General features: G+C 40.4%; 3 protein-coding genes across 7 annotated transcripts in view; 1 reads left to right on the forward strand and 2 right to left on the reverse strand.

The window, feature by feature from the left end:
* Positions 1-27902: 27902 nt before the first annotated feature.
* CMYA5 (cardiomyopathy associated 5) lies at positions 27903-74924 on the reverse strand. 3 transcript variants are annotated; one of them, XM_042028857.1, is made up of 13 exons: positions 74134-74524; positions 55937-66425; positions 53039-53134; positions 52144-52377; positions 50317-50339; positions 47818-47939; positions 43686-43835; positions 42557-42703; positions 39051-39195; positions 31350-31483; positions 30462-30561; positions 29329-29505; positions 27903-28488 (listed from the first exon to the last, which is right to left on the reverse strand). In XM_042028857.1, exons 1-13 carry the CDS (start codon positions 74304-74306, stop codon positions 28236-28238), a joined length of 12243 nt encoding a protein of 4080 aa, XP_041884791.1. In that variant the 5' UTR covers positions 74307-74524; the 3' UTR covers positions 27903-28235. The 3 variants fall into 3 exon arrangements, 2 of the variants coding, with proteins under 2 accessions (XP_041884791.1, XP_041884792.1); XR_006016192.1 differs by lacking the exons at positions 27903-28488; positions 29329-29505; positions 30462-30561; ... (1 more) ...; positions 39051-39195; positions 50317-50339 and having other exon boundaries at positions 42617-42703; positions 74134-74924; XM_042028858.1 differs by lacking the exons at positions 27903-28488; positions 29329-29505; positions 30462-30561; ... (4 more) ...; positions 47818-47939; positions 50317-50339 and adding an exon at positions 51764-52043 and having other exon boundaries at positions 74134-74924.
* A 3052-nt stretch (positions 74925-77976) lies between these two features.
* Positions 77977-118869, reverse strand: TENT2 (terminal nucleotidyltransferase 2). 2 transcript variants are annotated; one of them, XM_042028860.1, is made up of 15 exons: positions 118782-118869; positions 116979-117170; positions 116232-116360; positions 114744-114999; positions 113568-113682; positions 113364-113455; positions 112600-112666; positions 107036-107105; positions 103407-103483; positions 100059-100187; positions 97841-97884; positions 91794-91930; positions 85254-85345; positions 80589-80668; positions 77977-79117 (listed from the first exon to the last, which is right to left on the reverse strand). In XM_042028860.1, the coding sequence occupies exons 2-15, from the start codon at positions 117131-117133 to the stop codon at positions 79043-79045; spliced, it is 1518 nt and encodes a 505-aa protein (XP_041884794.1). In that variant the 5' UTR covers positions 117134-117170; positions 118782-118869; the 3' UTR covers positions 77977-79042. The 2 variants fall into 2 exon arrangements, with proteins under 2 accessions (XP_041884794.1, XP_041884793.1); XM_042028859.1 differs by having other exon boundaries at positions 116232-116369.
* Positions 118870-133250: 14381 nt separating this feature from the next.
* HOMER1 (homer scaffold protein 1) overlaps positions 133251-144179 on the forward strand; it is a 97838-nt gene continuing 86909 nt past the window's right edge. The window contains exon 1 of one of the 2 annotated variants that reach the window (XM_042028865.1): positions 133251-133397. In XM_042028865.1, the coding sequence (XP_041884799.1) occupies positions 133393-133397 (5 nt within the window). In that variant the 5' untranslated portion in view covers positions 133251-133392. The remainder of the gene's footprint in view (positions 133398-144179) is intronic. The other variant, XM_042028864.1, reaches the window with a different exon arrangement.

The raw sequence follows: 144179 nt of genomic DNA on the forward strand, positions 1-144179 counted from the left end.
TTCCCTGCGGAGTCTTCTCTGATGACCACACTGAGAGGAACCTTTGTTCCTCCATCCTTGCTCAGCTATTCACTGCTTGGTAGGTGATACAGAAACATTGATATGTGCACACTGGTTTTCAAAAGCAAGAGGTAGCCACACACTGTGCTGCCATGCACATGCAAACAATTATCGAGTCATGTCGTTTAGTTAGATCATCCAGTATAGTTTAACCATCTTCTTTAGTGTTGAGCTTTTGATGGGATACCCTTCCTTTTTGGAGGAGGGTGAAAGAGCAGAGGAGGCTGCTCTCCTGCTAAAGTTCTTTATTTCATAGTCTCATAGTCTTCTGAAGGTAGAGTTCGAAGGGGTTACATGATAAGGCCAAGCAGTAACAGCAGCAGCAGCAGGCAAACAGCAAGTAGAAAACAGCTTCTTCTTCTCTAAACTTGCAGAAGTGTGGATTATATTTGTTCATTGACCAATAAAATTAACACACGATTCTAGTTTTCCTTTTCTTAACCTACCCCAGTCTAATTCTGACAGTCGTAAGTCTTACACAAGTGTTACATAGGTATTACACAGATTTGCATATACCATTTTGTAGTGGGTTTGGTTTGTAACCGGGCAGAAACACCAATTTAGTGTAGTGGTTTGGTCCAAAATACTCATTACTGTTTACCTTCTGTGAGATAAGAATTAGGAGAAATGTGAAGCAGGCACCAAACTTGAAAGAATATAAGAAGTTTATTAACAGACCTAAAAGAGGGAAAAAAATCATACCACACCTTCAGAACTCTTCTCCTCCCCCCACCTTTCTCCCTTCTCCAAGTGGCAATATAAAAAGACAACCCTTCAGATGTTCAGTCTGTTTACCACTTCCATAATAACCTTGTTCAGTCCATTTAGGAAGAGGAGTCTCTCTTGCCCATGCTATGAGCACATTATCACAACAAGACAGCCGCCCACTTCCAAATAACTTCGTTCAGTCCATTTAGGAAGAGGAGTCTCTGCTCACATGTGAGTCCCTTCCCCCAACTTGCAGCTTTTCCCACAACTGCTTTTGAGGGTCCACTCTTGAAGTTTTTTGGGGTACAATTTTAAGGTTGAGCCATTCAGAAACAAAAGCTCCCTTCACCCATCTCTGGGAGCATTTCATCTCTAAGAACAGAGGCCCTTCTCCTTCCCTGGGAGCAAAGGGTCTTCCTCATCTTCATCTTTAGGACCATCTCTGGGAGCATCTCTAGGAACTGAGGTTTTCTCCTTTCCCATTTGAAGCAAAAGTCCTCATTGCTTTCATCTCTCCCTGTTCAAACTTCTCATGAAATTACAGCTGTGTCAGCATCCGCCTATCTCAGTGCAGGTGCTTTTACTCACAAGCACAAGTTGAACGCTCCACCCCCCATATCTTTATGATATTACAACAAGTACTCTGATATATCATAGCTTTACAACAGAATTTCAGCTTTAAGCATCTCCTCTTTCTCTTCCCTCAGGTTTTCAGCTCTTCACAGCACTAAAAGGGTTAATCTCACCTAGGCCTTGCAGCTGGAATGTGGCTTATTGCAGTGGAGGGGGGGAGGGGAGCCGAGCTGCTCCGGCTGCCCACAGCAGTACTGGGGGGGGGGGGAGGGGGTGGGTTTCCGCGGGTGGAACAGGGCCCATCAGCTCCAGGATGGCCGTGGCCCAGCCCGGCCTGGCCCGCAGCCACCTGTCCCAGCACCGGAAATGAGAGAGAGCCTCTGCCTCGGGGTTTGTCTATTCTTAAGTGTGCATCACAGAGGCGGTCACAACTTTAAGTGGCTCAAAGAATTGTCCATATTCAAACTGGCCACAGAGGAAGCTGTAAGCACCCCTTTGCAAGAACATCACTTCCGGGACTATGCTTTGCTAACCCATGACAAGTTTCTATCAGTTCTTACTGTTTATGTGAACACTAAAAAATGTGAACAGTATAATTATATCTATATTTTGTCTAAAATAAAGAATTCTGTGAAAAGGCAACACTGCTGCAGTAAGAACTGTGTTTAAGGTCTCTGCTACAGCTTTTTAATGTTTAAGGCACTTAGCATATATTTCTACTAAAAGTTAAAAATCCATATTTTTATTTCACTTTGGTATGACTTCATGTATCTCAGCTTATCCAAAGGTTTTAATTCAACCCCTGTGCTTTGGCTTTCCTCTGGGCCTGGGTCCAGAGGAACTCTCACTCCAACACTTTAGATTTCAAAGACTGCTGTACTGGGAAGGGGATATTCCATGTCACCCAAACTAGTTATTCAAATGTTTTCATATTGCTGCTTTTCATATGAATGCTACAAACCCAGCTGTTTGATAATGAGGCAGATGTTTGAGGCTGATACATCCCCATGCTGCTACAAAGGGTCCACCTTCACTTCCCAGCATGAATTCCTAGCTCACAGTGGCCTGTACTATGTATTATGAAGGTCCCTTAGCAATATGTAGGAAGAAAAAACACTTTGTAGTTTTCTGCAAGCCCTGGATTATGATCAGACTTTGAACATCAGATTTCTCCATTAATATACAGACCTCTAGACTGATGGGTCATAGGAGCCTCAGCTGTTCATGTGGCAATTACTGGCTTCCAAGAAAAAAATTAAGAGTTCTTTTCTGCAATGTCTCAGTAATGAAGAGCACAAGAAAATACATGGTAAACACATTATTCATGTGGAGAACCAGCTCCTTTGCAGTTCTGGGAAAAGAAATTCTTCTAATTTTGATGTTGGAGTCTGCAGACAATCACTCCAACATAGTCCTTTTATCATCATAATAATATGTTTTTCTTTCCTAGTGCTTATTTTCCTCCCTGGTAGGTATGACACATTATACTCTTGGGTTTCTTTAGGAGCTCTTTTGCCTGTCTCTCAGTGGTGGTTTCTAAAACCATTTTTATCTAGTCCTCACTTCACTGCTTAAGCATTTGTAATGTTCTAGCATTCCAATTATTTTAATTGAAAGCTTAGCCAATTCAATAAAGTCTGTTTGTTCCCCGTTTAAACTGATGATGTGGCAGGATTAGACTCTGATCCAGGCTGCTATGGGGTAGCTGGCTTATCTTGGTAGGAGAGCTGGAACTCAGTGTTAAATCTCTGCAAGAAGAAACTGTTTTAAACCCATGCAGATTCCACTTTCTGCTCCAAACATCCCCCTTCCCACTGGAAAGGAAAACAGCACAGAAAGATGGTATAAACTCATAAACTGTGTGACTAGAGCAGGATCTCAGAGGAGCAGCTTCTGGCTCCACAGATTGGCATAAGGATGAAACTGTGAGTGTGCCCTGGCTGATACAGGATGAGGACTTTCCCCCTTGATCATATGTAACAGGTATAAAATATCCAGCTTTTAGTGCCTCTGCACTCATAGTCAGTGCTCAATGGACAAGAGAGGAGCTTTTCTGCCTGTCTCAGTCTAGAGGAAAGCTGGGGAGCTGGCATCTAAGGGAACAGAGTCTCCAGGAACCTGGAGCACCATCAGTAATGTGAGGTAAACCAATGCCATAAGCTGCTGGTGTTCCCATTAAGCACTGTTCCATTAAGCAATATCCTTTGTTAGAAATAGCATCAATTTCAAGCATCTGCTTTTGGGAAGTATCTCAGCTAGAAATTTCAGTTTTTCCAATTTAGTGAGGAAAACAGGCTGTTAAAAAGTGCCCAGTCTGTGCAACACTGAAGTAAAAAACAAAGTGATGTTGGTGTGATTTAATATGGAGAAAAACAAGTAAAGAAATAGTACATCAGAGAGTTAACTATTTTTTTTCAAGAAAAAAAACAGCTTCCCCCCCAAAAAAATAACCGAAACCCACAAACAACTCCAAACAAAAACTCAACCAACCAACAAAAGAAGCCTACAAACTATTTCTCCCTTACAGGAATGTTGTGAAAGAGACTTATTAGTAAAGGGCCTGCTGTATATTGCACCAGTTCAAAGGGAGGAGCACTTTTGTTCTTCAGTGTGCTACCATTTCAGTCAGTGTCCTCTTAGAATTGCCAGTAATTGATATGATGTGATTCATTAAGTACAACAGTTTGGAGAAAACTCAGCATTTGGAAAGTAAGGTTATTCAAAAGATAATGCATTCCAGCTCCAGATGCAATCCCTGTCTGAGGTTGTTGTCAGAAGGTATCCAGGATAAAAGCTGTACTGAGATTTTCCAAATGCCATGATGCTCAAGCCTGGCTCTGATCCCCAGAGCACCCACTGTTATCACTTGAAGACTTAGCTCAGTTCTCTGATCTTGTTTATTCTGCTCTTCGCAACTGTCTGATATCCTAAGACTTGAACTGAGCGAATAAAGTGAAGGAAAATATTTTTCCTTCAAGTATTCTCATGAAACTCTAGCTGACTTCTTAATTCCAGTATGGTATTGGGTAGCTAAAGTACCTATTCCCCAGCCTAAGCTGTCCAGCATACTGATGTAGTCTGTAGTAGGAGTATCTGAGTTTGAGAAGTGTTTGACAACATTCTCAGGCACAAGGTGTGATTCTTGGAGTGTCCTGCATAGGGCCAGGGTAGGACTTGATGATCCTGATGAGTCCTTTCCAACCCAGCATAATGCTATCATTCTATGATCTCTCTTTTCTCCAGCTGAGTTCCCAGATGACCAAACATCTGGCACATAGTGGTGCTTCAAATTCCTCAAAGCCAATCCTCTGTTTTCCAGAGGATATGAAACATTACCTCAGGTTGTAAGAGACACTCCCCACATAAGGTACTTAATCCCACAGAACAGTTAAAACATATTCCAAGCCAGATATTTGGGGACAAAAGGTTTGGACTCGGTCTCTTCCAGATGGAGGCTGCTAATAGACAAGAGATTATCTCAATACATTACTTCGTTAACTTGATTGTGCCTTAGTTTACTATGTAATTTTTTACTTTTTTTTTGCCTTGAAGAGTGGTTTTTTCCAGTCAGTCTTTCTGAGGTCTCCACATGCTTTTATGTTAAAGTGCTTCTTAGCTGTACTGTTGCAACTCTGGAGATGTTCCATTTTGAATAAAAAATTAATGCTTTCAGCAAACTTTTTTTTTTTTTTTTTTTTTTTTTGCTTTCTGGGCAGAATATATTAAAAAAAAATCTAAATGTCATTATTCCAGCTTTTCTTTTTTTCAAAAGAAAACCCCATAAGATTCCGTATCCACATCTGCCAAACATATACACACAGAACCATGCCACTGAACAGTGAGCTGTTGATAAAACTTGCTATAAAAATTTTCTTTTGATATGTTGAGTTATTAGCTGATATAAAAAGCTTTTCACCTAACTTGGACACTATTGACTACAACATCAGTAAAAACAAACATCATTTTTCCAGTCAAACATAATGAGTTGAGGCAAATCCATTCATTTCTGCTTAATAAGGATCCCAAATTGTTTTGCAAGTATACTGTTTTTTTCTTAAATCCTATCAGTGCAAATAGGCAGAAACCAATTAGGAGTTTATTAGTGTGTTAAGGTGTTATTAATTCTTATTATATTCTTATTCTTATATAATGAATCAATGTTTCTGCATTAGCCTTTGGTCACTGATTAAGCAACACACTTAAATACAGACTTAACTTTAATTATGGGAACAGTACTCTGAAGTTAGTCATGTGTTCAAGCGTGTAAATTATAAAATGCATGTCATGTTTACAGTGCAACAGCTATAATACCAAAGACTCTCTGAAGCAAGGAACAATTCAAGCTGACATCTATCCTACTGTTGGAGCTTTTCAGAAGATGAAGATACTTCCATTTCCTTTCCTGTATCCCCACCTGTGTTGTTAGGTAATAGATCAATCCAGAACAACCGTGTGGGAAGAGCAGCAAAGAAAACTGTGGCAGGCCCTAGAGCAGGGTGTTAGGAAGCAATGAAAAGTACACCATGCAATGGTGGGAGGGGAGAAGTGCCCAGGACTCAAATCTGCTTGGAGCTCCTTGCACCACTGTGTGACTCTGAGCCATCCATGTGTCAGAGGGAATTGAGCAAGGAATGCCATCAGCCTGTAACATGGTAATGCATGAAGAGGTACCTGACAGAGAGCTCTGTCGGAATTGGAGATAAGCAGATGTTTTTCTCTAAGGCTTCAGGCCTCCAGCCCACATGGCTGAGCAGTGCCTGTGGAGTGATCCTGACTCAGGTCAATGCCAGGCTGAGCCAGGTGCTCTCCAGCTGACCCAGCAGAGCTCACTGCTACCGCTAGCAGAGTCTGTAGCCTGGTTAGTCCTGACACAGGCAGCATGACTGCTCACAGGATTTCTGTTCTGTCACACTAACACAGCCTGGTGTAGCCACCACATGGTAATTTTTCCCAGTCAGCAGCCAGAATACTCTCTTTGGAGGCCTATCAATGGCTCAGAGATATAATAAATAACCACCTCCGTTTCATAAGATAAGACTTTCTCTGGAGCTGGTCTGACACCATGGAAGTTGCTCTTCAGCCATGCCAGGAGCCAGGGAGCATCTCAAAACTCAGTGGTATTTGCTCAGTGTGAAGAGTGCTTTCTAGAGCTTTTCTTCTCTATGTGAATACACAACAAAACTAAAGCAAAACAGCTTTCTCTAAAATACTGCAAGAGCTTACCAAACCATAAACCGCAATCATACGAGTCTCTCTTTGGCAGAAGAGTGTGGCATTATGAACAATATACCAGAACTGTTTATTTTATTTTTCATCAGTTCTGGTAAGTGTTTGGTTGTCTGAGCAATACACAGATGCAATGCTAAGTCTATCTCAGCTCCCTAGAGGAATGAGATGGGACTAACTGTCATGGAAATATTCCCATCACAGTTACTTGGGGCTTGTTTCTGCATATAAATAACCAATATGTTCTTGGAGGAACTTGCACATCCTCACTTGAACACCTAATTAGTGTCTGAATTACGGGGGTAGACTTGGGCTTACCCCTTTAATCATCCGTCTGAATTGATAAGGCTGGCATTACAAGTGCTCTTTGACTCACTAAAGGAACTGTGGAGAACCTATAGAGGCTGAGTTGGCTAAATCATCTTCTCAGGTGCCACCTCTCTCCACTCACACCACACTTTTCACTGGGCAAACACACTTCTGACTTAGGCATCTCACTCAAGTGTGCCTTGCATCATCCCTGTAGTTCTGTACTGATTAGTGCTGATGTACCCAGGGACATGTCTTGCTTTAAGTGTTTGTCCTCAAGCTTTGGGATTAATACTACTAATTTGTGCCTAAATCTTAACCATTACTGTGCTCTAATCTGCTAGATACAAGGCAATATATTCTCTTGCTAACAATCTCTTTCTGTGTAGTTGTTGACAAGCGTTCCCTATGGCCTCCTTAAACTACCCCAGATTAAATATATACAAACTATTTTAAAATAAGAAGCTTTAAGAAAAAGGAAATCAGAGCCTATATTACTGTGGCATAATGTATATTCAGCAGTGCTGAATGCAAGCAGGGAGCTTATTGCTGTGGGAGGCACAGCACCATGGCAGCTGCTTGCCTTTCATGTGAACAAAGTGCAAGGAGAGAAGGCTCCTGCACAAGGCATGACACAAGACACTCTTCAGCGTGCCAAGTCTCTGTCCTGAGCCCAAGAAGGCTGTGGCACTGAACTTCAGATTTAAGAGAACTGCAGTATGAGGACTCAGGAGGCTTAGAGAATTTTTGAAGTGTTAGAGCAATCAAAGGCTGTGGAAATGTCTCACAGGTTGATTCAGAGCATCCAGATGAGCTTCACCCTCTTCACTTAATTGACAGCAGACTCCAAGGGAGAAGCCTGACTTTAATCTGGGTGGACGTGCTCCCCAATACATTCATATATCTCTGAAGTGTCCATCTCTCATATGAATCTTATTATTTTTCCATCTCATGCTCTTTGATCTATAAAGAATAGAAAGCCCTTGACTGTAGGGCCATTCTTCTTCTATTTCCTCCCCATGGATGTGTACGGTATGACACTTACAGATGCAAGCTTTTATGGGCATACTTACATGGATGGGAAATCAGTGCCTAGCCTGAGACATACCTGGAAGTGTGTTCCTGCTTCAAGTCCATTTTCTGCCTACACCCATCTTCATTTTTGTCTCTTTCTGATGATTTCGTTGCAATACTATTTTTGGTTTTTAATGACTTTTCACCTCTTCCATCCATTCCTTTCTTTTCATTTACCTGTTTCTTCTCTAAGCTCCCCGAACACCTTCATTTCCCAGACAGAGGTGGCAGCATGGGGGTTACTAATCTTTTTTTTTTTTCTTTTTTCTTTTTTTTCCCCCTGTCTCCACTACATATTTTTCTTCTTTTAGTTACCCCTTCTGAATCACTTTTCTGTTTTGGACTTCACAGAACCATTATCCTCTGAATTGTCTTTGCTCTTGACTATTCAACACCCTCTGGGCTGACTCAGCCCAGGCTGTGTGGGAATTGATTGGGAATGAATCAGCAGCTCAGTGCTCAGAAGGGAATTAACAATCTATTTACTCTCAGATGATTCCTGTCTCTCCACCTCCATCTCCAGTGACCATTTTCCAAATAAAACTATTTATAATCCTCAGATATATGAACAGGCAGAGTTCTAGAGAGGGGCTGTAAAAGTTATGTTAAGGCAGTAGGTGGCTGAAACCATTAAAAGTTTCAAGTGGCAATAGCTAAAATTAGTCCAAGTGGAGAGAAGATTATTAGCTAGGAGACTTATAGGTCCTACGCAGCAGGTGGTCTGTTTCCAGAAATCAAAATGTTCTAAAGCCCAGCAAATATCTTTCACATTCAAGTGTTATTTTTATTCAACTCCAATTACAAAAATGGTCTTTCCTCATGCAGAAGTACCAGAAAGCAGTAAGAGCAACAAGTAGATATACAGGGTAGGAACTTTTATAGCATACTTTTTGTGATAGTAAGTGCAGTTTTGAGTACTTCCTTTCAAGCACAAAGACCCTTTTCAGACACATACTTGGAGCAGCCAAAGGATGAAAACTGCAGAACATGCAGAAGCTGTTCTTCAGCAAAGTCAGTTTTCTCTGCCTCTGGGGAAACACTCTTGTTAGTAGGATGCTTCTTAATTTTTTTCCACTGATTAATTTTATTTTATGGCCCGCTGTTCCTACAACATTGGACGCATGAACATGAGGAACTATGTTCTCCACTGTTCACAAGGGGAATAAATCAGAAGTTAGTCTAGTAAAGTCAAAGTCTTACAATGGCATAAAGGTGATACAAGAGCATTGATTCTGCAGAGGAGAAGAAACATTTTCTCGATGTCTATGTCTGTAACAGCTGCAGTCTGAATTTGCCTGATGCCCCTCTAGTGAGGTCTTACCCTCTTTTGTGATGTGATTGGAATGAACTTGTTCTGTTTTTTTCCCCTTTAAAATTACTGATTGCAGTAATTTTAAAGGAGAACAGAATCAATTAGAAAAAGCAGAGCCTTGTCATCTCCCTGAGTATTTAGGCTTAAAGAACAGGATGTTCATCCTTGAAAAATGCTTCTTGAAAATTCAGCAAGACTCTTGTGCTTCACTCACTGTTCATTGCCTCGGATGAGCACTTGTCCATGTCTGGCCTCTAATTACAGTCCTGCCAAATTAAACAAATTTAAGGAAGGGTACAAAACATTATGAAAAAGCTGGAATAGAAAGCATTTGATTTGAGGAAACATCCTTTGATTTGCAAGGTGAAGGGTCCAAATGCTTGTTTACCTCAAATCTCCGATTGGCACCTGGCAAACAATAAGTTTTTAATTAGTTCAATTTGAAATGGGCCTTGTATGTTACTTTTAGAAGCAAACATCTTTGTAAACACAGCATCACAGGCCTGCCACAGAAGAATGGTGGGAGACCAAGCAAGCATAAATGGCTAATGACCCAATTGTTTTAAATAAAAAAGTACCACTTGCTTGGCTTCCACTTTCAAAATTATTTCCATATGAATAGAAAGCAGTTTAAGGGAGCAGTGAATTCAGAAGGAAAAGAAGACAAGATGGTCTGGATTTTTGACAGATTCTGTTGTGGCTACCAAGGCAAGTAATGCACTGACTTCAAGAAAAGTTTAGCTGGTCTTTCAGTTACCAGTTGTTCTCATTAAAAAGAGAAATACTAGATTTTTTGAAATAGAAAAATAATTTCTTACAGGCCAAACCTGTTTCAATGGGGTTTCCATTTTGGTGGCAGTGGTTTTAGTTAATAACAACTGAGCTTTTCAGAGCAATTTCTGGAGAAGAAAAGTTCAGCTTCTTAGACACACACTGACCTACTAAGCAAATGTCTTGAGGGCTGGAAATAGAGTGTATTTTAGGATCAAGAAAATAAGAGGTCTTACTATTTGCTTCTTTGTTTTCACAATGACAATCCCATTTCAAACATCATTATAGCGAGATTGTCTAGCTCTTGCACATATAGATTAGTCATGAAAATGCATCCTAAGAAGACCAGATAAGGCTTCCAACTGACAGAGTATCACATAATGTGATTCTCTTGTACACTAGGGAAAAAAAAACTATAAGGAGAAACTATGAATTAAAAGACCCCCACAAACAGCTGATTTCTCTGCAGACAGGATGGGCATCTCCATTGTACAGAACAATCAATTGCATTAGCCTTTCAGTTGGTCATGGTCCTGGTGCAGTGGGAGACTCGTTCTAGGCTCATTCTAGGCTCCTTTCTTCTGGTTTTTTTTCTGCTGTTGTTTTTTTTGTTTGTTTTTTGTTGTTTTTTTGTTTTTTGTTTTTTTGTAGAGGACCATCTGTTCTTCATATCAAATTCATAAGAGAAAAATGTTTTCAGTTTTAGAATTTTAAATCACTTTATCTCCCTCTTCTGTTTCCTTAGTATTCTTGTTAGTTCTAATTTTAGAGATATATTTGATATTAAGACAGGGAGTATGTTGAAGTAAGGAGTTATGTGGCCAGTTAGGGAGACTGGATACACTTAGAGTTCAAGGATACACCTTTGGACCCGAGTCCTTTGGTGCTCATTTGGCTTTGGTGCTCTCTGCAGCCACAGCAGGGGCAGTGTGATGGGAAGCTTTGCAATATCTCACATGGAGGTCTCCAGAGGCCCACCATCCCGCCTGGTGGGAGGCAGGAACATGTGTGTAGCCATAGGACGAGCCAAATAAGAAGAAGCAACTGCTTTGCATAACGTTTTACTGGAGCTAAAGTTCCAGACCAGGCTGTACAAATATGAATCCACCAAATATCTCTTCATAAGGGCTCAACTTCTGTCAGCACAGAGCCTGGCCTGGATTTTCTGAAGCATTTAATGAAAACTGACATAAGAGAAAAGCCAAATGGAGAAGTAAATCTGAGCTCCACCAGTGGTGGTTACCATGCCTGGGAAGGAACAGGGGCAGAAAACAAAAACAGGCTTTGGCTGTGCAGAGGAGAAAGGACACTTAGCACCATGGATGCCTAAATATCTTTTTCTGTACCTGAAGCATTGGGGCATAAAAGAGTTGTCTGTCACATGGTCCATCCCAAGCCTCAGGAAGTTTTGCTGTGCTTCACACCAAGTTCCCCAGTTCCAAGGAATGGCAGAGTAATTGGGAGGTCACGCCTCTCTCATGCTATTTTTCAGAAAAGAAGTGAATTTTTTTCCCAAAATGATGATCAAGACTGACTCAGACTGCCTGGCATTTCAATGATATTGGGAAGTTGGCCTCTGTAGAAGCTGAAAACTTTACTCATTAGCAGCATGAAGATATTTTTTGCCACTGTTCCTGGAACACATTCAAAAACATTACCATACACCAAAATACTTAAATAGTACAATTTACTCAGAATGTCTTTCAGATGACAGCAGCTGGAACCAACCAAAACCTATTTGAGACTCACTTAACAGATGCAAGTCCTAGCCCCCACTTCACAATCACTGTCCTCAGCTTAGTGGATCTGGTTACAGATTTACCCCTCAGCTCTTTCAGTCTATAACAGAAAAGACAATGAGGTTACCAGGGTCTCCTCTGTACATTTTTCCTTCTGGAACTATCACACAGTGTTTCTTCTTGCATATCTTATCCTACATGTTTTTCAGGACAGGTAATGATCACTGTTGTCATCTGTCAAAGAATGATGTAAACTACTTGTGCGAGTGCACATCACTGTGACACACAGAGGACCCCACTACCACTTTTGCTACACCAAAAATATTCAGCTATGACCAGCACAGGCAGACACCGTGGGTGCCACATACACAAGAGTGCTATTGGCAGTTCCACTCCAAGGCTGCGGCACAGGTAGAGGAAACAGGATATGTCTGGAACATCATTTTTTCAGCTAATCCCAGATGTTGGGCATCAGTGGCTTCTGCCCACAAGGCTTTTTTTATTTTATCTGAAGGATCAGGCTGGTCCAAGAATAGCAAAGTCATATATGAGCTGGAAAATTATCTTTCCTTCTCCCCCTTCTATATGGAGCACTGCTATGAAAGCAAAAACGTGTATGAACTGCCAGTGAATGGACCTAGATTTCCCCTTCAACACCACTGACAGGATATTCCTCTTGAAATCTCATTCATTTCTGACAAAAATATTTTTCCAAAATTGTATAGCTTCAGCTGAACAATGTATTTGTACTACTGTGCTGTTCTTCATACAGCATATCAAAAAGGAAAACAGAAGTTGCCATTTTCTCTTACATATAACTTTTTCTATCTCTGAAGATAAATACAGCACAACTGTCCCAGTTGAAGGCCATATGTGCGTAAAATAAAATTAGCTTCTCAAGAGCTGTGAGACATCAATAACGCTATAGGTTGAGATCCTTCAAATTCCTTGTCTGATGAAGAAAAGCAGAGACAATTGGGTGGCAAAAATGCACCTAGTCTTGGGTCCTAACAACAACTTTCTGGGCAGATCAATTCTTCTTGCCACATATTGTCCTGTTATAAAAAATAAGTGACCAGAAACTCAATTTAATCTTGAAAAAAAGATATTATTTATAAGTTTTTTAATTGAAAAATACATGTTTCTCATCTCCAAAATACCCAGAAGAAAGAAGGAATTTTGACTTCACTGTTGTTTCAGAACTTCAGAAGTTCATAACTTCAGTGATTTGTATGCTGTTACAGGAACGTACAACAGAGCCTGGGTACAGTCACAGTGGTGTAAGGCTGTTGGAAGACAGAAGCAGAGTCCAGAATAACCCTACCCTAGCTGAAGAAAAAGAGAAAAAACCCTTAGGTAAGAATATATAGGTACACTGGCATAGGGTGGGAACAGTAATGGATGGCAGCAGTAGTTCAGGAATGGGTCTGTAGGTTTCACTGTGTCATAAGTTGTACTATTACACAAAAGGCATATATTTCATGGGAGTACACAAACATAAGTAAGAATTCAGGGAAAATTATCTTCTTGACTCAGTGCTAGTTGGTCTCTATTTCTTGCATTAGTCAGTAGATGTCAGGAAAAAACCGAACTACAAAAAGAGTACAGCAGTTGGGGAGCATACAGAAAATGAAAAGTTGCTGTTCAGAGGTGTGGAAACATGACTTGTGAGAAAACAGATTACAAGTCGGATTTATGCAAAGACAATATTGTACAGAGACACAACGATGCGAAAAAGTATCTCCAAGATGGAAATAAATAGATCTTTCTGCATGTCACTTGCTTATAGCATAGCAAGGAACATTTACATTTGGCACAAGGAAAAAATCTGGAGCCACAAGGAACATCAAGTACCAGATTGCTTTTCGGAGAGCTTATAGAATTTAAAATTTTATTGGACAAGAGAACTTCCCTGAGAAAAACAATTGTGAATTCTGCACACCATCCTTAAAGACTGTGGCCCTAAAAATAGCTCCAAAATGTTGCTACAGATCATATAAGATGCTGGTTAAGACTGCCTTAATATTTATAGAAGGAATTCCACAGCAACCACTTAATATTTACAGAAATGACCCTAAGAAGAGGCAGAGCAATGTAAATCCACATCAGAATGGACCTATTAAAGGACAACGAAAATTACATAAAAACGAGAAGCATGAGATAAGTTAGTGAAGGTGCTATCCAAGACTGAGTCAGCTTTTAACATAGAAAACATTTAAAACACAGCATATTTTCCCCCTTTTGTCTCCTCCTTGTATGCAGTGTGTTGTTCCCATGGCTGGGAAAGCTACAATAACAAAGAGAGGGAAAGAGGATGTATTCTTTATCCTCCAGAAAAGGTTCAGAGTACCAATGGGAGTCCAGCTTCAGGCAGTATTAATAACCCAGGACGAGCATCTCTTTGCCAGTGGTCCCGCAGCTGCAGCATAATCTGAATGGACTGTGTCAGACAGGACTGTGACACATCTCTCTGGATGTGCCCATCACTTACTAGAAAATAAGTGTTGCTCCTGGTCTGGCTCAGGAATTTCTCCTTTCCTTCATCTGTCTCTTTGCAAAGCCACTTCTAGAGCTCTGAGAACTCAGCAGACACTGCACCTTATGCAACCAGTCTCCTGTGGCAATTTTATAGGTGAAGGGACAGATCCTCATGATGACAAGCAAGTACTGAGCATCAGCTGGCCCCAGCTCCTCACTAGGTTCATGGCCAGTGTTCCTTAAGGCTAGGCTAATGCTACCTGAGCTGAGGAAATTAATACATTTTGGACAGACTTTCAGAACAGTCTAGGTTCTGACAGCAGGACTCCTGTTGCAGACCTTTAAGAAAAAAATATCTGAAGGAAAGAAATGAGCATTCCTCATGTCCTCAGAGTACCAGGGAAGTCTGCAAGGCAGTGGTTGGTTCTGAACTGTGTTTGGTTCAGATAGCAACACAGATAATGGGGTGAGGTACAAAGCCATTGGTATCTTCTTGGAGATGAATGAGCTGTGAGCCACTCACTATACAGTGTCAGCTCTCCTCCTCCTTCCTGGATGGAAGTCACAGCAACCAGTTCCCAGGCTGCAAAGGATTTGCTTTCTCCTAAAGAAGCTCTTGGTTGCTAAGCAGTATCTATGTGGGCACCAGACCTCCACAAAATCTTGGGGATCTGCCTAACCAGAATGTCATGATGAAGCTCAAACATCCCACTGAGATGTGATTACATGCGAAGTTTCCATTATATAGTGCTAATTTTACTGCAGCAGCTTAAAATAATTTTTGAAGGGGTTACAAAGGGTACTTCTGTTACAAGCTTGAGCAGGTGGACTCATCATGGTGATCAATGGTATTAAGTCTAGCTGGAAGTCAGTGTACCCCAGGAGCTCAATACTGGGTCCAACATTGTTCAACATCTTTATTAATGAACAGGATGATGAGGCAGAGAGTACTTTCAGCAAGTTTGCCAATGACACACCACTGGGAGGAGTGGTTGATATGCTAGAAGTAAGGCTGCTGGCCAGAGGGACCTTGACAATCTGGAGAGCTGGGGTGAAAGAAACATCAAGTTCAATGAGGGGAATTGCAAAGTCCTGCCCTTGGGGAGGAACAACCACCAGTACACATAGGGAACTGACTGACTGGAAAGAAGCTACACAGAAAGGGACCTGTGGGTCCTGGTGGTCTATCAGGACTGTCTACCTCTACCTGGAATGCTGCCTCTGTGCCAAGCCTTGGCTGGTGACATGCTGCAGTCCCACGTGGCAGCTACACCAGGACTGTAGGTGCCACTGAAGATTTCCAGCCTGTTCCTCTGCCTTCCCTGGCTGCCTCCTTCACTACCCTTCCCTTGCTCAAGTCATGATGCTTTTGGGGGATGAACAGAGGAGGTGGGGGTTCTTGAACTGTAGGCAGCTTACCTGGGGGGAGCTGAGGAAGACAGGGAGGGGGGAGGGCAGTCCTTGGGGCTGCCTGTCCCACAGGGCTGCTTCTGCTGCCACTTTTCAGCCTTTGTGAGGCTTTTGACTTTCCTCTCCCACCTTTTTTCTGGGTTTTTCTTGCTTTTCCACTTGTAGTGCCAAGAAATCCCTGAACATCCTTTTGGCAGAACATGGTTTTGTGTGCTGAGGACAACCAGGAGCTGAGCACCTCTGCCGCCAACAGCCACCACCAGGCAGCTGCTGGTGGACAGGGCACTGGGAAGCAGGGTCATGTTACCCGAGCTCCAGCTGTCTGAGCGACGGCAGAAACGCAGCCCTTGTTGATGGATGCTTCCGCACCTTCTGCTTCCACTGCATCCCGCAGGGACATGTCAGGCCATGCCATTCTGCCATGACAGCTGTGCGACCACAGCCTTTCAGCTGCCTCCTGGACACTGTAAGGGCAGTCAGCAGCTACATGGAGGCCATGGTCAACCTGGCCTCCTGCCAGAAAAAAGCTGTGACCAGGGAGCAGGTGGGCAGCAGATCTTTGCAGCAGCACTATACCCTGTGCCAAAGGCCGTGGCCCCTGCAGTGAGCCCACCACTGGGAGAAGGGGCAGTCAGGGAGGTGCCAAGCGGCTCCAGGGCATCCCAATGTCTCTGTCCAGCAGACCACAGGGGAGAGCGCAGCAGATAAACCTGACAGCTGCTATGACCTGCAGTGGTGAGAGGAATTCAAATAAAGATGCAGAAGCTTTTGGATAGCATTTGTTTCAGAACCAAAGCACAAACTACTGCAGGGAATGCTTTCCAGTCTCCTCACCTCTCTCTCCCAACCACCAGGGCAGAGCTGTCTAAGCATCTTGAGCATCTGCTGGGCCACCTGTCCTGAAGACCTGTGAAGCAGGGTCCCTGGACAGAGTTCATGCTGACAGCCCTGTCCATGCTGGACCCTCTTGCTCATGCCTTTGCAACCAACTCCTGTCAGCCTCCAGTCACAGCCCTCCAAACATTTCCCAGACACTTCTCTAAAACAGCAGCCCAGCTATTGCATATCCAAACAGTACATGAGGGCTCCACAGGGCTGGGTGGCAGGGAACATCAGCAAAATTTTTGCTACTTTGAGGGTGACAGAATAATGGTACATGTTGCTCAGAGAGCTGGTGGAGTCACCATCCTTGGAGATCTTCAAAAGCCACCTGGACATTATCCTGGGCAGTCAGCAAGAAGGGCCCTGATTGTCTGGGAGGTTGGACAAGATGACATACAGAGGTCTCTTACAACCTCAATAACCATTCTGTGATTCTATGATTCAGGTGATGGACCTTTCAAACTGGTAGATCTTTGTGATTCAATAGGAAATGGCCCTCTATTCCAAAGCAGAATATATAATGAAAAATACAGACCCATCTTTTTTGAGTTACTGTGTAGCTCAGAATTATATGGCTTAGTAACATTACCCTGTCTTCTCTCGTTCTCCCTGAAAGTTCCACACAGCATTTTTTTTTTTTTAATTAAATGCTCTTCCCATTTCCTCAATCTCAGTCACAAGAACTAATGAGCTGGAATAAAATTGTCCAAATATTCATCAGTTGCACCAGGTCATTCCAGGAATGCAATCAGAAGAAAGTGTTTTAAGAATTTGTCAGTCCTTGTGAAGCCATACTTGCATGATATACTCCCGCACATGCATGCTTTGACTGTAGATTAAAACAGAAGAAAGTGAGAATGCTTCTCACATTGCTGCAGTCACTGAATTAGACACTTGCAGAAAGAGAAATCAGTGCTGTCACTACATGCTGAAGGAGAAATATGAGAGAAAATCTAAGATTTGCTATGGCTACTAGTTTCCTTACTTGGAGGTGTTGTACCTACTGGCTGTAGATAGAGTCATGGAATTATTAGAATAATTTAGGTTGGAAAGGATCTCTAAGATCATCAAGCCCAAACATCAATCCAGAACGACCATCATGTTCACCACTAAAACATTTCCCCAAGTGCCACATCCACACATCTTTTTAACACTTCCAGGGATGGTGGCTCTACCACTTCCGTAGGCAGCCTGTTCCAATGTTTTACCATGCTTTCCATGATTTTTTTTCTAATATTTTATCTAAATCTCTTCTGGCACAATTCAAGGCCATTTTCTGTTGTCCTATCCCTGGTTACCTGGGAGAAGAGACCAACCCCCACTTGTCTATAGCCTCCTTTTGCAGAGTTGTAGTTTCCCCTGAGCCTCCTTTTTTCCAGGCTAAACATCCCCAGCTCCCTCAACTGCTCCTCACAGGACATACACCATTGGCCTCATCCCATGCTCAGCCTGTCCAGATCCCTCTGCAGAGCCTTCCTGCCCTCCAGCAGATCAGCACTCCCACCCAACTTGGTATCACCTTCCAACTGCCTGAGGATGCACTTGATCCCCTTGCTCAGATCACTGATAAAGGTATAAAACAGGACTGGCCCCAGTACTGAGCCCTGGGGAACAGCAGCTGGATGTAACTCCACAAACCACCACTCTGGGCCCAGCCATCCAGACAGTTTTTAACCCCAAACAGTGCACCTCCCAAGCTATCAGCTGCCAGTTTCTCCAGGATAACGCTGTGGGAGACAGTGTCAAAGGCTTTAGTAAAGTCCATGCAGACTACATCCACAGGCTTTCCCAAATCTATGAAGCACACCCTGTCACAGAAGGAGATCAGGTTGATCAGTCAGGATCTGCCTTTCACAAACTCCTGCTGGCTGGGTCTGAGCCCCTGGCTGTCCTGCACACACCATGTCATGGCACTCAGGATGAGCATTCAGGATAAGAAACTCCTGCGAGTTTCCCCACTAGTGAGGTCTGGCTCTGGTCTGATGCTCCTTCCAACCCTCCTTGTAGATGGGTGTCACATTTGCCAACTTCCGGTCACCTGGGACCTCCCTGGCTAACTCAAATTCCTGGTAATTAATAGAAAGTAGTTTGGTAAAGCTCTTCCACTAATTCCCTCAGGACTCCTGGGAAGATCCCATCTCACACCATGGACTAGTGCAGATTTTAGTGGCATAACAGGTCACTGACAGTTCCCTCCTGGGTTATGGGGATTCATTCTGCTCCCTGTCTCTGTCTTCCAGATTCAGGAATCTGGGTACCTTGAGGACAACTGGTCTTGCTATTAAAGACTGAAGCAAAGAAGGCATTAAGTACGTCCTCCTTTTTCCTTACCCTTTTTCACTCTTTCCCCCACAAATGACCATGGATGGAGATTCTCCTTGGCTCTCCTTTTGTTGCTGATGCATTTCTCAGGTTGCCCAGAGAACTTGTGGATGCCCCATCCCTGGAAGTGTTCAAGGTCAGGTTTGATGGGGGACTGATCTAATGAATGGCATTCCCTGGCAGGGAGGTTGGAAAGAGATGATCTTTAAGGTCCATCTCTGATGTCCACTCCTTCTGCCTGGTGGTGAGAGGATAGAGGATCCATTGATTCTTGTGATTTGGATGGCAGATGTGTGTGTCCAAGGGGTGGTAGAGTACAGTTCTACCAGTCGATCTCCTCCTCAGAGCCCCCAACACTTCCCAGCCTTTCTCATTCCTCTTCCAGCTCTTCATGCTGAACAGATTGTCCACATGATCACAACCCACACAACTGGTTTCTCTGCTGCCCTCTAAGAGCAGTGTCAGGCTCTGACACTTCCTGCAGCCTGAGACCTGGACAGCTCCATGTTTCTGTGGGAGCTCTATCTGGGCCACCCCATCCTTTTCGGTGCACAAAGAAGATGCAACTTTTGGCCAAGTGGAAACCAAGCTTCTTCAGTGAGAGTAATGACCACCAGCTGAGCTAAGTGTTTGAGCTGGCAGTCCTCAGCATTCACCTTTTGCACCCTTCCTTGTGAGCTGCCACACCACGCTCTGGTTGCTTGCACTACCTGGGAATGACTTTTGTACGTGTGGGGGGCCACTTTCACTCTTAGTGCCACCCACACTGAGTCAAAGCTGCCTCTGAGTCAGGGCTCCACTGCTTCCCGCTCAGGGCAGAGGGGGCTGGTGTACCTCTCTCTGCTCTAGTTCTGAGGTCTTGCCAGCTTAAAAAAGCTCCTCTTGCTCCTTCAGCACAATCCTTGGCTCCAGAGCACATCTGTCCATGCAGTTTGCCTTTGAATCTTCCAAGATATTAGTATTGGTGGGAGCAAGGACATTGCAAGCAGAGTATAAACACTTAAAAGCAAAACACAGGTATATACAGGCTCATCCTATCATGAAAGGTAGGTGGGATTGAACAAGTTACTGGTTGATTTACCACACCAGTAAGCCAACCAAGCAGTCTTTGATAGTCACAAGCAGGCACATTTCAGTGGGGATGATGTACCATATACTCCGGTACCATGCCAGAGCTGGCCTGGATACATGGTACAAGCACCTTCCCCCCCCAGGGGAGAACAGGGAAGCTCATAGAAGGGATTACAGAATGCGAGTTGCACACAGCAAGTCAAGAATTTCCTTAAAAAATCCTTTTTTTCATTTAAAGAAAAATGCCTATTTATCACAGCTGGACTGTACAGATTTCAGTAAGACATGAAGAACAATAATTGCACTCTCACTGAATTACAGCAAGAGACATGTTGCTGTGAAATTGCTGTAAGTCAAGTACATATCACACGTAGTTACCATTTTCAGCTGTGGTTAGGAGCTGTTGCTTGGTGGAGACTATTTTTCCCACGTGCCAGCACATTCTGTAGTCTTTCTGCTACCTGATCTGGAACTTGCCGTTCTGTCATTCCAGGTTTTCTTTTGCCCTAAGTATACAATCCAAGGGCTGAGAGGGGTGATTTAACAGCTTACTCTGCTGCACCTCTGCAGGGCTAAGGAGGTACAACTACACTCCAGAATCACCGTCCTTCTCAGTGGTCACTTTGATGGCAGTCCCAAGGAAGCTGGTCCTGCTGGCAGCGTCTGTCTCTCTTCTTGGTGTTAGCCTCACTTCTGCAGTTTGCCCACAAACCAGACTGGAAATCTCAGCTGAAGCAGGCAGTGAATCAAGGATGGCTGTTCTACAGTTGTCAGCTGGAGTGGGGTATCCAAGGAACCACACTATATAAAGCCATAGCGTGGGAACTGTCACTCTGGATTAATTTCAGTGCCATGAGTCTGACAAAATGTTTGCTTTTTCAATGCACACATATATGATCTACTGGTATCTAATTAACAGATCTAATTATCTGTACATTAAAAAGAGGCGTTCACAGAATCACAGAATCATTTAGGTTGGGAAAAACCTCTAATATTATTGGGTCCTACCTTTGACTGATCATCACCGTGTCAACCACGGCACTGAGTGCCACATCCAGCCATTAATGTGCTGTTACATCTCTGTTACAAGTTGACAAAAATAAGACCTGGTCCTAACATCAAGTATATCTCTCTTTCCTATTCACTCCTTTTGTTGTGCAGTAAAAGTCAGCATTCACATCTTCCTTGGATAATATCAGTAATACTCAGTAGTTTCTCCAAGCTTTTGCTTCCCTATGGAATATTTAAATGTTTACACACGGGTGGTAGTGCCAGTCATGGATTTCTTTTTTTTTTCTTTCTTGCATCTTCTTGATTGTTACAGCCTTTAACCCATTGCTTCATAATCTTTAATGTCCTGCATAACCACTGCACTACAGATAATAAAGCTGCCTTGCAATTACTATATGAACACAGCATGCGTACCACTTTAAAACACAGAAACCAAACAGTAAAAGGCAGATAACTATTTTAAGCCTTGAAACCTAAAGCTAGCCTGCTTAACTCAAGATCAAAATTATACTAGTTAAGGGAAGAGTTTCGCTAATGTGAAGATCTTAAATTATTTCTGGTCTTGTTTGAAAAACAATAGTATAAAAATTAACCCAAAGACAGAGCTCTGTATAAATTCTTGGGATTTCTTGTAAGTCATTTTGCTGTTAGCAGAGATGCTGCTTTTCTACAGATGAGAAATACACTACAAAGTGGTTGGAAAGACAGCATTCAGTAGCAGAACATCAAATGCTTCCTTACAGTGGGCCACAACCCTGAAGTACTTGGCAGAGTAAGTGAGGAAGAGGACCTTTTTAGTGGTTTGGGTTTTTTCCCTGGTAAATTCAATGTGACTTACCTGCCTTTGTCCTTTTAACTGAACTGTTAACTTTGGGCCTGATTTAAAGTGCAAAGTAAACCTTTAGAGCCCGAATGTTTTCTGCAGCAGGAATATTGTTCAGATAGATACTAACTGCTATGCTCCTTCAATAGGGTTTTCCGGGGTCCAGCAACTGTGGACGAACAACTGGAAGGAAAGCTGGAAGAATTTTTACACCATGCAGTTGTCCTAGAAATCTCACACTTTCAGGAATTTTTTGATTTATTGCTTTTTACTTGCCCAAATGAGCCACATGTGATCAACATGCCCAGACTATTCAGGCTCTACTGAAGTTACTGAATGTGTGCAAAAATAACTACAGTACCAGGCAGCAAGGCTGAGTCTTCTGCATTGAAATCGCAGAATATAGTACCAATTTAAGCTAGAGAAGCATGTAATAGATGTATACGGCTTTGAGTTAAAAATGTAAATTTTTCACTTGGGGCTTAGTGACACTATTTACTTATTTATTTGGTTTTTTTGACACCCAAGAAATGCCCCCGTTTAACTTCCAAAACCTGCTTTTATAATCTAGACAGTAATTCTCTTTCTGTACCTGGGCAGGCTGTAAGTATGTGTTTCTGTGTAGCTCTGCTGTGGTCACAGCACAGAAGGCTCTTTGCTTTGAAAGGAAAGCTGTCACTTGATACAGGAAATAGTGACATAGATTACTTCCTAAGAACTAGCAGTCACTTATTAGTTATTTACACTGCTAGGTGCACATCTTGTTCAAAATATTTTTATTAATATTTTTTTCAGAAAAAAACCCCTTCATGGCAAAAGGTAGTGATACTGGTAGCCAGTGTGGGACACCAGCACTGGTGGATGCTGTTGCAAGAGATGGAAAGCTCCCTTCTTCTGTTATAAAGTATTCAGAGATAATTTCTTACAGCTTTTCCTTTTCTTTTTTTTGGTTGGTTTTTTTTTTTCCCAAAGGCTGCTATAAGTATAATTTTTCATTTTTATTTTTTAATTTTTTAATGACAGCAGGAACCAGACATATACATATCTAAAGCATCATACAGAGTTAGGTAAAATAATCTCTGTTAATTTTACTTCAAAATGTAGTTCTCCTCAGTGAAAATGAAAGTAAGAATCGTGGGACTACATATGCACTGTGCCTTCTGAGCAGGGCTCATGAAAGGACATGAGACAGACTTTTACAACCTCAGAAGGCTGGGCTGTGTGAAGTGATGCTCAGACAAAGACAGCTACTCCAGCTCCTTGCCTATTCATCAGAATCCAGTTCTCTCCTGAGCCTGTTGTGGCCAGGCCCAGCTCTCCATCCCTCACTCCTTAGCAGCGTGGTACCAGCCTGGTAGGAGGAAGTTCAGCTGACCACTGCATTGACAGCGCCATAAGTTACTCCTCTGCTTGCAGCACTGCTTCCTCGAGGTTGAGAAGAGCATGTATTAGAAATAGAGTGTATCTGTAAAATAAGTCCTGAAAAGGACAATACTGTTTCTGCAGAGCTGATTCCAGAGTGGAAATTCACTTGAAAATTTGGTGATGGTACGTTTGCTGCCAACATCAAGCTGTGAGGTGTGAGCCATTTCTGGGAGGGAGGGAGGGGATGCCATCCAGAGGGACATGGACATGCTTGACGGCTAGGCCGGTGTGAAACTCATGAAGTTCAACAAGGCCAAGTGAAAGGCCCTGCACCTGGGTCAGGGCAATCCCTAGCACAAGTACAGGCTGGGTGGAGGATGGACTGACAAGAGCCCTGACAAGAAGGACTGGGGGGACATTGATGGACAAGAAGCTCAGCGTGTGCACTTGCAGCGCAAAAAGCCAGATACATCCTGAGCTGCATCAAAAGCCAACAGTCCACCAGGGAGGTGATTCTGCTCTGCCACTCTCAGGAGACTGTGAGTACTCTAACTGGAGCGCTCTGCCCATCTCTGGGGCCCCTTCTAATGAAGAGCTGGAGTGAGTTCAGAGGAGGACCACAGAGATAATCAGAGGAACAGAGCACCTCTGCTGTGAGGACAGGACGAGAGTTGGGATGGTCCAGCCTGGAGAAGAGAAGACTCTGGGGAGACGTTACAGCACCTTCCAGTATGTAAAGGGGTCTAAAAGAGAGCTGGTAGAGGGACTTTTGACAAGGGCATGCAGTGACAGGACAAGGGGGAATGGCTTTAAACTGTAGAAAGGCAGGTTTAGATTAGATATTAGGAAGAAGTTCTTTATGTGAGGGTGAAGCACTGGAACAGGTTGCCCAGAGAAGTTGTGGATGTCCCATCCCTGAAAGTGTTCCAATTAGGTTGGATGGAACTCTGAACAACCTGGTCCAGTGAAAGTGTCCCTGCCTGTGGCAGGGGGGTTGAAACTAGATTATCTTCAAAGTCCAGGGTAGAAATCTGTTCCACTTCCTTCCAGACTGTGTCCTGCAGGAACTGTCCTGCAGAATAATCTCTGGTCAACAAATACTACTTTTCATTGTGCCGTAAAACTGGACAAACTCACCATGAAAAATGTAGATACTTTTCTAGTTCAGTATCTCTTCCACAGTACAAGGTGGGAAGTGGAAGAGTGGCTCTCTCTTCCTTGGTGGTTCTGTGACTGTCTGAGCACACTGGGATTCTCTATAGCTAGTAAATCCATCAGGAAAATGACAGTAATGCAGCTGTGATTACACCACAGAACGTAATTTTTCAAATCAAACTTCAACATGCTACAGGTCCTACTTGTTAGTCAGAAGCGAGAATGATTTGAAAGATCCTGATTCACATTGCTCTTAAATCAATCCTTACATACCTATTAAACCCCCTGCAATGCTAATAGAGATAATATTTCACATGTCTTTCACAGGCAATATCACAGGACTGTGGATTTAGCAACAACTTATTGAGTATCTGTCTTACAACAGATTTAGTGATAATATCCACGCAGTTTTCAACAATGGTGGTCTGGGGGGAGTTAATGTACCTGTTTCTAAAGTAAGACATTACTTGACCATTTTCCGTACAAATCATACTGAAAGAACACTAGTTCAAGAGCAGAGTTGTTCTTGCACACACACAGAGCATGTGTGCTGTGGTTTGCAGACGCATTGCCAGTGTCTGCCTGATGTCGCACAGAAGCATGAAACTCTCTCTGGGGCAGACTGACCTAAGCAAGGTTTGCGGATCAATACCACTGATACCAGCAACACTTCAGCCCTATTTTGACAGTAGAAATAAATCTTTCTCTCTTTACAGTCAAGCCTCTGTTCTCATCACAGTGCACAGGCATTTACAAGCCTAATCTAAAATCTGCTGAAGCAAGAGGAAATTGTTCCTTTTAATGCAATATGTTTCAAGTCAGTCCAATTATTTATTAACAATGCTTACATTATTAGGCATCAGCTTTTGTACTTCAGAATGAAAATAAACCCCAAATTACTGGTGAACTCTTTTACAGATGTTTGTGTAACTTTTAAAATGTACTAAGTACATTTTAATGTACTAAGCATGGAATGATGACTAGATTGTGTACAGATACCACACAACCCTTTCAATATTTTCATGAAGTCTTAGTGACTATCAGCCAAGCTTAGTGATATTCTTTGCTGGTTTTGAGGTATTTCTAAATGCTAAATTCATCAAGCACAACAAAAATACAGTGATTGGGAGTTTTTTGTCTTTTTCTTCTACTATACAAGCTACAATGGTCAGGAAAAAGTGAGTGCAACAAATGTCCCAGTTCATCTGAATGCAAAGTTATATGGACTGCACTGTACATTGAAGTGTCTAGGAACAGCCACCTTCTGGAAAGTTCTTGGACTTAATGCCCATCAGGCAAGTAAAATACCATAGCAGATGTACCTCTAAGCTTTCCAAGGGCAGGAGAGTTTGCACCATATACTGTAAGTCTTACCAGCTTAGCTGTGGCTTTCAGGGTCTGCTTTCTTCATTAACATGAGTTTTTCCTTATACTTAACTTGTATATAGTGTTCTGTTTAGCATGCACTTTGTTCCATCTTTCTGAACAGGACTTCTTCATCTGGCATATCTTAAAGCAGACCAGATTTAGACATTCAAATTAGTACTGTTTAAGCTCTTTGAGTGACACTTTCATTTTAAAATAACTTACCCAGCTTTCACATAAACAGTAAATACACTTTTTGAAACCGCTCAATCTAAAAGCTGGACCTTATATAAAATTCATCAAAAAACAGGCCATTTTTTGACATTAACCAAATATTTCTAAGAATGAGGTAGGTACCTCCAATAAAAACATTTTGCCAAGCTCAGGTGTTGTGGTAGTACCTGAGTGATAATGTCTGGCAATAGACAAAGCTTTCACTTTCCATTTTAAAACCACTAATTATTTAAAACCACTAATACATAGTTTCCTTTGACAAGGCAGTTGTTTCTTGCCTTCACTGAAGAAAACATCCAGAAAATTTCCTGTCATTTTGTTCTCCTTTTATCACTGTCTCCCCCCCTGTCAATATATCATACTGATGACCATGAAGCAATCCCACTTTTGGAATGGCAGAGATCAGGGTGAGTGGCATAGGTAATATCAGCCCAGTACTGGGATATTCCAGGCTTACTTCTAAGAACCACATTAAGCTCTGGGGGTAGTCAAACCTTTGGTGAGCTCACTGGCTGCAGGAGCCTGAGGAACACACCCTGCTGACACCACTGACCCGCCTCTTAGTTTATCACCATCTGCTTTGTGTGAGTTTCCAGCCTACCTTCTGCCACCTCCTCCTCTTCAGCCTTCAGAGTAATGCTACCTCCAATACCCTTTCTGTCTTTCTTTCCCAATTAATCCTGGACCTTTTCTCACCATCCTCCACACCTCTATAAAACACTCACTTGAGCCAACAGGGCACAGTCCTGCTATTTTATTCCCCTCTCTCCCTGACAGGGACTCAGAACTGGCACCCTTTTATTGAAATGCCAGAAAGAGCTCCAGCTTAAAATAAGTGGTCACAGGATCCTCTTTGTGTTGCCTTAACCAAGCTCAGGCTTGCCTGAGCCTGCTATGACAGTCTGGACTGTGGCTCTCCTGGGATGACAAACATACAGCAGACTGGAGCAGAAAACACATGCCTTGGTGGTGTTAAATCATAAATAAACCAACAGCAGCAGGCACCTTCTCTGAGCATAAAAAGCAGAAGCATCATTGTAACTCATTTAACTCCTCTTTTCAGCTGCAAACTCTCTCTGTTACACTCCTGAAACCTGTTTTAATTCGGAGAGTACAGCTCTTCAGCTGAGCTCAAAAATGAGTCTGGCAACAGACTCCCCTGAGGCAGAAATCTCCAGAGCAGGCACAGCACGAAAACATTGCCTGCCTGCTTTAAGATTAATTTCCCCCAGCACTCACTGGAGTTCAGCACTACTGGCATGTGGGCCTTTGGCCCTTGAGACAGGCAGGAAGACAGCCATACCATCAACGTATGAAGTGCTTGGAAAAATGGTTTGAAAAAGCCACAGGGAAAAATCAGCATCCTATTCCTGTGCTGACACATACCAATTTTAGCCCACCTGTTTTGGTGTCCCTGAAACACTGCAGCTTCCTGTGCTGGTACTAGATTGGATAACAGGAAAGAGCGAGACAGATGCAGGAAAATGGACACAAATCTGAAATTAGGAGCATCAAATCTGTAAGAGCACAGGTAAAAAGCAGTGACAGAAAAGTGGTGATCCACAAGGTCCTGCGTAGCAATCTGCCTTTCACTTTCAAAACCACTTACCCAACAAATTGAGGATGAAAACCACAAGGGAAGACTTCTACCACTACTACCAAGTTTCCTTATACCTATGTTTCATGACTAGCTATTCACAAGCACGGATATTTACTAACACAGTCGGGTAGCCATTAGTCTGCTGTGAGCAGCTTCAGTAGATGTGGCATACTCAGATTCTCTATGGCTGATATGAAGAACTAGCTTGGGACTCCCTCATTCCGCAAACATGAGGATCTCTGCGTGTCCAACTTTTCTTAATTTGTGCATTAAAGAATTAGCAAACAATGGCACAGGATATATCAATCTGCAGCATGTTTCAGTTGTTGAAATTTTTATACATTTTCCAAGCACATCATCTTGGACTCAGGCTCTGGCTGTCCTGGCAAATGATGAAACAGTAACTTTCATGTATTGCAGTGAGAAATGCATTTATTTCATACACGGGTTCATAATTAACTTTAAAAAGATAGCTAGCACTATCATATCTAACAAAACTTCTGTATCCCCTTAGAAGTACTGCTCTGTGTATTACTAGGTGCATGCTCCATCTGAGGAGTCGATTTTCTTCCAGGCTCAGGGTGATTATGTGTCTGAGCAGTAACTACAATTACTGACGATGTGAAGGAGAGCTGTGCACATAGCATTCATCAGTGAAGACTAGCTATCCCTTCCTGGCATACCTCTTCCTCTCTCTATCCCCTGATGCTGTATTTGTCTGTTTTCTGGAAACTGTGAAGCAGCAGATTAGCTGTGCTTCACAAACTCTGGCAGCTCCATTCCCGTGCACAGGGTAAGCACTCCAGCCTTCTCCAGGGCAAAGGCTGGGTGAGCCGCAGCAGTGAAGTTGTGCCTGATGGCAAACAGCAACAGTCCTCTCTCTGCATTGAAGAACAATAGCCTGCCACTACTGTAATCCAACAGGATGCCAATCCTGGCCAGGTGTTCCGTCACACGGACATCACTCATCACACCGGTGTGAAGAAATCTGTAAAGAAAGCTGTGGGAAAATGGAAACCAGAATACAATGAGCCTCCCCATAGCAATTTACCAGAAATAACCTTAATTCCAATCTATTAACAGGTGGCTGCATACAGCAGCCTATCACATGGCAACAGCATTTTGCTCAGTACATAGGCAAAGCAAATGTGGCATTGCTTCAAGCCCTCCCTGGCACCCTGATGAGCCTTTTCATTTGGCGTCTTTGGACTCTTAGAAAAAAAGCCTCTCGGATGTTTCATTTAGCTAGTTATGCTCGTACATCTATGTGATTTCACACTGAAAAAAGCACTCTTGTTTGGACCAAGAGCACCTTTACAAAGTATCAGGGTGGTGCCTTACAAACCTCCAGCAGCCTGTGGCGCTGGCCTGCTACCACAGACTACCCCAGCACCCTGCAGTCCTGCCACAGCAGCAGGCGAGCGCCTATTGCTGTGAAGGACAAAGCAAGAGAAAACATTCCCTGTCAGGGCTTGACATCTCCTGCAGATGGAAGTACGTTCTAAAAAGGCTGCATTTATGGAAATAAATACACATGCTGGGGTTTTAGTGAAGCAAATCAGGATATGAGCAGTAACAAACTAGTTCTTTAAGTTTTATTCACTGTCTGGGTGAAGCGTGTTAAAATCATCTGTTTGAGATAAATTTTAAGGTGCTTTATAAGACCTTTTAAACTAAGAGGAGGTCTAAAGATCTTACGTAGATGTCCTTTTCTTATTACTCGAATTTGCATAAAGAAAGCAGAAGAATCCTTTCTGCTCTCATGATTCTTGTGGCTGGCCAGCTTTATTTTCACGAAGGACAAGTAACTTCTCAAGCAGCCAGACTGACTCCTCTCTACCTGGTTTGTGTAGGACAGCATTGCATGCACCAGGAGGTATCACTCAACCCCAGGACACTGTTCTGTGTTGCTGTTTCATAGCAAATCCCAATCCTGTAGCTTCTGCAGGCAGAGACAGCAATTTCCCAGTAATGACATCCTTGAGCAGGCAGCAGTTCACCCAGGACTGAAGGAAACCTGTTTGTGAAAGAGGCATACAGTAAAGAGAGTGTGGTGGCAGACAAACCATATTGTGATATTTCTTTCAGTCACATCATGAAGCATCATGTAAAATTACCAATGAATTGCACTCTGTTGTTCTAACTGCAGAGTTTTATCAAAGATTTAACTGAGAGTCTTTTCTTCTTTGCACTGAGATGGACTTACCTAAAGGACCTCAAATTTTGAAGGCTTGTTCAAACTAGAAAGTCTGGTGGTTTATGTAAACATAGTCACAAACACCTTGTGTACATTCAGTGGTAACAGCAACAAGAAATGCTTAAACCAGTAAATCCTCATCACCTTTTAAAAAGCCATATCAGTATGGCACAAGTTATACAAGTGGACCTGTGCTTGTCCTGGACTGATAGCAGTATGTCAATCCCCCTGCAATGTTCTCAATGGATAGAGCTAGCCTGGTACAACCACGTTAACATATCCCAGGAGCACTTCCTAGTTCTCCAAAGCCACAAATACTTTGGAAAACATTACCAATAATGCCCTCAGGAGAGAAGCAAACTATGGAAGATGGATTACTTCTATCCACAATGTATTAAAAACTAAACCCACAACTCTGACCTTTTCAGGGCAGCAAAAAATTGCTTTGAGACTCTGAAGAATTAAGCAGTGACCATGGGCTGAAAAAATCGAGCAGTCCAAGTAGGTAGCACTGCTTTTGACTTCCTAGCCATTCCTTAGTGTGACACTGAATTCTGTCCAGCACCTACATCAATCCCACCACCGACTTTATTGAGATGTTGCAGTGTTTGAAAGGGGGGTTCAATTGCACAAAGTCCAGGGGCTGCATGACCAAAATGATTCAGTTCATCTACAAAATTAGTGTAATGTGAAAGATGCCTATTGGCAAAAACATTAAAGCGAGAGATACATCCTGAACCCCACAGAATGGTTGTGCCCATCATACTGCTACTCACCCAGTGAGTTTGGTTTTCTCAGGAAGGTGGATCACTGTTGCATTAGAGGAGATTTGCAATGCAGGATGGGCTGTGTCACTCAGCAGGCGAAATCGAGTTCCTGGTACAATTCAAAGAAACACCAGATCTGAGAGGCTGGGTACATTAACATGAGATGAATCATAAAATGCTAAGCAACAATTACGGCCATCTTAGCTGGACAGAGCTGTGACTGGTGGCAGGTAGGAGTGACAGAAAATTGGACGCAAATGAAAGGAGTCTTCCAAGCTGGGACAGCAGTCTAATATTCAGAAATGCAGCTAGGTGATAAAGAGGTCTTTAAGACTATGTAAGAAGGTTGAATAATTTTCAATCAACTGCTCTTTTCAAAACAGCAAATTCGAATTTTGAGGCTGATTTGGAAGAACCATACATAATTTAACACCATTTATCTGGAAATCTTGGAGTTTGAATCATCCATTATATTTTAAAACTGCTTTACATGCTTCCCCATCACTCAAACTCCATGAGGTTTTAATTGTGAGAGGTTTTCTTTAGGTCATGACAACTTTTATCTGATTGTGCTCTGTCAGATTCAAGCAAACTGAGATCCCTGAAGAATACTTAATCACTTAATCTCTCTGACAGAATTCAACATTTTTGCTTCTGAGGTCACACCAGTTTTACATAGGACATAAATACATAAATATACAAACTTCAAGTGAAGTAGTCCTGATTATGCTAATTTTAAGCAGAAAAAAATGGATATAAATTTGATTTAATGAAATAAAAACTTCAATAACTTTATTACAACCATATTGGGAACTTCAGGTATAATTTCCATAGAAAAATGTTTGGCTACTTTGCCCTTTCATCCCATTGTTTTGACATCAGGAAATTATGATCTACCTTTAGTTGAGATGAGAGCTGCTTCACTTTGTTCACTTGTCCCAAATGGGTTGACAGCCCTCAAGTAGAAGAAATAGTTCACATTGGGCTCCAGGGATACTTTCAGTTCAGGTTTCTTTATACAAGCGAAAGATCTGCAAATGTTGAAGATACATTAAAATGTATGCGGGTATCCAAATGAGGGAAGACTATTTTATGCCAACAGCTAAGTCCCCTAACAGTATTGTTTACTACTGAAACAACAGACAACATACAGAAACTCCAAATGAGAAAGGCAAACACTGTCTTCACTGACAACTGTGTTATGTAGGAGCTTCAGCATTTCACTTGAGGGATTGTCTTCACTTTGTCTGATGAAGTTTGAGGCCTTTGCTCATGCACCACCTTATCACCCAGTGCAGTCATTTGGTGTAATGATCACTTCAGTTTGCAGTATAATTCATCATATAAAATTTAAGCAGCTCAGAGTCAAATCCTCATCTGCCTCCTGTGAAAAGTCCGCATTTTTTACAAAATGAGTAAGTTTCTGAAGAAAACCCCCCACCTTTTAATTAATTCAGTTGCATGACAGTGAATACACTCGTGTTTTTACTACCTGGGCACATGCTACATACAAGTCCAAAAGAATCGATACCCTTATCTGAGGTGGCACAGAAATCATGCTCTTCATCATAAAATCATCATAGAATGGTGATTAACTTCTTATTAGGAACCCCTCACTCACAAATCCTTCAACAGCTAAGCCTGGGCTCTGTTTTTGTTGTGGTGCCATGCACTCTATCAGGGCAGTTTTGCAGGAGGCAGAGCAGAGGAGCTGCCCTCACACAGTGCCCTGCTTTGACTATGCTCCCCGGACTGTGCCTCAAAAACTCCAGCCCTCACATCCTGTACCCCTGGTGTCTTGACACACTGCTAGAAAGCAGGAGTCAGCACCTACATAATCTGCTTCACAGGTGCTTTTAAGTACCAGTGGAAGTATTTTAGATGGTTGGAAAGATGCCATTTTATTTTCTACATTGACAGCAGTATGAAAGATGGGCTTAACAAGTTCTCACGCAGTGGGTCTTGATTTTCCTCATTTTTTGCCTCATATGATAACAGCAAAGCCAGACAATACACATGCTCTGCATTGTATGCCTGCAGGTAAAGACTGTTTATCTGTATAAAGTAGATTATTTCCTTCCAGAAATGCTTTTAGGAATCTACAAGGCAAGTATTTAAATTCAAGAATGGGAGATCTGCCTTTGGAGAGTGAACAAGACACTTCCCCTCCCACCTCAGGTTTCAGAGTGGAGCCCATGATGGTCTGCCACCTGCAAGCAATGCCTCTGTGAGAAGCTAGACTAATGAGATTACCTTTTCCAGCACAAATTGCTGTGACCCCAGAGGAGGTAAGGCAAGCGAGTCAGCAGTCAGATCAGATCGTTGCTATTCATTAGGGGTGACTGTTTTTACGCATATATCCCACCAGAGAGCAGTACAAACTGCAGAATAATCAGTGCCCATCCATCGGGGTTTTTCACATGCCTGCGTCTGCTGCACTTATCACATCGAGGTAAAAATCTCACAGCTCTTAATGCAGCGATTCCTGCTTACACCACACAGATCTCTTTCTAGGAGGATGGCATCTTGGGGAAAGACTGGTGCTTCATCCTTATTAGTCTGTAACAGGTACTTTGCTCTGACAATTGTCATTAAAAGTGATTGAGAGCATCAAGAAAATGCACTGGGTGCTTCTGTGACCTATTCTTTCAATTTAAAAGAATTTCAGAGAGTCTGGGGCACCAGCATGATCAGCACAAGACTATGCTGCTTTTGGGGAACATGTTACATTAATGCTGGAACCGATGCAGTAAAGAGAAGTGGTTGCAAACATGGCAGAAATTGCATGGTTTGCTTCATGCTCATGACTCACCAAGGCCCCGACCACAAGACCACTTCAGCAGGGCACTGACAGCACAGCAGGCTAGTTGTTTCTCACTGAAAGGTTTGGGGAAGAGGTGTAACCTGATGAACTGACTGATGAGAACATGAGCTCTTTAGACTTGAGTACAGGGGACAAGAGAAAAAAAGACGGATTGAAGAAAACTACAAGATGGGAACTGAGAAAGGCGGCAAATATGAAAGAAGTGAGAGAAAGGAATAACAGGATAGAAGCAGAGGTAGGGGAAAAGAAGTAGGCACCTGAGCTTTGAAGAAATTTACCCATGCTTCCTAAGCAAGGCTGACCCAATCTGTTCCTTAAAAGCAGCACACTGACATCTTTGATGTGAATCTGAAGCACAGACCACCAGAGAGGAGTTTTGAGCAGAGTTACAAGTGAGATGAAAGAAGATATGCTAAACTATTCCTCGAAAGCTGTCTGTGGCAATATGTAGATCAGCAGGCCTTAAGCACAGCGATGCCCTGTGTACAGCTCCCTCTTCTGTCTTCTGGAAAAGGTCATGTAAGTCAGTATCCTTCCAAAGAAATTAGGAGATCTTCTTTTTCACTATGTACTATTTATGAGATGATTAAATAATAAAACACAAAATGATTTCTAAATTCAATTAGACAGTTACATTGTGGTGTAATAAGTAGACATGGGGTATTCATATTCTGGAGTCTGGATCCCAGAGATATCTCACAGGTATTTAGAGAACATTTCGGGTCCAGTCATTTGCAGAACAGAGTCAGCAATCAAAGTGCAGAGTTAGGTCTCTTACAAATAAGAAATTCTCCAAATTAGAATTTAGATGCATGTTTAAATCTGAGAGCAATAGCATGCTGCAGTTTTAATAGTGAGACAGAAGAATCTTGACTTTAAGCAGACCTGGGCTGTAAAACAGTGATCAGATTTTCAAAAAGCATTCTCAGGTTGGTAATCTATTTCAGCCAGCTTTAAGCTGCCTAAGAATAAGAGCCCATCAATTTTAGCTACGATTAAGGCTTAAAAACAGTCCTGCTGCTGCCAACTAATGAAACAGAATATGCTGACAAGAAGGAATTTCATTTGCTACATTCTGAGCCAGATCCAAGCGCAAAAGAAGCTGCATACAAAGAAGAAACTGGTCTTACTATCTATTGGCTCTCTGTTGAGAGGGCAAAGTGAAGGGGGAGAGTTAATACTGAGGGCTCCCCAGAAATCGCAGTAGTTTATCATGCTTTAGATTGACTCTGCAAAAGCAAGGATGAGGAGAAGGTATGATTAGTGCTTCTCTTACAGCATACAGGTTATGTGTAGGAGAAGGCGAGGGAAAATGCATCCTGACTGTGTTGGTGGAAGGCTGTTTCATTTCTGATTTCTTGTAACAAGCATTACAGATGGATCTTCCTCAAGCTCACCTTAAGCAGTGAACTGTAATTTTGAAAGAAAAAGAAGTCCACCTACAACATTTCTAATGTCAGATAGTTTCTACCTTATATACATCTGCCCACTTTAGAGATGATTTGAAATGTAATAATAATGTTAGCAAAGCATGAGGCATCCTGGTCTTTAGATTAAATATTATCTTATTTGCATTGTCCTCTCAATTTCTTGGTATCGTTGATACAAAAATTAGTGTGTAGAAAGTCAAGAAACACTGAAGTTAAATATTTTAAGTATCTCCTCTCAATCCTTTCATTGTAAGAGGAATCTGTGAGACTGAAAATCCAATCTCCAAATATCAGGTATATGCTATTTAAAGCAGAACAAAAAGGACTTGCATGTTTCTTCACCTTATATTATAGTAGCAGTTGTCTGCTAAATCTGTGATTTCTCTGGTTTTAGGGAAATCTGTGCTTTCATGTTCATTTCTCTCATCAGCATCCTCATTTATTTAAAGGAAGCAACATCTAGGGGATATTTTTTAATATCGCCTGAACCCAGCAAATGATATGCCGTGCAATGATTCACAACACCCTCTGTGCTATAATTGTCATTTCCACCCCCAGGATCCCACTGAAACAGTACCTCCAGAGCTGTGCTGCTATCACTGATACGGAGTTAGGGTGAAAGTATGCAAGCTTCTCAAGATGCATGTGGAAGCACACAGAAAGGGTGCACCATGAGTGGAAAAAAGCTCTTGAAGCTAAAAATAGAAAGCAAATAGCTCTGAGTTTGCTCCCAGCTGTGCCACATGCTTCCTCTCCTCTCCTCTCCTCTCCTCTCCTCTCCTCTCCTCTCCTCTCCTCTCCTCTCCTCTCCTCTCCTCTCCTCTCCTATTCCAGCTCAGGCTGATTTTGAGATTAGGTCACCAAAACACCCCCTGCTTGCTGCTATCCATGACGGCAGAGTTAGAGGGAAGGAAGGTTGTTCTGTGTTTCCAACACCTTGTTTCCTGAGCTACCAGGACAATCATGTGGGCAATGCAAGAGGAGGGAGACTTGCTCCTCTTGTCCCAGCATTAGACTTGCTCCATAAGGAGACTGAAAATTTCATTCCTGAGAAGTGTCGGTCTTGCACCGTCAGAGAGGATGACATTCAGTTACATCCACTTTCACAAGCTCACCACATGCTGCACTTATTTCTGCCTCCCTGAGTCTTATGGATTTCTCATGATGTGACACAGGCTTTCCATCTGAACAGCCTACATACCTAATCCCTGGACTACATTTCTCACAGCTTTCCATCTTCCACCCACAACTCGATTGACTTCTCAACACAAAGAGGCTGAGAAAATAGCAGAGCTCTTTAAACTGAAAGAAACATTTCAAAGCATCACTCAGAAAGATTCTGGAAAAAGATTCAACCTGAGAAGGAGCTTTAGAACCACTGCAGCAGGCCAGGGACTCATTTTTGCTGAAGATTTAAGATGATTTTATAGGAACTCATGTCCCTCAGGTGGCAAGCTGGCAAGAAGAGAGAATGGAGAAGGGAAAACGTAGATTTGGGTAGAGTTTTTTTGGTTGGTTGGTTGGTTATTTTATGTTTTCGTTGGTTGGGATTTTGTGGCTGGTTTGTTTTGGTTTTTGACAGGATTGGAAAGGAACCTTTAGTGAGGTTTCATTTCCAGATGTGCTTCATATTCTCCCCCTGGGGAGCTGGGACTGCTCCAAGGATGTTCTTGGAGTTATTCAAAAGTTACTCCTGGGCAACTGGCTCTAGGGGGCCCTGCTTGATCAGGAGTGTTAGGTGATCTCCACAGGTCCCCTCCAACATCAACCATCCTGTGATTCTGTGGCATGCTGAAGTTTACAGGCAGCTGGCTTAGACCACATGTCTCTAGCTGTTCAGTGAGGGCCTTTCTCCCTGTTTGCTCCCTTGGCAGTGTCCTTTACCTTGAGTGAGCTTCCAGAATGACATCTGCTAAAGCAGCCTTATGGGATGGGGCCACACTGCCTTCTCCAGTACTTTTCTCGAATGTTCTTCCCTGACCTCCGCTTTCACACTGTGCCCTCTGCAGCAACTGAATGAACCTTCTAGGGTTGCTGAGAAATGTGTTTGAACTCCCACCTAAGGACTGGGAAATTGCTTAGCTACAGGGCTGCTGCAAGCACAAAAGGCACAGGCTGTCTGTGAAAGGGCTCCACATTTAGCTGATCCCCAAGATGAATGCTGCTCAGGAAACCTGCAAAGGCCAAACTCCAAGCTTTCAAGGGAAAAAAACCAGAAGAATCTACAAGATTTGAGACCAAAATTCTGAGTGTGCATAGAGTCAGAGTTTTATTCCACCTGATATAGGTACTTGGCTTCTAGTCAAGTTGATTTCTAATTCTAAATTGCACCTTGGAGGCCTTGGATACAAGTTCTCCATCTACCAGGGGGTTCTTTTACCCACAGATTTATGTAGAAACTTAAACAGAAATATTTTAAAAAATTTATACAGCCTTGTAACAACTTGTGACACTACAGAAGATTTCCAGGTTATTCTGAGGGGGTTGATTTAGGAAAAAGAAAGAGGGAAATTGTTTTCAGGGAAAGTAAGTGGCAAAACATTGTCTTTGACGCACAAAAAGAGGTCAGAGCCCTTCTACAAATAGAGAATTTTAAACTATAGCAATTCTGAGAAAATTCATTATTTTGTCCTTTGGGAAGTTTTTACACTTGTCTCAGTAAAAGGCCAGCTTCTGCTGACAGGAAGGCCAAAAAGCCAAATGTGACTCAGTATAATTATAAACATGTTACATTTTACACAAGGTCACTTGAGAAAGCAAATGGGTCTGTTCTGGAAGCTTTTTTGCCACATTTATCACCACACAAGAAAACACTTGGTGTTACCGACACCTTGCTCATGGATTACAGAAATCAGCACAGTGTCTGGTTTAGTTTTGAGAAAAAAAGTCAATTTCAGATAACAGCACAGAAACTTGAGGGCAAACAACCAGCATATGTTTTGGGAGCAGCTCCATTATCTTTGACCAACAGCAACTTTGGCAGGTTGACAGGGACCTGGTGGCCTCAAGAAATATGTACAAAACAGAGCAGGTCTCTCTGAGAGGCAGGAGAACTGGGCAAGACCTCTCCTTGACTGCAGTAATGCAGCACACTGGTACTGCATGATAAAATGTCTCCCACCCACACAGAAATTTTTAATTTCAGTTTTCAGCCTACTTTTGTAAGGAGCAAGGCATGCAGAGTTTCACAGTTGTACTTCTCTCCTACAAAGCTATGAACGCTTTAGTCCACTTAACTAATTATGACTGCAGGGCATGGAGCCCTTCCCTCCTCTTCATGGAGCTCGTCCCTCTCTGCCCAGTCTCCCTGACGCCCATGTTAACTAGCCCATAGGTGAAGACCTTAATCAGGCTTCTCAGGAGGTGAAAAAGACAACCGCAGCTGGGCTGAGGCTATTTCACAGATTCCTGTATGGCAAGTCACCCCTCTCCACCTCCCAAAACTTCTCAGACCTTTGCAACTATATTTTGCTGGAATATTGTTGTCACCATTTTTAAACAGCAAACAAACAAAAACTCCCAAGCCCCAAGGACATATATACCACCATGTAATTCCCTGCCTACAGCCGAGGGCTGGAACTAGATGATCTTTAAGGTCTCTTCTAACCGAGGCTATTCTAAGATTCTATGATTCTGCAACAGTTTTCTCTGCATTTCCGCACAGTGCATAGTTCCACGGCTCAGTGGTGCCGACATCCCTCCCTATCCTCTCCTCTATGCAGCACAGGCTTAGCATAGGGGAAACCAGAACGGGTCTGGCATAAACAGCCACTACCCCTAGTTTCAAAGCTACTCTTGGAGCCCTGTGGCATGCCTGCACAGCCAGGCAGCACTGAGCTCAGCTGTGCGTTGGGAGGCATCCGCACACACGTCCAGACAGCACAGATGGGTCACCAGTATTACTGGGACACCCATGTCGCCCTTGCTGTGCCCAGAGCTGACTTCTGTCTTGCTCTCCAAAAAGCAAACTGGGCCATGCTCCTCCACCACTCGCCTTCCCATGGAGCTGCCCTGCTCTGCCTTGTCCCAGGGCCGCAATTGCTTCCCTGGCCAGCACAGCCTCACAACTTCTGGTTGACTGCAGACAGCACTACATCTCCAGGGTTTTGGCCCCAAATCAAAGGGATTGTCCGGTTAAGCAGAATAAAAAGGAAGTATTTTTATGTCTCACCCTAATCTCACAGATTAGTGCCTGCCCCTTAAATGCCTCAGCACACAAAAGCAGATTTCTTCCTTGCATGGCTGCAGGCAGAATAATCTCTTATGTAATGACCCGCGGTCGGGGGGATGGTCATTAGCGTCTGCCTAATCTGACCAAGGGGCTTTAGTGGCTGCGGCACTGACCTGAGTCCTTCTTCTTCCGGCGAGTGCTGCCGGCAGTATTCCAAGATGAAGGACTCGGCAGACACGGATGCGGCACGCCAGCGGACAGTGGCTGTGTCCCAACACACGGTGCAGTCCTCGGCCTTGATGGTGGGCACAGCGGGTGCTGGGGACACAAGGACACGTTAGCTGTACTGCGAGGAGGGTGCCCGGAGGGGGATCTTTGCAGGGGAAGGAACAGTCACCTCCTTGAAAACCCACGCCATAGTTTTTTTCCCCATCCAGCAGTGATCTTTTGCTTGTTTGTATTCAAATGGCAGAGGGGTACATTACAGGGAAAACAAAACAAAACAAAAAAAACATGCTGGGAAAGTCATTGTGAATAGCTGTGCATTTGTCAAATCCTTATAATGGTAGATTTTTATGCCTTTCCTCAAGCAATGTTTCCGCATTTCTGCCAATCTGCAAGGAGCAGAGCACGGAGGCACTGCCTACAGCTCTCCCTGCATCACCTCAGTCCTGTCCTCAGCAGTCCCTGCATGAGCTGCATCAGAAGCAAATGTGCTGCTGCAAAAATGACAGGGAGATGCTGACTTTCTGTTTAATTATGTCCTGGTTATTTTTGCAATGCTAAAATTTGGTCCTATAATTTCTCCTTTGTAGAGATTCTGTTTATGAGCTACAGGCCCAACTGCAAGACAGAAAACTGAATGTAAAATAATGCACTAGCTGCAATTAATCAAAAGCTATTGTGTGAAACTGCACATTCAACACTGTAGACCGAAAATGGATCAGTTGTATTCTCCTGCTTTTTCCCATTCTGGGAAATAGCTACAGAAAATACCTTATGACCTGTTGTGAAACTCACATACACAGTCCTAATACCAATTATAGAAGAAAGGTTATTAATTTAAAAAAAAAAAAAAAGGTCATAAAAATTAATTTTACTTTTGGAGTTCCAAATAGGAGACCTAAAACAAAAGTAGGGATTAGATGATTTTATGATAAGGTAATCTAATAGAACTGCAGAAAACATTCCAGATGCATTCTGGTTTTTAAGAAGAATTTTTTGCTGTTACTAGAAAAGGAAAGAAAAACACCCCCATGTATTTACCAGTTTCCTGGTTTAGTGAAAATCAGGAGGTTAGCAGTTCAGGTTAAGATTTAGTTTATGTTTTACTACAGGAGCAGCTAATATACGTATTCAGCAGAACAGTGAATTTGTGGATAGAGCATCATCTGGTAATACCTCCTTGTAGCTTCCTTAGCAATAGTTCCTTAATTCTTTTCTGAAAAATTTGATTATTGTTTCTAAATGCATCCTTCCTAAAGAATGAAAAATTAAGAGCCGAATCCCCTAATACTTGCATTCAGCAGCTCACACACATACCTACATCTATGTATGTCACAGGACATGAAGCTTTTTTTACTGTAATTTGAAAGTATCTGTCTAAAGAGTAGCTGGAGTGAGCATACCAGAAAACACTTCTGAGATTTTTAAAATTAATTGCAGCTAGAATACAAAATCTAATTTCATTGTAATATTCTGGAACTCATAGAAGTGATTGTGGAAGAGGCAAAGAGCCAACAGGGTGAGAATCATGCAGGTTTTGAGCAACAGCAGAAGGTGCATTTACTTCTGTATCTTTAGGATTCCAAGGAGAGATCACCAGGAGATCAGTTGCGGGGGAGGGGTCAGGGGGGTGCAGGGATACTTCCTGCCTTCAGCATCATTCCCTCACAGAAAATACTGTTTGGAAACAGAATGTTCCTCAGCAGAGGGAAGGACACGCTGTGAGTCTGGGAGGTGGAGGAGCACGCATCAGGGGGTTCTGGGGAGATGCCAAAGCAGCATCTACCTGCATTCCCCACAACTCTCCAGGCTACAGTGACACCTCCATGAGTGCAGTGCCACCAGAGAAATTTTATGGGGGTTCTCATCAACTGGAAGAGTCACAGCTTTGTTCAGCTATTAATGTGTATGTTCCTGTAATTGCATATAAGAGCAAATTATTTTCTTGGATGTGCCAATTCTTAACCTGAATTACTAAAAGTAAATTCTACGTTCTTGCTTCTGAGTTCATTCAGCTGCTTTAAGAGTTGAAATATTTTATCTTTATATCAAAGCAGCTGGACTCTCACTGAAGAACTGGTGCTCTTTTCCCTGCCTTTGCTGTTGAAGAAATGCAGCAATTTTGCATCAGTCAGTACTCAGCAGTGTCCCCAGAAATCCATCTGGGGCTCATGCACTCCAGAGGGAGTTCAACTGAGTTTTGAGGGAAGGTGTTTAATAAGCCCATATTTAACCTAGTTTATTTGTTTTCTTAAAGAATCAGGCTGAAGGAAGCCATTAAAGAGTCATGTAAATTAACTTTTCATTGAAGGCTTCAGTTTTTAGGAAAAAATATGGTGAGCGTGACACCAAAAGACAGAGATTTCTTAAAAAATAATGGTCTCAGAAAGGTGAAACCCTCTTTTTAAATGATGATATATTAGCTACTAATAACTTATCTTTATTTGTGCATTTGGCAGAAAGTGTGCACCATGTTCACAATTGCATTGCTGAGGCCAAAAATTTGAATTTCCACTTCAAGCTCTCTGGAAAATAACCTTTGTTAAAATATGAATCGCATATTAAGTATCAGGGAGAATTATCAACAGATTTGCAGTCTAGTAGATTAAGCAAAAGGCTTGAAGCTATGGCTGCTGCCAAGTGATTTCAACAAGAAACTCAAGTGTGGTACAGAATTTTTTACTATGAATTGTTAAATATCCTTGCCGGTATTTGTGACTGCAGGAGTGGAATAATTGTTTTTATCCTGTAGCACTGAAAAAATTGTCTGGCAGGAAGGCCTCAAACACAAGGATGCTTCTCCTTGCTTTTAATTCAAGAAGCAATAGTTTTGTCAATACAAATTATCAAAGCAATTAATGCTCAGAAAAATTTATCAGTCAAGGGAAGCTCGTAAGCAATACTCATCTAGTTACACATCTCAATTTATACTACTTAAACAACAGCAGAGCCTCTCAGCCACACCTGAGATTTGTGTCCCACTGAGCAAGACACAGCATGTAAACTCAGTAAAGCAGTCCTTCCCTTCAAAAATTAATAGCTTAAATCAATGCAACATAGATGTATCAGGTGGATGGAAGAGAAGCAAAACATGCAGCCATCTCCTCCACAGTGGGCAGGAGAGGGAGCAGCAGCAGGGAGCAGCCAGGTGGCTTTGCCAGAGCTTCCCTGGAGCACTGCAACACACTCAGAAGATAAATACACAATGTGCTGCCCTGATGCCGCAGTCATGTGGCCCAACACTGGAAATATATTCAAATCTGAATGCCTTCAAGTCTCCTCTCAGAAGCAATTATGGCACTATCTCTTGGCAAATAAAGAAATGACCATGAACTGCCTGCTATCTGCCAGATGGGGTAAATGAAGCAGTTCCTTCTGTGTCAGTAACACTGTGGACTAAACTGGTCTAAGGACCTGAAACTTGTAATAATCAAGTGACAAAGTATGTACTTACCTGTTTTAAAAATGGCTTTTTCACTGGGTAAACTGCAGCCTGTGCCATTGACAGCCATGACCCACACACTGTAGCAGCGATCTGGCTCCAGGTCCTCCAGAATGCAGTGGCTCTCTTTCACTGTCACTCTGTACTCTTCCACTAAGACTAGGAGAACACACAGGTGCACAGGACATCACACTCAGGGTTGCACTGGTAGGGTTTAGAACTGAGCCTCTCAAATAACGTATTAAAACCGGTCAATTTAAAAAATCCAGAAATTATCACTAGCTGAGATCTCCATATTTCGTTCTGACTCGTTTTTGACAGAAAGGTTTTGATGTGCCCTTGAGTTGAGTGTACGCAAATGCCATTCATGGCAAGGGGAGATTACTGCCCTCAGTCCTACTGGACTGCAGGTTTGGGAGATGCAACTAGCAGTTACCAACCCTGGTGTCACCGCTATGTATCAATAATTTCTCATAATGAACTATATAGCACTTATCTATCAATGACATATTACAAAAAGCCCTTAATATCCTTTAGCCTGCACATATACGCACACACGGATTTGTGCAGAGCCTGGTCACTAAAAGTGACTTTATGTTCTATTTTGAGCTTTTTAATGAATAAGCACTTCAATTCCCTTTACTAAATTTCAATTTTTAACATTTGAAATATTTTGAAAAAAATCTTTATCTACATGTGGAAATACTGACTACTTTTTCCCAATGCTTTTTCAATGAGGACATATTTCTGAAGCACATGCAGGGTCCCAACAACCCAATGAAACCTGTCCCCTTGGGAACTCTTGTCTGCAGTCTCCATGAGTACCAATGGGGCAGCATGGACACATCCTCTCTGATGGTCAGACCTCTTCACGAAAAGGCACTTCAACAGGTGAAAACAACTGCCCTTGACTTTACAGTGATATTATCTTGCATTTGGGGGGACAAAGGGGAGGAAGAAACAGCATCTTCCTCATGATCTCCTCCACCACTGCCCATCTTTTGTTCTATACACGATGTCTTCACAGCCATTCTTCTTTCCTTGTCCTGGGCACACCCCTGCAGCTCATCCTCCCCCCTCTGCTTACCCCAGGCCAGGGCAGAAAGAACTCCTGCAATTGCAAAGGCAAGACCTTACACACCTCCTGCATCTTTGCTGGCTTGCAGCTCCTCCATACAGTAGACCTGGAAGCAGTCAATGGTATCCCCGTCGTTCACAGCCCAGTAGACAGCAATGGACGTGCTGGTGGCTGAGTTCGGCTCCTGAGGTACAACAGTCGGTGTCTGTGGGACTGAGAGGAAAGTCTCCCACTGTTATACACAGTTCTGTGTTTTCAGCCAAATTACCTACAAATTCATGAGTCAATCCAATTGCTTATTTTCACTCAGGTTGCTTATTTCCACAGAGCAAGTACAGCAGGACAAACAGAATACTGGTTCAGTTTTAGAGCAACAGGTCCTCATAAACCAGGAACAGAAGAAAGTATCTGCTCAGCATTGGAAGACCCTATTTCCCTCACAGTCTGAACAAAGTAAGACGCAGTGCTAGTACTAAGTCCACCCAAACCCGGCACAGAGCGTGTGCCTACACCCTCCACCAGAGAGAGATCTGTGTACTGATCCTGGAAATGTGGGCAGGGGAAAGGACCTGCCACACCAGGAAGGGATTCATGCAGTGTGTCAGTGCTGCTGATGCTGACAGCAGCAGGGATGTCCTTCAGGCAGAGAAGGCTCAAAATGCACTGGAAAGCAGGAGGGTACCTGCAGCCCCGGGTCCATCCCTACCCTGGGGTGGACTACTACTGCACACACACAGCTTGGCACTCCTTCCTGCCACGGTCACTTCCCCACAGAGCCAGGGGACTGAGAATCCTTAGTGTGCAGGTGAACCTGAATTCTGCCAAAGCACCCGAACCCCAAGGGGCTTCCAGGATCATTCCTCACAAAGTGCTTCAAAGATTTCAAAGGCTCTCCAGATTTCACACAAACTTTGTCTCTTGATCGACACAGATCCAACCCCAGATGAGATATTGTTTCCCTCTGTGATTATGTCATAAAAGAGAGGGATGAGAAAGAAAGAAGCAAAAAGCCCCAAAAGATGATAATTGTTAAAGTGATTGCAGGGAACGAAAATACATGGCTCTATTTCTTCACCCAGTAAATTTCCATATTTCATGAATTCTCTTAGAATCTCAGCAGAAAGCTTTTGCTTTCTTTCAGTTATCTCCACAGTAATGATGATGATCCCCTGTGGCATGAACAAGGCAAATGCAGATGCTGGCTGTTTCCTTATGATTTATACAGAGAGCTACCAGTACAGTAGCATTACATCTGCTTCCCATTGAAAAAAATTATCCTTCTTATTGCTAAAAACAATCCTCATTTTGTCTTTTGACTGCATCTAGAGTTGGCAATTAAAAAATTTATCATCTTTAGGAAAATACTTCCTTTCAGTGGACGTTGTGGGTAAACCATTTTTTTTCCCCATGAAGTTGCCTAGAAACCACTATTTTTGATCACAGAAACCCCACAGTTGCAAGATTTATTATTATGCCAAATCTGAACAGAAGCTAGTTTACTGAATGAAACTTCTGAAAAAAATCGTAGATCGAAATTCAGTTCAGCAACGTTGAGAAACATTTGATTTCTAATTTCCTTTTGCTTAATATGAAACAATTTGAAAAGAAGCAATTTCGAAAAAAGAAGCTGAACTATTCAGAAACAGAATCTTTGTGCATTGTACTTTTTTAAGTGGTCCCTTTTAAAGTGAATTTTAATCAAAAAATGAGGTATTTGCAATATGAGTTTGACTAAATTATATTTTTCAACAGAAAAGTGGGATGTTCTCATCAATTCAGTTTTCATTGAAGTGCTGTGGTGCAAGGAAGTTTTCCATTGTGCTACGTAATCTCCACAGCCCCGGGAGAAAAATAATAATCCATATGTTTTCCGATGTAATGAGAAACAATATTTCCTTGGTTATGTGTAGTTGAAGAAGGAGAGCAGATACATTCCTCTGTGACTCTACGGGAAACTTTTTTGCAATCAGCAAAGGTCCTTGCCTTCCAGTATAAAAGGCCAGGACTTGCAGTGGGCTTTGGAAAGAATGATTTTCAAATTTTTAAATTATTCCCACTCTTCTATTCCCAGGCAGAACCTGGGTTCCACTATGCTCAATGGTATGCTGCAAGGGTTTTTTATGCTAATGCATTTCTGAATGGAAATGGATTACATGAAAGAAGGAAGAATTTGAGGGAAAAGGGCATTTCATTAGTGGATATGGAAAATTGGGAAATGGAGGGCATTTTGAAGGAAACATGTTTCTGAACTGGTGAAAATAATGTTTTATGAAATTGTTCAGTAAAACACCATATTTTCTGAAGGAAAATACATGGATTGAAGAAACCTGGCATGTTCATAGGCATTCCGTCATATGGCTTAATTCAAATAAAATTCTGAGTGTCTTAAAATGGTCGTCAGTATGTGAAAAATTAATGTATTCAAGCCATTCAATACCTAATCAAGTTTCATGTATGCAGGTAACTATTTTCCTTCAGGGAGGGTGTAACCTTGAAAAAACAAACTATCAAATAAATAAGAAAAAACTCATTGAATTTTTTTTGTCTACTGCTTGCCAAAGTAAAAATCACAATAGCAGTTTAAATACTTTGCAGTAAAGGTGAAGACAGGTATGCCTAGGTATGTTAGAGATTAAGTAAGTATAAAGAATAAGGACCTTTGAAGATCTCTTACTAGTGGACAGTTATTCATCTGCAGTTTGTCAAAGCAAACTGGTCTGGAGCCAGCAAACACAGTAGCTAATGCAAACTAACTCAGAAAGCAGGCTTCAGCAGTTTAGGGAAATATACGTTGGAGTGGCTTGTGGGAAAAAGAAATACATGGATCTCTCCACCTGTATGACCTTGCCAGTAGGCAGTAGCCTAGGAGGAATGAACGGTTGCACCCACGGGACTGCAAGAGGAAGTTTGGGAACTAAGCCAAGACACACAGCACATTTACACCAGCAAGTTAATTGACAGAGTGAGTTACAAAAGTGGTTGTTTTATCTGACTTCCTAAAAAAATGACACTGCGATAATGCTGCATGCACAAATGCCTGTCCAACTTCACCTGAGAAGCTTACAAGTGCCACAGGCAAATTCATATACATCTGACAAGGACATTAACATCTCAGATGAGTTCCTCCAGGTCTAATAAAAGTAGTGGTGTGAAGGAGAGAGACAATCTCCTTATACTGACACTGCTAAGTGCACTCAGCCCTTATTAGACACACCAGAGAGTCAGCACAAGGTGGGCACTTCTCTATGGTACCATTAGTCACTTGAAAATCCAGCCAGTGAACAAAGCACCTTAGGGAATCTAATGCTCCCGTTTCAGTGCTCAGGGACCAAACACATGAGAAAGGGGCTTCACTTCAAAAGCCAGGGAGTGACTATGCTGGCAGTGGTGCATGTGATGATGAATGGGGGGCCACAAAGCCTGACAATGAGATGTGACATCCCTAAACCAATGTTCTCTTGAAAAAGAAACCCCGGAGTGAGGTCCCATTATGAAGAAAATGAACGACAAAATGGTGCTGACAAGATCTTCGTTGACAGCTGTCCAGATCTCGATAATACACCTATATACACAGGCAGAGCAGAAAGCTCGGTCAGGCTCTTTAAAGGACATGAAATATCAGCAGAGATAAGTAAACCCCTTTATCATGTGCAATTTTCATTACCAGCCTCCCAAGCAGAGGCTGTTTCCAGCTATAGTTAACCACTTTCCCTTCACATCCCTTGGGAGTTTCAGGTGCCTCCATTCATTTATGACAAGTCCAGGGACCTCAACCATCAACCAGCCCGCTGCTCTCATTCCAACACCAGGCATTCTGGGGCTGCCATCCTCAGAGGAAGAGAGCTCAGGAGACCCATTGATTGCTTCTTCTATCTCTGCATGCAAGTAAAAGCAACTTTTTTAGCCCCAGGAGATTTACAGATAGAGACCTTCAGCTTGTCTGAGGTACAGATGTCTGAAATGATGCAAGAATCCCCCAATTTAGCATTCCTCCCTCTGTTGCTCATCTTACTGTACCTACTATAAGCCAAACACTTGTGCACAATTAAACTTCATTTTACATTCAACTCTGATTGCTAATTACATGGTTTGGAAATCTACACTTCTCAAATAGATTCTATTTTTAGCTTCCTAAAATTTTCAAAGCATTGCCAAAATGTCAGGTTTTGTGAAGACGATATCCAGAGTTTCTTACCAGCCACGTGTTGTAAGGAGTGTTGGTTGCTTTGTCCTGGGCTGTCCGCATAGTGCTCGAACAGAGAAAAAGCACTGGGCACCTTCTCTAAAGAGAGAGTGGTATCCATCGCAGAAAGTAACCTAATTGAAAGAAAACACATATCTGTCTGTCGTGGCCAGTGAACATACACTACAAGGGACAGAGAGTGCTCAGTAAGAAAAGTCCCTAGTGCCACAGGAACCAGTTTATGTTAAGGTGACCAGAAAGGCTTCCCCCAGGATGCGTTGTTCTGCTAGGTTAATCTATGCCAGTTTGGATTTCCCGGTTGGCTGTCAGCCTCTACTCCTCGTCACTCCCTCAGAGCTTTCCCATTGGTCCCTATTCCCTGGTCCCGCCTTTCCCCACGCGCAGGTAAAACCGTGAGCTGCGGGATCACGTTTGTATTTGCCTCTGTAACCTTTGACAGTGTAGTAGCAATGAGTGCTCCTGCCGGAACGCACGCAAGTGCCCTTCTGGACTCTTTGCTACCGACTGTAGCACTGAACCCACCCGTGCTTCTCTGGGGGCACGCGGGACCACACGGAGCCGGGCAGGGACGGTATTATCTGTCCATATAAATTCTTCGTGGAGGACTGTTGCATAGTTTTCCAAAGGCCAGAAGCAAAGACCACGTGACTTGCACTTCTCTAAATATTTCCTGTGAACTTGAGGACAGCATGTAAGGAGAAGCTGTTTCCCTGATTTTGAACATTTAGACTGCAGTTTCGAGTCAGGAGCACAGTGAGAGTGCACACAACCCACGAGAATGTGAAGGTGTGGAAGTTCACAGCAAGACTCTCAAGAGCATGGGCTTGGGGCTTGCTAATGCAATGCCTTTAAAGGTTACAAACTTAGAGCTAACTACAGCAGCTGACTCCCGAGATGTAACGTAAAGCAGCTGCTTATGGCAAGCCAAAAAACATGAGAAAAATAGATTCCATTTAATTAGCCCATACTTGCTGGGTTCATTATATGAAAAAAACCCAAAACATTTTTAACTCTGGGACAGAAGCAGCCTCAAGAAAATGGAAGAAATTTTTTTTTCAAGGCGTCTGAATTTTATCATTTTCCCCTTCATTTTTTTCAGTCACTGAAGTAGTTAATTATGCATAATATTAGCAAAGCACAGCAAATATAAAATACACTTTCTTTAGAAAAACATGCATTGTTAAATAGACTTGTTCTTAATCTATTTTAGGTTAACAGGTATTATCAAACTAAAGTTATAACCAAGACCATGCACCAAACAGAATAAACTTTATTGTGTAAGTAAAGAAGATCAAGTGGACAGAAAGCATTGGAAAATCATTTCGTCTCATTTTACCTGCTCTAATCATATGCAGTAAACTAAGTGCAGATACATGGCCAGACAGTTTGACTTGCAACAGGTGAGTCCAGATTTATAGTTCTTATTTTGGAGATTAATAGAAACCTTGAAGGGGTGTTTGTCACATTCTCTTCAGATCTCTCTCCTGGGGTTGTAATTCGACTGCAAACTGAAACCCTGGTGTTACTGTTATGCCCCAGTCCATGTCAGCATGCATATCCCTGTGATGGCTGTGGCAGCACTGACAAGGGTATGTTGGATTTGCATTGCGCAGTGCCCAAGCCCTCTGGGGAAAGTCAGGGGTGGTGGGGTGGGTAGTGCAGTTTGGGGGGCTTGCACGGGAGAAGCCTGGAGCCAACCGCTCTGAATGTTTCTCTTTTACCCTAGAAAATTTATTTGGGGAATATGGGCTTATGATTGAACACTTCCCTCATAAAGGATGGGACTCACCAAAGTAACTCCCTTGAGAAAATCCCACATGGCAGAAAGCTGTTTGTGATTGTATGCATTTACCGTTGTGTTCAGGCAGACGATGATGCAGCCATGATGAGGCACCAGCCCTCCAACACACCCTGAATTAGGCAGTACCAGTGGAGAGCCACAGGAAAACATCAGCTCATAGTCTTCTAGTCAGGTTTGGAAATCTACTTAATCTCATTCTTCTGGAGTTGTGTTCAAGAAGCATAGTCCAACTTAGTCCAACTACCTGTATTGCTTTGTGTTACAACCTTTCAGAGACCAAGTGATACAGAACCAGACTAGTGAAAAAAGAAACATATCAGTGATATATCTGATCAGTCTAAAAGGTGGACACATGGTCAAAATGGTTATTGTATATGTATGTATAGTGATAACTACAAGGAGTGTCTGTTTAAAAATGTCTGTGCAGAGGTTTAAAATTGAGCTGATGTTTTAACATGCTATTTGTTTAATTAATGCATTACAGAGGGTGTGCAAAACACTTCAAAACCAGTCAGTTACAGCAAGTAGCAAGTATAAAGCCACTTTTCTAAATTTCATTATTTGCAAGGTTTATAAAGGTAGCTCTGATTACTAGCAGTGTGTTTTCAAAGCTTGCAAATACTGAATGAAGCATCTAGCATGCTAGGCCTAATGCTCACTACAGTACACTTAACCCATACTTCATGTACCTTTTATTCAATTCTTTAGATGACTAGGAAGAGAAGGAAAAAAAAATGTTAATGGTTTTCAAAAACCCCCAAAGTGCTGAAAAGCCAATCATGCTCATCTAACAGTCTTTCTACTCTCCACAGACATAAAACACACAGCTTTATTGACTTGAGGTTGTGTGGAATGTTGTGCATTCACACCAGCAGAGAATTTGTTTCCTTAGGAATATTTAATTTCGAAGCTCTGGGTCAGCAGGGTATTAGAGTATAAATCTTGTTTTAAGTGCCTGAGGGTTCAGTATTCAATATCTAGGTTTAAAGATGGAGCATAGTCAAGTACTTTCTTAAACCACGACTTTTAGAGAAAGAAATCACTTGCATGTTAAGAATAGTTAAATCCAAATTCTGGCTAAAATGTCCTTCATAACTTCTTATTACTAAAAGCTATGTGAGATTTATACTTATAGAGTGAGAGTTTGTCCCATGCCCCAGGAATCTTCAGCTAATGTTTCCTGGCCTGTGAACAAAAAAGTTCCTCTCCTTTATCACTAACAGAAGGGAGCAGGGAATCTAGTAATTTTCATAGCCCTGCAAAAGAATTACAGATTACAAAGTTATCATTTTGCCAAAGCACTGACCCTCACAAAATCAGGAAAATAATCTAGATTTTTCGTCCCTCCCAAAATAGCTAATCTACCACAACATTCCCTTGGTTACAGGATACTACAATGTTGTGTGGCATGGAGCAGGGAAGAAAGCCAAATATTGGTCCATCATTTCTGTAGCTGCAGGGTGTATATGGGCTAGGCACTTGTATTTCAGAAGCTGGTTTATTTTGCATGAGTGATCAGTCTTTAGACAGTAATTTGACGTTTTATTTCTGGCATTCTGGATCATTTCTCTGCAACTTCCAGACCACATGCTAATTCCATAACGGGGGAAGATTATTATCCCAGAAACTCCATCAACCTCTTTGAGACTCCATTACCTCTTTGAGGTAATACACTTGTAGAGAGAAGAAAGTACCATGGCTCACTTAAGGACAAGTCTTGCAGCACAAGAATAGTATTGGAGGACACAGGACCTGCAACACCCTCTGAACAAAGTTTAATACAGACTAATGACTGTATGATTTAGGCAGGCCCAGTCGTGTAGATTCACTGGAGAAGTTTTTAACATCCAGAAAGAACCATTAGAGACATGCACCTCACATGCAGAGCCTTCAGCCTATCCCACTGTCGTGGTTTTACCCCAGTCAGCAACCAACACAGCCCCTCTCTGTTTTTCAATAGTAAATATTTATCACAGCCTCAGTAATTTGAGTGCATAAATACTGCCCATCTGCTCATTAAAAAAAACACCAAAACAACAACAACAAAACCCTCAAACAACAACAACACACACCAAAAAACCCTAAAACCCAGAAACAATTTTACTTTTCAATTACATTTTCTTGTTTCAAAAGTGATTTTCTTGTTGTTTATTATTATACATAATATGTATTTTATTTTTCATACAGTAAAATACCTGAATACGGTAATGTCTCTTACTTCTCAGTGATTAATTCTAGATATATTATCAAACTGTCTTTTCACCTTCTTATAAAATGAACAGAACCATTTTAGTGGTGTAAGTCACATTTTTGTCCTGTGCATCATCTCTACAGTTCTCTCTGAGAATTCCCACATCAAAAGCAAATGATCGAGCAGCTTCAGAGTGGAATAGCTGAGTTAGCAGGATTTAGCTGTCTTAAAAAGAAAAGTAAATAACTCATTGAGACCCTAGATACAGAAGTCCTTTCCTAACTAATATCATAAAAGCTACAGCATGAAAGCTAGTTTTACTTACATTTAGGAAAACAAATCCATCCACTTCATCTGTTTCTTTTACTGTTGTCTCCAAAGTTTCCTTTGCTGAATCAACAGTTTGCTGGAAATTTACCATCTGCTCATACAGGTACTCCATTTTCATCTTCTTCACTTCCTCAAAGTTCTCTGATTTCTCATCATATTGAGCTACCACTTTCTTGAGCATCTCTTCATTCTGCTTTTCCAATAAGTCTGCATTTTTCTTACAGTTTTCCTGCAGAATAAAATGACAACATTAATGAATATACAGAAATTCTCAATTACCCATACATGAGCCATCCACCAGATTCATTCATTGTCACACTGACAATAAGACAATTTTATTTCTGCAAGCAAACTCCTCTGAGAGAAATATCTCTAGAGAAATACATCAAAAACAACAACAGCTTTTTTTTTTTTTTTTTTTTTACTGTTAGGGCTTAAAATTAAATTTTAATATTTGAGCACTGAGATAGGAAGTCTGACTACGAAATAGCTAAAAATCTATACTTACAACTGCAGTTAATATAGTTCTCAAGGCTTAAGAACTTGGGCAATCAGAACTTAAAACACTGGCCAGCTAATTTGGATGCTTCACATGGGATTCTAAATAAAGACATAGTGTGAGCTTTTTATAGGCATAAACAAAATTAAGGGAACTTTTTCCTTCAGTGTTTGACAGTTACATGTTCCACTTTGCAGTAATGCGCAAGAAAGCAATCTTTTTCTTCCTCCAAAGTTAACACCTTTCAGAGAATTTCCAGAGAAGTCAGTTTGAGGACTGGAGAAACAGCCCATTTTAGTGGAAGCAGTGAAGTTGCTCAACAAGGCAAGCATATCTTGGAAGTAATCTTGTAGAGGGAAAGAAAACTAGTGTGATAAAACACAGGACTTACCTCAACTGAGTTAAATCGCAATTCAATATCACTCACAAACTCTTCAATCTTCATTGACTTTTCTTCCAGTGCTGTTAGCAGTTTGCTTAACTGATCCTGAAATTTAAAATGTTTCAGTAACTTAGGCAGGTTGTTTTATAAACTTTTTACACAGAATTTATTTTAGGTGAATATTTTCCTTTTGCCATGAGCCACCATTGGAACAATTGCTAAGTAAGTTCAAGTATCACCCTGGCTACAAAAACAAGCACAGAAATAGCAACTGGAACAGTCACAGAACTCTTTCCAAACCAAAAAAGTGAGCTCAGTTTGATAAGGTGCTGTGTCCATACAAGCTGTTGAATGGTATGAATTCCCATGCAGCTTTGCCAGAAAGTGAAGGTACTCAGAGCCTCATGAGTGTCCTTGAGAGATCACAGGAACAAGCCCATAAAAAGGAAGATAACAAAGGTAGTTGTGAGGGTAATAGATTGTACAGTGTCATGGCTTCTTAAATTACAATTTTAAAGATAGATATCTGTCTCTATATAGATCGATATATAGATAAATAGATATCCCTTTATGTATGTATATGTAAATAGATATCCCTGTATGTGTGTGTGTGTGTGTATATATATATATATATATATATATATAAAATTCCTATAAGCAAGAAATCATCAAAATCACTGATGGAGTTATGTGGAAACAAAGGCAGCCCAAGGCACAACAGGCATCCGAGACAACTCAGAACTTTTTCTTAGTCCTTCTTGACCTTTTATGAAAACAAGTTGTTCAACTGCTCTGGAGCAACTCATAATTTATAAAAATGCTTAGTTTTAATTTGATGGCATAAATCTAAAAGGAAGGTTGTCTTCCTTTGTAACAGCTTCTTATTATGGCAGAATTTTACAGCTAGATCTGTAGGAAAAAAGCACATGACTTTACATTAATTACAAATGTCACATTGGACAATACCATTGAAAGTTCACTTTAAAAATACTTAGGGCAAATCATCAAGACTTGGAAACAAATTTCTGTTTGCCAAGATGATCTATAAAACCTGACAGATGCCATCCATAGCTCATTTAATTTACTGTGAAGCTATGTTCTTACATTTTTCAAGCAACAATAATAAAAAATAATTAAAACAATTTTTTAAATCATGCAATAAGCATTTTGCTATCTTAATGTTTTCTCAGTAATTATACAGAAGTAACATGAGACATACAAATGCAGTCTCAAAGTAACCTGAGCCCTGAGTGTTAGAAATCATGTGAAGCCAAGCCTGTGTTGTAGCCAAATTTAATATTCGCTTCATGTCCATGCTCCACAGCCAGAGAATGATATCATGGGATGTTTATTTGCAGCTTAACTTGACTCGCTGTAATGCAGGTACATTTGAGGGGTAGCTGGGGTCTGTGACTTTGCTACTAACTTACTTGTGGCTTGTTATCACTGCTAAGTCAAGCATGAATGGCCATATATAAAAAGCAGCTCTACATCTGCACACCATGGAGATATTTTGCAAGTATTGATATTTGAAACTCTCACATTGACTCCTCCCACTTTTGATTTCTCTCTTCTGCATATGAGGTAACATAAAGATTACATAAATACTACCAATACAAGCTCTTCTGGAATTTCAGTGAAATGACATAAAATCTGTATTTCTTTCAAATGAAAATGTGCCAAGAAAGAGACCTCACCTTTCATTTGTCGCCAAGACTGTCACCTTTCACCTCACATTTACTGCGGTGAGAGTAAATAGCTGGTAACCAAGAAAGGAACACCTGTATGATATGTTCACTTGTACAGGAACAGATCTGATATGGGAGAAGTGAGCTATCACACTCATGTTGTTTTCACAAGTAGAACTTCACTTTAATGAAAATAGCTTCCATAGAAAAAGCATTTTCACTAGTATTGGTAGCAATGGACTAGCCTACCGAAATGGAGGGCATTTTATCTGTCTTTTAAGAGGGAGCAGCTTAGAGATAGTGGCAAGAAGTAGGACTTCATAAACTCCTACCTGTGCTGACACTACAAAGCTATTAGCACAGATCACAATGATTTGGGTTGGAAGGAGCCTTAAAGACCATGTAGTTCCAATTTCCTTGCCATGGGCAGGGACACATTCCATTAGACCAGGTTGCTCAGAGCCCCATCCAGCCTGGCCTTGAACACTTCCAGTGGTGGGGCATCCACAACTTCTCTGGACAACCTGTTCCACTGTCGCACCACCCTCACAGTGAAGAATTTTTTTCCTTATGTCTAACAAGAACCTGCCCCCTTTCAATTTAAAGACATTCCCCCTTGTCCTGTCAGTACCTGCTCTTGTTAAACATCCCTCTCCAGTTTAAGGCCGTCTTGCAGATGAAAATGAATGGAACAGAAAACAGGTTGGCACTTACACAAAATTGTGCAGTGTAATTTGTCTAACACCTCCCAGCAACCAACGCATGTAGGTGAGACAGGGAACTCTTTATGGTGATACTGGTCTCCACATATGGAGGCTTCTATACCTTGTCAAGTGAAGTGAGCTGCTGTTACTCAAGTTTTATTTTCATAGAAACAACGTTCTTCCCATTTCTCCCCCTACATATCAAAACCAGAACAAACTTACACAGATAAGAGGACTGAAAGATGAAAAGTCTGGTAACAACTATGTATAAACAAGGCCATTCAAGCTTCTGAATAAATTAAAACACCAGCTTGGCAAGCCTGGGACTCCAGAGAATACGTTAGTAAGATAGTCTCCCTTCAAGATCTCTAACAGGTGTTTAGGAATAGTTTGTATTTTATAGATACTGCAACTTGGCGTCTGGACTGCTCTTTGAAGCCTCTGCCCTTGACAATGCAAGAGGACTGAAAAAATTAGCCTTAGTAGCTCCTTTTCTTACCAGGATTAATTCTTACCTTCATCTTGGTTGCAGCATCATCTAGTGTTGTGACTTCATGGTCTTTATGCTCTCCAAAAAGCTTGTCAATAGCAGATATTGGGCATTTGCAGTGGTAACAGTAAGTGTCTGCTTGTGCTTTCTTCAGTTCTCTTTGTGGGCTTTCAACTTGAGGAATGTTCATTGCTGATTTTTCAGGATACATCACCACAAAGCCTGAATCTTCAAGCTCAACAGGTATTCTTTGTTCTGGCTCATTAACAAATTCATAACTATCAGCAGCATGATCAAAGGAGTCCCTGTCTTCAAATAATAGCTCCTCGTGTGTAAATTGAGACGATATTTCATCTTGCAAAAGCTCTTCTTGTGTAATCACATCATAGTCCATTGACTCAGCAAGATCTTCATAAACATCAGGGTGCTGCTCCTCTATTTGCAAGTCTGGATTCTCTGTTTGCCGAATGGTAGGGACACAGGACAGATGTTCCTGAGTATACTGATCATCTGCACTGTCTTCAGTGGGAGCCCTGACATACGGAACATACTTTTCCATTTGAGGAACTGCTGTTATATCTTGCCGTTCTTCCTGCTTAGTGCCAGCTTCTTGATACATGGCTCCCTGATAATCCACTCGTTGAGTGTATGCTTGTTGACTTGACTGCTCTGGAAACTCTTCAGTTGTTTCTACTGATACATTTTCTTCTTCTCTTTGTTCAGTGGTATCAGTTCTTACACCTGAAAGAACTGTTTTGCTTCCAAAAGGAATGGCATGCATTGGCTTGCAAACTGTTGCTTGAATGTTGCTGTCAACCTGAATTTTGTCTCTCTCCATAACACCTCTTTCTGACAGAACCTCAGGAAAATCACCAAATCCCTGCTCCTGCTTGTTCTCTGAACTCCAAACCAAAATTCCTCCACTAAAGGATTCATCTTCTGGTATCTGATCTTTTTGAGGCCCTATGGCCTTACTTGGAATTTCATCTTTAAGAATGTATTTTTCAAAATACATTCCAGTTCCATCATCTGTGTCTGAATTTCTACTAGGGAAAGACGCATTAGAATTACCACTTTCTTCATCAGAGGGAGTCTCATCCTTTGTCTTTTCTCCTACTGCTTCCGCATAGAGGTCCTTGTATAAAAATGACAGAGCAGGTGGCTCCTCTAAAAGCTCTGGGTTAACTGCAGCAACAGTGGTAGGGAACAAGAGAGATCGTTCTAGCACTCCTCCTTCTGAATCAAAGAGTGGGGTCCCTGGTGACTTCTGTTCTTCTACATTTGTAAAGCTTTTACTGCTAGAATCAACTGATTTCTGCAGTGGTAAAGGTCTTGAAGCCTCTGCATAGAACTGTGTTTTGCTTTCTCCTTTTATGGTACCATAAAAGACTTCATCCAGGTCCTCAAGCAAGGAAAACTCTTCCGAAGTATCTACCTCAGTACTTTCTTTAAAAGATTTGGCTTCTTCCATTGATTCATTAGGATCTTCTGTCACAGGAGACAATGAAATTTGTCTTTCAAATTGTGGCTGAATTGAGGATTTATCATCAATCAATGTGTATTTTTCAAAATAATCCATATCAGCAGTACCATTATTAGGATCCAGCATTGCATAATTATTGTTTTCTGGCAACAGGAGGTTTTCTTGTTGAGTTTCTCCAGTTTCCTCAACATCATCCTTTTTGACTGATTCTATTAGTTCATAGGTTTCAGTCTTTCCCAATACTGAGCTTTCTGAAATTTCTGTGGTTCTTCCAGAACTTAGGGCTGTCTGGCCATCATCACCTAATTTTCTTCTAAATGAAGTATTTGTTTCCAAGTATTCTAATTTATCAGGCATGTGTTTACTTTCTTCTTGATCAACAGAAGAAATATGTGTAGGTGCGTGAATATTGAGTATTTCATAACCTTCTGAAATGATATTAAATAGGTCTTTTTGTTCAGTAGTCTCTGGAGTATGCTGACTGTCTTCTACAGCACTTGCATGTTGCATTTTTTCCTCTTCTCTCAGGTAATGTTCAGGCACTTCAGACATTTTTCCTACCTCCAGGTGTTGCATTGCTTCAATTTTTGTCGGGATTGAAGTACTAGTTTCATGGTCCAGAAGTTTATCTGGACCTTGATTATCCCCTACCAGAGATGGTAAATCATACCTTTGCGTTTTGGGACTAGTGTCTGAGGACTTCCTGGGAGGAAATTTATTTGACGCTGATTCAGAAACTCTAAATCTATGTCTCTTAGTCTCTGTAGTCCCATGAACTGTAAGTTCTGTATCACTTCCAGCTGGGAATTGTTTTGATCCAAAATCAGAAGCTTCATTTGGAGAAAGCTGAATTCCTTGTGAGTCTGTATCCACAGCCCCTATTGGACTAGCTGAGCGAGCTTTCACCTCTTCTACCAGCCAGCTAGCCAGCCCAAAAGATGGAGTATCTGGTTTCTGCTTTTCTTCAGAACTGGAGCTAAGGGACTTAATCTCTGCTGAAGAAGGGCTGCCCCATTCACCAGAATAATGCTGAGTTTTGTGTCTCACAGTTTCATGAACAAGGTCTGATGAAACTGCTCCCAGATGCTCCAAGGTTATATGCTTTTGGTCTTCAAAACATTGCATTTCACATCTATGCCCTCCTTCAGTATAAAGGCCTGAAGCTTTGCTAGATTGCTTTCCAAGCATGTCTGCTACATCAGATAAAGATGGTGGGGTATTTTGTTTCTCTTCATCATCAGTGAAAGCCACTGATACTGACTTTTCAAGTTCTGACTTTCCTGGAAATTTATGAAAAGATTGAGATGACTCTGATGACACTGCTTGCTGGTCTGCTACACCGGTCACCTTTGACTCTGTGCTCACTGACCTTGGCACTGTCTGTACATCGGGTTGCATTTCTTGTTCATATTGCTCAGTAGTGAATTTGGGGGAACTTCTTAGTTGGTCTGGAGACAAATATATGGTGTCCAACAAACGAGATTCTAGCTGGTCTTGGTCTTGCACTCGAGACATACTCTCCAAGTGCACTGTCATCAAGCTTGCTGTTTCAGGTGAACTGAGCTGAATTTTTTGCAGTTGTTTTTCATTGTGTGGTGGAATTACATCTTCACACTCTGATTGTATGGGCTGGGTAATAAGTGGCTGCATATTTTGCTTTTCTTGTTCAGCAAGGGACCGTGTGGGAACCAAGTATTCAGAGACTGGTTTTGAATAAGGTGGAACTTCTTGCTGACATGTTTCGTCAGCTGAATAAAATGGAACTGAAGGTTTAGACTGCAGTTTTGAAGGTACAGTCAAGTAATCTTGACTTTCCAGAGTGTCTGTCTTATCTGTAGAATATGATAAATTTAGTTGTTCAGATTCCAATTGTATAGCTGTGTGAAAGTAATGTGGAGTCTGTTCTCTCTCAGCTTCAGCCAAAATTTCACATTCAACCTCAGACTCTGCAGCTACAGGCAAACATAGAAGACTTTCTGTATTCTCTGCTTTTCTTGCAAAAAAGGATCCTGGCTCAGGCTGGGCAGTTTCTGAGTGCTCTGTTTTACAGCGGGAGTAAGATGTTTCTAAATGTTTGGGGGATGAGCCTCCAGTTAGAGGTGAAGATTTTGGACTTCCTTCAGGGCTTATTTCAGAAACAGTGTGTGAAGCACCCAAAGGTACAGACACTGTTTGTTCAGTAAGAGATGAATATGGTTGAATTTTGTGGCTGTCTGCTTCCTCAGTGGAAAATGATAAATTTTGTTGTTCACTTTCCAGCTGAGCACTTGAAGATGAAGGAACACCAGTGTCTCGCTTCTGTGAATGTCCTGCTCTCAGTGGGGGCATTTCATGCTTTTCTGCTTTGTCAATAGGACTTAATAAATCTGATTGTTTGAAGGCTGGTTGTGCAGTTCCCTGCTCCTCGGTCCTGACAAAGGTATGTGATACAGAAGGTGTTTCCGGCTGCTCTGTTTCAACCTCAGAGGACTGCAGACTAACACATGGCTGTTCAGGTTGGACCCCATCCCTCCACTTTGTTTCACCAGTGAAATATCCTATCTCTGGATGCTCCAGCTGGGCAGTCTGTGGTTGCTCTGCCTTGCCATAGGAGTATGATAAATCTAGTGGCTTTATTCCGTGAGTCTCTGCTTTGCCAAGAGAGTATGACAAATCTGGATGTTTTGAATTCAGCTGTTCTGGTTGCAACTGCTCTGATTTTCCTGTGGAATACAAAAAATCAGAAGGCGTGAACTCTGCTTGTGCAGTGTCCTGTTTTTGTGTTTTGCCAGAGGAATAGAAGAAGTTTGGGAATTCCCCTTCCACTGGGAATGTATTTCGTTGCTGTTCCATGCCACGAGGACTTGAAAACACTGGTTGTTTCAATTTTAGTTGTACTATTTCCTCTGGCTGTAATGTATAGGTTCCCCTCTCCTGTTTGACCTCCAGCTGTGCACTTTGTTTTTCTTCACTAACAGAAGAGGACAAATCCATGTGCAGTACTTTGCCTGTGGCCTCCATGACATTTGAATGTTCAGACTCTGGTAGGGCAGCCCATGATGGCTTTGTTTTGACAAATGAATGCAACAAACTCTGTTCTTTCAACTCTGGCTGTGTTGTTTTATGAGGTTCTGCTGTGCCAACAGAGAAGGACAAATCTGCATATTGTGATTTTGCTTGGGATTTTTGCAGTCCTTCTGTTTCCTCCATAGAGCACTGCAGCTCAGGGTGTTCTGCCTGCATTTGTGCATCTTTCCATTGTTCTGCTTTACTGAGAGAGGATGAAAACTCATTTGTCTGTTCTTTCTCTGGTTGAATCTTTTCTTGCTGCACTGTGCCAGTGGAATGAAATAAATCCAGGCACTCCAAATCCTCATCAGCAATTTGAGTTTGCTGTGTTTCACCAACTGAACATGATAAATCCATTATTTCTGCCTCTGGCTGTATGATTTCGTGGTGTTCTAGTCTGCCAGCAGATAAATCCGAATGGTGTGATTTTGCATTTAAAGTTTCTTGTTCTGCCTCACTAAGAGAATGACATAATTCTGAATGTCCCAATTCTGTCCGTGCTTTCTCGCCTTGTGCAGCTTTTTTGAAAGAATGCAAGAAGGCTGCCTTCTCCTCTTCAGCAGTTTGTCCTTTCTCTGTTGTGCCAGGCCAAGATGACAGATCTGATTTTTCTAACACTGGTTGTGCAGTTCCTTGTGGCTTTTCTTTGTCAATGGAATGCAATGAATCAGGATGCTTTGCCTCTGCTTTTAGCATTTCTCTTTGCTCCATTTCTCCACTCTGGGATGGTGTATCCAGAGCTCTTTGTTTCTCCTTTGCAGCTTGTGGATGCTCTGCTCTGCAGACAGACAGTTCCTTTTTAGAGCATTCCACAGTTGTGTGCTCTCTCCCTTGTTTCCCCACTTCCGTGGCCAGGGGTGCCCAGCTTGCATAGCCTGGCTCCAGCTGTGCAGGTGGGAGTTGCTCCATTTTGTCATGACTATACAATGCACCTGGCTCTTCCAATCCCAGCTGGATTGTTTCCTGCACCTTGCTGAGGGAACGTGCTAGACCAGGGTGTTCAGATTTCAGCTGTGATGTTTGTAGCCCTTCAACTTTGAAAACAGAGTAAGGCAGATCAGGATGTTCCTGCCCCGGTTCTGCCATTTCTGTTTCCTCTGCTGTACCCACAGAAGGTGACAAATGTGAAAATTCCTCTTCTGGCTGAACTGTTACCTCTTCCATTTGTCCAAAGGGATAAGTTTGCTCTGTTTCCTGATGTACTCTTCGTTGTACTTCTGTGTTGTCCAGAGGAGATACCACACCAGTGTGCTCTGTCTCTGGTGGTGTAATTTCATCATCTGGGCTATCAATGGAAAATGATAAATCTGGTTGTTCCAAGCCCTCCTGGGTACGTTCTAAAGTTCTATGTTCTATGTTATCAGGAGGATGTGGTAACTTTTCTTGCTCTAACTGCTGCTTTGTGGCTTTCTGCTGTTTTTCTCTGCCAAAAGAAAGTTTTCTGTGTTTTTGATCCAATGGTGCTACTTCTTCCTGGCTTGTCTCACCAGTGGAATGTGACAAATCAGGATGCTTCATTTCCCACGGTGCAATTTCTGGATGTTTTGACTCTATTTGTGCAGTTGCTGGAGAAGCTCTTTTTCTAGCTACTTTAGGCAATTCTTGATGTTTAGACTCAAACTTTGGAGTTGATTGTTCTTTGCCTTCACCAAAGGAAAATGATAAATCTGAATATTTTGAATCCATTTGTGGAGTTTCTTGCAGGTTTCCTTGGACATCAGAACATGACAGATTTGGGTATTGAGATTCTACTTCCATACTTTTATCTTGTGCTGCTTCACTCAGGCTTCCTTGTGAATCCAAATGTTCTGATTTTTGCTGAGTTTCTCCCATGGAGTATGAGAGCTCTGGATGTCCTGACTCCTGTTCTACAATGTCACCTTGTTTTGATTCACCACTGTCACATGAAAAAGCTGGATGTTCCATCATTACTTGTTCAGTGGTTCGTTGCTTCAAATGGAGTGGTAAGGTTGGGGTTTTCAACATTTTTTCTTGATTATGAGAGGAACATGTCAAATCTGAATATTCTGAAGTTATTTCCATTTCCAGTGGAGCTTCTTTTTCACTGGAAGAAGGCAAAAATGTTTGCTCTAGCTCTGGATGTACTATTTCTTGTTGCTGTGATTCGTATTGTATGATTTCCTTCTCTGTTTCTGAACTTACATAAAACGTTTTTTCTGGATATGCTGTCTCTGTTTGCATTTCTTCTTCCATTTGCTTACTGAAGGAATATGGCAAAGATGGATGCACTAACCCTGGTCGAGCTATTTGTGCCAAATTAATTTGGTCTATAACCTGTGACTCCTCTTTACCCAGGCTTTCTGAAATATCTGAATACTCTGTTTCCATTTGCACAGCTTCTTGTCGATCTGTTTCCTGCTGTTTCACCTCTCTTTGTACTGTATCTTGTTCCATTCTGCCAAAGGACCATGAAACATCTGGCTGGGGCACGGTCAGTGGTGGTGTTTCCTGTTGCTGAGTACCAGCAGCGGAACAGGAAGGAAAAGACTGCTCCTGCTCCATTTGTGGCATTTCCCAGGGCTTTGCTCTGTCAATCAGTTGTGACCCCAAAGTTTCTGACTCCACTCCTTTTTGCATGACTTCTCCAGTGATAAATGATAAATCCTTCTTTTCTGAAACTACTTGTACATTTTCATGTTGCTCTGCTTCACTAGTGAAACATGATGGCTCTGAACCTTCAACGTTTCTTTGTACAGCTTCTTGTACCGTTTCTCCGTGGGAATACAGTGAATCAGTTTGTTCCAGCTTTGGTTGCAATTTTTGATGTTCTGTTTTGCCAGTGGAAGATGTTGTCTCTGGCTGTTCCACCTTCAGTTGTGAAGTTTTACGTTCCTGTTCTTTTCTGGTAGAATGTGGCCAAACTGGATGCTCTGACTGCAGCCGAGTAGTTTCTCCTTGCATTGCCATGGCAGAGGAATCCAGCTTACCTCCAGACTGTGAATCCTGCTGTGGCTGTTCTCTTTTGTCACTTTGTGACAGTTCTTGCTCCTTTGTTTCATTCATGGAATATGGTAAATCTGAAAATGCTGTTTCCAGATACCCTGTTTGTTGTGTCTCAGCCCTTCCGGTGGAATCAAATATATCTGAATGTGCCAACTGGATTTCTGTACTGTTTTCTTTCTCTGCTTCCTCCATCAAAGATGATAAATCTGAATGTACCACTGCAAGCTCTTCTTTTTCTTCTTGTTTATCTTCTTCAGACTGTTCCAGTTCAAAAGAACTGAATGCTTGGTTTTCTGTTTCTTCCATGGAAAGCAAAACACAATCCATTTCCAGCTGTGCACTTTGCATTTCCTTGACTACTTCCTTGGTTAAAGAAGATTCTGGATGACCCATCTCCAGCTGTGCACTCTCTGATTCCACCATTTCTTCTCTGGAATATGATAGATCTGAGTGCTCTGTCTCCAGCTGTGCACTTTGCAATTCCTCCACTTCTTCCCTAGAAAAACAAGAGTCTGGATGACCCATCTCCAGCTGTGCACTCTCTGATTCCACCATTTCTTCTCTGGAATATGATAGATCTGAGTGCTCTGTCTCCAGCTGTGCACTTTGCAGTTCTTCCACTTCTTCCCTAGAAAAACAAGAGTCTGGATGACCCATCTCCAGCTGTGCACTCTCTGATTCCAACGTTTCTTCTCTGGAATATGATAGATCTGAATGCTCTGTCTCCAGCTGTACACTATCTGATTCTTCCATTTCTTCCCTGGAAAAAGAAAAGTCTGGATGCTCCATCTCCAGCTGTGCATGCTCTCGTTCTTTTGTTTCTTCCTTGGAAGAAAATTCTGGATGTTCTGTCTCCAGTTGTGATGTCCCTAATTTCTCAGTTTCTTTTGTGGAAAAAAGCAATTCTGGATAGTCTGTATCCAGTATTGCACTCTCTGATCCCTCTGTTTCTTCCTTGGAATATGAGAAATCTGGAAGTTCTGTCTCTAGCTGTGCACTTCCTGGTTCCTCTATTTCTTCCCTGGAAAAGGAGAAGTCTGGATGCTCCATCTCCATCTGTTCACCCTTCAATTCCTCTGTTTCTTCATTGGGAGAAGAGAATTCCAGATGCTCTGTCTCCATCTGTGTTGTCTCTGATTCTCCAGTTTCTTCGTTGGAATATGAGAGGTCTGGATGTTCCATCTTCATTTGCCCACCTTCTGCTTGTTTGTTTTCTTCAATGGAAAAATCAGAGTGATCGAAATCTACTGCTTTATTTATAGCTGAAGTTTTCTGTGTTTCTTCTGTTTCTGTATGAGTAGGATATGAAATGCTGAAATATTTGGAATCTATATTCTCAGGAATTGGTGGTTTAAATTTAATTCCTTGCTTATCTGTTTCCTGAAGGGAAAAGTCTTGTTCAGACTTTGTTTGGTTCTCCAAATGAACACTTTGAGTTTCTGAGGGTGGGATCTTTTGACCCTCTTCTCTTTCAGCTGAATACATTGGACCTGAACTCTCTGACTCTGGCAGTGCAGTTGTTGATGATGGACACTTGGTTTCTTGCTTCTCTGTTTCATTTCCAGAATATCTTAAAAGCTCATGTTCAGACTCAGATTGTGGAGTTTCTGATGACTGAGGAATAATATCTTCCTGTCTTATTTCAGTTAGAGTGGAATATTTGGATTTAGCTGATGGATCATCAGGTAAGTAAGGCTTCTCTGTTTCCCTCTCAGGATGTTCTGATGTGGATTCTGTAGGTAAAATATGCTGGGAGCGTGGTCTATCTAGTTCATTAACAAAATCTGCTGAAACAGACTGTGATGCAGAAATGGGCTGAACTTCCTGCTTCTTCACTTCATCCAGATGATCTGATGCTGTCAGCAGGGGTTGGTCTGGCTTCTTGTTTGCGTTTTCAGCTGAGGGAAGCAGCACTTGTTTCTCATCAGACTTGAGTGACATGGAGGTTGTTGACTCTGTTATTGATGTTTTGGCCACAGGTGAATGACTTTGCTGCTTCCTGGCTTCTTCTTCATTCTTCAGCAAGTGTCCTGAAACCTGATTTGGAGTCTCCAAAAGAGGTTGTCTGTCTTTTCTTTCTTCATGTTGAAGAGTTGATTCTTTAATTTTATAAGATTCAGTATTTTCAGATGAAATGTAATTTTTCTTAGTAAGCTGTTTTTCAAGAGGTGGTGTTGGTGAAGAAAAGCTTTGATTTGCTTCTTCTGTGAGTTGTTGTCTTTGTTTCCTTCTTCTCTCAGAAGGTGTTTCAAGAATTTTACTTCTTGCTCCCTGAAAATGTTTTGGATGTGTTGCTTCTGAGAGTGAACCGAACTTCTGCAGCCTTTCTTTTACTGATGTTTCAAGGAACTTTTCAGAATCTCCTGAAGCTGAGCTACTTCTCCGGCTTCTGTTTTTCTCCAGTGTTTCAGGGGCTGGCCCAGTCCCTCCAAAAATTGAGTTGAACAGCTGGATTCTAGCTTGTACTGGTCCTCCAAGAATTGGACCAACTTTCTTCAGTCTGCTCTCCCTAAATATTGATCTTATTGGAGCACGTTTTACGGGCTCTTCTGCGATATTCTCTAGATCTTCTTTGTTGTCCAACATTTCCTCATCTGTGTCTTGTGCTTCCACCTGCTCTACATTCAACATGGAGGCCTGCACATCTCCTAGAACAGTTCTTGGTTCTTGCCTCTGCATTCCAGAAGAGTCACGTTTTTTATTGCTCTGGCCTCCCTTCTGTCTTGTAGCCATCGGCACCCTGTTTGAAGATTTGCGTGTCCTTTTCCGAACAATCTTGCCTTCATCCATTATAAAGATAACTTTTCCTGGAGGAGAACCTACTGGTGAACTTTCCATACTGTAAAGATCAGAAGCTGTACTAGTTTCTGAGGTCCAGGGAGTAGAACATCTGCTCGAGTTGGTTTCCCAGGTTATTCCACTGTCTTCACTTTGGCATGTTACCATAGAAAAGGAAGGGTTAGTCATGATGTACTGCAGCTTGGGTTTCACATCTTCACTTTGGATAAGGTCTTTTAAACTACAAACAAAAGAAGAAATAACAAAAAAAGCTGTAAAAACACACAACAAATTAAATTATTGCAGGAAAATGTCGAACTTTTTCATTAAAGCAAAAATAGTTTTCAAAGTTGTAAAAATACTGCATAAGCATAAATTTTGAAGTACAAGCATAAGAAAAGTCATATTTCATCTCACAACTATATTTTAGATGTATTTGTGTAAAACTGCATGTTGCAAGGTTAGTTCAATGAAGGCGAGGTGTTTAAATGATCTTGACAATGCAGGAAGAACAGTCTTTCATCTGACCTTGTTTTGCCTGTGTGAGATTGAGCTGATTCTGGGGCTATTCTCCAGGGTGTGTTTATCTCACAGTATAAATTAAACCTTTCATTAAACACTTCAAAGATACTGTCAGTGCTTTAATAGCACCCACACTTGCTTTGCGCAAGTGTGAATGATTATACAATGCTCAAAGCAGCAGTGTCTATCCACTAGTTTGTTACTGTCTTCTCATATGTTTCATCCTCTAAGCACTCTAGATATTTAACAAAGTAATTTAGAATACATTCAACACTAAAATATACTGACATCTCCCCAAATGAAGCTGCAGTGTTTCATAAAGCTAGTTTTAAACCTTATGATGTGTAATCAATACACTATCATATGCTGCAACCAAATTTCTCAGCTAAAAAAGTAAAAATGCTAGATAAAAGCTTTTCTGAGAAGTTTTAGAAAACTTCAAATTCTTCAAAGTCTTCAAATTAAGAGTGTAAAGATTAGCGAAAGCAATTAAAAGAAAATGTGTAGAGCATTTAGTATTTTTAGGGTTGCAATATTTATCAAAAAAAACCACAGAAAAGGTGATCAAAACTCAACCCCAATATTTCCTGAGTAGACAGTAGTTCATTTATGGAAATTTGTAGCTGATGGAAAGAAAGGCAGAGTATCTATTGGACAAGCCATAGCCTTCAGTAGAGCAGAATCAGTGAAGTCTCTGTCACGCCCATGGAAGAACACACATCTATGGATATACAACATCCTGCTTCCACTGAACAGAGGGAAGGGTCACTTTCCCCTTGATTAGCATAAAGCATTTCAGCTAAAGTGAAGAAATCTAGCTACTGACCAGGGACCAGAGAAGCAGAACCCATCTGACCAACTGCCAGAGGCTGTGGCCCAGCACCACCCAGGTGCCGGAGATAACTGCAGGCTGCAGAGGCACGGGGACACCCCTGAGGAGCAGGTGGCACGGCGCCAGAGGGTGCCACGCATCAGTCAGAAGGCAGAGGTCTTTGAAGGAGGAGAAGAAATCCTGTGGAAAGTCATAACCACTTCATCAAGCAAACTCTCTGGACTGTAAGTTTTTTGTAAAGGACACTTGGTGAAACTGCTCAGTACCTAACAGAAACAGAAACATAATCCTGCTACTGGCAGTGTTGCCCTTACCTTTCCATGAATTTGCTTCCCAGAGCCCAGAAAAAGAAGGGCTGTGCTGGGCTGGTCCATGCTCAGGTATGTGCAGACTGAGGCACAGATCATCTCTGATGTCCTCGGTGCTAACTGAAGACTGAAGTCACCCTGTGGGACAATAGCCTGACCAGGCCGTGGTGGGACAACACAGTATCAAACTCCAGTGATGGGGCTTAAACCCAGTTGTGGTGATGGGCCTGGCCTGGAGTTGGTGACTAGCAGGACAGCTTGAAGGCCTACAATCCAAAGCATGTCTGACAGTCCAGTACTAAATAATTGCATGTTAGCCAATCCCCTCCTGTCCCTGTCAAACCCAGCCCTCAAACAGATACAAGCCCCAGGATGTACAGCTGATTATCTGCCTTGGTGTAGTACTCTCTAGCTCCATAGGTGAAAACTTACAGGTTGGAGAAAGAGGTACAGCAAAACACATCTATACCAATTTTTCTCTTACCTTTTCCTTTGCCAGTTGGCATTAAGTTTACTTGGACATGGCAAAATAAAATTAAATTAAAAAAAAAAAGGAAAATCAATAACAATAGTACTAAGGAAGATTTCAGTTATTTAAGGCCACAATAACAGATGACTAATTTATTTTTTTTTACATTTTTCAACTTCTAAATAACTCTCATATATTTAAACCTATTTTTTCTGCACTACTTGGTGCTATTAAATAAATCTTCATGCGGAACGAGCGGCACTCCCACTTGAGCTGATATTAATGAATACGAACAGGTTGCCCTAGCCCTGCCTATGCAAAAAGCTTGAATTATTTGCATCATTATCTCATTTTCATGGTCACAAACTTGTCACAGTTCATATTCCTCTACAGTGTGATGAGACAGTGCTTTTATACTTTTAAGACCAGAATGAGAGGCATGGAACTCAAACATTTATTTCCGACACACTTCCAAATGCTGCCCTTTTGTGAACTGTTTACAAGCTGCACAGTAGTAGCTGAAAGACCCCTCTCTTGTCAGAGGAAGTGTCTCCTATTGCAGAAAGATGTTTGCAGTCTTTCAGATAGTAAATGTAGATATGAAGCCACTGACATCCAGGGCAAAAGCCAGTGCTGTCTTTTTTCCATGTAGACATTTGCCACCCATTCCTGTTGGCATGTATATTGTCAGCTTGTTATTTCACTTCTAGGACATTGACTTAAACCTTTTATTATTCTTGGAGACACTGCCAACCAGTTTTATGCCTCCTGCCATAATAGCTCAAACCCAGATTTTTCTTACTGCCTCCTCCTGCTTGTCACAGCCCTGTGACTTCTGTGCTGTGTCCACTGGGATTTCAGGTTTCTAGCCCAGCCTGGCAGGCTGGACAGATGTTTCTTTTTTGTATCATATGAGGGAAGAGTTTTCACCTCCCCAGCTGCTGGAGCGGTTGTGTTCACACAGTGAGTGGGGTCTATCCACCTGTCCACTACTATGACAAATAGAGGTAGCCAGCCTATCAGTTTTCTAAAATTCTCCCCAGCCTCTCCTTATCCTCTTTGTATCATACCTTGCCACTGCTGGTATCATAAAAATATGTAGCTGTTTGCTGCATAATTCCTCACAAGCTGAAATGACCAAGATGTCAACCTACATCCATAGTCTGCACTGACAACATATCATTTTCTGAAAGCTCCTACTTCCGTCACAGTAAAGGAGTGGTGGAAATTGGTATTGGCCAGCTTGTCTTCCCAACTGAAGGAAACACTTTTCTGTGCTTGTGTTTTGATTCTGTACGTATCTATAGTTTCTGCCTTTACCATGGTGCCCCTTTTCCCCTACAGCAATCAGGATGCTCAGCAAGGTCTCTGCCTGTTGTCCTGCATTTCCCAGGGCTATAGCTCATCAGGCTAAGAGAATGGGGAGCTACAGAAAGACACTATTTCAAACCCAGCCTTCCACTTGATAAGCTACTATTAACTTCTTTCAGTGTTAATGGTTCCTCTTGTGGCAACAGAGTGGCTCATGCATCTGTCCAAATTCAAAGGAGCTATTATCTAAATGCATAAGACAGCTGCTTGTCCATCTACAAAGCTGGTTTTTACGATGAGTAACCGGGAGCCAGGACCTGGGCCAGTCTCACACGATTTGTTCCATCTCATACGAAGGGACACAACCTGCTGCAGTGCTAGTCTGTTTTCCAGACACCAGGTCATGGTATGTCCTAGTGGCATTGCCATTTGCAGGATCAGATGCTGCTTGAGAAACCACAGCACTTCCATGCCCCAGAGGTCTGCCATGCTCCTGCATTCTGGATTCTCCACTATGTTGTAGAGGGAGCACAGGTAGCAAACACTTCAGTCTGGATGGAACACTTCCTTTACACAGTTATTTAATCACTGGTGAGACCCAATGGGGAACTTCTTGACATCTGAGTGTTATTTTAGAGCTCTACTGCAATATAGGTCTTTATTAAGGACTCAGTTGGTTTTATCCAAAAGGGTTAAGAGAAACACAACATGGAGTGCCCAACTGCAGGAGCAAGTGGGGGCCGGCTGCACCCCTCCTCTCTGCAATGCCCCCACCTCAGCATTCTGCCCCATTCACCTGCTCTCAGCTACCTTTCACTCAAGCCTCTGCCCTGACATGCTTGAAATGGCCTGCACAGCCCCACTTCCACCTCTCTCGCCTTCCCTGCTCATGCTCCTGCTCTAGGTGGCAGAAAACAGCCCTGCCAGCCCCTTCCACCCTGGCCCAAGTCAGGCACTGCCTCATCTAGAGGTATCTAAAATAACACACCATTTCCCCGTGTCTTTCTCTGCTTTGGGTAGGGTATGGTAACTTTTTTTGGATGAGAAATCCCCAGTACTCCCCACCCCTTTCTTCTCACCATCCCTTTGCTATCATTCCAGTCTTTTGCTCTCCTAGATGCTGCACCATCCCCCATATAGCAGGAAGATGCCTTCTCCACTGTGCTTCCCTTTACACCCATTTTCATCAATCATTCTAAAGTAGACTTGTCTCTAAAGCTTACATACCTCTGATCTTGTGGAATGACTGCTTCATTAAAGAAAAAACTCAAGGACTCAAGGACTTTCTCCCCATTTTTCTCCCCACCTACTGGTTATAGGTAACCACTAAATGAGCAGATAAAATGAACCCTTACCTATTCCAGGCAAACAAGCTGTCAGGAAACACTTAAATTAGCTGCAGAGCCTTTTTTATGTAAAACCTGCACAAAGACACATCTAGAGACCTTGCCACTGTAGAAGGAAATCAGCTGAGAATGGTCTGAAAGACAGAACTGTGTCAGAACAGCTCACCCATCATACATTTGTTAGAGATACAGATACTCCAGTGGGTATGTAAACCAGTTAAATGGTAAACAATTTTACTACTGTTAGACTTAATTTTCACCATTACCAACACAAAAATTAGAACTGTTAACTTCATACTCATGTTTGCTTTAAAGAACACAGTACGCACTTTAAAAATATTTTCCCTTTTTAGGTGATTAATTGGATACATGGAGCTAGGAACAGAAGTCATCTGCCACGATCATCTATCCCAGATAGTAAAATGCCCAAAGGCAAGAAAATATTGTATGGGTCCTATACAGATCAGTGGGGGTTTTATGCTGACAAGGATACGAAGCCCTTATCCCACCTTTTTAATAGGTTCTGATGCTGCATGTTAGTTTCATTATTTATACAAAAAAACAATTATAGGAAACCAAATTATTTAAACATTGCATTAATAAGGGTAATAAAGACATTAAACCCAAACTCTTCTGCCTTTTACATGCATGCCTTGTAATTTTGGGACAAGTTGTAACATAAGTTCTGCTGCAGTTTTTGGGATTTTATTTGTTGCAGCTGCTGCGCAGTGTGGAAGCAGAGCGGTTTGGTCAGAGCTCAGGGGCCAGTGTCTCAGAGAAACACCAGGGCTCTTCTTGTTTCACAGAGGTGCTTCCTGACCTTGGGGCAGTCATCTTGCTGCATGACTCTCATATAAAATAGGTATGAGGCTATTTAATGTGCTTGAAAGGTGGAAATAGGAGCCAGTGGGGACTTTCCCACTGATTTGCACAACCAGGTGCTGCTCAACTGCATCCAAAGGAGAAAAGCAGAAGCAACAGAGAACTTGGGGTTGTTAAAAATAAGTTGATGACAGCAGGGTCCAGGACAAGCTGCCTTCAGTTTGCATATTAGTTACACTTCCTCTAAGATACGTTTTCAAAGCCCATGCACTCAAAAAAATCTGTTCTGCAATGGGGCTTGAAAACCTGTTTGTCAACAAATAATTAGCTCACAGCTTGAGTAGGTATGTCCCAGGGGCTCAACCTGCCTGTTCTTGCCAGGAGCTCTGCTCAGGCATTCACCACAGGAGGAGGCCTGAAGCTCAACAACCCTGCTGGTATTTGTGACAACATCTAAGCAATTAAAGAGTCCGTTTTATTTAACTTTTCTAAGCTGTTGCTGAGTGCTTGGTGCAGTCACTACATTTGTGCCAAACCTGAAATTTTACATCTCCTTTAACCTAATTAAACGAATCAGCTTAAATATGCTCAGTTACCACTTAGCATAGCAGTTAAAAACCTGTCTGGTAGACTCTGACCTGTTTATTAGTAAAACAGTTAAGGATAAGCTCTGCTGTGTTAATATAATTGGGAGGTAAAGGGAATGTTTGCTGTGATTTAAGTAAGTGCTGAGATGCAATGCTCAAGTTTGCATTGCGGAGGCTGCCAGCCAGAAGCAAGATCCACCCAGCTGTGAGGAGCTGCTAACAGGCACCCATGGAGAAGTCATCCTCTCAGCACAAGTAGTAAATAACTGTGAGGCTACATAGATTTCCCTCCATTTTTAGCAATTCCTACTTGTGTTTTGCAATTTGAGTTTTATTATTAGCCATTTAATTGCAGATTCCATTAAAAATTATCTAGTCAATTGTGTTTTAGCTGTCTGCAGTGAGCAGCTCCACTCCACAGACTTCAGCTGGTTTTCTTGCAGGGTTACAGCAATGTGCAAGCAGTGTTTATTGGCATGCAATCCCTCTCTGCCAGCACAGGACTGAAAAGCCAAACATCCCTTGGGAATAAAGCAGCATTACACACCAGGCTGTGCCCCCATTGTGGAAAACTAGCTCTCTACTTCCCTTGCGGGAAGGTTTTCCTGCAGTCATAGGATGCATTTACCCATTTGGCTTCTGTTCTTGAAGCACTTTGGGTGGGTTAGACTGCACAGAGCCCCCCACCCCGCTTCTGCCATCTTTTTTCTCCAGTGACCATCAGCAATGTCAGAAAGCACTTTGAACTGTGATACACACAGAGTGAGGGTAAACGTGGATGGCTTCACAGCACTGAGGTATTAAGAACTGTGTGATGCACTTCTTAAAAAATGGGTTTCTGGAAAAACCTTAAGCTAACAACATTAACATCTTAGGTTCTTCCTGCAATATCCACTTAAAACTGATGGGGTCTACTCAAGACAAGGAAGAAATCTTGAGACTTGGTATGTGCCAGGGGACTCTCAGGCCTCGTGGTTTCTTTATGAAACCAACGGCACTGGCACAGCCAGAGTCTGTCTGCATGGATCAGGTTGCAGACGCCTCCACATCCTGCGCAGGACCACTGGGCAGGGCACTGGGCCACAGCCTTGCTTGTTATATTCCTAATGGTAGGAGAGCAATAGTAGGACAGTAAACTGTTTCTGTGGAAGTTATTAAGAAAACAAAAATACTAAAAAATAAGAAAAAAAAGATCAGAGGGATAGAATATTTCCCATTCCACCACAAAAATCGGCCATACAAACCATGATCAGCAATAGCAGGCACGTACAAGTTTTTCCTTTTTTAGGAAAGAAAAAAACTGAAGAGGGAGGGACAAGTGGTAAGGAATAAAGGGCCGTAAAAAGGAACAAATTTTAATGCACCATTATAATCTTTGAGCATTTTCTCCCTGACAAGCAAATCTGCAGAGCATTTAAGATCCATATGTGACAAAGAGTCAGCCAGAGAGGGAGGAGTGGAAGGAGATGCCACTTGAGCTGGCATATCAGAGGATCTTTAAATAGAAAAGCTTTCAGGGAACTCAGGGTAGGCGCTTACCACACAAAACTTAATTACAGCCATACTCATATGAAAAAAATATTACAGCCCTCTAACACCCCCATTTTTTTATCTGCAGCAGTTGGGTAAGGGAAGGGGGAAAAGCCACTAAACCAGCATGGGACTCCAATCCTGGCACCTCCTGGGGGATGATGCTTTGGGGTGGAGCTGCCAGCTCCCACTGTGGAGCTCTGAGTCCCTGCGGACACATACCTATTAGTCAGCTCCTCTGCTTCCTCTGGGTCCACAGCCTCCTCCTCCTCCTCCTCTTCTTCCTCCTCCTCCTCTTCTTCCTCCTCCTCCTCTTCTTCCTCTTCTTCTTCATCTCCTATGAAGGATGAGGTCTCAGATGCCCTGTCGCAACCAGTGCTGTGGGACCCCTCCATTCCCTTCCCTGCTCAGGCCGTCGCCGGTGATGTTTACCCCCAACCCTGTCTTCCCCAGGGCTGCCTGAAGCAACTGTCATCCCCAGTAACACTCACTTCTCCTGACTCAGGACAGTCTTTAAATAGAAGGCAGCAAAGTTACAGCGCAGAGTCGCTGCTCTTCCTACCCTGGCTCCTAGCACCAACCCGGTGCCAGGACACGTGGCCCCATGGCCATCTCTCCAGCTGCTCGCCCCCTTCGCCTGCTGCCACTGCCAGAGCTGCTTGTACAGGCGACAGGACAGGCAGCAGCAGGGAGGAAGGGGGCCAAGCAGACCTTCCCCCAGTCACCTCTAGCAAATTTGGGGTGGATGGTATGGATGAAGCAGAAGGAGAGTTTTCCTGTGGCCCCAAGAGAAGGTGCATTTCACAAGTTCTGCACACCCAGAGTGCCTCAAGCTCAAGCTGGAAAGGTCAAATACAATAACTAGTGGATGAGCCTCCAACAAACACATTGAATTATTAATATTGTTCTGTAAGATGTATCAGATGCACTGTGGTATTTAACCATGCACAAGGAAAGTATTTAAACCCTCAATCTGTCAATGTGTTAAATCACAGGACATTTTAAACTTCCTATTTGAGCGGACTTGAACCAATTATAGTTTAAAGGAAAGACAAACTATACTACCATGAAGAGTTTAGATTAAGCCACATTTACCCTTTATTATTCTGCATTTTACACAAAATGCAGTGCTTTTCCCAGACAAAACAGAAATATTTCCAATCTGTAGTAGTCAAGTTAAAGACTTTACTTTAAAAAAAAATATTTCTAGAAGAGGAGGAGAAGCACTAAACCCCTGATTCTCAATAAAGAACTTTGAAGATATCTCAAGTATAAATGACTGTATACACAGTATAACTCTAATGCCCCTAGGTTTTTTTGTCGTTCTTCAAATAAATAAACAAATCAGCAAACTCTTCCTTGTGCTGTAAGTATAGAAACACTCAGCCACATACTTCTGACTACAAACTGCTTCTGCATGCTAAATTAAAATTCTCCTGACATTTCAAAACAGCATGTACAGGTAAAACCTTTCTGCTCTCTTGACCGACGCAGTGCCATACACAATTTACAAGGTGACAATGTAATTTTTTTTGAAAAGTGTATTTCCCATCATGAGCATAGACAGTGTACACAGCAAAATGTAAAGAATATGAAGTACTCTTCCTTACATTTCATGTGGAAGGCAAGAGCATTACAAGTCTTCTAGAAATGCTTATATATGAAACATACATTGCACAAGTTTTGATTCAGTCTTCAGCACAGCAAGAGAAAGGCAACCATCTGTACTTCTCACAAGTTAATTTGACCTGTAAATGGACCAAAATCACATATTCTTTCATGCTCTTCCTACAAGAATCATACTCAGTAAAATCCAGGGAAATATTTTTATCTGAACGCGCAAGGATTACAGAGAACAAGGCAGACAAAAATAAACAACAAAATACAAGACAACCCGTAGCAAGTACAGTACAATAAATCAAGAGTGACATTCTATGATGGACTTAAATTTAACATCAAATATACTGTGAATTGAGTCCAGTAACCCAAGTTCAAGTAAAGCACTATGTTCCAAATAATGTTTGGGATTCACAAATGTAATTTATTCACAAATGCTAACTTCATGTTTTCTACAAATCATTCTACATCCTTTTATCATCGCTGCCCATTTCTCCCAATAACCATGTCACCCTGTAATGTGAGTTTTAAAATTGATTTATATTGATTTCTTTGTAAGGGATTTTTAAAAAAATAATGCCTCATACTGTCAACATACCTAAGGTACAGAAAGTTCACTTACACATTCACATTTCAGGACAAGTGAGAGCAAGAGCTAGAAGAGAAACTTTAAGTTTCACAGTGTATAGCCTATGCCAGTTCTGCATTACTGTCACCAAATGTGAAGCTCTTGCCAACGTTTGGTCCTACTGTGCACCTCTGAGCCTGTTAATTAAAAGCACTCCTGAAGGACTAAAGAGAGTTCTTAAAATCCTAGAGAAGACACTAGTGGTTTCTGACACATGAGGTGAGAAAAGACAAGCAAACCCAACGCCAAAGAGTAGTCAAGAATAATAATTTAAAAATAAATAAATAAAAGAGCTGAACTAAAGCAGTTTTATTTCAAGGCAGTAACAAATCCCAGAGAAGAGAGCATCTTGTACACACACTGAAACCTTGGTCAGTTGTGAAAAACCTTCTACCAAAGAGCTCTCAGAAAAAACTATTCCTGCTAGGGTGTATGCCAAGTAGGTAAAAGTTTTTATTTTGAAGCTGAGGAAAGGTGGTAACTTCACCCTAACAGTAAAATTTATGATAGCCATTAGTGAATTTTTCCCTCTGGATACTTGCCCAGAGTAGATGAAAACCCAGGTCATTAAACCTCTAACAACTTCAGACTACGCAGAACTGAATCCAAAGTTAAGGTCCAGCTCCTACCCACTCTCCCCAAGCCACTTATTTTGTGGTATTATAGCTGAAGTTTTCTGACCAAAGTTGCAGCCAGCTATTTAACAAATACACCATAAACACGCTTGTTCCAAAAAAATTGGGGAAAACGACCATCTAGAATTTCTGATTATAGACATGGCTTATCAGAGGGACATAAACTTGAGGAAAAAAACTACAGAAGGATCCTTTTGAAAGAGACTGTTGTGGTTACAGACCTTAACTTGTATTAAAAATAGCACTGAATTGGTAGGGCAATTTTTACAGAGTAGCTCAGAGATACAATTATTTTTCAAACTAACTTTTTAAAATCAGTTAGGAAGAAATGGTTTCAAACATGAAGTATTAATTTAAGGTGTAAGAAATGTTAACACATTAGGTGATACAATGCAAACTCTTAAGAAAGTTTTATGCCTTTTATTAAGTTTTGTTCCTCACATTCAGCTCACTTAAAAAATATTTTTACCAGCTTTAAACATTTATGTCCCTTCTTACTTATCCTAGGTCAGGAAAGTTTTAAATTTTCTAGACACAGACATAACCAATACATTTTTAAAGAAGATATAGCAAACAACCCCTCTCCCCCAAATCTACGCAGAGCTTGTAGAGCATCTCTGAATCCAGAGACCATTCTGTCCTAAAATCTTGTGGTTCAGTTTTACATAAAGTGAATCAAAGTGGATGTTTCACTGACACCAAGAATACCATCCTCCAGAGGAAGGGCAGTGAAGGTGAACATATGCATGGAGGAAGAACATTTCAGTGGACTGCTAGAGTCATACTAAAACTGAAAGACTGTTTAAATTGCAGAAGAAGAGTCAATTGCAGAAACAAATCAAAATTCTACATAGACTAGATCATGATGAAGTGTGTAGGAAGTAATCTCACATCAGGCATATAGTTTACAGTACCTAGAATTTCTAAATAAATTAGATCTTGAAAGTTTGCATAAGAAGTAACAATGCTTATTTTACAGTTATAAGGGTTTTCACAATCTTGTTAAAGAATGTAATAAATTAAACTTTTGCCTATTCACAGATGTACTGCAGAATAGCCATGATAGATCTTGGTGAATTGCAACATGGGTCTTCCCTTTTGGGGCATTTCCTATTCTACTTAATTATAGGAAATATTTTAAATACGCGGTACAAAATAACAAAAATTGGAAAAATAACCCGTATCTTCCATATATAAACTTTATTTCACTGGACACCATATAAAATATTAAACTTAAAAAAATGGAAGTACGAATTCGACATCAGTGGTAAATACAGTCTTAAAAATTGATTGGTCTTCAATAACAAATACATGAGAGACACAAATTGTGCTATCAGAGGTCTAAGAGAAGGTTTGCAATTTTTTTGGAAGAGCTATCATTTTCAATATTACTTATTTAGATTCAATTTACAGTGGCTGACCAATTTACAAACATTTACACAAAATCAAATGAGAAACCCACCTTATTTTAGCACTGATGTGAGGTATTTTGATTTTGATTTGGTCTTTTTCTCCAAAACAGACATTACTACTACTTCAGATATGTAAAAGGAAGCACTAAAAATTTTCCTGCCTACTCTGTGTGCATGTGAAGCATTTATGTGCATTGAATCGAGTTTTTTTATTTCAATTTCTTCCTAGTACAACTGTTGCTTGAAAATTCCAGTTTAGATTATAGTTCTTGACATTCAGAATACTACCAACCATAATCTATCTTGATTTTCATAAACAGTTGCTTGTTATTCCAAGTAAAAGTGAAATAAAACTGGAAAGTGCTAACTTGAACAGAAGTGCTTACTGCAATTAAGCACATGTAAAGCACAGGCTCCCTGTTCATCAAGAAGTTGGTAGTGCACAGTGTCTTAAGGATGTAGTCAGATTTGCACATGGTTTAACTTTGAATGTCTGTTTCATGGTTAAATCTGACTAAATTAATGGTTACACAGATCACGCAAGAAGCAAGTCCATATATCCCCATACTTTCCTTAAAATAGATGTATTCTTGTTGTTTGCTCTGAGTTTCTTCTAGAAGTCAACAACGCAAACATTTTCAGAAAACATATCTTTGAATGAACAGCTGTATTAACAAATACTGATAATAAAATATGCCCCATCCTTATAAACATTTCCTTAACAAAAGTTTACAGAGAAAAACAGGTTGTAAAAACCGTGGGGTAAGTGCCTCCTGATTTTGACACTGTTCTTTACTTCAGCAGGATCCAAAAAAAGAAGGGAAAACGAAAGAAGCTGGTTATCTTTTCTGTTTGGCTGCTTTTAAAGGTAATATACAGTTCAGGTCTTTCTTGTCTCGTAATAACCGCCAAGCCTGAGGAAAAAAACCACAAGGTTCTTAAAAAGCAGCTATATAATGTTTGCCATTAAAACTTAAATACTCTTGTAAGCAATAAGCATCACAGCTCCACAAAATTAAGGTTGATATTTTTCCCCTTCTTGAAAAGAAAGTTTGTGGGTGAAGATTTTTTTTTTGGTTCATTTGTTTTTGGGATTTTTTAAGGGAAGTAAAATCCAAAAGGTACCCAAAATGCAAGATATTAAAAAGTACTTGCACTTTTAGAGCAACTGTCATTCTTACAGTACCTGGTAGAAAGGACATTTTTTCAGGACTCTATCACTCTCATATATTGTTTCCAGACAGCTAGGATCAAACATGTGCTTTTGCATTTTTAAGAAAAGCACAGAGATTTGAAACAAATTTTGTTAACTGAAAACTCTGAAAAGAGAAGTTCACTCTGATTTCACAGTACAGTGAGAGCCTAAACCACTTTGTAAACGTGACTTTAGCAGATTCACAAAATCAACTATTTTATGTGAAAGTATGTGAAACATTCAGTATTTTGTATGCTAACATGGTTAAAAAAAAGAATAACAAACATTTCTGAGCAGAATTACAAAGAAAATGTTATCCTTTTTTGACTAAAGTATCTCTTACAGCATTTGCTCTATTACAAGTATCTGGCATTAAATTACTTTTTGCTGGAGAAGCCTTCAAGATACCTGAAGACTTGAGTAACTGGAGTAAACGTGAACTTTCACGGACAGCTTAATAGGGGAGTCTTAACCGGTTAAAGCTGGAAGCCAGTTCTGTGTACTAATCCCTAGTCATAAGTACATAACAAATAGTCAGAGATCTCAGAAAACAAGAATTTGAGTTGCAATTCCAGTGCAATGCCTATGACAGGAGACAAGCATAAAAGAGAGTTGGTAGCAAATATTTTCAGAAAAAGGATGTTTAACTAAGGTCTAAATTTTTCCTTGTTTCAAAGTGTCTTTTCCTCCTCTGACTTGAACAGTGGAAGTTCCTGTTTGATCTACTCACATTCTAAAATTATGAATGTGGTCTCCCTAAAGAAAAGTACCTATTTAAATAAGTTATCAAAAATCAGAAAACCCCCATTATTTTGGTGGTGATATTTATTTAAAAAAGGGATAGTAAGAAGTATAAAACATTATCTATTACCAGTTAAATTCATGTAGGAATAAACAATGAATGAAGACGTAATTTTAAAGCTATTAACCACTGTTAGAATTTTACACACACAAGAAAATCTAAGAGAGTTTTTTACTATTTCGAGTACCCATTTCAGTGTATTCCTGAAGTTTAATGGCAGACATTAATGAATACTCTTATGAAATGATTTTCCACAATTTTTTTAAAAACACACCTTTTTATTACTTATAATAAAAAGCATAAAACAGGCAGGTTTAATGACTAGCATTTGTATAACTATCTTGAAAAACAAAGTGACCAGAAAAATTACATGAGATGTACTTTTTACCTGTGCAAATTCAACTCTGATCATATCAAACTTCTGTTTCTCATGTACAGCTCTAGCAGTATTTGTCCCATCAAAGGGCTCTGCAAGATCAAATGCAAACATGAAAACTGGTAAAAAATCTAGAGTTAGGTTGTCTCCACTAACCAAGTAGGGTCAAGCATATCATTGCTTCCCAAAAGTGTTCTAAGTAGCCAATTCCTCTTTGGTTCTCAAGCTTACTTTCTACATAACATTTATCAAAAAAAAACCCAAACCAAAACCAAACTAAACCAACCAACAAAACAAACCAATCGCCCCCCCCCAAAAAAAAAAAAAAAAAAAAGAAAAAAAAAAAAAAAAAAAAAAAAAAAAAAAAAAAAAAAAAAAAAAGCCCCAAACCCTGAACTCTCTGAATGCCCTGAATCCCTCAATGGAGCACATCCTCAGGGAGTTTGAAGACGACACAAAGCTGAGCAGTGCAGCTGACACAACAAGACATGATGCCATCCAGAGGGACCTGGACAAACTCGAGAAGTGGGCTCATGAGGATCTCGTTAAAGTTCAGCAAGTCTAAGTGCAAGGTGCTGCATCTGGGTCAGGACAGTCCCAGACAGATTACAGACTGGGAGAAGTCACTGTGAGCAGCCCTGCCCAGAAGGACTTGGGGGTGCTGGTGGCTGAGAGGCTGGACATGACCCAGCCATGGGCACTCACAGCCCAGAGAGCCAAACGTGTCCTGGGCTGCATCCAAAGCAGCGCGGCCAGCAGGGCCAGGGAGGGGATTCTGCCCCTCTGCTCTGCTCTGCTGGGACCCCACCTGCAGTGCTGCATCCAGCTCTGGGGTCCCAGCACAGGAAGGACATGGAGTGAGTCCAGAGGAGGACACAAAAATGGTCAGACGGCTGGGGCACCTCTCCTATGAGGACAGACTGACAGAGTTGGGGGTAGTCTATCCAGAGAGAAGGCTTAGGGAAGATCTCATAGCACCTTCCAGTACTTAAAAGGGGCCTACAAGAGAGCTGGAGAGGGACTTTTCACAAGAGCATGTAGTGCTAGGACCAGGTGGAACAGCTTTAAACTAAAAAGGGCAAGCTTGGACTAGATATTAGGAAAAATTCTTTACTGTGAAGGTGGTGAGGCACTGGAAGAGGTTGCTCAGAGAAGTTGTGGATGCCCCATCCCTGGAAGTGCTCAAGGCCTGGTTGGATGGGGCTCTGAGCAAACTGGTCTAGTGAAAGATAATATTTAAAGTCCCTTCCAATCTATGCTTCTATGAATGATCTAAGGATATGTAATTCATAATAAACTCAGGTTATTATCTATTGAAGCACACTATGATGGTGCTGCATTTATGCAGCAGTAATTACCTGCTACAGCTCAACAGTCTGTGATAACATATCAGACTAGGATTTTGCATATTAAAATATTTTGAAATTTATTACACATGAGAATCTTGGAATTATTCACTTTAGACTCACCTCATTCAACAGCTTCTCACTGAAATACTGAGAATATAGCAAAATATTTACTATAAATTTTTATATAAGACATATTAACTGCTGTAAAATATATTTTATCACTTCATACCTATTCTGCAATGTTTGTTCAGAAGTTGACCATTTGGGGGTTTTACGTTCTAGCTGACTACTAATTAATGTGATCTTTCCCCCCCTTTTCATCCTAACATACTTAATAGTTTGGAACTTTGGAAATTGCAAGATTAAAAAAGTACTTCTTGCTACTGATAAGGTTGACAACATTAAAGCAATTGATACTAAAAAATTATGATGCAGGTACTATGTATTAATGTGCTACAAAAGAGGTTTTATAGTCTTTTCTTCCTTAGTAGAGAACCTAGTATAAGAACCTGAGAATGAGTAACATTCTATATTTCACACTGGTAGAATGTATGCAAGTCCTTAAGGGCCACAGAACCACAGATGTATTTGTTAGATCAGGTAGATTTTTTTTTGTCTAGTTGGTTATGAATTACTTTTATTCAGATAGGGATGTATAGTAAAACAAAGCATTACACAGACACCAGAAAGGCTTGTGCCTTTATGGAGACTGGCATTTCAAATTTGGAACATGCTCCATGGCATTAGGTTTTTATTTCTGCTAGCTATTTAAATTCACAAATTTTTTCATACAATAAATGTTGTATTTAGCAGTTTTCTGAAAGGATTCTCTTCAAACTACCTAGTTTTCAGTGGACAGTTACAGGCAGATTTCCTTTAGAATGCATCATACTTTCAGTTTAGAACAAAAATTGGCAATCAAATAAAAACATACACAGTCCTCTAATGTCAGTCCCATTATTTGGGAGAGTGATCTAGTATAATTAAGAACTCCGTGTTACTTACTATGTGAAGAAGGTAAGTGTTTCATTTGTGTATCATAAATGTGATGGTAGCTGCTTTTTTAATGCAAGGACCTTTATGTTGAATCAGGATATATCTATATTTTAAAGCAACAAGGGCTGAACAGTGCAATCTTCTGAAACCATCAGTGGAAAAAAGGCATTCTGGTCACAAAAGCTAATTCACATCTCCCCTTAACCTTTCTGCATATTTACTGACTGTCAAAAGACAAACTGATTCCCCAAAGCACAGCAAGATTAATTTTACAATCAGCTACTCTTTATACTACCACATTTTCTAACCATCAAGATACTAAGAGTTTATTATAAGTTATTTTGTTCACACAGAGAGATGAGAATATTAAAAAAAACCCAGACTTGTGTTATCTATCAGCAAATATATTTTAGATATTTAAAAATATATGGAATAGTACCAATTACTGAAATTCTATTCTGCGAACAGGAAAATTTGACAAGACTTGGAAAACAGAATCTATTGGCATGTTTAGCTAACTTTTGGAATCTTCTCAAGTACACAGAAATTTATCTACATACTTTGTTAACCTAGTTCAGCTTAACAGCTGTTATAAACATGAAGTCTACTTTGAGTTAAAGCAGGAAATCTTATTCATCCCTCCCAAATTAGAAGTAAGGACTTGGTATGTGAGGCTAAACCCACTAAGTCTTGAACCAAGGAAGGAATCAGATGTGTCACGTACAGATAATTTTGCCTTTTTTAATAGCTCAAACAAAAATGCATTAAGGAAAAGCTATATGTAATCAAGACCATTAAATGCAAAATCTAGAGTGTCTATTTTGTATGTTCACGTTTATTCTATTTTCCAGCCTGGCAGAAAGATAGCCTAATTATTCAACCACTTTGTAATGTCATAAAATACTTGAGAGCTTGAAACACACAGCCCCCAGCAACCCAGTGGATCAGCATCACGTGACAGCAGCAAACATAGCTGCCCAGCATTCCCACCTCCCACATTCAGACCAGAGCCTTGGCAATGCCTCACTACACTATCCTGAATCATTTCAGCTGTGCAGATGCTCTAATTCTCACATTTCTCAACTCTAAAGACTACAGAGTCCAGTGCAACCATATTTCAGTGCGTTCTTCTTCTCCTATAACTGTTGATTTTTCCAAAAAGGGTCAAATAAAGAACAAGAATCCCATCATATGGCTTCACACTGACATTCATAGGACTGTGGCCAAGTTGGTGGGTTCTGGGCCACAGAATAACCAAGTTCAGGTGAAGTTGAACTGAAGCTGATTCTCTGCACAGAGCAGCACAAATGCAGGAAAGTACATACATATCCCAACTCTAAACCTCAGCAATCTTGAAGAATGTCTGTTCAGCCACAGGACTTCTGCCTTATTCTCCTCCTCCCTCAGCAAAATCTTCCCAGTGTCTAAGAACTTTCCCCATACCATTTGTCTCCTGTTCAAGTTGTATTCCTATTTCATCCTGAGATTTCAACCCTTGATATCCTTATCCTAATAGCCTCCATTCATTTGCAGTCAGGGCCCAGGCAACCTCTCCTTTTATGACAACTGTTTCCAGTTACACAGCAACTCTCAGTCTCTTCCTTGCCTCTCTTCTCATTCTCTTAACATCTCGATCCTTCTCTTGGTCTATCATCTCTTTCCTTAGTGCAGGCTTCACCTCCTATATACGCTTACCTGTTCACCTTCCATATAGTGCTTCTGCTCAGTTCTGCACTGAGACACCTGAGACCTGCAACTCCAACAGGTAGCCTGGGTTTACCCTCCAGTTCTGGAAGGCATCATGCAGTGTCTGCACAAAGTCTACGTTCACTAGCCAGCCAAAAATAGTACCCACAAGGGCATCAACATACACATAACCTGGTCACTGCTAGGACTTGCAATGCCAGAGCAGTTCTAGAACAAAGAATATTCTTTGAGAGTAATCTGAGTATGTGCCTGCTGTATTTTTTCAGAAGTTCAAACTTGGCAAAACTGACAACTATTTTTGTGGAGCAGAAAAACACACACTACTGGCATAAAGGCCATTCCTTATCAAAGTTCTAATCCCTGTTCCAAAAGTAACAGGGCAATGAGTGCTCTTGAAGAAAAGGTCAGGAGTACTATTTTTAAACCCTATAGAACTTAAGGCTTCCATCTCAAATGTTTTTGACAGGACTGTTAACAAACCATTTACATTGGTTAAAATTCCTTCTCTACATAATGCACACATGCATTATATTTCTCAAAACACAACCAAGGTAAAGCCTAATTGATAGATTTAAGTATTTAATGCCATAACAGTTAAAAATCATAATGCAGCTTCACAATTTACCTTCTACACAAATAAATTTGTTTCTCCATTCAATACCATCAGGTCTTGCAATAGCCTTGGCCTCACGAACTGAAATCATTTGATGGCTCCAACTAGAGAAAAGGAAAACAATTTGCAAGAAATTTTAACTCTTAGTTCTAAATTCAAACTATCAGTTTACATTAAAAAAATTGCCAAATTGCAGTGTCATAAGCCTGGATAACACAGTATTTTATAATAATGAGTAATTCAGTTTAACATCATGGGTAGGAAACAAGCAAATTTTTCCACTAACAGAAGTTCAAGTACAAAAAACATCTCCAAAACAGAGCATCACAGGTATCCATGAGTAACATATGTTCACAATGAAATAATTTTTTCAACTAACAATGTCAAACTAAATTTTCATCGTCACCTGCATTTATTTCTAAGTTCAAAAGAAATTACAGACTCACATCTTTCATAATTTTCTGTGAAGGAAAGGAATGTAAGGAATAAGTGCAGACAAGTCACATACTGCATTCCATAAAAAAATATTCAATAGTATAAAGATATGTAGAAATAATTTGCTCATAGGCCTTCCTGTGCAAGGAACCTATTACTAGAAAGTTTCAACACTTCATATATGCTGAATTTAGATCTGCAAGTACAACTCTCTACCATCTTTTGCAGGCAGCTTTACAATAACAAAACCAGGAAATTATCACATTTAAACAGGAACAGCAGGCAGATTACAGGGCAGTCTTTATGACATGCCACCATCTTTATGATGCTTGGCACAATATGCCAAACGTAATGGAAGCCAAAAAAACCACTTCCAGTTTTATGTTCTTATCTACCCAGCCACCTTTCAGCTGCTCTTAACTTAAGAGAGCAGCTTATCCTGCATGCCATCATGTGCCACATGCAGGACAGTCAGGAGACTGGGCCCAGCCAGCAGGGGTTTGTGAAAGGCACATCCTGACTGACCAGCCTCACAGTGGATAACGGAAGGGCTGTGGATGTAGTCTGCATGGACTTTAATAAAGCCTTTGACACCATCTCCCACAGCATTATCCTGGAGAAACTGGCAGCTGATAGTTTCAACAAGTGCACTGTTCACTGGATAAAATGGATGGCTGGGCCCAGAGACTGGTGATTTGTGGAGTTAACATCCAGCTGGTTACCTGAATGAGGGGATCGAGTGCACCCTCAGTCAGTTTGCAGGTGACACCAAGCTGGGTGGGAGTGCTGATCTGCTGGAGGGCAGGAAGGCTCTGCAGAGGGATCTGGACAGGCTGGATCATGGGCTGAGGCCGATGGTGTGAGGTTCAACAAGGGCCAGTGCCAGGTCCTGCTCTTGGGTCACAACAACCCCAGGCAGTGCCACAGGCTGGGGCAGAGTGGCTGCAAAGCTGCCCACAAGAAAAGGGCCTGGGGGTGCTGGTGACAGCGACTGAACATGAGCCAGGGTGTGCCCAGGTGGCCAAGAAGGCCAATGGCATCCTGGCCTGGATCAGCAACAGTGTGGCCAGCAGGACCAGGGCAGTGACTGTCCCCCTTGTGCGCACCAGTGAGGCCACACCTTGAATCCTGTGTTTAGTTTTTGGCCCCTTATTACAAGAAACACACTGAGGTCCTGAAGTTTGTCCAAAGAAGGCCAATGGAGCTGGGGGAGAGTCTAGAAGACATGTCCTTCACTTGAAACAGTAATTCTTCTCTTGAATTCTTTTTTTCCTAGGCTATACTTGATCCCTCAGCAAAAAAGAAATGCATTTATAACACACTGGTTAAGTAAAAAGCAACAAAAAAGTGGCATTTCTTGCTGTTTAAAAAGCCTTTTAATTAAATTTGAAATTTAAAAGCCTTTTATTTAAATTTGAAATTTAAATTTGAAAACAACTCTTTTATCTGCCAGTCTCCCAAAACTGTCTTGGTACCAAGATCATACTGAATTAGAAATTAATTATGAATAGCAAATTATTTGTCTGTCAATTTTAACCACTTTGGCTTGCATATAACAACTTAATTGTTGCCAACATAAAGCAGATATTCTCCCTGTACACATTTTCAATCCCTAAGTTAACAATGCCATTTAAACAGCTATTTCAATTATCAGTTATTTCTGCTGTCACTGACTGCACTAGGTATGTGAGCTTCATGGCAAAGGCAAGTATTTGAAAGAAAGACACTAGACGTTTTCAGGTGTGTGCATGACTGCAGTACGAACAGAATAAAAAGTTTATCTTTTCCAGAGCATTCTTACTAATCAAAGCCACTTGTATAAACATAATAAGATGGGTACAAGTTGCAAACATATTTGATTCAACACAGTATTAAAAATGATCCCTTTATTACCTGACCAATTCTATCATGAAAAGAGCTGCAAGCAACTTTTCACTGCAATTTTATATTTTGTCATTAAAATGTAACCAAAGCTTTTACCACATCCACCAAATACAAATCAGTCATCTTAAACAACTGCTACTTAACTTGCAACAGTAAATTTAAGGGAAGTAATCACAAAGGAATACAGGGGAGCAACACCTTGCTTCAAAGTCTCACTTTGTTAGGAGACAGCCAAGTGAAAACCTGCTGCCTTCATTCAAAGCTGCAGAGATGAAATCAGACACCTCCTTGAGATGGGCTGGTAAACATGTTTCCAAATACTTGCTTTAGAGAATATCTACAATTTTTCACCTGATCACAGTCACTGCGTAATCAGTGGACAATTTTAAATAGTTAAAGTTAAAATGAAGTCATAACCATAGCCAGCTGTATCATGAGAAGCATTACACAGACTTAAACTCTTATGGCAAAATAACTATACAACCATAAAGACAAAACAAGCTTTGGCATATATGGTGTGTTATTCCAATGCATGCTGCAATTTCCAAACCCCATTTCTTTGGGGACAGGGATGAAGGAATATAAAAATTACTTCTCATGGACACACTGAAAACCCTAGAATAGGACTGTGGAAAGGGTGCTGTATAAATACATGGCAATAAACAGTTTTCTGAAACATCAAAACCGTTTAAAAGCATAAGGGAAAATCAACACAGCACAAGGACTTATGCATGACTGCACAAGATGCAAAGCTCCTGTTTCTTCCTTTGCTGTACTCTTTCAGCCCATCCTGTCCTACACCAAGTAAAATAAACCACAGATTTTAACTGAAATACCTAATGGCCTTTGCTAGAGTGAGGGAGAAGTTTAACATTAAGTCTCCACCTTCTCTTATCTTCCTGACCATTACATGTAAAATAGATCAGTAGTTAAACATTCTAGGCAGGTGGCTTCAATTACTTATTCTGTTCAAAATTATGATCTTCACACATGATCTGATCATTCTTGGTGGCATGCTGTTCATTTAGCAAAATGGTTCCTGTATATCAAATCTGGTAGTGCATCCTACTCCACATATAGGAGCCTACAAAAATCACTTTTACAAAAATTGAAGTCTCCCACTGTAATAATCTTTTCATCAAACATGTGACAGTCCAATAGGGAAAGTTCAGTGGCCCAGTACAGATTATATAAATATAGCCTAATTTAACAGTCACAGTGTCTGAAACAGAATCTCAAAATTTCAGTGCATAAAGACACTAGTAAATGTTTCACAGGGAAAACAAACACTGAAAAAACTACTTACTACAAAGAAAATATTCAATACACTCTGGAGTAAAATACTAGGTCTTCCACGAAAGGCAGAACTAAGAGAGCCCTGTGGTGTGTGTATTCACAAGTGAACATGAGTCAGCAGTGCCCTGGCAGGCAGGAGGCCCACCCACGTCCTGGGGGGCATCAGGCACAGCATCGCCAGCCAGGCAAGGGAGGGGATTGTCCTGCTCTGCTCTGCACTGGGGCAGCCTCACCTCCAGTGCTGGGGCAGCTTTGGGTGCCACAGGATAAGAGAGATATAAAGCTATTGGAGAGTGCCCAAAGGAGGGACACAAGGATCATGAAGGGCCTTGAGGTGAAGCCTTAGGAGGAGTGGCTGTGGTCACTCGGTGTGTTCAGCCTGGAGGAGAGTGAGGGGAGACCTCACTGCAGTCCACAACTTCCTCATGAGGGGAAGAGGAGGGGCAGACACTGATCTCTTCACTCTCATGACCAGTGACAGGACTCAAGGTAATGGCATGAAGCTGAGTCAGGAAAGGTTTAGGTTGGATATTAGGAAAATATTTTTCACCCAGAGAGTGATTGGGCACTGGAACAGGATCCCTAGGGAAGTGGTCATGGCACCAGCCTGACAGAGTTCAAGAAGTGTTTGGACAATGCTCTCAGGCACATGGTGTGATTCTCAGGGATGATCCCATGCAGGGCCCAGAGTTGGACTTCAGCTGATCCTGATGGGTCCCTTCCAACTCAGCATATTCTATGACTGTGATTCTATGTATTTAATTCTTACCCTCATTCTCATTTGTACCGTTGTTTCCATCAGCAACTTCAAAGCAAAGATAACAGATCCTGTGGCTACCATGACGCTACTTTTGCTTGCGCTGGCTGACTGTCACAGACACAAAACATTTTTAGCACCACGTTCATATTCCTCCCTATGGTGCACTAATTTGTCTTCACCAGACAATAAAACTATATGGAATGTTACTACCAACCCTATTTCTTTCAAACAGGATTTATAGTTGTCAGGGATACACAAGATAAAGAGTACAACTGACTAAATTTTATTTCAGAAAGCGTAGCAGAAAGAGTCAAAAATAATACAGACTGCTGCATTAAGTGCATCATTTCCTCAAATCACTTCTCAGCTAAGTAGCAGCATTTTCAACATAGGAATTCTAATGGCTATTTTTACTGGTATCTTTTTCTTTTTTTTTTTTTTTTAACAGAGTATCATCAGTATCACAGAAATGTTTAAATACTTAATAAATGCTCAATAATGGAAGAACAAGCCAGGTATTCTTTTTATTCAGTTGTTTTTTTGAAACATTTTCTTCCCTTGACATCAGCAACTATTCTATTGTCACTATATAATTTTTTGAGCTTTGTTTATCCAGAAGCTCCTCTGTGCACCTATGAATAAATTTAGGTAGTATTTTTTCCTGGTTTATAATCATCACAAAAATAGTATTTAGGGATTGCCAAATATCAGTTCAAACACTGATACTGCAGAATTTTTGGTCTGCATATGTCTTCACATATCCTGTCTAATAGCAGACAAAAATGAGGTCATTCTGGACCAGCCACCAGCTTAGGCAGAAATCTGGTCTTGACTATGTTCTCAAGCACCCAAACCCAAGAAGTCAAACTAGATATTTTTCCTGCAATTAGAGACAATATCATCTCTGTTACTTTGCACAGGCAAACCAGAAAACTCCTTAGTGGAAATGATATTTACTTTCATATATGAGAAGATTAACAGTTTGTTGTACAGTCAAGTAGTAAAAGATTCATTTAGTGGCCCACATAAATTAAGAACCTGAGTTTATCCTCCAGCAGTGTCTTGTCATTTGCCTCTTTAGCAAACATCACCTTGTCAGCTGAAAAGACATGTACTCAGAACAAACATTTAAGACAAAAGACCATTCTCTTATCTGCAGAGATCATTGAAAGACAATCTCTTATGTGAAAATCTCTCAGTCAGCCTTATGCATGCACAAAATGCAGCTAGTTCATGCATTACTAAAGGCCATAGGGATTTAGATTACATATTTCACATGTGATGCACACCCCAGAAATGTTTTAATGATTTTATGGTCTTTCACTTCTTATATTAAAGTAAAATATCAACACTTCCAAAATTATGAGTATCCAATTGTATGTTTTGTTCTCCTTCCAAGAAATGGAGATGATGCACAAATACAAGACAGCAACATGCATGAACCAACTGCCTCAGAAGTTATTTCGAACATCTTTAAGCTAATTGAGATACAACTATTTGATATTTTATATGAACAAGCATTTTTTCTAAGAAATTCAGAAATACATGAGTAACAATTCGGCAAAACAGTTGTAACTTAAGACTTTCTCAGAGGCCCTCACAACTTCAGTTTTTCCTCTTATATAAGTCCAGATGCCAAAATTAAACTCAGATTCTAGCAAACCAATAATGTGAGTGCCACAACTACACATGGGAGAACTCTTCACTAGGTGAAGCCTATACAAATGTACATTCTGGCTGAAGTAAGGAGCCACCTAGCCAGTTACCTCCATTGACTCAGGGTGACAAAAGACAAGCACAGCCCTTAAGGTACAAATAATTCATATCACAACTGATACCTTAAATGACAACTAAGAACAGATCTTTCTCACACATGGATAGGCAGTTATAGAATAATGTAACTGTATAACAAAACCCAGCAATTTTTAAAGGACAAAGCTCTCTAACTTTTGGCAGCTATTTTACAGGAAAGAATGCCTAGCTAAGCAGAAGACATCGGACAGTTTACCAGCATTCTTGTTGTCATTTAGCCTTTCCACTTATTTCCTCTCTCTCAGTTACCACTCCTGCATTGCTGCTTTTCTTTCTCTTCAAGGGTTATGAAGTGTTGCTATATTGAATAGAAGGAATCAAAGTTTCATATCTTCTAAACCACCAAGATGAGCTTAATTACTTACTCAAATTCTGTGGCATAATATTTGAAGAAGCCTATTAGCAAATCTCCAAGGCTTGATCCATTTTTTGAGATGTAAGGAGGAATGGTACGTGGAGCTTGATGAACAAGATGCAACTGCATAGCAGGATCAAAACATTCCTGTCAAAATAAAATCAGAGTGTATATATATGTATTATTTACACAGAGACAGCCTTAACCCAGATGCATGTATTTTTCACAGTAAGAAAGCTGCCTATTGTTTGCTTATTAGAATTTCAAGGACAACTTACAAGCCAAGGACTATTTTTCTTCTGCCCCACTAAATACTACTTATTCCCCCTGAACTCAGGTAGAATCATCTTGCACAGGAGCATACAAGATTATTCCTTGACCTCTGTTTACTAAAAAACTTTAACATGGGAGAATCTTTGACTGGACTTGCATCTAAAACCACAAGAGCAAAAGCTGAGTAAGGTAGCCTGCACTGAGCTGACTGCAGTTCAGCTGAGAAAAATGTATGTGAAGTTAACACACCTATTGTCAATTTCCCATACCTGAACTGAAGTACAGAAATAATCCAGAGGGAAGGCCTGACATTGCTCCCACAGTATAGAGTTAAAAACTGCATAGGAAACCCACTGGCTATAAAATGAACCTGCATCCTCCCACGTAATAAGCATGAAGACTGCAGGTAGCGCTTCCTCTAGCCAAGAATGAAAAAAAAGCCCAGCTGTGAAGTTATATAATACACAGAACACTACACTTCAGCTGAAGTATGCTTTTCTGTGAGGGTAGAGGGTGGGTACGATGGGGTAAGAAAAAATCAGGTTTGTGATGAAAAGAAGCAAACTACTACTGCCACCTTAAAAAGGAATCTATACATGACTAAATAAACATGGTTTTAGAACTGCCCTGCCGTTTCAGTGTCCATTGCATACTTTAGGTTCTTATGACAGACCGGGATACATAGAAGAAAACATACCTCCTCTTGCTACAGAAACAATTTTTGTAACTTGCTAATACCTGGTTTTAACACCGTTTTACAGCAATGTTGTGTATTTTACTGAAAATGAACTCAAGATACACAGGAACAAACTATACGTTCACATAAAGAAACACATTTATGTAAATTTAGGAACCTGTTCACTCATTACTGTATCTCCTTTCCCCTCTCCACCCATTTGTTTGTTATTTTTAAGAATAGTATCAGGCATGATTCAAATTTTATAGTACTAGAATAGCACTAGAAGCACTACACAGTGTAGTATTATTTCCACGTCCAGAGCTGGCACTGCTTCCTCTGAGAAAAGTATTGTTAGTGATAAAACCAGTAGGACTGGAAAGCTTGAGACTCCCATCCTCTTCTGCCAGCTCCAGCAAAAACTTCCTGGAACCTTGTGCAACATCTTTTGGGGAAGAAAAGCCATTCTTCTAGAGAGAAAAATTTCAATGGTTGATCTCATATGATATAATGCTATACATTAAACATTATTTTAATTAGAAGAGCTCAGAATTTAACAGCTTATAGTTCATCAGAAGACACCAAAACAATGGAAACACAAGACATAAAAAGCAGATATGCAGTATATGAAGATCTAAAAAGGGAACACAGTTGTTCCTATGCCACACAGTATATACAGTTTTAACCCTAAAGTTAATCAGAAAGGTACTACAGTGGAAGTCACTCCTTGCCCATCCCCACAGAAAGCTAAGGAGTCAGAAGAATTGAATTTAGAATTAGCAGTATACCAACTGATGAGGAAAGATACAAAGGAGGAGGGGAAAGGAAGAAGAAAATGGGCCATTGACCTACAAAAAATACAGAGCAGAAGTGCAATGAAATTACTAAAACAGACGTCTACTAAGACTAGTAAGTAAACGTTTGGAGGCAGTAGTAAAGATCAATTTTTTTACACTTTGCATATTTGAATGCCTGAGAACTTCTCAACTGCAAGAAAATTCTGAGGTTGACATCCTCAGCAGCTAAAAAGTTAGACTTTATTATTTTTCATAAAAACAAGCTTTTTTTTTACTGGCAGGCAATAAGATATCAGACAAATCAAAGGTTTCCTTATTCAGAAAGGCTTTTGCTTACCAGAAAATACATGCATATTATTCTAGACATGTGCTGTGGTAAAAACGCAGGTTACAGTCTACAGTAACTAACAACCCCCAACCCCCTAGTTTAAGAGACATACATAAATAATTCTCATTTCCACTTGGTTTAGTAGTTACGTCACTATGAAAATGGCTCTTAAAAAGACAACTCAGTATTGCAAAATAGAAGGCATAACTGATACTGCTTTTCATTAACCGTAACTAAAACAATGTTAAATCACATGTTTGTGATACTCTTTATAGATTTATTTTTTAAGCACTGTCGGTTGCTGATCACCCCACAGACAAGGCAAAACCCAGTGTTTTATCTTTCTGAAATACAGAAAACGTGTTGTGTAAGAAGTTGTTATTACCATATTAGAAAGTTTTACATGTAAAACCAAATTAATTACTACTTAAAATTAGCAAGATTTAGTGAAAACTTCTGTCAAGATATACCAATATTCAATAATTCAATAACCAACAATGTAATTGGAGATCATTTCTTAATGAAGCAATGACTCAGTGTCCAGTGAACAAGAGGTCAGACCAGCTATGGGATACCTATACTTTTTTTGGCTTTGCCACAAACAACTCATGATAATCCTCTAGCTTCAACTTAGCTCCATTCACCTGTTTTAAAACAAGGATAACAGTGTTTTTCTTCCTGTTAGAGGGACTCAGGGAATAACTAGATAAACAAGACAAGATACAGCTTACAGATTTTGCAGATAGGTGAGGTTGCTAAAAAAAATGGAATTACAAAACATCCTTCAAAGTACGTTTTCTTTTCTTAAATTGCTCTAGCAGGCAAAAAATTCAGCTTCTATTAAAACTAGTCCCTATTTTGCTTATGGTGTCTTTGCCTCAAGCCATCTTAAGAGACAGAAACTGGATTCAGGATCTGATTGAGCAACAAATATGAATGAGCTGTCCATTATTTTAAGATATCCCAGAAAAAGGGACCCCAAAGTCTTTTTCCTTTTTTGCTGAATCTCTAATCTTTACCTTGACTGGCTGATTTTTCAAGAAACATCAATATTCAGCAACATGCTTCATGTTCAAGCTACATAATGCTTTTAAGTATGCTCATTCCACCTTACCCACTGGAAAGGAACATGACTGTACATCAAAATAAAATTTATATTTGAATATCTTGATGTACAGTGAGTTTAACTCTGAATGTACACAATTCTTCATTCAAAAAAATTTGGTGGGTGAGTCAGCATAGCGTCGTGACATTTTTGTATATTCACACACATAAAATACCCTTTTCCCCAGTCCTAAAAATGAATATTTAACTCATGTTTACATTTTTCAAAAGTGCAAATTAGTGTGAAGCAAACTGTGTCTTTCCAAGGACTGACTCCCACGTTAAGCACCATCCCACCTTCTGCCCCACCCTTTGCAAGACATGATACAAAGCTGAGGCAGCAGAAACAAAAATGTGCTTATGCTAGAGTCCTTGAAGTTCACCATCCAGAGCACCCACGGAAATCCAATTCCATCTTGATTTAAACTAATACACCAGATTTCTTGAACACTGGAGAGTCAGGCACAAGTTTCCTTCTGAGTCCCAGTGACAGCAATGTTCACCAGCCATAATGGCTTAAGCGATCACAGGTTCTCTAGAGCTTATCCATGAAGTCCTGACTTGGAGGCACATACTATACAGACTTCAAAAATGATGAACACACTTTGTGGGCTACTGTCATCTACCTTATCTGGCTAGGGGGCAAGGGAAGCCCCAGAATACAACCCCACATCTGATGTGGTCTGATACTCCCTCTAAACTAGCGGTTGCAAAACACATCAGCTTAGTGCCAGTTGGAAACTCTCCCATGGCAATAGAATGCAAAAGTGGGAAAATCTGGTGGCTTTCCAGGACTTCTCACCCTTCACATTTGCAGTAGGGATATACGGAGACACAGAATCTGTCTTTTGTTTCCTCCTCAATGTAAGCATGTCACTCCTATATGGTACCAACATTTTAAGACAAGCAGCTTCCTCCAGATCACAGAAGTATTTTCAGGCTGCAGATTTGATTTTGAAAAACTGTGGATAGGTGTATGTAGGGGAGATGGAATATGTTTGTGTAGTTTTAGGGTGGAGACAACTCTGACCAGCTACAACCACAAGAAAAACATATGGTTTCTTTTGATACTGAAATTTGCCTGTACTTTTAAATTATTACTCCAAGCCACGAGACCAAAATTGTTTTGCTGCATTTTTAAATTCCTTTGAAATACCAGTATTCAGAAATTTTAAGTTTCACAATTTTTCAACACTTAATTATATTCCTAATGGAGACAGCAGACCAAAAATATACTCGCAATTTGGTTTTGTAGTAAGCATGTATAAAATATTTTGTTAGCAATCCTAGAATATTTAGTCCATTCTCCAAATATAAGATAACTAACAAGAACACAAAAACCAAAAATAAAATCTATATCAGAACACGGCAAAAATTCAATTCTTACAGCTGTGCTCACCTGCAAGTGATTTACCATTTTCACACAACAGAAGATAAAATTTTGCATGCAGATTCATTAGATTTTTCAGCTTATGGTATTGTATATGTTTGCTTTAATGATTTAAGGCATTAATATTTGTATAGTGTTCTGAAGGCCTTTACACAGTTCAAACACTACAAATATAAATGCCTGCATTATAAATACAGAGGAATCAAAAGTTGCCAGTTCTTAACACTTTTTTCTAAGTAACATGCTACACAAAACTTGGAACACTACAGCACACAAGCGTTAAGGAAATGTAATTAGCAAATTTAGCAATTCAAAAATCTATCAGATAAAGCTAAGTGTACAAGAAATGAAAGACAGTTTCAAATGCTTTTCAGCACTCCCAATGAAGAAACTAGAAGGTATAGAGTACCATAAGAAAATTAGAGGAAAAAATAAAGACCATAAAAATATAGCACAGGTATTCCTAAGCAGATATACAACACACAAATAAAACTGCAGTGAATTATTGCTCAATGCTTTCTTCTGCATCTCAATTATCTTAATTACCCAAAATGGCTGACACCACAGTATTTTCTCCCTGACGTTCAGTGTTGTTAAATATTCCCATTTCAGCATCACAGGAAACACATGCAAAAGACAGACAGGCTTTCTGATACTAGCTTTGCACAATTGTCAGCAACCAGTAAAAAACCCCCATAAGTAGACAGGAACACCAAACTATGTCAACTATGAAAAAAGAAAAATTTTAAGTGACAGATATGAAGACAGGTAAGGAGGAAGGAACCAAGGAATTTCTGTAAATAAATTACAGCATAGAACTATTCAGCAAATAGCACTTTTGTGCACAGACAAATATTTAGGAGGGCAGTTCGTACTTCTAGATAATTTTTCTTAGATTAAATCTCACTAATAACACTCCTAACTCTGGAGGCACCAAAGCATACTGATTCATTGTTCTCCAGAAATGAACAGAGTATGATCTGACTATAATAGCAAAGACACAAAAAGGTGTTTTCTTGTAGGACTGAAGTCAAATTTTGTGATGGCTCAAGTTTCCTTAGTAAACATGTACCACTTACTTTCTGCACACGGAAATATCACGCAACTCAACAGCTGTGGGAGTGTAGGGAATTCTGAAGCCCCAGAGCAGAATGAAAAAGCACTACTTAACACATTGATAAATAGGAACCAGAAAGTTACAGCTGACACAGGGATATTTCCAAGCCAGCATAAAGAGAATTAGGTCAGTGGTTTTCATTAGAACTTTCTTCTAACTGTGTGTGAAATCTTCTCACACGTAACAGAATTTTCATTAAAGAAATTATCAAAAGCAGCAAATAATCCCTTTCACACTTAGGTTTAGCATATCAATGACCTGACCTACAGACTGTCTTCAACTTAATCCATTAGAGACATTAAAGAATTCATGTATTTAGATAAGCAGGGTCACACACATACATGATGTAGTAAATCCATAAGAAACACTTACTGGGTAATTTTTTTGGAGGGATGGAAGGATGGGTTCAGGTAAGGCTATAAAAAAAAAGTTTAAAGTTGCTGTGATTCATGTAATTCACAGGAAGCAATATCGTATCAACTACATCAAAGAGTTGCATCAAAATTCTACCTTAAAAACATTTATCAAGAACTTCACTTTCATGCATTTTGTAAAACAAGTTATTCAGCAAACATTTCTATTACTATATTTTGTACTATACAGTACTACAGGAACTTTATTCAGCTAATGAGAGGTCTTACCAAGATACTACTATATGTAAAAGGCATGAAAAATTCTACAGCAGCTGGGTACAGCTTTATTTCTGAAATTCATATTAACTCATGGCTATAGGAAAATTATCTAGATTCCCTAAATGAAAAATCAGAGCTTCACTCATCTTTTTTTCCTTACATCTAATACAATTCTATGAACAAGTCTACAGTTACTGCAAGAGCATCTGTTTTTCAGCTGCCAAGTATTACATACTGAGTCTCCAAATGTAACCTATTAAAAAAAAAGCCCAACACACTTATAGGCATTGCTAGCAAAATCCCCATAAAATACATAAATATGTATTTATGTATAATGTTAGCTGGTCTGCTGAACAGCATACATGTTATGAAGATCATGCAGTCATTAATGATCCTAACAAACACAAAATTACCTAAATATTTGTCACTTTTATGAAAATCATGGATTGGGAGTTCATCTACTGAACAACATAAATTAGAGACAAAAAAAAAATCACCCAGATTAGATGGTCCTATAGATAGACCAAAATCCAAAAGTATTCACATCCTACTGAAGCAGCTACAGAACTGTCAGAGCACTCCTCAGACTAAAGCTTTATCATCACGTCTTCAGCATGGTTTAAGAAATTGGTCTACATCATTCACTAGAGAAAATAATAAATAAATTCAGTACATATGTCTTGGACTTGGGACTTAGTTCACCCTTCAACAAGGTCTTACAGGAGAAGAGATGTTACAGAATCCTGTTTCCAGAGGGACTAAGAACAGCAGAGTTCTCAGAATGTGCTTGGGGTGTCTTCAAAGAGTAGAATACACTGTTAGGACTGCTAAGAAAATTATCACAGCTGCTTCTATAACTCTTTTTTTCCTGTGGGTGTTGAGAAATATGAAAGAGGTCATATTTCTGCAACATCTTGGATAATTTCCAGATCTCCACCACAGTAAATTAAAAGGCAACAAAATCTGAGCAACCAAGGTATTGTACCCAGGTGTGTATGCTTTGCTAAGCTTTACTAAGAGGATGGATGGGAGGGGGAAAATTACCACTTCCCACTTGCATTTGCCCTATGAGTTTCCTTTTCGTACTGTACAAATTAGTTAGCCATATTATCTGGAAGAAAGTTCATGTACAAGATACTGATGTATCTACAAAATAAACTCAAGCCACACTAAACTTGGGTCCAAAGACATCCACAGAAGTATAAAAATATGGAAATTATTTAAGTAGTATAGAAAAGAAATTTGCATAGTGAAGGCAGGGACACTCGTGCAAAAGAAAGGTGTTCTTTTTTTCCCTCCACAGTATCATCAACAAAAACACTGTTAGAAGTTCTAGGACACAGGCTTTCAGGATCATATACCCTGCATATAGCAGAGAAAAAAAGCTTAAAAACTGTGTGAATAAAACCTCAGAACCTCAAAATCTGGTGCTTAGATGCATGTACAGTGTACAGGGCCACATCTCAGGCGAGTTTTTTTTTTTTGGCCCTTTTTTTTTCCCCACAGAAAAGGCTGAGGAAGCACAGGTAGAAGGCTCCTCTTTTGTTTGTGGACTGCTGATCTTCCCCAGACAGCTGACTGATCACAGTTTTGTATGAAAAGGATTATTTGAATCTTTTCTTCCCCTTCCTTAGACAGCTGTGGCAGCTGCCACAGATGATTACAGCAAATGTCCTTATGCATTTTTGTGAACTAGTACTTGAGTTTATTTTATAGCTATACAGTGTCCAGCAGTTACTTTTTTTTTTTCAAACCTTTTTAAAGCTGGTAACTCTGCCTCCAAAGAGCGGTCCACTTGTTAAAGACAAATGCAACACTAAGGAAATGGGAGTAAACTCATTTTACTTTTAAATATTTCTGTGTAGAAGATGACTACTGCTTGTTTTATTTTATTAAAGAGGAAAACTACACAAGTATGAACTTAAAAGGGACAGTTTCAACATGTAAAAAATACTTACTCTGTAAATAGTGCAAAACCATCAAGACAAGACTATAGCTGTTTAAAGTACCACGACTGGCATCATTTATCTCACGAAAACTTGCCCACTTCTTAACAACAAGCACTAATGGACGAACTCGATTCTCAACTGCAAGTAAAATAAACACATCTCAAAAAAATTACATTTAACTAGACAGCAATTAATCAACATTTGCTCCTACTTGATCAACATGGTAGTTTTGTATTCTAAGGTTACCTTTTGCAGATATTTTATAGAATTTACTTAGTTATTCTAGAATTACTATCCATCCTATAAAAATCGAAACAAAATATTTGCATTTGAAAACAGTCTTTTGAGTGGTAAAATCCACGGACACATTACAAGATGTATACCAGGAGATTTGCAAAGTCACTTTCTACTTCTAATGTCTCTCCAGTTATGGTACTAATTTCCCCTGAATTAACTTGCTGCCAGGACAGACCCTATGTTATTTTTTTATTTAGGCTTTACTAACAGGAAAAGTATTCCTGTGGTTGGAGGACAGCTGATTCTTAAGTTTACATCAGGATACATGAGAGCAGTAACCCCTGCATACAAACATAAATTTTAAATTGGCCTTGTCCTCAATAGCTTTTTATGTAGATGACATGTTAGATACAGTATCTCTTTAAATCAATACATATGCATTTCATGAGGAAAGACATAAATACAGGCATATTCCAGGCATCATCATCTGAATTTCTGGTGAATATAGATAGCCTTCTAATTAAGGTATTAATCAACTGTAGGTAGATGTCACTCACCACAAACTCCTGGGACTCTGTAGCATACTTAATTTATTATTTGCAGCTATGCAGATCATCAGTTCAGTCAAATGCCTTACAGTGCCTTAAAAGCTTATACATTCTGGAGTATCTTTCTAACCTGACATCATTTTACAAAGCTTTGTATTCTGCTCATCAGGACATGAGGACAAAAGACATCCTACAACTGCACCAGTTGGGGTGCTCTCTGTTATTCTGTAAAACTAGCAAGAACAATTTTTTCACAACATGTTCAGAGTGGTTCAGCACACATGCCCATGTAACCGGTACTCTTCTCACAATCAGTGTCCTACTAGATCTGGAAGACCTTTTGGAAACAATCAAACTCCTTATCCATAATCACCTTATTCATGACATTGTTCACCAGTGGTTGAACCAAAAAAATAAAATTTAGTACACTAATTGTGAGATGCCAAAAAAGTACTGTACCATATGAGGATGCATTAATTGAAATAGCATTTTTTTATGAGAGAAAAATGTAAATAGGCTCCAGTTTCAAACACAACTACTTTGTGTGTCACAGTAGAAAAGATCTTTTTTTAGTTGACCTCATTTTGAGATATTAAATTCTGTTTGCTAGTGCCTGTAATCTGTATAAAATAAAGTTAGTGCAATATGACCAGTAAACTTTGTCTGATACTCTGATACCAGCTACCCCTCAAGAAAATGCTCAGTAATGTTATTTGCACAAAGCTAAAAAATCCAGCTTCCACTAACTGAAAAATATCTAGCAAAAATTGCTGATTAATCACAGACCTGCCTCCTTCAACAAACCACTGGTAACATAACAGCTCAGACTTCACCTCCTAGCTCTGCCTAATCTACCCACACTTTCTCTGGACATTTTTGTTTCACCTTGCCTCATCCTCCTCGATGTTTTCTAGAGCACCCATGCACCAACACAGAAGAGTTAACTTCAAAACAGACTGAAGAGCATCCACAGAAATATTTGGAGTTTTAGTTTTTTAATCATGTTCACTAAGATAATTAGTCCCTTATTTGCCTGAGCATCTCATTTGTTCTAATGGAAAATAGACCAATGCATCTTCCACATCTGAGGTAATTTGATAATTTTTTTCCCCCTGCAAGTTGAAGCCCTTTCAACTACACATTTAACTGAGCAGGCTAATACATATAAGGCTATCTACCCTTGCTGATACAACTTATAAAGGTATGGAAAGAGATAGTCTGATAAAAGCTTTCATTTAGTTTTGTTTGCCTTATGTCACCTGAGTTTTCTGGTCCAAGGAAGACAAGACAGACAAGCTGTATGCCTGATACGTTTAGAAAGGTCCAGAACACTGAGAAGATAATATTTTCAATCACAAGTCTCCCTTCACTACTAACTCACTCCTTGACCTCAAGAAAATATTATTTAGCCTTCATCAGGAAACATGAAGTTAATTTTGCTGGCCTTATAAAAGTGACCACCACAGCAGAACAGAAGAAAAGGTGGGATACTAGGACTGCTTCCACTGCTCTTTTCACATCTGGACTTGTGTGCCCTACAGTGATTTTCTGAGAACAGTAAAGACAATCTGTGACAGAAGCTACAAACAAATATATCAACATTAGACCTAGTGAAGTGACTGCTCATCTGCAATTGTAAATGACAATGATTACTTCCTAATATTTTTAAACTTGGAAGCAAATCCTTTTCCAGTCATATAACTTCCTGAATGTATGAAGAAGTCACAGTTAACCAACTGACCCAGGACAAGCTGTAGACTCTCCTAGTAACACGAATATGGAACACAAACTAGTCTGACTGAAACAGTAGTAAAAATTAACTACTGAAGATAGCTTCTATTGGTAACTGCCTACCCTAAATAGAAAGAAATTCCTTTATGCAAGAACTGAAGAAGGTGGTAAAGGAACAAATGCAAATGCCCTAAAGAAATAGCCTGAGGCACGCTCCTTTATGTATTTAACTGCCAAATGACATTGCAATGCTAAGAAAGAAAACCTTAATTTACCACTAGGAGCGCTGTTCTTATTACTTTCCTTTCACAAGGCTGTTTCACAATCTCTCCCTAAAATGCAAACTCCTGAGTAGACACAATCCAATTTTGATTTGGGATTAGTATAAATACTGAAGCAGTATTTTGGATTTTCCACGGAAAGTCTCTGCAACAGCATACAGACACAGCTGGCTATCAGCCATGAGTAATTGGCTGTCATTGGCTGTAAGGAAATAAAATAAACTGGAGATTATACCACTAGATGACCATTACTATCATGATCTTGTTATATGCAGAATACCTGAAGTAGCCCTTATATTAGATACGTGAACCTTAATACGAAGAATCTTTGTTATCTTCTGAATATTATAATATTCAATTAAAAACATACCTAGCTGTTTTCTCCACATATTTAGAATGAGCAACAAGAACTTATCTTAAACCTACTTAATGTAGCTAAAGAAGTAAATATATACATAGTAATACAACGTATTAAATTATATGTTCATAGCATATCAATACCAAAATACAAACTCAAAAAGCAAAGTTTAAAGAAATAAGAAGATAAAATAAAAACTTACTGAATGCATAGGTTCTCAGAAGGAATGTATTTCTTATACCTATAACATTGTTTACATTCAAGTCGAAATCCACATTGCTATTAGGGAGGAAAAAAAAATTAAGCATCATGGTATTCAATTTCTGAATGTTTACTACTACTATGTGACAGATATGGAGAAATATCATTTTAATATAAAGCCCTAGAAACGTTCTTCAGAGCTTTAAATGCCATGATTCCTATGATTTTGTTTATATCACCTGAGCCACTTATAAACTTGAACTCCTTTGTTAAAAAAATGTAATTGCTGTTTTACATGAAGAATACATGTAGATACAAATTTAGACCTTAGGACAACTTAACATAACTTTTTTAATTTTTACCAAATCTTTCTCCCAACTAAATATGATTTACATGATTTACTACAGGTAAGTTTTGATACCAGGAAGGATTCTCTGAGGTATTAGTTTAAGAAATTATGCCAATGAACTGAAAAAGAGAACGGGAAGAGGTTAGAAGGTAAGAGGCATTTCTGCAATGACAATAAGAGAGAATCAGTACTTTAGAATAAAATAAATTCTGAGTAAACACTGCATGTTTTGCAATAAAACAGTTCTGATAATTTTCATTCTGTTAAGGTTAAATAAGGCAAACAAGCACTAACTGCCTTATTTACAACACAACCTGCCCCCAAGTTTGAATCTCCTACTGCATATAGAGCCTAACTACTCACAGAACTCAAGAAATTATATTGCATGGTAAATAAGCAACAGCAACACTAACTCGCAACAAGAAGAGCTTATTATTAGATAAAGAAGGAGTTGTCTGTGATATATAGCTATTTCCATTTTACATGCACAAGCTGCATTCACATAGCACTTGCTTGCTCAAATACTTCTTAGGATTTTCTTGACTATATAAGGAAACATGGACCCGAAGTTCATTAAATTTGGTAAAAGACAATAATTTGAGGTCTATAAGAAATTTTTTGCATATTTTGAACATTTAACATTTTTTATATCTTTTAAACATTTTTTTACATTAAAACATTCTTTGCATCAAAACCACCATTGCATAATTTTAAACCTGAGTTAGTATCAAGCAGGGCCTTTTTTATGTTTTAAGAATATAGTATATAAAAGTAGAGGAAATAAACAAGCTTCAGCTACCACTTCACAGTTGTAAATATAAGCATGAACACCCATAAGAATATTAACTGCATGTGCAAATGTAATAAAAAAATGTCAGATTGCATGTGTAATTCCAATTAATCCAAATTAACAAGAGGACTATTTACCAGATGCTGATTGAAGCAAGCTCTATTGCAGTTATTTTGCACTTTACTATGCATGTTTTAATAGCTGTTGCAGTAGTGCAAGTGAAAAAGGGTTAGTACTGCTGGGACTCAAGTTCTACTAAAAAGCACAAAAGGAGAGGAAAAGAGTCAACTGCACATCAATTGTAGCAGAAGAGGAAGGTTTTGTATCTTCTGTAGTATAAAGATATTTGATCAAAGGCTTGTTGGGAAGCAGAGCCAGCATTAAAATAATTTCCTGGGAAAGACTACCAGAACAAAAATGGTAAGTCTTTAAGTGCAATGGATCTTCCCTTAATTTTACAGCACTATAAACTCCCAAGTTTTAGTAAAATAAAAGAGAACAAATACAAACTGAATGCTTCCTCATTCACCGAACCAAAGTAAGGGGCAACCGCCATTTGCAGGTATATATGGACCACTGGTAACACATTAGAATGTGGATCTCCAGACAGAGATAATACCCACTGAATTCAACCACCTTCTCTCAGCAGCTGGGCATCAAAAAACTAGCTTTTACAGTAAGCTTGTAATGTTTAGTTTCCAATTTTGGCAAAGTCAGGCTTAGTGCCCTGGGTACAGGATAGCCAATCAATTTTTCAAGACCTCTGTGAAAAAATGCATGAGTACGCATTCTTCATACACCTGAGCCTACAAAAGACAAGAGGCCAGTAAGAGACTGGAAAGAGACAAATGCTTAAACAAAAAGACAAAACATGGATGGAGATGACAGGTTATGTAAGAGAAAGATAACTGTAAAGACAGAAAACAAAACAAAAACAAACAACAATTAAAAAAAAAAAAAAATCCTAACCCAAAATCATTACATTCCCCACCACTCCTCTCTTCCACAAAAGCAATACAGAAAACCAGATGGTGAAAAATACTGGGTTTTACTCTGCAAAAATAAAATGTGCTGCTTCTAGTCTCAGACGATCATACCTTGATTTAGTGGGAAATAAAGAGTTCTTTAAATCCTATCTGTAAGGTATATAATTATCATGACTTTTTTTTTGAAAAAGTGACTGCACTATGGACTGTAAATGCTTACAAAACAATTTCAATCTTCTCACACAATCACTTCCATCCAGTTCCATACTTAAGGTTTCTTTTTAAAGTTTATTTTCTCCTTTTAAATTGGGAAAAAAATATTGTTACAATCTCATAACTCATTCAATATTTGTGCCAGGAATTTATCATTTCATTTATATACAAAAAGACTAGCACTGTTATATGTAGCTAATCCATATAACGCTTGACAAGTATCAGACTTTCAGAAAGCATGGAAGAAACAACCTTCTGTACTGTTAGAAGAGAAAGTAAAAAACATTCAAATTTTTAAAAGGTAGGCAAGTATACTCATGTAAATATGGCATTGGGTGTAAATGAAGAAAAAAGTATAAAGCAAAAAACCCAACAAGTGTATATCATCTCAGATGAAACAGAAGGTTAAATTGATGATATAGATTAGTTCGTTTTGTGAACATGACTGATTTAGTTTTATCAGGGCTGGAACCTTACGATGATAAAGTTAAATCATCATAAAAACATGTTGTGATATGCTTTCATAGGGAGAGGCCAGAAAAGTAGGCGTATTTGTTTTTAAAATACAGATACAGGTCTGTAAAATTTCAGAACCATATAGACAGGTTAAGACAGCTACATTAAAGTTGTTCAATCTACAAAGAAGAATGAAACTACGTTACTATAGGAAGCTAATACATATCAGTTTTACAAAACTAAGCCAATGAACAGAGGAAGATATGAATATTACTCAGACTGTCAACACATTTCAGTCCTTTGCAAGACTTTTTCCTCTGTCAGGTATTTTCATCATACACAATACGAAATACATCATTCTCTGTCCTAGCACATCCCTCTAAATTATTCTCTTGTCTTCATAATGAATAGACAATGAATACAACGAAACATAATCACAAACTAGTCTGTTTCAGTGTTGTTTGTATAGCTCAATAGTTATGTCTGCACAGCAAGCAAAATTCTATTTCACAACAGTTTTCTTCCTACCACTGGTTTTCTGTCAAACCATTTGTCAACTTGGAGTCCACTATGTACAAAAAGCCCACAAAAATACGTGATGTACTGCTTCTAATTCACATCACAGGAATCAAAAAAGCATCTCAACCACAAGAGGTGCTTCAGACCATCAACGCAATAAGCTGACTGCCACTGCATGTTAGAACTACAAATCTGCAATACAACTACGGCACCACACAAATAAACACACATAACTGGGATTACTCCTAAGGGCAGTACATCTATAGAACACTTTCCCATGTCAAAGTCTAAAAGATTATGCTGAAGAGAATACTTGCCTGACTTTATCCCTGAATTTTACTATTGGCACTTTTGCTCTGATCAGCTGAGGTCGCTCAATGTAGCTTGCTGAAATGGAGAAAAACATGCAATTAAGTTTCATGCAAGATGCAGATCTTAGTAAAATATCCTGTAATACAATCTTATCGACTGATTTATAGCAAATAGCAGCTTATTATATTTAGCAGAGTTGTGCTAAACTAAGTAAACTTCAGCAACTGTAGCAAAAAAAAACAACCTAGGAAAGCATGTGAAATGCCCCCCACACTAAACATTAGAGAAGAAAGTAGAACACATAGTTTTCTGTGGGAAATACATTCCAGAAATTTGAACATAAGGAATGCAGTACTACAATCCTTTCATGGAACAGTACTTGTAATAGAAATCCTGAATAGTTATAATTAAGGTACAACAATAAAGGAGCAAGAACATATCCAACCAGGATGGGCTAGTGATAGGCTTAAAACTTGTTTGCAAAACTGTTCATTTGAATGACAAAGTACGTATCAGGAAATGCTACTGAAAACAGGACAATGCTTTCTATCAAAGATGGGATAACCTTTATCTGCCTTTTCTTTAATAGTAATAGCACATGCAATAAATCCACATTGATTATGATTATCAGATGATTATCTACACAGTATACATACATAGGCTCAATGCCAGACCATCCAAACTCACACATACTAAGCTCAGCCACTCACAAAAAGCCACCAAATGCACCCTCCACACTTGGCTCCCCAAAACTGTTGCATCAGCCATATTGTTGTGATTTCTCTATACTTCATAATACCTCAGCATATATTCAGCAGTTTCCCATAATCCTGAATGAATACTGTGCCCAAGAAAGTAACGGAAAAGAAAAACAAGTATAGCCTGTAGGTTATATGACATGAATTTGGGCAAAAAGCATGATTTTAGTAATTACTTGTGTTGCCAAATCTAGGACCAGTTGTATTTGTCCATATCCAACATCATACATTTTCCCATTGTTTCTACAAATTAACCTCAGATTAGCATAAATAAGCATGCACAGTACAAGTAATACAGACTAAAACTAACCTTGAAAAAACTCTCATTTTTTCTTTCCCCCCAGAGAAAGCAACAAGGTACTTCTATCAGCTGAATAGTCACCTTGATTAAACAGCATCATCTCCATTGCTTTTGGATGACAAATTCAGATTTTGTGGAACACTGCTGGGAAATACTCAATTAAATCAAACTTCTCTTTTTTTTCTTTTTTTTTTTTGAGACTTTCTGAAACTGTTTTATGGACATGCACGTCCAGACAGATTTGACCGGAGGCAATCTTTTATCTGGATTTTAATGCACTGTACAAGCCTAAGCAACACACAGACTGGCACTCAGAATAAAAGAAAATCTTACTAATTTACTGATGTTAATGGGAGAATCTTAAATAAGTAACTTCAATTCATGTTCGCTGACTGCAAACTTTACACAAGCATTGCCTCTAGCTGAACCTTCAGACACATCCAGGCATCTCTCCTCCAGCATCCCCAGAACATTTTTAAAGTGAGAGTTTGCCTCTCTGACTACTTTCCTTTCACTACCAAATTTATGACAAAGATTCCCAATACACTAGCACATGGTAGACAACAGTGGATGTCTTTCTGTATGCCATAGCAATTCAACTTTCCTCACTATGACCCTTACCAATGCTCTTCAGAAATTAACTGAACTCATTCTAGCGACAATCCACTTCCAAACACATCCTTGTCTGCAAATGCCTCCCTACACTTGATGGATGCTTGTGTCAAATTAGTTGGCTAAGAAAAAAAGATACAGCCCAAAACATAAACCCAATCTGTTTCACAGGGTGGTAAAAAGCAAGGAGGAAGTTAGAAGAGCAAAGAGGAAGTTAGAAGGCAGTGACTTCCTGCTGGTATCCTGTTTCTTGGCTCAGACCAATGAGGCTGTTAGCAGAATCTATATTGTAGCTTATACATACATACTGGGAAGAAATAGTCACAAATACAGGATGTGGAATTCTGAAATACATACAGGTTGAGTAAGTGCCTTAGTAAACTGACTATGTGATCGTGAAAGCTACGACCAGAGGGCTACATCAAAATATATGAAAAGAAATCTATACAGCTGCTCCCCACTTTTGGGCATGTCTATGAAAAGGTCATGGTCACCACTACAGCTTAGAAAAGAAGAATATAATGGCTTCAAAGAAGACTAAGCACTGGTTCATATGTAACTTATTCATTCAGAATTTCAGACTGAACAGCTTAATTCTCTCTCTTCTTTTACAGAATGAAAGATTAAGAAATTGTACAGAATATTAATCCCAAACATGGTATATGCCAAAAAGATCTTTGGCATCCTGGGCACGTAGCCTGCTCTCATTGATTGGGTTATACTATAGAAGGAGAAACTGGGCAACACAGGAGTTTGAATCCACATTCATGAAGAATCTAGAAAGGTACAACCCACCACAGGATGAAATAATTGCTGATTTTTTGGAATTCACTCAACAACCTGCACAGTCCTTCAAAGTCATTCAGTTGAGTTCAAATTCCTTTGCTTGTCCCAGCTGTTACACATTTCCCACTAGACCACTATTAGGCAGATTCCACTCTGATACCCTAGTCTCAACTCTACTGCACCTCTTTGTTATTTATGTAGACAGTAAATACCTATCAACCTAACACTACCAAGGTGTTTTTCAAACGAATCCCACACAGATGAATCTGAAGTGAGGAATCAGTCTGACATTTACTCTCAGCGGTTTAGATGTAACCTCTTCAGTTATCACCCCAAATTAATGCTTCACATTTCTAAAGACATTGTCTTCAGCATATAGTTCTGGGAATGTCAGCCAATCTTCTAAAAAAATACATCTACAGGTATCTGAACAAATAAGCCAAGAAGTTACACATGATCAGCTATCCTTTGATACGGATCATGTATTTGCTATCCCTACATCTCTCTTCTCTAGGAGAAACACAATACATACCTTTAAGACTAACACGCCCCACAAAAACAGTGAATAAAATACCTGAAGCTTTCTCCCACTTTTCTCTGTGATTAGACTATTCAGAAGAGAACACATTTTCACTTCAGCTGGTATTCTAGATGCAGAATGACAACACAGAAAAGGCTCTGCTAAAAGATTTAGAATCTGATGGACTAAAATTTCTTGCTCACACTTGTTACCATTTACAAATCTGAAACTGAAATAAGCTATACAAATTTTGAATCCACCTCCCATACCTACTAATCTAGAAATCACATTCAACTCTATAACAAGGACAAAAGAGATAGCACTTAAAGTTCTGAAGACAAAACAAATGGTGAAAGAGAGTGATCTAATTTGCACTTGGAATGCTTCTTCATTTATCAATCATAAAATTAAGGTGAAATAAGCACAGAATCACACGCTTACTGTCCTTATACTGGAATGCACAGCAAAACTGCAGAGTGCAAGAACAAAGAGGGAGATGTTATGAGAGGCACAGACAGAAAAAACTCCCAAGTTTCTGAACTGATCTGGAAAAAGGTAAAACAGCTCTAAAACTTTACCTATGCCACAAACATCCTCCTTATTTCTTTTTGTCTTTTAACTCTTTCATAAAACCAGAGCAAGAACTTAATTTCAAACAGCATCTTATATTTTTTCCCTCCTGTTGTTTCTCTTACATCTTGGCACACACTTTGCTAGCTTTCATGCTTGGCCCAAACTATGTTTATTTCCGTTCTCTCATGTGAAGCAACAATAAGTTTTTTGACTGCTCACACACCTGTTGAGAACATGCTGCAGTCTCTCTTCTACAGAAGAAAGAAATACTTAACTAATATTGTCAAAGAGGTATTACTTTAAAATTATAGGATAGCATCATAAATGCTAACAGGGCAGCATAAAACTTGAAAATAATTATCAGAAGCAGATTCATACATTTTAGGTAGACAGGCTGTCCTTGATTTATAGTAAGCACTACTGAGCAACAACTGAAACTTCAGTGTGTTACCAACGTTCTTTTCATATTAAATCCAAATTACAGTACTGTACCAGCTACTAAGAAAATTAACTATCTCAGCTGAAACCAGGACATCTCTTGTTTCAGAAGTACTAAACCTTGGCAGAGTTGAGCTACAGCTTGTAAATTAGCTAAATCTAAATGGAAAGACCCATGTGCCAAAGCCTTTTTGTTCCAAACATTTTCAAACAATTTTTGCCTGTTAGTTGTATTCACAAAACATCCATACACAGACACAGGACAGACTGCTAGGTATAGGAATTAATGCCACAGAATCTTCAAGATTCTGAAGAGAAGGTCTACACACCACAACTAAGAGCGCCTGACAGGAGTGGTAATCTCAGCAGTGCTTTGTCCTGCCTTACCTTCCACAGAACATTTTGATTAAATCAAGCTGACCAAATGCACTTGAAAGGTAACAGAGAATTACGAAAGCATAAAAAAACAGGCAAAGGCACAAATACCTTTGGGGATCACTTGCACATGACCATCATACCTTTCTGACTTGATTTTGTCTAATGCTCAAGAACAAAAGCTCTTGAAAAAGATTGCTTATTTAGAAGCTCCCTTTCTGATCCCTGAAAACACACCTATTTTATCACTGTGCTACCAGAAAGCACTGGAGAGAGCTACACCACAGACAAACCCAGATTAATTTTCAGACTTATGCAAATGTCAATATACAGTATAATAAGCATTAAATATCAGATGCCTATTCAGCAATAAATCTATCAAGTCTTTCTTCCAAGTGAGCTGTTAAAATCTGTGCATGCATGCTTGCCAATGAAGAAATTTTGAAGTCTGCATTTAAATTTACAGTTTGTTCCTTTTAGCACTGCAGGACCGTTCAGAACATCACTATAAGGAGTAGCATCAAAGATTCTATCACAGGTCTGGGAAGAAGGGTGATAAAGTCATTGATATCAGTAAATGTCAGGGTATTTTATAATTCAAAGGATGATACAAAAGCCTCTTTGAAGTAGAAGGTTTTCACATTTAAGTCAAGAACTGCCCATGTGAATTCTTAATCTGAAGGGAGTCTAAACAACAACCTATAAAAACTGTGAATTTACATGTTTTATGTGTGTGAGTACTAGTACTGTCAACATTTATTACTTTCTTCATTAGGCACCTAAGTTAATTACTTCTCAAAAGAAAAAAATCAATTCTATACAGTCTACTGTGAGTGACATCTTATTTTACAAATTTTTAAGAGTATTTTTCACAGGAAGACACTGCAATCTAAGATATTAGCAAGAGTTCGCTAACAGAGGTTTCCCAAACAGAAGTCTACTCCCTTCTCATTGTGTTCCACAATTCAAAAGTCATCTGAAATATTACACGTTATTGAAGTCCACTAGTTTTCAAGAAGAACTGTTTTTCTGATTACCATTGATCAGCATTGAGTAACATCACTAAATATTTATAGCTTTTCTTCAAAGAGTACTGTGATTAGAACCTAGACAAGATGCAATTACATATATTAGTTGCAATTGTGCATCAATACTTCTTCCAGAATGGCCAATAATCTTACCACCTCACTTTAGACAGTAACTTACAAAGTTTAGTACTGAAGAGTTTTTGGACTAAGCTGAGTATACGTCTCGCTTCAGTCTTCTGATTCACCTGAAATGTGGTATTAAAATTAATGAAAAGAATTGATATCTCTCATTTAAATGTTCAAAGTAAGCATGCTTTCCTTTCAAAATGAAATTAGTTCTCAGAATAAGACATGAACATGTACACTAACACATTCTACAGCCTACATACACATTTAAAAATCGCAGACCTAGATGAAAACCTAGTCGCACTTACACAAAAATGTCCTCTTTTGCCCTTTAAATGACACTGCAATTCTTTCAAGATTATGGTCTATTTAAATTTCCTGTAGATATCCTTTTCCTTTAACTTCATTTCTACTCATAACTTTTTTTTTTCACTGAAAATATTCCAGATATTAAATACATTTTTATGCTTGATCACTAAAATTGGTAGCTATGAATCTAAACAACAATATAAGAAACTTTACTTATTACAAGTTGTTTCTGCATTTAACAGAGTTCTCTAAAAAATTTTCTTCCTCCTCTTTCCTTTTGCTGTATTTTTTCACTTATGAATTGAAGGTAAAGATTTAAAAAGTAGGTTTTGTTAGGTTTATAGGGTTGAATTCATATCTGGGCCCATAGTTTGTAGCTACTATGAGTGCAAAACTGTGTTATTAAATCAAAAAGATTTGAGCACTTTTTTATCATTTCAGGATCCAGCCTTTTAATAGCCCACACATAAAACCTATGTTTAACTATGTATGTTTTAAATTACTTACTGGTTCTTCTTTAACCACCAGGCACAAATCACCGTCACTAGTACGAGTGCCAAATCCATTCAGTGAGGATCCAACCAAAAAAAGTCTGCTCTCTGTAACAGAAGAGTAACAGAAAATGTGACATATTACAGTTTGAGAGGAAGGAAGAATCACGAACTGGAAGAGCATTCAAACTGATACTAAGTAATCGAATTCTAAACATACGTGGAAAAATTAGCTGAATTTCTCTCTGGAGTTCTGTTCTGCAGAGCTCTTTTCTGTCCAAATCAGAGGCCTGTTGCCGACACACTTGAAACAACTCCAAAATCTGTTGACTTAACTGGACACACACATACAAAAAGTAAAGACACAGCAAAGTGAACGTTCTTTCCGGTCAGACATGCAATTACATGAAACAGAGAAAGTTGGATTTTTTTATGCAAAATTCAGCACCATTTCACATGGCCTACTCCATTGTCTACAGTTTTACTACACTTAAATTCACAATGAATAATTCCCTAGAAGAAACTTCTGCTAAGTTTTTAAATTTAAATTTGTTCCATTTGTTATAAAATGTCAAACCACAGAAAATAATTTCTGCATCATCAGTACAGGCAGCCTTTCAGGGAATAACTGGAAAGACCAGAGACATCATCTGCTGACTTTAATGTCAACAGTTTGCCTGCCAGTAACAGGAGGAAAAAAGCTTATTATAAAAACTGATTTAAATTAGCTTTCTTTTTCATCCCACAAAAACTGTTAAAAGAAGAAGTCCGCTCTTTGTTGGAAGGAGGTATTAACTGTTCTCCTTTCACAACACTGTTACATTCTATAACAAACAGGCATATTTATATTAAAAAAACCCAAACCCTTCTGTCATGTTCGTGCAGAACAAGAAACAGTTCTAAACTACATTCCATTCTCTTCTATATTCCAGAACAGCTATGACAGCAACATTTATGCTTTCTTGAAATAAGGTAGAGAACATCTTTAGAGGCCAAATACTGCATTTATTCAGAATGAGCTTCTCTCATATTACTATGGTGGGGTTTTTTCAGTCAGGATTCTCCCCACCTCATTTCATGTGAGAAATGGACTATTTCTCCAGTTTTTACTTAGTAGAGCCTGACATCAGGATGGAAATCAAACAACACAAGGAAACAATACCCTGACTTCCCCTGTCCCCACAAAAATACTTCAAACCCAAGCACAGACAAGGAGGTGATATAGAACCACAGTGGCTGCTACACTTATTGATACTCCTTCTAATGGCAGCTTAGCAATAGATGTCCCATGACACTGTTACAAATCCTTGTAGAAATTTTTGTCGTCTCCCACAGCACCTCTGGCTTCTGCCTACTCAGAAGCCAGAAGTAAAGCACAGGCACAGAAAGCAATTACCTCATCCTTGGCAACAGGGAGCCTGGTTCCTGCAGGGTCTGGAAACAAATTATCTTGCAAAGGAGGGACACATCCAATTAAAGCTGGTGAACCATGTGCATGCAACACCGGAGACTGAATCGAAATTGGTGATGGGAAGGAGCGTCTACGTTCTTCTGGTAAAGGCACTGCTTGGTTAACTACAGTTGTGTCAGAATCATGTGAATGAATCCGCTGTCGTTTGGCATCATCTGGAATGCTTTGTTGACTTTGTCTCCTAGAGAGAGACACTGTGTAATTCCTCTAGTTTACAAGCTCCAACTTATGATTAAAAGACCACTTCTACAACGTTTAAATACTAAAACTTAATGATGTAACTACTTCACTAAGCCCAAGTGTGCTACAGAACAGTCATGCCTATCCTAGGTACTATGTGAAACAAACCTGGAATGGGAAAAGAGAACATAAAATTGCAGAAATGAAGCTAGCCTAGAATTGGATTGATGCAATTCTTTAAGGCAAGCATCTGCACTAACCAACTGAAACCCAAATGACAAGTTTGGTTAAATTGACTGCAAATCTCCCAACACAGCACAGCTTCTCAAGAGGAAAAGATGCATGCAGTATGAAACCAGGAATTTCCTTAGTTCATGGAATAATTACATACTCAACTGTAACTTAATAGCATATATTTGGTTGTACTTATTTTTTCATGTTAGATTTGGTACAGAAATAACATACAGGAGATAGTACTGAAGACAGACTACATAGAACCTCCTTCCAATCAGCTGATTCCCAGCACTATAGAAACACTTATCAACTAGTATATCTGAACTGATAAAGTGAACAGGGGTTTTTTTCTAAAGCATTAAAGGAAAATTAAACCCTACATTTATGTAAAATTTCCCTTTCTGTGGTAACTAAAATATCAAAGGTAGTAATGTAAATTCAAGTTAATTTTTTTTAAAAAACAACAAAAATTAGGTTTCCATAAAATCGTCTTTAAAAAAGAGAATTTATACATGCTTGAATTTAAGGCTTTGTACTTGAAAAATAATACTCACATAATTAAGAAAACAAGGAAAAACACCTCATGTGTCATCAGGAAAACATGACAATTCCCATAAAACCTTGAGGGTGCACTCTACTCTTAACTTGACAAATTAACAGGAAAAAAACATTCATCGACACAAACCTTCTTAAAGTCAATCCGACACAGACTGCAATCCATTGCAGTATTACAATAAATCACTTAAATCACTTCTGCAAGGCTACAGCTGTTGGAGGAGGAAAACTAGGTACAGGAAGTCACTTATGAGTACAAAGATTATCAAAAACAGGTATAATGCTTTAAAGAGCCAATACATGGCCTGTTTCCATCAAAAACAAAAAAGTATTCAGTATCACAATTTCTAACACAACTCAAATTGCATAAGAAATTGATAACAGACGAGCTTCACAATGGGTACATTATAACCAGTAGTAGTCAGATATATACAAATAACTTACTTTCTTCCTTGAAATGACGTCAGGGCATCTGATGTAGACACTGGACTGACACTTCTGTAAGTCACTGGTTGCAGTGTAACTACCGGAGTAACAGCTGGAGTAGCTTCAATGTTCCCACTCAAAAGGCCTCTAGAAAGACTACAGTCCACAACTATTATTCATAAGATAACCAAGATGCTTTTTATGAGTTGGTAGTTTTTGTTAACTGAATATTAAACTCTACAAGTCCTGTCATTTTTTTTTCTTAGAATACATCTTTCTATTCAAAATGAAGACATATTTCAGTTTATAATATGTATTTCATTAAAAACAGAAAATGGTCATTCTTGACAGCATATGTGTAAGAAGGGGTTATCAAAAAAATTAACTTAAAGATGTTAAATTCAAAAGCCTAAAGAACACAATGGTGTCTTGAAATATAGACCCAAGAATAAACTTTTCTTCCCCTTCTCATCTCCTCTCTGCGCTCCCCAATAAAAAAATACAATTGAAGAGCTTTAAAAATGAACTGTGGATTAACAGCTCTAATCAGTGCAATGGCATCTCATGCATTATGCCCAATGCAGGCGAGCATTAAGATTTGCAGGTCCATAAGAGAAATGCCACAGCTCTTTTTTATACGTTTGACATCTTCATGTTTTGTGACATTCAATGCAGTTCAATGTTAAAAACAGTGAAAACCATCCTCCATAAACAGAAATATTTCTTTCAGACCCAACCCCTGCTATCAAATCTTACTGTACTTACACTGCAGTGCGAAAATGAATCGGAGGAACGATAATTGGCTGGTGAGAAAGAAGACTAGGAGGTATATTTAGAGGAAGTTTAGTGAAAAAAGTACTCTGTTGTTGGTATTTTGGAGGGAATGGTGGACGACCCAAGTTGGAAGAATTTGGGAACATGCTCCTTTCTACTTGAAGTGAACATGTATTCTTTTATCTACAGTTAAAAAAAAAAAAAAAAGAAAGAAAGAAAGAAAGAAAGAAATTGAAATCAGGTAAAAAGAAATACTTTATAGGTTACCTTTTAAGATCTTGGTTTAAAAATTTAAGTAATCTAGAATATACTTCCAGGAATTGCTTAAGAGCATGGTGATCACAGGGTAGCTTTTATTGCCTTTCAGTACAAGATACTAAATAAAAATACTGTATACTCTGAAGTCTTATAATTACTGCTTACTTTATTTATGTTTAAAAGTGAATTTTTATTTAGTCCCCACAATTTTACAATAATTTTAGAAAAATTAAATGTCGCAAGATATAAAAGTTTTAATCTCAGGGAAAAGTACCATGTAACAGTGGAATTTGTTTCATAGTTCAAATATTCCATAATGAGGTTCACAATATATGGAAAGAAATTCCTGACTACCTCATAAGAGCATGAAGATGCAGCTAATAATGAACTACACGTTATCTCATGAAGTTAGTATTTTTCATGACATGACATGTAAAAAAGCAGCCAAATGATGACACCACTTGCAACTAATCTAAGCATGCTTTAAGAATATCATACCCATATAGTATTATTTAACTGAATAGATTCTGTCATAGAAAAATGTTGGTTTACTATCTGTTAAATCAAAAATTGATTCCGGCAACTGGCCAGATAGCTCTATCACTGCAGGCAGCGTTAGCACAGAGCATAGGAAAATGAATAATGAGGAGTTTATGTGGTTGGGTTTGGCTATGCTCTTTATTTCCTGTGATGACAACCCACAGTAGTGAATAGTAAATACATGGACATTGCTGCACTAGCTCCATGAAAAAGCTATTACAGTTCTTCCCTTTTTTTTTTTTCCCGTTTGATGGGGTGGGTGAGGGGAAGCATTATGCATTAATGGATCTTCACTTTCAGTTCTGCCAAAGAAAAGACACCGAGTTGCATAAAAAGAAAGTTACTTGACATTTAGTCTGAATGAGCATTTATGTGCTGTCCAAACTTTTCCTTTTCTAGTAGACAGAACAACTGTTAACATGCCTTATCCGCCCCCTCTGAGGAGACCAGGCACTCTCCATAGCATACCGTACACATAAGCAGTTTATGGATACAATTAGTTGGTAACAGAACGATGAATGAGAATTCAAGAGCTAGGCGCAGAAGAAACACAAGTTCGGTTTAGCCTTGGAAGCTGTAAACACCAGGAAGAGAAGAATGGAGGAGTTACCTTTCCCAACCCGAAACAATGCAATAACACAGCTGGCTCACAATAGTGACAACGACCTTTACAGTGACTTTCAGCACTGTTTACCTCGCCAGGAATTGCCAGGCTCTCTTAAGCAGTTTCGTAACTTACAGTTCAGGTACCTTTGTCCCCAGTGGGGGACAAAGTATCCTTTGGAAACAGTGGGCACTGTTTCCAAACAAGCGTGTGCTTCCCACAGAGTCACACAAGTGAACAGTGCAGGTAAGCCCGCGCGCACGGAGGCCCGCCAGCCCCCAGCCCCAGTGCCGGGAGAGGCGTCCGGGGCCACCGCCACCCCTGGGGCCAGAGCCCAACCCCCTGACGCTGCTCCCTGTCACGTCCACGCGGGACCCCCACAGGACACTCACGCAGGGCCTGAGAGGAGGCAGGCGGGACGGGCCTGCGGGAAGCACCGTGCGGAGTGGGCAACGGAGACCAGTTCCTGCAGCTGAGCACCGTCCCCGTCCCCCGGATGCAGAGACGCCGCAGGAAGCGGCCGGGATGCGACAGGAAGCGGCAGGAAGCGGCCGGACCGCCGCAGGAAGCGCTCCCTCCACCCGCTCCTGCGCCACTTAGCGGCCGCCTTCCAGGCTCACGCCCCCTAGCGGTGCGGCGGGACGCATGCGCGGGGCGGCTCCGGACGCAGGGCGGGCGCTCGCGCGGCCTCCGTGAGGGACGAGTGAGAGCTGGCCGTGACAGGCGCAGCGCTCCGCCGACACCTGGTCCTGGCGGGCGCCGAAAGAGACATGACAGTGCGGCTGGTTTGCTTTCTATAATTACTGGCCGACTGTAATTGAGCTACTGTTCAGAAGTGTGTCCGAAGTATTGTATTTGGCTAAGTGAATTAGGATTTGGCCAACATGAATTGTAGGGATGCTAGGGTTAATCGGAAGTCACAAACAGATTGACATGCTTGGTCCCTGAAGGATGACAGAAGCAAAATCGTAGAATCATAGAATCATCAGTGTTGGAAAAGATGTTAAGATCATGCAGTCCATCAGCCATCCATCCAGAACTACCACTCTAACCCCTAAACTACTAAACTATCACTCAGCACCAGATCCAAACACCTTGAAGAACATCTCAAGGTGATTCAATTACCTCTTTAGGCAATCTATTCCAATGCTTGACCACACTAATAATGCAGAAAAAATTTTTGATATGTAACCTGAATCTTCCCTGTCTCAGCTTAAGGCCATTTCGAGTAGTCCGGGGCACCGTAGGAGAGACCAGCTCCCCACCTGGCACCTTCCTCTCAGGGAGCTCTAAGAGCGAAAAGGTCCCCCTTGAGCCTCCTCTTCTTGAGACTAAACACACCGAGCTCCCCCAGCTGTTCCTCATATGACACATTTGCTAGTCCTTTCAACTGGCTTTGTTGCCCATCACTGGACACACTCCAGCACCTCAATGTCCTCTTTAATGTGACTCCTTCTCGGGGAGAACACTTACCATAAGTGAGCTCTTGGTATGAGCAGGTACTGAAACAGTGAGTTTGTGCATACACAGACACTGTTGAAATTCCCACATTTGAGAGGAAAGGGGTAAGTTGAAGGCTTGCTCAACTTCAAAACTCTGACTTGAGGGCTTTCTCATCTGAGAGCAGCCACAGCTGGAGTTGTTATGGTTTAAGGCTCTGGCTACTCACAGAGAGACTTAATAGATAAGAAGGAGACAAAACACAGAGGCCTAGTGAAGTGGGACTGCAAATGGACTGACAAGGGAAAGTTTGGGTTGTGAAAGGACTTTATCATCTTGGCTATGATATGGGATCTTCATATAAGGGTCAGTTTGTGGCTATGGTTAGCATTACATTTATGAGAGACAAATCCTAATGGCATACTGGGAATGAATATGCAAAGCAAAGTTTAGCCACAAAGAAATTCCCCTTAAGAACTTTTTATTCTGGGGAGGGGACTGGGGCTGCTTGGGAGGCTGAGATGAGACACAGCCAGACAGTGACCCAAACTGGCTAAAGGGATATTCCAGACCATGTGACATCATGCCCAGTATATAAACTGGGAGGAAGAAGGAAGAAGAGGGGGGAATTTGTAATTATACTGTTTGCCTTCCTAAGTAACCGTGACTTGTGGTGGAATCCAGCTCTCTTGGGGATGGCTGAACACATGCCTGTCTATGGGAAGCAGTGAATAAATTCCTTATTTTGCTTTGCTTGCATGCACAGCTTTTGCTTTCTCTATTAAACTGTCTGTATCTCAACCCATGTTTTTTATCTTCTATCCTTCTGATTTTATCACAGATCCTGCTAGTGGGGAAGTGAGGAAGTGGCTGTGTGGTGCTTGGTTGCCAGATGGGATTAAACCATGACAATCTTTCTGGGCTATTCATTTGGAATCAAGACTTAACTTTCTACTTCTGCTCAAGGTAGAAACTTTGTGTCATAACTGTTAGAAGTCAGCGATACAACTCCTTACAGCTGCAGTTCCCTGTATGCCCCATTCAGATGTTGTCCTCCAGACCATTTGACCACTCTTCTCGCCATAATCTATCCATTAAACAAAAGCATGTCATGCTTCTAGGTTTCTCATATATGCCATGGGGCCTACAATAAATCTAACCTAATACAATCAATATACTTGGCAGCAGGCAGTGTTTATAGCAGAGTATTAAAAATCAACATCTTTTTATACAGCAGAAATGAAAAAAAAAAAGAAAGAAAAGAAAGAAAAAAAATATTTAGGAATGCCTTTACTGATCTTTACTGATTGAAGTAACTTGCATTGCTGTGGTTTTTTCCTGGTCTCCCTTTCCTCTGCTCCTTGGCACAAGGCACGCTGATTTTGTGTTTGCATCAATCTAGATACTAAATGACCTTCTTTTTTTTTTTTTTTTGGCACAGACTGTTCACTCTGAAGGATTTTTTCCCATGTCTTACCTGCATTCGCTTGTCAACATAGTTACACATTTCAGTGAGGCACCTGAAATAACCTGACATTTTACAAATTGCCAACAGCCTTCTGAGACAAATCTCTGTGCTTTGATGTGCTGAGAGCTGTTCTATTTTTTCAATATGTGCTCTCTTTCTTCCTGACCCTGACAGTGATCTCAGACAGTTTACAGATACTCTTCTGTTAGAAAAGACATACAAAGCCTTACTCCTAGTTTTAGCTGGGAATCAGACTGCTGGTCAAGAGATACTCAACTGAACAACATACAACAAAGGATTTGAGAACTTGCACTAGTGATTCCAAAAGATTCCCCCAAACAGAAAGGCATTAGGATTAGTCTTGTGTTTCTGCCTCAAAAGATGCTTGCATTAGAATAAAAATGGTACTATTTCTAAAAATAATTTATTTGAACAACTGCAATGAAACTGAATGATCAATGAAGGAAAATTGTGATCTATAATAGAAGCAGAGTCTAAAGCCTCTATAAACTACAAATTATACTTAGTTCTGATCCTAAAAAACCCAGCTCCCCCATAATATGAGAGTGGTTTCCAGAAGTAATTGACAAAGAGAACTCTGATGAGCCATCTGCAATCTCTCGCATAGAATGAAAACCATTATGCAGCATTAAACTCCCTATTTGGTGCTTTTTGCAATTTCCTGAAACTTTTGGAGCTGAAGTGCTCCAGCTAGTTAGTCTCTGAAGGTAAATAGTGATGGAAAGTTTGATCAAAGCATCTCAATTGTCAGTAGTTCAAGGAGGAAAAAATGAAGAATAAAACCCAATTCATCTATGGAAATCTTTGCTTAATCTTCAAAAAGTCTACAGACTCTCTTCTTTGCCTCTTGGTACCTGACAACGTCTATGGGAACTTGAACAGGTGCATGGTTAGAGTGTGCTTTACCATAGCAAACAGCCTTATTAAAGAGCACCTATACTACTGCATGCATTAAGAGTGATGAAAAATGTGTGTATGTATACCCTTTCCCTACTGGGAGAATATTTCAAGTACTTGAAACATTTTTTAAGTTTCAAAACCACCATAATATATGATCATTTATAATGTTGTTAGTCTCCGGGACCAGTTCTGAAATAATGAAACTTATGTCGATACAAAGCTTCATTCTAAGTACCCCTTTTTCATATTTGATACTGAGACTACATCTTTTAAATAAAAATATATGCCCATACGTTAAAATTTAAAAATGTAACTACAATGAAATGAATGGCACTATAACAGGGATTAAAACAGTGCAGGATCCACTGTGAAGACTGAAGCTTTTTAGTCATGATATCCATATGAAATGCTTTGCATTTCATTTAGAACTCAGGATATTCTGGGATTGAAGCCAAATCAGAGACTTAGTTCTAAACTAAATTTTGTGTACCAGAGAAAAAGCAGCTTTCCCCAGGAAAACAGTACAAGATTTTAATAATAATACAAAGAACATAAGTTGATGTACATTAGAAAACAGTATTAAAAAGGCACAAAGGCATTAAAAGCAAGATTCAAAACTTTAGCAAGTAAATGCTGAATGAAAAATTAATAATTAATTACACAAATGCAGTATTTTTTCCCCACTGTGCAGCATTCTAGTTCTGATGTTCAACTTTCAGCCACATTCAGTGATACTCATGTATGCTTTTATATGCTTTCTTCAGTGCTTTTTAAGTGAGAGATCGGTTGATATATTTATTACATACAGTATGCTAATTTTATATGCATATAGATATCCCATAATATACACTACATAATTTATTAAATGTAATTAATATCATAGGCATAATTAATATCAAAATGAAAAAGTGAGAGAACTCTGCAAACATGTATGTTAAATCTGTGAATTCCAGCTTTAAATTGTAAAATCCAGATAAAATACAGATTTAATAAAGCTATAATAATGATTTACAGCAAAATACGTATTTACGGTTATCTTTATTTGGGATGTATACATATGAATTATCCCTGTATCTTTTTCAGATGAGTATTTTGTAGTGCACCGTTTAGATTACTGTTGAAAATGTACTATATGCATTTGATAAGAGTCAAGTTGTTAGGATATACAGTTAATGGTCTGCTCTGGTTAGATTAATGAGTAATTGGTAGTAATTTCTATTACTTCAGCGCTTTGTTTCTGTAAATTTTATAAGTACACTCCTTTAAATGCAAGTGTTTTAAAGGAAGGTCTAAGTTTTCCTAGACTTTAATCTTTTTTCTCTCATGTGAAGAAAGCCATGTCTTAAAATTAATACACAGGGTCATGAATTTTGATTGAAAACAGTGGATAATGCCATTTATTCTGCACAATTCTACAAAACTGGGTTTTTTTCCACTTAGTTTTGTATTAACCCATTGTACCCTTAGAAGGATATTCATTTGTGCCCTAAACTAGTCAGTTAAGCTTTTGAAGGACATGCCTGACATGTCAGTTTCTGAGGGTTAAGATTTAAATAGGAATTTTCTTGTTACTACAAAGGTCTAGTAGATAATCCACTGTTGCCCAGTTTTTATAAGTAGTTGAAAGAAATTGATTTCAGGTTAGGATCTGGAGGCAATACGTACCCATCAACTTATCTTCACGTATATAGTAACATCCCCAAACAGCCGGGCAGACAGATACAATTTTTTTTCTCTCCTGAATTAAACATTTAATAAAGTCAGTATTATCTCTATTTTATATTTGATTTAAAATTGATACATTTAAACATGCACTTAGAATTTATGACTTCTCAATGAGCATACTGAGACTTGAACAAATTGGGAAGGTCCTGCTGTGAATTAGTAAATAAAATATGACTTCCTACCTGTGCTCTGCTTTCCTAACATCTCCTGTGTGCACTGCCAGAGTCTGAGTAGGGTGCAAGAGCTACTGTTCGTGGCTAACATAAATTCTCTTGTATTATATTTCTTTACTGTCTTTCAGGTTTTTATCTCCAGTTTCGGTCACTTACTTGGTTGTAGAAAATGCATCTGAATGCTCAGTTTTATTTGATTCATGAGCTTGTTCATGTTTAATAACTAAATTTTGTCACTTGGATGTAAATTATGACAGTACTTTATGAAAAAAAACCCTTTATATAGTGGCTTTGTTTTCAAAGAGTGTACCTATCAACTAAGAAATTCCTTAATCCTAATCTTACCCCCATGGAGCAGATTGTTAATGATATTAATATTCTGAGTATTACATGTCTGCTTACACAAAAGCTATTCTAAAATCTGCCAAATTTCAAATACATTTGGCAGATCACAGAACGGGTTAGGCTGGGAGGGACCACAATGGGTCCTGTGGTCCATCCTCCCTGCTCCAGCAGGGTCATCCCAGAGCACATTTCACAGGACTGTGTCCAGATGGTGCTTGAATGTCTCCAGTGAGAGAGAGTCTACACCCTCTCTGGTCAATCTGTTCCAGTGCTCAGTCACCCACACAGTAAAGGTCTTCCTCGTGTTCAGGTGGAATTTCCTGTGTATGCCTCTTGTTCTATTGCTTGGCACAACTGAGAAAAGCCTGGCTCCATTGTCTTGGCCACTCAGATACTTATAGCCATTGATGAATGAATAGCATTTTCCTGTACCATAAAAGCTTTGAAATAAAATGTACTAGTGTTTAGGAGTTTCGCTCAAGAAATCAGAACATTTTTGTTAAAAAGGCCAAAGATTACCTTAAACTTTGCAGTATGTATATATATGTTTTCTTCAAAACTTTTAAATGAAGACTTACAATAGGAATAACTGAAGATACAGTTTTTAATAACCATTTAAGAAAAGCATGCTATGAAGATTTGGTCCTATGTACTTTGGCTCTGAAAACCAGGTGCCTCTCTCAAGCTGATAGCATTTATGTTACTAGTAAGCCATAAAAGTTGACACTCATGTTAAAATGCAGGTAGCCAAGAGATGGACACATGTATCTGTGCCCATACAAACTTCCTGAAATAAGTTACAGAAGTCTAAGCAAAAGTTAGAAGTTCCAAACTGGAACAATTTTGAACAGTAATCCACAGTGCTGCTTATATTCACAACCACCATTTTTTGCAAGGCGCACTTGCAAATGTTTTTTCATGAGTCGTAATTCAAATAAAATAATTTTTCCCAATTTATTTTTTCAGGCATGTTCCTTCTCGTCTTCAGTTTTAATATGGTGTTTTTCAGGCCAGATACTTCTTCAGCCAGTGTCAGAGAGGAAATGAAACAGAGATCCAAAGGGAAGCTGCCAGCACCTTATCTATGAAGAGGCTACCACATATCCATAATACATTACACCAGCTTGAGGCAAGTTCAGGCTTTGTGTATTAGTACAGTTTTTCTGAATAATTTATAATTGTTGCTGTGCAAACTGGGTTAGTATTAGGAGTTCTAGAAACATCAGGTTTCAGAATAACCATTCTATTCGTGAAAGTATTCAGTGTGAAATACTGTATTAAAGGAAGAGGTGAAGCTGAGCTTTTGAAATCACTAAAGGCAGGAAATACAGAGTTAAGGTTGCCATGGAAGCCTTAACACTACACCTTTAGGCAGGTAGAATACTATGGTTTTAATTACTTCCCCTTTATCCAACTCTATATAGGTGTCCTTTTTTTATGTGAATTCTAATTATATTGAGTGCTACTTACAATACATATTAATGGCACTGGCTACCCAGCAAACATCAGAAATCAGATATTAGCTGTGGCTGACTCTATCTGGCACTCTTATATTAAAGTAACTGTATGAGTTGTATCTAGGAAATAATACTATGGCTAACTTATTGGCCAAGGAATTAAAATGCACATCTTCTGAGTTAGAATTTCACAGTACAGCCATCACATTTCAAAGTATCATCACATGAAGAACTAAATCTTAGAAAACAGAATTAATCTACAAGAGGTAAACTGAAAACAGTAACTTCAGTATTCTTCAATTTAACCAGCATAGTGGTACACTCTTCAACAAGGTGTGAAAATAAAACATTTGTGATTTGCAAATGTATCTTCTTCCCTCCAGCAGTTCATATTTTACTTCACAGGACATAGCTCTTTCTCCTTCCCCTCCAGTTTCCTTCCCAACAACTTGGTGAGCAGTATCAAGCCTCTGCAAAGCTTGCATTAGGCTACAAATCTGAATATTCTCTCACCCAATTCAGAATTCCTGCATCTGCCAGATAAAGGGGCAGGTTTATGTGCGGTTATGTCTTCTTTTAATTGGCTATTCTCAAATGATATGCAAGGAATGCACAGACGTTGAACATTAGAAAACTGAAATTGAGAGACCTGCCAGCAGGCTAGCAGCTTGAGTATGGTAACTGGAAAGGTGTGGAAACTGCTCAGAAAAGTCCTCTGTCCATCACAGAGGTTCATATAATGTTTGGGAGGACCTGTTTCAGGAGAGGGCACACTTGCAAATAAAGTTTTTAGTACATTCAATAAAGTTTGGAAGATTGAAATCAAAATAGCATAAGTAAAAGGATGCACCATGAGAATAATGTTAAAATAAGCATCATCATGCAGTTTTTCTTTCTCAAACTGCTGGTAGCAGTTTTGTCAGTACTGTTTGTGTAATAGTCAATGTACTTCTAGAATGCATAAACATTAAAACAGGTGAGCAGGATGTTCAGATAAAGTAGATCTTTATATCTACAATTTTCATTGGCAATTATTTCCTAGATAGCTGAAAAAAAAAAGGCTACAAATGTGCAAGCAAGTATCTGTAGTGGGCTGACCCTGTCTGGATGCCAGGCACCCACCAAAGCCATTTTACCACTCCATTTCTCATCTGGACAGGGGAGAGAAAATATAACAAAGGTTCATAAGTTGAGATAAGAACTGGGAGAAGTCACTCACCAAATACCATCGTGGGCAAAATAGACTCAACTTAAGGATATTAACTGAAAAAATCAGAGCAGGATAATGAGAAGTAAACTAAATCTTAAAAACGCCTTCCCCCCACTCCTCCCTCCTTCTCATACATACTCTCTTAGCACTCACATGTAAAAAACACACTGTTTATTTTACAATATTTTTATAATCTTCAGCTGAAACTGCAAAACCAAAGCTGAGTGATATCTCTAGGTAAGCTTGGTGTAATAAAACAGAAATGACAAGTTGACATAATCAGTCTAGTGGCATAAACTGTGCTTTCTGTATGGTCAGAAAAAGCATTGGAGGAAATAACAGCCACTGATAAACCTAAGTAAGAAATAAAAGCATTAGTCAGGGATCAGTATCTTTTAAAAATTCCAGTAGGGGTGTACTGCTACAGAGCTGTGTAGGAGATGTGCAATACATTTCTGGTGGCAAGACAATGAAATGTTGGAAGTGGGTGCTGGAAAATTAGCATTCACTGGCAACAGGACAGAGTTTAGAAATATTGGACCATAAGGCATCTCAGGGAATTATGTCATACAGTTGCTTTCAAAATTAAATCTAGTCTTAGTTTGAGAGTACCACATTTACTTGAATACAAGGTAACACTTATGTTTCTTCATCTGTTCCAGGAGAAAAAATAGCGGTTGTAAAATTGGTCCAGAATCCCTCCAGGCCCACCTGATGTAAGAGTGAAGTTTTTTCTAGACTGATGCAAATGCGGACAAAAACCTTGGGCTCAGGGAAGAGGATGACATTTACTCTCCTCCCCTCTTTTCTCCACTTATATATTAAATGCAGATCCTGCAAAGGAAAATGATGGAGAAGTGATCCCACTCACTGAAAGAATCCTGTGTGTGGGGAGGGAAATTTGTGATTAGACAGGAGAAAAGAGGGCAAGGAGAAGATATAAAGGAGTAGGAGGAGGGAAGAGACACTAAATAGCACCAATGGATGAGAAGTGAGGCAAGTGTGAGGTGCTGGCTCCCGCACCTTCAACGGGAATAAACATCCTTGGTTTCCTTAGAGATTGTGGAATTTAAACTCACCTGGTACTGAACAAAGAGTACAAACAAACAGAACAAAATCGCTGATGTAAGGGAGGAGCAGTGGTACCCCAGCTGAGAGCCGTGGAAGAAGTCATATCTGCAGGCTGTGAGCTGCTCTAGCAAAGATACCTATGTCCTTAGTTACCTCTATTTTCTCCCACATGGAGTCAGTGATGGCTGCCATCTGTGATTACTTTTCAGTCATTGCTTCTTTTGCACCCAGTCCTTGTTTAGGGAAGCTACTCCTGAAGCTATGAGCTTCTTGAAGAGCAACAACCTTCGGAGTACCAGAAAAAACATTTATAGAAGGTTTATGCTTGTTAATTCTTTTGCCCTTTAATAGCACTTTTTGCTCCCTTGCTTGTATTAACCTCACCCAAAATATTTGGAGAGCATAATAATATGACATATTGGATTTTACTTTCATGAACCAAACAAGCCAATTTTAATTTTCTATTCTCACATAATTGCTCCGAGGTTGCCTAAACAACCCTCTAAGAGTTTCTTTCTGGTTTTGGTGCAGCTAGGATTCCTTTGTTTTGAATGTGTCAACTAGACCTGAACAAACAATTGCAGTTCAAATCTTTTCACTGCTTAATATAGTTGAATGGGATTCCCTTGTCTTTTCCATGGGAATGGTAGCTCCTAGCCAGTGTGCAATCAACTGGTACAGATCTGGTTTTACATGGAGAAAAACAGGTACCATGCAAAATTAGGCAAAATGCAGACCTTTGTAGTGCTTCTTGATGTTCCAGCTCTGTACTGCTGCTCTTCCAGGACTTTGAGCAGGATAGTGGCCATGTTGATTGAGAGGAGGCTTGAGATTCAGACAACACAGCCATCTGGGGTTTTTTTCCATCTACAGGTATCCCACCAAGAGACTCAAAGTAGCATTCCTTTAAGAGATACCGATAACTCCTGCCAAGTTTACAGATGTTATCCCAACTGGTTGGCCATCCTGGGCAAGGGTATCAGAACAGGGTTTGGCAGCTCAATAGCTGGCTATGAATATACACGCCAGGAATATGCTACTTCAATGCTGCAAAAGAACACTCTTTCTCCTGCACCACCCTGTGCTTTGCCTTGCCTGAAGCCATCCATCTCTTATTTGATTGTTGGATTACTTGGTATTTTTGCAAAGGAGCAGGCACTGAGCTGCTGATGGTTTCCAAGCTTGCTCAAGTCTGCCTCCATCAAAGTGCTCTAGACAAAGAAGTGTTCTAAAATAGCAGGGGAAAAACCCCAAAACAACTAACTTAGAGCTGAAAATCTTGTCATCACGGTTAAAATTCTCCATGTTTTATCACTTCAGGCTTCAAGATGAGGTGACTGTGTATTTCTCCTGTTAATATCTATGATTAATCACCTTGCTTACTTTGTATCTGTATGTACAGTTCCACCTTAGCTGACATAGATCACCATGTTTTTGTATCATATATTAATTTAGGGAATGGCAAGACAGAAAAGGGATTTCAGTAAGCCTGGCAAGTATAAACAGAGGCTTTCCCCACAAGACAAATAATGTTAACTCAACAAAATCAACCTGGAAACTAATCAAAATTATAAAAGGGTGTAATTGAGACAAAGCTTAAATCTTAGAGAAACCTGTCAGAACTGGAGGAAATGTAGCAATAAATATGGAAGAGAAGTAATCAATTAGGTGGACTGTCTACACTTAAATGTGTTAATAGATAAGCACTGTTTAAGTGAAGAATTAAGAATGAAAAAAAAAAAGATGAATCATCAGATTTTCTTGGAGTGAAGCTTTCTTTGTCCCTAGAGCTCTGTTCCCCTACTCAGGATCTTATCTTTCCCAGTACTCATATTTTATTACTTACAGAAGAGCATGAAATATACAGGTCATTTATTTCACAAGCCAATAAGGACAGTCTTGGTATTCCACGTTTCTTTGCCCATGATTCTGTTCACACCTCTGATTCTCAAGTGAACACACCCCAGGGTTCAGTGTGTATTTGGCTTCTTTTATATTTTTCTCTTTTATCTTCATTCTTGGGGATTTCTGGGTTTGTACCCATGCTGTAGAAAAGTATACTTCATGCAAGACAAATATGTGAACAAGGTGAAATGCAGAGGCAGATGGAATCATCTTTGTGATATCTAAACAAAAAACTGTGAACGTAATGAAATACTAAAGCATTTGCATTACTGTGTGAGCTTGAGCTGAAAGACTAAAGCTGATGCAACAGTTATTCATATGTGAAATTAAAGCCTTAGTTTCCTTGCTGTTGACCTGTCATTACTGCATGCAGAGTATCATTTCAGACTTTTAGAAGCTAATGAATATAGACTCCTAGATGAATGAATATGTACATATAAGCTACTTGTTTACGCTTGCCTAGTCTGCATTAATTTTGATCTTTTTCACTCTAATGATATAGAAGAAGGAACTGTTGTGGAACTACATCTTCACCCCCCCCCCCCCCCGACTCCAACACCAGAGAATACCTTGGTGTTATGATGGAAGCCTGTACACATAGTTTGATTTTTAGTGGAAAATACATAGAACTTCATATTTCAGAGCTAGCAGGTGAAGCCCAACCACAGTAGTTGCCATCCAGCTAAGTAACGCAGCCTCATTGTAACTATGCAGGTTCTGAGCATTGCACACAACTAACCTTAGACTGTTGCCACTCAGACTAAAGTTTTTTTAGCTCAGTGCCTTCACTGTAGCTTATGAGGTGGTGTGTGGGAAATGAGAAATGGGCAACTGAGGAAGCTGTTCTTTTCTGCCTCAGGAGGCAGTATGCCTTGCTGCTACTCCCATAGTAATGATTCATGCTGGGTTTCTTATGGTTGTTTGTGATTGGAGGAGGTTTGCCTTAATTTCTCATTCTTGCTTTTCCCATGGCTGATTACTTTTAGAGATCAAAATGTTGAAACAAGAGTCTGTAAAACATGCATCTGTAAATTAACTTTTGGAAATATGCACCCTGACTCTGGAAAATCAGATTGTTAGGTGACTGCTTTAGCTGTCTTTTATTCCAGACTCTTCCTGGGATACACTTGGTCCCAAGTAGTAGAGGTTCTATGAGAGGACAAACAACCCTTTGTTAAAGCGACATCTTTAACATGGCTATTTTTGTCGTGCTTTACAAGTCTGTAATATACATTGGTAATACTCAGGGCTTCTTCAATTTTTATGTGGAGATTGGCATCTAGTGTTGTATCAATATCTTCCTCTTATGCTCACTGTAGTTTAATAAGCCTCTGGTAGCTACAACCTCACTTAAGCAGAAAATACCATGAAAATACTGAAAGACATCCTTGCAAGGAGCGTGTTCCACCTGGGGCATCCCAATATCCCTGGCAGTGTATTGGAGCAATTAAACCTAATGTTTACAAATTTAGGGAATCTCAGGGAGTTAATGGAAGTATTTGCAGAACTTAAGATGAGGTATATCCCTGCAAGATAATACGTGGTGCTGGAGCTTGGGCAACTCTGATGGATTAGAAGCATGCTGTTTGCATGGCACAACTGAAGAGCTGAGCCAAATATTGTAGGTCCTATCCAGCTTACAGTGCTGGCTCTTTCTTTGCGATAGTACTAGCGTGGATGTGCTGGAATCTGCATTTTTGGGGGGACAGTTTTAGAATGGCTGCCGTGTTTCTTCCTCGTTTTTCCGGTAACGCTGTCTGTGTTGAGTGTCTGCAGAGTGTCCGCAGAGCAGAGGGACGCAGGCCCGTGTTTGGCAAGGCAGAGGGCTGGGAAGTTGCAGCAGCCACGTTCCAGAGCGGGCTCCGCGCCGCCTTCGCCCGTGACTCCGTGACACCGGCCCGAGCCGCCGGGCGCGGCGTTGCCGTGGAGACGGCGCCGCAGGGGCCGGGGGCGGGAGGAGGCGGCCCGGGCGCCGCCAGCACCCCGAGCCCTCCCAGCTCCGCTCCCCCCCCGCCACCGTTCCCTATTATAGAAGAGCTTCCGGCGGCGTGAACCACTCTGACATCATCCTCCGCACCCCGGTGACGTCAGCGCCGGGAGCGGGGCGTGACGTCGGTGCGTAGGGGAGCGCGGTGACGTGTTCTATTTAAAGCTCCCCGGGCGGAGGATGGAGGCAGAGCGGGCAGGTGCCGCCGCGGGCAGGAGCTCCCTGGCTGCGTGCGGCGCGGGGCTGTAGGGCAGGGCGCGGCTCCACTCCGCTCCTCTCGCCTCTTCCCTTCCCGTTCCCCGGGAAGGAGGAGCGGGACGGAGGAGCGGGCTCCGCGCGGCGGCTGCGCCTGCCCGCCGCGAGGGGACGAGCGGGCGGTGGCGGAGGTGTGAGGCGGAGGCGGGGGATGCGAGCGGGCGCGAGCAGCGGCTCGGTGGCGCCGGAGCAGCCGGGCACCGCCTGAAGCGGCCATCGCTCCCTCCCTCTGTCCCACTGGCGGGGCTGAGCCCGTGGCCCCGCCGCAGAACAGCGCGGGCTCGACGGCGGCAGCCCCTCCCGCCGCTCGCTGTCAGTGACCGATCCGCCGCGCCCCAGGACGATGCCCGCCCGTTCGCTGCAGAAGAAGGCGTGACGGCGAGGAGCGGGCCCGCCGCCGCGGGAAGGAGGAGCGGCGCCCCGCATCTCCGCAGCCGGGGGTGGGCGGGCGGGCGGATCGGGGGAACGCGGCGCCCCGGTGCCCGCGGGCGACGCGCGGCCGCAGCTCGTCGGTAGCGGCCTCTTGCCGGGAGTCCGATGCCAGCGCCGGTGCCACGGCTCGCTCTGCCTTCTGGGGAAAATGCATCCGTGCCCGCCACGCTGCTGGCGGCCGTGCTAGGGGGAGCGGTGGCGTGGAGCTCTGTGCGCACCGCCTGCCCCATCCCGCTCCGCCTCTGAGGCACACAGAGCCCTCCGCGGCCGCGCACGTCCCGGCGAGAAGCGCCGCAGCCGCCGCCAGCCTTTCGCAGAGAAGGCGAGCGCCTCCCCGTTCTCCTGCAGGAGGGGATCCGTCAGTCCCCGAAGTCGCCGCTGCCGCCCGCCCGGGGCCCGGAGCCGCTGCCTGCGGGCGCCCGGCGGAGCCGGTGGCCATGGGAGCCCGGCCCGCGGGGGGCGCTCCCTAGGGCGCGGGCGGCCCCGTTCGGCCCCCGGCAGCTGCGGCGAGCCCAGAGCAGCGGCCCCCGCTGCCACGGGGCTGCAGAGCTGCCGGCGCGGCGAGGAGCGCCCCGGGGACGCGGCACCACCGGTGCCAGGCGCTGCCGGCCGCCATGGGGTAAGGATGTCACGGGGGCCGCCGGGCTGGTGCCGGGGCTGAGGGTGGGAGCGGCTGCCCGCGGAGCTGTGGGCGCTGCTGGATGCGCACGGAGCCGAGGGGTCTCACTGGTGGGGTGCGCCAGCAGCAGGAATCCTGCTGCAGTCGGTGCTGTGCATCAGCCCGGTGAGGGGAGAGCACCGCGATCCGTGAGGGGCGCACCACGATCTGCAGAGGTTTGTCTCCGCCGTAGTAGCCACATCGGAATTCTGGAAGAGCCGTCTCGGCTCCCAGTTCCCCACCGTGAGGACCTTTTCTGGGTTGTTAGGCGATGTTCAGACCTGAGAACGAGTGGTTTAAACTCAGTGCGCTAGGGGGAAATTCCAGAACAGCGAAGGCTCGCTTTCACTCTTCTGGAGTCTTCTGAGAATATCGAACAACGTGTGAATTTCTCAATAAATTGAAGAAGGCTCTAAGGAAATCGGCTTCACAGCAGGTTCCCTAGTAAACTGGGGAATCCACTTGAGGGTTTAGTGAAATGAGAAGGAATAGAATCTGTAAAATTAGTCAGATCTCATAGAAATTGGTAGATAAAAAAGCGACATAGATACCTATGAAAACTTTGCACAGTCGTATCCTTAGGAATTTGTATAGTGATACGAAAAAATAGTCCATGCTGCCGAGCTTGTCTGATAGTGGAATGGAACTCATACATGTTCCAAAGCAACAGAAACCTGGTATGATCTGGCAAACTGCAAGTTGAAGGCAGATTTTCAGAGCATTAAAAAGACACTGTTTTAGTTAGATTTTATGACAGTAGTTCAAAGTCTACAAAAGTTACAAATCATGTCCTTTGTGTTTTGGTCACTTAGGAATTAGGATGTGAAACTGGCATATTACTATGGGAGTTACAGATGTCTGTTTCCTCAAGCTGTCTAGGACACTTGGATTCTTCAATTTATTAACTTCCTTGCATGTGTGGTGATAACAGCTGCATCCTTGTCTCTGCCCTATCACTGTGGGTCACAGTACAAGATGTAGGAAGGAATGACTCCTTACTCCTTAGGCTAGTTTTTATTTTTCTGGTGTCTTCTCTTCCATTAAAAAAATTCAAACAGAATAAACCCAGACTTGCAGCTGTCTACATATCCAAGAAAATGATGTTTCAAAACTCTGCCAAAAGGCTAAATGATATTATATTTTTTTTTGATATATACCTAAAACTGCTAGTCAGACATAGGATTATGTAAAATTAAAATAATGGAAACCCTCTCATTTATTTAAAATCAATACTGTGTTTGTAGATATTCGAGTTAAGTGTATCATATTACAAATCCAGGGAACTGTTGAAGAGGAGCAAACATTCTGTCTCCAGAACTCCAGTTCTGCTGGTGTTTTAGTGTCATAGCTTCTTAATAAACAGTACAAATCCCTATCTCTAGAGAGTTGAAATAATCTTAAGAACCACAGTTGTTGATGACTTGAGTAGTATCTTGGTACATTAAGGTCAAGAAGATGAAATTTACTAGCAAATACTTTAAAGACATTTTAGACAGTATACATTGGGGTATTGCAATATAGAATTCCTTTACAGATCATCTTCTAAAAGGGACAATAGACCCTGAAATGTAGGAATGTGTTACTGGTAAGCCCCCATCTCTCTATATCTGAGTGAGCACACCCAAGCCAAGGCCAGCACCCACTTAGTGGATCTGTGGTTGCATATCAGACGTTTGTTACTGTTCAGAGCACAGGTCTTGATTCAGTAGCTGTTTTTTATTAATTTCTAAATGCAAGTGCCTATGGATTTCAGAGTATTTCTACACCAAGGTACACTGGCCTTTTAATTCAGCAGTTGATACTCTATAATCTACTAAGGTCTAAAAATTGAGTGTTCTAGAAGAAAGTTGCAAAATCATTGATAATTCAATGTACCTGGGTCACATGAGGGTCTGTGTATTACATTCAGTACTTAATGGAAACTCCTATGCTGTGTAAGCTTGTAGAGTGATCTTGTAGTACCTGGCTGGTGGAGAGTTTACCTATTTCAATGGTTAGAACACAGAAAATTTGGGGTGGGGAAGCTGGCTTGCCAAACCAGCAGTGGCTTTCTTAGTCTGATTTCATATAATGAAGAATTCACTGTTCTGCTGGTGTAGTTCAGACTGTTCGGCACGTGGAATACCATCAGGCAAGCCAGGTAATTATGCACTGGGTATGTGATGGAAACCAGCTGGTGAGTAACTGGGCTCTGGGCCATGCTGCTATTAAACATTTTTTTGGGAAACTTGAAACTAGAGAAATGGTCTATAGAGTAGTTCACGACACTTTCTTACCTGCTGTATTCTGTATGTTTGTGGGTGTCTCTCGTCTCACAGGGGAAGGTAAGTGAATCAAGCCCTTTGGATTGTATAGGCCAGACACACAGAATGTCCAGTTTTGTTTCTCTATCTGCCAGTCTGTCTGACTTCTCCCAGTTCCTCATTCCTGTTGCATGAAGAAAAGTTCCTATCAATAGTTACTGTTGAGTGGTATAACCATTGTGGACAACCTTTTGTTGGGTTGACCAGCTACAATATAGCATTCTTTAATAGGGAAACATGAATTTTGTGTAAAAACTATGTTCTGTCCTAGTTGATAACATGTATTCATGTGTTCACTGTCAGTACTGCACAATCAGTCTTCTTTGAGCAGAAGTCTGATTGCATTAAAAATCCTCAAGAAACAGCTCTAAAGCATACTCAGGATTTATATTGGCAGTTTAGGCTGTTGTATGCATTGACCAGGTAAGTACTGTTAAAGCTGGAACCATTGCCATATTTTTGTTGTCACTGGTACTGCTTGTACTTCGATCTGTGAGCAGGGAAAGTAGAGATTTTGTTAGTGGACTGTGATGCAGTTGTTGTTTAGGCTGGAATGAATACACTTCTTGCCAGACACAGTGGGGAAGCTGCACAGCTGTGAATTCTGGTAGGGATGCAGACATTGATGTCCTGTTAGACACAATCTCAAGTATTAATTCCTGATTTATTAATGGGTAGTCTCTCCATAATTTCTTTACATGATGGCCTTTACATGATGGCTGTGGATAAATATCTAAATTTAATACTTGCTTTTCCCATCACTCATGCTGGATTATAAGGAATTACAAGGCAAAAGCTTCTGTAAGATGTGCTCATCTCTGTCATGTCATGTTAATTAAGGTGTCTTTATAAAGGCTTCATCTTCAGTTTTGTTGGACTATATTTAGTATGTTATCTTCGTAAAGGTGGTTATGAAATGTGTCAGTTTGAGATGGCAGAATTAGAATACTAGGGTTCTTAAAATGGCTGGAGATTATTGAGAAAGATTAGTACCTTAGGGTATATTTTTTGGTGCTGTACTTGCTTAGAAATAAGTATTTTAATTTTTGGTAATCTGCAGCTGGTTGATCCACTCCTAGCTCTTACACTGTTTGAAGTATGTGGAGTTAGTCAAACCCATTTCTTTAAACAGGACAAACTGCAGCCTTGTCCTGAAATGTTTGTTTGCTTTCTGGATCTGGGTTGCAGTACATGAACACTATAAAGCTGTTGAGAGCCAGAAGCATTGCTGATCATTGAATTTGTCTAGGCTCAAATTCTTTAACCTGTTTTCCTTCCACAAGACTTTATGGTAGCTTTCCCAAAACTTTGTTTTAGCAACACTTTCATCAGCTGTGCTCCTCTGACACAAATACTGCAGATAGTAGAGCAGAAGGTGTAGCATCTTGGCACTAGTTCAGCATTACTGCAAGTCCTGGCCATCTTGCTATCTCAGAGGTAAAACAAGATGCCTATTGTGTGAAAGCAATGGCAGCAAAATACTTTATGTTGTCTTCTGTAGCAGAATGGAGAGTCTTAACAAGTTCTATGGATAACACCAACAAAACTTGATTATCTGTAAAGAATTAGTAATGTATAGATACCAAGACAGACTGTATGTAAATCAGCCTGAAATGGTTAATAAACTACTTTGCTGGCAACAATATGTGTAGACCTCTACCATGCTTAAATTATATTCAGTCACAGTCATTTTATGACTGCAAAACAAGCATGAGAAATCTGAACCAGATCTTCTGGCCTGGCAACACATAAATGAGTGTCCTGATCATCATGAGGGGATGATTGCTGATCTAGAGAAGGTATTTGTAATGACTTATGGTTTCAATTAATCTGGTTTGGTACTTCCATGCATTACTAGGATTTTATAGGCCAACCCTTTAGGAAAAATCCTAACTCTGCTGAAAAGAAACATTTAAGTCCTTCCCATTCATCATGTTGAGATAATTTTTATTCTCAGTGCTTCAAGGCAAACATCAGATGTGTGTGTGTTCTTTGTGTGTGTGTGTTCTTGTGATTTCTTTTTCCCAAACAGTGCTTGCCCTACCACAGTAACCATTATCTTTGCAGAGCTCAATTAGATGTTGAGCCAAAATCTGAGAAAATACAGAGTCTTGGAGCCACAGAGATTGCAATGGCTTGTAATTCTGTAACAGGTCAGCACTTTTGATCAGGGAAGGCAATGACACTTAACTAGAGCAATGACACTTAACTAGAGCTCTGCCTGCTAGTTAGTAAAAGTTTTAAGTAGAATTTAGATACCATTTTAATGGGAATTTTTGTTGCAAAACATTTATTAAATATGTTTGTCTTTTAAAACTGGTTTGATTTAAAGGTCTTAGCTAGTCACTCTTTAAATCATTGCTTTTCAAATCTGTGTCTAGACATTAGTGTACTTCAGAGAAGAGCATTATCTTATGATGTAACACTAATTTACCAGTAGTTTCTGATTAGTATATATTCTGATTGCCTTGGACATCATTTTAGTTGAGGCTATGGTTTTCCAATGTATTCCAGATCACTGACCATCTAAACATTGCAGATACTTAAACCAGGTTAGAACTTAGTTCTTCTTCTCCTTTAGATATATAGGTAATTTTGAAGCTGTTGAGGCCTAAAGTAATTACCAAGGACCAAGGTCTCTGCTAGTTCAAAAGTTACAAGTTAAGAGATGCTTAGTAAGGAAACCAGTGTGGTGTATTGATACCCAGCCAGGCTGAGACTAGGTCTGGAAAGGACCTTGCATGAGTTTGTATCTATATGCCTGTGTTTTAACAATGTGCACTTTGTATCAGAGACAGTCTTGCATTGAAGAAGAATCTCAGGCTTCTCCATGTGTGTAGTTATAGTGTTAATAGCAGGTAACTGTGACAGTGAACAAAGAAACAAAGTATTCTGTATTTTTTAAAGTGGAGAAAAACCCAGAATCCACCTCTTCTTATTTTTTTCTTCTTTTTTAAAGATACCATGAAACATGTATTTAAATCCCCTATTTAAAAGCCCTACTTAGGTGAAAGCTTTCTGTAAAAAAAATTTCGAAGAGCATGCTTTCTAGTTCAGGGTTTTGTGCTGTTTTTCCTGCAAGGCTTTTTCAGATATATTCAGTCTTAAACGTAAGGTGTAATGGGTGTGAAAGCATTGCATTGTGAAAAATCTGCTTTTATATCCAGTTTTGATGGTAGGCTTCTTTTCCCCATTCTGTATAAAGTTTTTAAAATTTCCCAAGGCTCAGCCATGTGAGAGCCATCAAAATTAGTATTGTGTTCAGGACAGAAAGATTAGAGGGGAGAAGAGGCTAGAGGGAGCTGTGGGTTTATTCTACCTGGGCCTTGCACTATGCAGTGGTGAGCTCTGTTTTGTCTACACAGTGTCCTGGTAGTGGCATTACTCCATTCTGTGAAGTAATGGAACTGTGTTTCAGTACTATATTGATTTTTGGGAACTGCATCACAATCATGCTTCTGGCAACAGAATGCACTCTGATACGCTTCTTTGGTGGCAAGTAGTGATGAATGTCAGTCATTGTTAAAAAATTAGTCTAGAAAGATACTGTTTAAACATGCAATAGACGATGGTGGATTGCCAGATACAAGCATATTTTGACATTTGCAGTAACTAGTCATGATTTTGGGTTTTTTTAGTTACAGTTATCAAGTTAGCTAACTTAAGCAGACTGCATCACTCATTTGCTGTAACGGGAGAGGAAAACTTGAAATACATAGCTCCTTCAGGTTTTTCTTCTTCTTCCATATACATGCAAATGATTCACAGGCACTGTTTTGTTGATGTTTGTGGCTGTGCTCTTTGCCAACATCCTGATTGTTAAATTTTCACAGATCCTGCCACGAAATGGTGGGAACCACAGAAGTAAAGCACTGCTTCTTCCACTTGTCTGCTACAGCACCCATGTTTGTGCAGTGAACTATGTCAGTACTGTAGCCTAGCTGACTGCAAATATAGGGGTGTGCACAAGGGAAGGGCCACTACAGGTAGGATAGAGCTACCTTTTCCTACAGCAGTGTCTGTTTATTCTGGTGGGGAATGTTCACAAAGATCTGAACTCAGATCTACCTGTGTTGAACTTTGATCCTCAGTCTTGAAAACTCAGGTCTGGAAAGGTTTTTTGTGATTGCTCACTAGCTTGAATCTCAGCTTATTGAGAAATGTTATTTTTTCCACTTTGAATAGTGTATTTTGTAGTAAAACAAAACAACACCAAAGCCAAACCCAAACAAACAAAATCCCTAAGCCCAAACTGTACTAGGTAATATTGCTGAGTATAGAATTCGGGTTTGTAAAATGCTTTTAAATTACTTATTCTGTAAATAGTATGCTGTAGTCTTGGATCCACAGTCAATCTTGAAACTCTTCTTGTAATAGGACATATGATGAGGTCTTCTTTGAGTTTTGAAAACTGAGGAATGAGCTTTAAATGGTCAACACTTTACAGTGAAGTATTGGTGAAATAAATCATCTTTGACATGTATTCTCACAATTCCTACTTCTTAGGCCTGTTAATTTCCAACAGACTGCTAGCCCTGGCTTGCCTGTACAAAATTCTAAAAGAATGTACTGTGTGATATTGGAGAAAACAGTGTTTTCTCCAGTATGACTTACTGTGGAATACACAGCCATGGCAGGTGTCCTAGGGTACTTTTCATGCTTACAAAAATAAGCATATGCAATAATACGTGCTGTGTATCTCTGTTGTCAAATGACTGTATGCAGTAAACTGGGGTCCTAAGCAGATATTTGGATGATTGGCTTTAACCAGAATACCTGTGATTTTGCGCTGGGTTTTTCACTGACTGTGTGTGACTAAAAAGTTAACCTGCAATTAGACAAGAACACTTCTGTTGGATTAATTTACATTCAGCTTCTGCATACTGATTTCCAAGTGCTTTTTTTAGCGATCAAGTGTATGTCCCTTTTCTACATCTAGACATTTAGAGGAACTGGTTTCTACGAGGAAACAGTTAGCAGTGCTTGGGAATAGGTGGTGTCCTGCTGATTTGAATTCTAGGTACTCATGGTTCTCAGAAGCACTGCACAGCTCAGTATGTCTGGCTATGCATGATAGTAAAATTCACAGGATCTTTCAGAAGTTTTCACGAAAAAGACACGGGTGCTGAAGTAATGATTATATAATGGTCTATTTTGGCTGAATTTTGTGAAATGAGCACTGAACACTAGATTCCCTAAGATAACCTCACATCTGAATGTAAATGCTGCCCGTGTCTCTTACATTGGATCTTAATGGGCCACTTGAGATCTGAAGTAGTTTTTACTGAGTTATGTATTTGGTGACCTTAAATGAAAACAAACCAACAAAAACTTCTCCTTTTCTCCTCATCAATTACAGTTTTTAAAATCAGACTGCAACAAAAGCTAGAATAGTTCTATTACTGGGAGGGAATGATGAAGAGTATTATAGGGGCCTTTTCTATATGCCACTTTTATTGTTAGCAGGATTGGAGAATTAATATTATTCTGGGGTGAAGTTAGACAAGGAAAGACAATCTGCTTCTTCCCCAGTTGTTCTTAAAAAGAACAATTTTACTTGGCATTAAAATACATTTGAAGACCTCTTCTCTTCTCCTCCTTAGTTACAACAGTAAATCCAACATTTAATGGATACTGCTGGTCTTGAGTGCTCAGAGATGGACATGGTAGTCCTCAAATCACTTACACTAAGTCAGCCTTTACAGATTGAATACACATCTAGATCTTGTAAAGGTTACCTTCTGCTCCACCATCTTGTCTTTTTGTCTTGGTACTTCTGCCACTGGCTAATGTTTTTGTAAAACCCAAGACTTTGCTTATTCAGGGAACCCTAAATCATTTTGTCTTACATCTATGCCATTCACCTTCCTGAAGAACTGTTACTCTTCATTTGCTTGTAACACTGGAAAAATTTTTGCAGTTAAGTATGTTATGAGTACTTCCTGCTCATGGCATTCTATTTACTAGATTAACCAGTCTGTTTGTAACAAAATCTTTTAGTGAGTGGGAAATGGCAGTTTCTGCTATGTGGACTAGTATGTGATGCTTCAGTTAAGCCTCTTTTGGACATAAACATGTGAGCACTTAAGTGCTCCAGTTTGAGAAGACGACACCATGTTTATCATACAGCTATAAAATGTCTTTAAATGCAGCTTTCTTTAAAACTGACTTTGCAATGCAGCCATTCTGTAAGTAGCTAATGAACCTGCTTGGTTTTGGCCACTGTTTTTTTCGTGGATACAGAAACACTGGGGCTTGGTTTTTTACATTTAATACCTGTTAGGATATTTATGCAAAGGTGTGAGTGAGGAAGGCTTTTCTAGTTCTTGTTTCACACATAGGTTTTGAAGGCATTGAACCCTACCAGTTCATTCGGGTACCGTGTAAGGAAAATTTTTCATTAAAAAAAGGTCATGCTGAAATAACTAGCTCTTAAAAAACACTGGTTGCTACTCTTTGATTACATGCTTCTTAACTGTAGGAGCCAGCATTTATTTCTGAATGTTTTTATTGAGCTGTTAAATATAGGCCTCTAAAGTAGGCAATTTGAGCCAAAAATTCTGCACCAACTGTATGGTATCCATTTTTTTGCTCAGTTTTTCAAAATGCTGAGCAGTATTCTGAGATCTGGTTTTTTAAAATTATTTTCATTTGAGTAAAGGCCTGACACCTACCTGCTATCTTGGCATTGAAACTAAGGTCATTGTAAATGTCTTTCAGAAGTATAAGCTAAATTTCGAAGTGATGTTTGCAAAGTGGTTGCTGATCTAGTTCTAGTACAACTAACACATAATACTTTGTCTTTACCACCCTCCACCAGCATAATCAAAGTAAGTACATGAGCTGTCATGAAGAAATGTTTCTTTACGTTATTTCAATAGCAATACCTGAGGATAGTACTGATACAGTTGTGTTTCCAGAACTGTCACCTTCACAGAATCACAGAACAGGTAAAATAGGAAGCGACTACAGTGTATCATGTTGTCCAGCCTCCCTGTTCAAGCAGGGTCATCCCAGAGCACATTCCACAGCACTGAGTCTAGACAGTTCTTTAATATCTCCAGTGAGGGAGACTCCACAACTTCTGTGGTCAAGCTGTTCCAGTGTGTGGTTACTTGCAAGAAGTTCTCCCTCATGTTCAGGTGGAACTTCCTGTGAATCAGTTTCTGCCCACTGCCTCTTGTTCCATTGCTTGACACCACTGAGAAGATGGTCCACCACTAGTCCATTGTCTTGACACCCTTCCTTCCAATACTTGTATACATTGATGAGGTCCCCTCTCAGTTGTCTCTTCTCAAGGCTGAACAGGCCCAGCTCCCTCAGCCTTTCCTCATAAGAGGTGCTCCAGACCCCTCACCATCTTTGTAGCCTCTGCTGGACCCACTCCAGGAGCTCCATGTCTTTCTTGTCCTGAGGAGCCCAGAACTGGACACAGCTCTCCAGGTGAGGCCTTGCCAGGGCTGAGTAGAGGGACAGGATCGCCTTCCATGACCTGTTGGCAATGCCCTTCCTAATGCCCCCCAGGATACCATTGGCCACCAGGACACTCTGCTGGCTCATGGACAGCTGGGTGTCCACCAGGACCCGCAGGTCCTTCTCTGCAGAGCTGCCCCCCAGCAGGTCAGCCCCTTCCTCCCCAGGTGCAGGACCTGGCATTTGCCTTTGCTGAATTTCAGATGGTTCTTCTCTGACCATCTCTCCATCCTGTCAAGGTCCTTCTGAAGGGCTGCACAGCACTCGGGGCTATCAGTCACTCCTCCCAGCATTTTGTCGTAAGTGAATTTGCTGAGGAGAAATCTGCCCATTTTTACAAGTCAAGGATGAACAAGTTAAACAGTTCTGGGCCCAGTATTGAACCTTTGGGAGACACCGCTAGGGACAGGCTTCCAACTTTGCTGCTGATTTTGACCCTCTGGCATCTGCTATTCAGCCAGTTCTCAATCAACCTCACTGTCCACTCATTCAGTCCACACTTCCTGAATTTGTGTATGAGGATGTTGTGAGCGACCGTGTCAAAAGCCTCACTGAAGTTGAGTAGACAATATTGACTGTTCTCTGCTCATATGAGCTGCTTATCAGTGGCATGAACAGCCTAGTCCAGGTGTGGCTGTTCTTCTCTGCCTGTTGGGGTTCGTCCCCATGGCACAGCACTTGGCACAATTCCTTGACTGGTGCTTACTATGCAGACGTGTCAGACTTTTCCCTTGTCAGCCACTGTAGTGGGCTCTGCAGAGAACTTTTTGTTCCATGCACAGTGTGTGCTCATACTAGTATATTTAAAAATGGACTGTGCCCTTTATCATTGTTTTACATCTTCCTACAGTGGGAAGTTACCTGACAGTGCAAGGCATGTCATTGGGAGAGACAGGATTTGGAGCTATCTTAGGAATGCCTTTAGTGATCCAATGAGCAAACTGCACTGGAAACCTGTCAGGAATGG

The sequence above is a fragment of the Corvus kubaryi genome, unplaced genomic scaffold, assembly GCF_017639235.1.
Source record: "Corvus kubaryi isolate FWS band 111438036 unplaced genomic scaffold, C.kubaryi_AGA036_p1.0 37308, whole genome shotgun sequence".
In the NCBI taxonomy this organism is placed as follows: domain Eukaryota; kingdom Metazoa; phylum Chordata; class Aves; order Passeriformes; family Corvidae; genus Corvus; species Corvus kubaryi.

What these genes read in the sequence shown, in the direction of transcription:
- TENT2 (XM_042028859.1), bottom strand. Translation starts at nt 117,133, where the DNA reads ATGTTCCCAAATTCTTCCAACTTGGGTCGTCCACCATTCCCTCCAAAA. An exon ending in GGTTTTGCACTATTTACAGA is followed by an intron (nt 97,885 to 100,058) that starts GTAAGTATTTTT and finishes TTTTTTTTATAG; the next exon opens with CCTTACCTGAACCCATCCTT. An exon ending in TCAGAGTTGAATTTGCACAG is followed by an intron (nt 79,118 to 80,588) that starts GTAAAAAGTACA and finishes TTTTTTCCTCAG; the next exon opens with GCTTGGCGGTTATTACGAGA.
- CMYA5 (XM_042028857.1), bottom strand. Translation starts at nt 74,306, where the DNA reads ATGGAGGGGTCCCACAGCACTGGTTGCGACAGGGCATCTGAGACCTCA. An exon ending in GCAGAGGAGCTGACTAATAG is followed by an intron (nt 66,426 to 74,133) that starts GTATGTGTCCGC and finishes TTTTGTTTGTAG; the next exon opens with TTTAAAAGACCTTATCCAAA. An exon ending in CTCCTTACAACACGTGGCTG is followed by an intron (nt 43,836 to 47,817) that starts GTAAGAAACTCT and finishes CTTTCCTCTCAG; the next exon opens with TCCCACAGACACCGACTGTT.